Source organism: Anomaloglossus baeobatrachus, chromosome 4 (genome assembly GCF_048569485.1).
Source record: "Anomaloglossus baeobatrachus isolate aAnoBae1 chromosome 4, aAnoBae1.hap1, whole genome shotgun sequence".
NCBI classification, from domain to species: Eukaryota; Metazoa; Chordata; class Amphibia; order Anura; family Aromobatidae; genus Anomaloglossus; species Anomaloglossus baeobatrachus.
The window spans coordinates 366,809,123-366,953,301 of NC_134356.1; the positions used below are offsets into that span (position 1 = coordinate 366,809,123).

Genomic DNA, 144,179 nt, shown 5'->3' on the forward strand with positions numbered 1-144,179 from the left:
TGTGGACATCAGCCCCTGGAGGAAGGCAACAAGGATTTTAGGTTAGCCTTGGTGTTCCTAACTGGGGTGTAGGGTGTGATGGTGTTATGACCTGTGACCCCTGGCTTGCCCAGGGCGTCACACTTACAGCGATACATGGTGCTGGCAGTGTCCTTATGTGGGGCTGCATGAGTGCTGCTGGTGTTGTGGAGCTACATTTCATTGATGGTATCATGAATTCACAGATGTATTGCTCTGTGACCTTAGAAGACGTGCACTTTTCCAACATTAAAGTAATCTAAAACACACATCTATGGCCATTGCTCACTAAGGCTATGTGCGCACTAGAGCAAAATACCCGCGGATTTACCCGCGGATTTGCCGCGGAAATTTCTTGAGAAATGTCTGCAATCTTTGTGCAGACATTTCCCATGAAATTCTATGAGAAAAAAAAAAAGCTGTGCGCACTGGTGCGGATTTTTCTCAAGAAAGTTTCTTGAGAAAAGTTTCTCGAGAAAGTTTCTTGAGAAAATGAACATGTCCATTAAATCCGCAGGTATCCCGCGGATTTCTGCAGTACAGACTGCAAAAATCCGCAGGGAACCACCCGCGGGAAAATCGCGGCAAATCTGCGGTAAATCCGCGGCTAATCCGCGGCAAATCCGCATGCGGTTTTGCCGCGGATTTTTTCCGGAGGTCAGCAAATCTTTCACTCCCAGAAGTTTCTCGAGAAGATTTTCTCGAGAAACTTCACATCTCTAGTGCGCACATTAAATTGTGAGGTAGAAAGTTATTCATTCACCTTTTGATTTGACTAGAAGGAGATCATGAGATAAGATGTGATGATGATGATGATGATGATGATGATGATGAAGAAGATAATGAATGATTTGATTATTTGCAATTCCAACTTGAATCTTATTGCCACTTTACCTTACATCTAGGTGTCGCAAAGGATCTCTTCATAATACACAGATAGAGAGCATTTAATGTCTCAGGTATAGTGATGAGTGAGCACTACCATGCTTGGGTGTTTGGTACTAGAAAAGAGCACGTCGGACACTCGCATGGGCTTGACTCAAATACCAAGTATAATGGAAGTCAATGAGAAGCTTGAGTTTCCAACTTACTTCCATTATACTTGGTATTTGAATTGAGCCCATCTGAGCATCCAACCTCCTTGTTTCGAGTACTGAGCACCATAGCATGGTAGTGCTCGCTCATCACTATACCTGAGACATTAAATGCATCCATATAATGCCATTCATATAAAAGCTGTCAATTTATTCAGACAGAGTTCCATATTTTTTACTCATACAGTAAAACAGCAGATGACGCAATTGCATAAAGTGACATCTAGGGAAAAAAACAACTTTGCTTTTGCCAATGGAATCCTAGTGGTGATGGATTCTACTGATTGGCATCTATGACAGGCTTCCATTAAACACGTACAGTACATTAGGAGCTTTCTCAACATTTGTATTTAAAGGAAGCCAAATGTGCTATGAAAATTGGCCTAATATCTATTATAGAAAGCTGAGTGTATGTACAGTGCCTTGCGAAAGTATTCGGCCCCTTGAATTTTTCAACCTTTTCCCACATTTCAGGCTTCAAACATAAAGATAAAATTTTAATGTTATGGTGAAGATTCAACAAGTTGGACACAATTGTGAAGTTGAACAAAATTTATTGCTTATTTAAAACTTTTTAAAAAATAAATAACTGAAAATTGGGGCATGCAATATTATTCGTCCCCTTTACTTTCAGTGCAGCAAAGTCACTCCAGAAGTTCACTGCGGATCTCTGAATGATCCAATGTTGTCCTAAATGACTGATGATGATAAATATAAGCCACCTGTGTGTAATCAAGTCTCCGTATAAATCCACCTGCTCTGTGATAGTCTCAGTGTTCTGTTTAAAGCGCAAATAGCATCATGAAGACCAAGGAACACAACAGGCAGGTCCGTGATACTGTTGTGGAGAAGTTTAAAGCCGGATTTAGTTACAAAAAGATTTCCAAAACTTTAAACATCCCAAGGAGCTCTGTGCAAGCAATCATAAAGAAATGGAAGGAGTATCATACCACTGCACATCTACCAAGACCCGGCCGTCCATCCAAACTATCATCTCAAACAAGGAGAGGACTGATCAGAGATGCAGCCAAGAGCCCCATGATCACTCTGGATGGACTGCAGAGATCTACAGCTGAGGTGGGAGAGTCTGTCCATAGGACAACAATCAGTCGTACACTGCACAAATCTGGCCTTTATGGAAGAGTGGCAAGGAGAAAGCAATTTCTCAAAGATATCCATAAAAAGTGCTGTTTAAAGTTTGCCACAAGCCACCTGGGAGACACACCAAACATGTGGAAGAAGGTGCTCTGGTCAGATTAAACCAAAATTGAACTATTTGGGCACAATGCCAAACGATATGTTTTGGCGTAAAAGCAACAGAGCTCATCACCCTGAACACACCATCCCCACTGTCAAACATGCTGGTGGCAGCATCATGGTTTGGGCCTGCTTTGCTTCAGCAGGGACTTGGAAGATGGTTAAAATTGATGGGAAGATGGATGGAGCCAAATACAGGACCATTCTTGAAGAAAACCTGTTGGAGTCTGCAAAAGACCTGAGACTGGGACGTAGATTTGTCTTCCAACAAGACAATGATCCCAAACATAAAGCAAAATCTACAATGGAATGGTTCACAAATAAACGTATCCATGGGTTAGAATGGCCAAGTCAAAGTCCAGACCTGAATCCAACCAAGAATCTGTGGAAAGAGCTGAAAACTGCTGTTCACAAACGCTCTCCATACAACCTCACTCAGCTGGAGCTATTTGCAAAGGAAGAATGGGCAAGAATTTCTGTCTCTCGATGTGCAAAACTAATAGACACATAAGCCAAGTGACTTGAAGCTGTAATCGCAGCAAAAGGTGGCGCTACAAAGTATTAACTTAAAGGGGATGAATAATATTGCATGCCCCAATTTTCAGTTATTTTTTAAAAAAGTTTAAATAAATATATTTTGTTCAACTTCACAATTGTGTCCCACTTGTTGTTGATTCTTCACCATAACATTAAAATTTTTATTTTTATGTTTGAAGCCTGAAATGTGGGAAAAGGTTGAAAGATTAAAGGGAGCCAAATACCTTCGCAAGGCACTGTATGTATGTATGTATGTATGTATGTATGTATGTACAGTATGTGTGTGTGTGTCCTCCAAAGGAATCCGCACTGTCGCATTTACAATCACAAAATTTTGCACAGACGCCTCATTTGACTCAGAGAATGTCATAAACTATGTTTTCAGTAACAGCAACACTGTGGAAAGGAAGCGCACATAGGGTTTTATCCGATATACAATGAGGTCAATGTACTCACCTGCTGGAGTTGTGACAGGTACAACTCCTTATAGGCATCAAATCAACGAATGCAGAGGTGGTCAGCCGCAGCACCGATGGTGTAGTAAAGATAAAAAAATAGTATAAAGAAATCGGGTTAAATGCTGCGCTAAAAACCAGAAATCCAAGGTGTATAATGAATTCCTTTTCTTTACTTTCACAGGTCAACGCGTTTCAAAGGCATCTATGCCTCCTTCATCAGGACAGAAGACAAAAATGAACAGCATAACACATGCTGCATGCAAGGGATACATATATACAAGTGAAGTAGCCTGGCTACTGGTGAGACAGACACACAGAGAGACACACAGAGACAGACACAGACCCACACAGAGACAGATGCACACAGAAACACAGAGACACAGTGAGACACACAGAGACAGAGAAACACACACAGAGACAGACACATAGAGACAGACAGCGAGACACACAGAAAGACACACATAGACAGAGAGACACAAACCCACACAGAGACAGACACACAGACAGATACAGACAGACCCACACAGAGACAGACACAGACTGACACACACAGAGAAACAAGCAGACAGAGACACACAGAAACAGAGAGACAGACACACACAGACAGAGACGCAAACAGAGACACAGAGACACACAGAGACACACAAAGACAGAGAGATACACACAGATACAGACACAGACTGAGACACTCAGAGACTGATACAAAGACACACAGAGAGACACACAGAGACTGATACAGAGACACACAGAGATACAGAGAGACTGATACAGAGACAGAGACACACAAAGACAAAGACACACAGCGACTGAGACAGTAACACACACTGAGACAGAGACACACAGAGAGAGACACACAGAAACACATAGACTGATAAAGAGACACACAGAGACACACTGACACACAGACTGAGACACACAGAGACTGATACATAGACAGAGACACACAAAGACCGACACACAGAGACTGAGTCAGAGATACACACAGACAGAGACACACAGAGACAGAGAGAGACACACAGAGAAACACAGTCAGAGACTGATACAGAGACAAAGACAGAGATACACAGACTGAGACACACAGAGACTGACACAGAGATAGAGACACACAAAGACAGAGACACACAGAGACTGTGACAGAGACAGAGACACAGACAGAAACACACAGAGACAGAAAGAGACACAGAAACACAGAGACAGAGACTGATACAGAGACAGAGACATACAAAGACAGAGACACACTGAAACAGAGACACACACAAAGTCACACACACAGACAGAGACATACAAAGACAGACACACACAGACGGACACACATAGACACACACAGAGACACACAGACAGACACAGAAACACACACAGAGATAGTGACACACACGACACAGACAGACACAGAGAGAGAGGCTAAAATAGACAGACAGCGAGGGAGTCAGACAGAGAGGGAGACAGACAGACAGAGAGGAAATCAGACAGAGAAACACTTAGTTACTATCCCAGGAACACCGGGTACTACAGCTAGTTTAATTATAAATGTAAGCTAGAGTGATATACGCAATGGAGACCTTGTTTTTTCACAATAAGTAAGCCAACCTCTATACACCTTAAATAACACCTTTTTTTCTGTCATGATTACATAGGTATCAATGGGAAATCTTGTGGTACTGTTATAGTCTTATCTGTCCACGAGCACAAGTTGTGATAAATAAACTGCACATAATGGAAATTACATTCATGTTTCATACTTGGAAATTAAATGAATTACTTTAAAGCTGCAAACATAATTGACCCATAGTATTAGAAATAGTTTATGCTGAAACAGTTATAGTCTAATCAATTTTATAACGGTCTATAAGCTAGGGAGATCAATAAAAGTCACTCTACAGTGCAACCTTGAAAAGGGCTCCACACCAGAGCAATTGTGTTTTATTGTGTAGGTAAAATTCTTTATCCTAGTTTTTACTTTAGGGCCATAGGCTATATTATTATGCATAAGGCAGCTGTATAGATAAATGAATGCATGTTTATAACCTATAGAGATATTACTTGTATCCTGCCCATAACCAGCCTGATGTCGATGAGGTCTAAATCTGTTACCAATGCCCGTCCATTTCCAGTAGAAAAATGGGTCGTCAATATCAGAACTGTGGTGATCTGACATGATTAGCCGTCTTCTGCTCTAGCGGTATCCACTTCTAAGCAATGTACATGGTGAACTTCAGCAGTCCCATACGTTGTTTAGTGGGGTTTTTTCCAGGTACTGCACAGTATCTCATGTTCACTTGCATTCACTTGAATAGGAGATAAGGTTCAATACTGGTTACTGGGCCTTATCTCCCAGTCACTTGCATTCACTTGAATAGGAGATAAGGTGCATTAGCCTGCAGCAGCCACTAACAACATATGGGGCTGCTGTGTGCCACCCTGTACATTGCTTATATGCAAGGGAGCTGATGACCGCTGACCAGTGAGGGTATCCAGTATTGGACCCCCGGATATGTAAGTACCAGACCACCACTTTAATTCTGGTGGCATATATGCTTTAGATAGGGAATTGTACTGGAGCTTCCTATACAAAAGGAATTACGTAAACAGCAAGTACACTGTCCTTTTATTACACATCTCATCCACATATAGATCTGTAATATAGCCCCTATACCCTGCTATAGGCCCAAGCAATACCTACATGTGCCCTCAATGTATACTAAGATGCAGTTCAAAAAGTGTCAAAAATCCACACTGAGGCCACGTGCACATATTGAGTGTTTGGTGAGTTTTTTACCTCAGTATTTGTAAGGCCACGTGCACACACTGATTATTTGCTGAGTTTTTTTATCTCAATATTTGTAAGCCAAAAATAAATAATAAATAAATAACGTGTTCCCAGTATACTTTTCCTCTAATTGTTCCACTCCTGGTTTTTGCTTACGCTGTGGATGAAAGATCATCAAAAACTCAACGTGTGCACGTGGTGGTGATTGTTTGTAGAATGCAGATCTTGAAGGGGTTGTCATCTACTAGAGAATTTCTTGTAAGTCTGCCCAGTACAATAATAAGGCTAAGGACACAAGGCGAGTAAAACAGAGCAAGTGGAATGCGATAAAAAAATCACATTCCACTCTGACCAATCTATGGGGCAGCTCCCATGAGCGATTATTTTTTCTCAGCCCTAATTGGGCAAAGAAAACAATCGCAGCATGCTACAGGTGGAATCTGATTCATTTTCTCCTGCACCCATACAAGTCTATGGTTGCGAGAGAAACATCGCACTGCACTCGCATTACACCGGAGTGATGTGCGATATACGCATCAGCTGATAATAGAGGAGATGGAGAGATAGTCCCTCCCTCTCCTCCGCAGCTGTATTCTGATCCCAGGATCGCATCACAGTATAATGACACTCGCAGCAGAGCGAGATGCTAAATGCCCGTGTGTCCTTAGCCTAAAGCATACTTACCTCCAGGGCCGGCTGTAAGCCGTGTCCCCAGCAGTCTAGTGATGCTGCAGCTGATCAGCCACCAGACTGCCTCAGTATAGTGCACACTGTGACTTACTCTCCTGGGAGATAAGCAGATCGCTAAGGACATCAATGGGCATCTGTCACTGGAGAACTTGGAACATTCTCCGCCTAAGGCCTCTTTCACACGTTTGTGAAAAACCACACACGTTTTTCACGGACATGTCAGAGGTGTGTTTTGCCCTACGTGAGCCGTGTTTATGGCCTATGTGTGTTCTCCGTGTGTTATCCAAGATAACACATGGAGAACGGGAACTTTCTGCTCACCTGTCCCTGGCGTCGCTGTTCGTGGTGCAGATCTTCGTCTCCGGTCCTGCCAACTCCCCGCTGCTGCAGCTTCTGGCTGCAGTGAAGTGAATATTGAATGAGCATAATGAGTGGCAGTCGGAAGCAAGTGACAGCAGCGGCAGAGACAGGAGGGCTGGAGAAGGTGAGTAAAGTTTTTTTTATTCTCAAACACGTGTGTTTTCTCCGGCGCGTGTCACACGGAACACCTACGTGAGGTCCGTTTGCGTTCCGTGTGACACCCGTAATGCCGGAAAAAAACTGACATGTTGATGTGTGGAGCACACGGACACACGTATGCTCGTGTGCTAAGGACGTGTGAAAGAGGCCTAAGGCCATTTGCACATGTTGAGTATTTGGTGAGGTTTTTTTTTACCTCAGCATCTCTAAGCCAAAACCAGGAGAGGGTAATAAATACAGAAGTGGTGCCTGTGTTTCCATTGCACTTTTCCTCTCATTATTCCACTACTAGTTTTGACTTACAAATAATGAGGTAAAAATGACTCGCCCACCCCAGGGCTATGGGACACCCGGTGCCGGGCCGGACTAGTCCGGGGTCGTCAGTGGTGGCGGGGCCCGACTCCGTGACCCTGGTGGGTGTCAATTAATATGGCTGGTAACTTGGGGTTTGAATAAAGTTTGTGTTCGTGACGCCACCTGTGGTATGCGGCTATTAAGCCGCCGCTGCTGTGTGAGGCCTCCGGGGTGATGATATGGCAGCAATGGTGGTACTGCTCCCCACAGGTGGAGCGGTGCCCCGGGGCACAGTTGGTGCTTGTGAGTGTCTATGCAGATGACAGAGGCAACTCCAAGGGTGCAGTTCAAGTTGTTTACTCACAGTTCCTGGTAGGTGTACACTGGGGCCTCTGGACTGCTGAGACCCACTGTCAGGGACCTCCGCCGATCCTGGGTGATTTCTGGAGTAAAAGCCGGTACCCTTCTCTCTAAAGTGTCTCTGTCTTCAGCTGTCTCCTTAAGCCTAGCTCTTTTAGGATGAACCTGCTCGGCCTCCACTACAGCCTCCAGGCTGGGGGGTCACCTGTCGGATGATTATCCCCTTTCCAGAGGTTCTGCGGTGGGCTGTGGCCCGGGGAGTTTACAACTTTCCCTGGGCCTCGGTTTTTACTGTTTGGAGATGATTTTGCACTCCTCCGGTTTCTAGGGACCGTCCCCTGTTGCAGCTTGATCTCTCCACCGATGTTCCTGTGGAACAGGCCACCACAGCTCAACAGCTATCCGTGGCCCTGGAATCCCTTCTTCTCTCTGCTTGGTGTCACCTGGACCCTCTGAGTCCCAGGATCTTCACCAGGAAGCGTCTCTTTCTTTCCTTAGCTCCTGACTGACTAGAGCTTTCCTTCCTCTTCCCCTTCTCGTCTGCCTCCTGCAGACCTCCTCCTCCTTCTCCTCACTCTCTTCAACTCCTCACTTCAACTGACTACACTAGACCTTCCTTTCTCTGAATGCACTCTGGTGGCTCCTCCCACCTCCGCAGTTGCTAAGCTGTACCCTATAGGAGCAGGGATGGGTCTTACGGCCCCTCCCAGCATGCAGCATGGGAGGGTTGCTGCCACTATCCCTGGTCCCAGTGTGTACCTAACAATGGGTGTTGTGTAGATTTACCAGGGGACCGGCGTTCACTCCTTTCCTCACCCAGAATGGGGCATCACACCGCTGGATGGGGTGCAATGTCCTGTGGCGACGGAAGCCTTAGGGGTGCCACACTCCCCCACAGCGAATCCCAGCACGTCCTCGGGCTGAAAAACAACAAGAAATGTGGAAGAACTGCAAAAAACATTTTTGGTATGCATACATAAAACAATAAAACTTTTATTCCCTTTATGGGAGGCACAGGTACTTAAACGTTTCAAACATTCTTATAAAGAAAAACTCTAAGTGTGCACTTCCAGTCCATTGCACGGTTTTGCACTTCCCCCATAATTCTGGTAGGGGGCACAACAGGTGCAACTATTTACATTCTTGGCTACAACAAGTCCAGTAGCCTGGCGGTTCGTTCCTTTTCAAACTACAAAGGGCAAGACAAAACCAGCCACTAAGTCCAGTGGCCTGGTTACACAGGACACATTACATTCACATTCACCGGGGACCACATTCCAGTCCAGTGGCCCGGTAACACATAAACAAGGGGGGTGACATCTTCAAAAAGTACAAGGGGCAGTAAGGCAGGGTAGGGTGTCGTCTTCAAAAAGGACATCAGGGCAGCACAAAAGGGACATCTTCACAAAGGATGAGGGGCAGACAGGGGCTATATACAGTTCAGCTTCTTTTCTTCACTTTCACTCAGTGCTGGGGTCCTTGGGGTCCCGCTTTGGCAGGGCCCTAGGCAGCATGTAGGCCATGGAGATCCTGGTCTGCGTCTCCTGAATAACTGTAGCAGGCCTGCTGCAAAGTTCTGCGGCCTGGGCCTGCTCTGCGGTAGTGCTGCTGGCGGGGGCGGTACTGCACGCTGGCATAGTGCGGCGCCACTCCGGTTCTTCTGGGGCTGCCTCCTCCCGCAAGATGTGGACACTGAGGGCGTACCAGCCACGGCTCCCCATCAGCCTAGTGTATTCCACCATATCTCCGGGCTTAGCATCGCGCCCTGGGTGGCCTCTGGACAGATGCTCCTCGATGTCACGGCGGGCAACAAATACATCTTTGCCCAGTCCGGGCTCTCGGATAAAACCCCAGCCCGTCGTCTGCCTGAAGTCAATCACCTGGCCCCTCCGCACTGGGCCCTGGTGTTCTTTGCGGCTCTGCCAGATCCGGGCCTTAGCAGCCAGGTTGGATGCCTCCTCTGCACGGCGTCTCTCCTCCCGGCTCTCCCGCTCCCGCTGGTACTCCTCCAGCATCCTCTGGCAGGCCAGTTCATTTGCCTTTGGGGTTTCTTTGGGGCGCAGTGGCTGCTGCAGTCTCCCGCTGTCGATGGGCGCTGCGTCCCAGTTCACTCCCGGTGATGTGGTTCCCAGGAGGCTAACAGGGGGACTCGGAAGGTGGCCCACCAGTGGCTCAGGACCCAGGTGACACCAGGCGCCATCTTCGGGGCCCTCTGGCAGGTCTCCGGCGTCCCCCGGGGCTTCAGCGGGGCTGGCGAGGAAGTCTAGCAGGGCCGTGGAGGGACTGTGCCGTGGCACTTGATAGGGCCGTGGGTCTGGACGGGTCGGGACAATATATTGCTCACCTGCGTGTCGCTCTGCGGCCTCCATCCTGTAGCCCATGTCCTCGGGTGCCCTCCGGTTTTCACTCCGCCGGTCCACCTCGAACTGCAGTGTGCTCAGCCTCCGGGCAAGGTTCTTCATCTCCTCCCGGATCTCGCTCAGCTCAGGGTCCATTCCCCCGGTTCCCGGTGCACTCTTCTGTGGCTTCTCTGCCATGCTACCGGCCTGGGGAATACTCTCTGCTGCACTGCTCGGGTGCTCGACCACGCCACTCGGCTGCACCCTTTCCCTTCTCGGAGGCGGGGCCGGAGGCTGCACCAGCATCTGGCGCCAGACTGGCGCCCAGCCCATCACGGCCGGCACTGCTCCGCGTGCAATCAGGTACATTCTTGCTCTTGTCTGGTCTGGCATTTAGACTCTTGCCAGCCAGCTTTTCTAGTCGCCATATCTTCTTCTTCCGCTCTCCATGGCGGGCACTGCTTCGCGCTCTTTTCTTAGACAAGGGGGCGGGGCTTCTCTTCGCGCCCTTTCTTCTGGCACGCCCCCCTTCTCCCCGCTCCCAGCAGCGCTAATGGCGGCAGTTTTCACAGTGAAACACAGTCTTTTCAGGCACACAGTACCCGGTGGGACCGGGCACGAAATCCTGTTCGTGACATCAAAGTTGACTCGCCCACCCCAGGGCTATGGGACACCCGGTGCCGGGCCGGACTAGTCCGGGGTCGTCAGTGGTGGCGGGGCCCGACTCCGTGACCCTGGTGGATGTCAATTAATATGGCTGGTGACTTGGGGTTTGAATAAAGTTTGTGTTCGTGACGCCACCTGTAGTATGCGGCTATTAAGCCGCCGCTGCTGTGTGAGGCCTCCGGGGTGATGATATGGCAGCAATGGTGGTACTGCTCCGCACAGGTGGAGCGGTGCCCTGGGGCACAGTTGGTGCTTGTGAGTGTCTATGCAGATGACAGAGGCAACTCCAAGGGTGCAGTTCAAGTTGTTTACTCACAGTTCCTGGTAGGTGTACACTGGGGCCTCTGGACTGCTGAGACCCACTGTCAGGGACCTCCGCCGATCCTGGGTGATTTCTGGAGTAAAAGCCGGTACCCTTCTCTCTAAAGTGTCTCTGTCTTCAGCTGTCTCCTTAAGCCTAGCTCTTTTAGGATGAACCTGCTCGGCCTCCACTACAGCCTCCAGGCTGGGGGGTCACCTGTCGGATGATTATCCCCTTTCCAGAGGTTCTGCGGTGGGCTGTGGCCCGGGGAGTTTACAACTTTCCCTGGGCCTCGGTTTTTACTGTTTGGAGATGATTTTGCACTCCTCCGGTTTCTAGGGACCGTCCCCTGTTGCAGCTTGATCCCTCCACCGATGTTCCTGTGGAACAGGCCACCACAGCTCAACAGCTATCCGTGGCCCTGGAATCCCTTCTTCTCTCTGCTTGGTGTCACCTGGACCCTCTGAGTCCCAGGATCTTCACCAGGAAGCGTCTCTTTCTTTCCTTAGCTCCTGACTGACCAGGGCTTTCCTTCCTCTTCCCCTTCTCGTCTGCCTCCTGCAGACCTCCTCCTCCTTCCTTCTCCTCACTCTCTTCAACTCCTCGCTTCAACTGACTACACTAGACCTTCCTTTCTCTGACTGCACTCTGGTGGCTCCTCCCACCTCCCCAGTTGCTAAGCTGTACCCTATAGGAGCAGGGATGGGTCTTACGGCCCCTCCCAGCATGCAGCATGGGAGGGTTGCTGCCACTATCCCTGGTCCCAGTGTGTACCTAACAATGGGTGTTGTGTAGATTTACCAGGGGACTGGCGTTCACTCATTTCCTCACCCAGAATGGGGCATCACACCGCTGGATGGGGTGCAATGTCCTGTGGCGACGGAAGCCTCAGGGGCGCCACAAAAACCTCATCAAATACTAGTGTGCATGTGTCTTTAGGCTTCTAAAGAGAGAGATATAAAAGCGCATTCGCTACAGATAAGTTCACACAAAGGTATTTTTGGTCTAAGGCTATGTGCCCACGGGACTCTGTATCCGCGGATTTTTCTGCAGCTAAATCCGCAGCCTTCCCCCGGAAACCGCACCTTTGCATAGGTGCGGATCTGGTGCGGATTTGACGCAGATTTCGTTGCGGATTTTGCGTTTTTTGACATTCACTTGCATGGGCAAAATCCGCAGGTAAATCCGCAGGAATAATTGATATGCTGCTGATTTTTCCGCAGGGAAATCCGCATTATTTCTGCTGCGGAAAAAAACGCAGAGTGGGCACAGCAGTTCCCAAATGCCATAGAAATGGCTGGGGAGTAGCTGTGCTGCAGATTTTTGAAAAATCCGCGGAATTTCCGCAAAAAATCCGCGGCAAATTCCGCGCATTTTCCGCAGCGTGGGCACATAGCCTAAGGCCCAGTGCCCTCGCTGTGTAGTTTTGAGGCGTATTTTCAGAAATCTGCAGCAAAATCTGCATGCCCATTTTGTTTGAAGCCATCAAAGTCTTTGAGAATTCAGAAGTGCTGTGCCCACGTTGCTTATTTTTCCCTTGCGTACTTGGTGCAGGTTTGGTGCAGAAAAAAAAGAAATCTGCACCAAATACGCAAGGGAAAAATACTCAACGTAGGCACAGCACTTCTGCATTCTCATAGACTTTGCTGACTTCACAATGGACATGCAGATTTTGCTTCAGGTTTCTGAAAATACGGGTCAAAATCCGCAGCGTGGGCAGTGGACCTAATAAACATCTACTATAGATAAAGCAAGACATGTAATCCACACCCAGAAACACGCTGCAAAAATGTGTAAAAAGGCAACGAAAATGCAGCAAAAAGGGCTTTTGTGTGCAGCGTTTTTACTGCCAAGAGAACAGCTTTTGACTGCAGAAAAACAATGCAGTAAAAATGTTGCTTGTGAACGTGTCCTTTGACTTGGCAGGATTACTAGCCCTGCATGCAGCTTATTTTTACCGTAAAAAAATGATAACACCTGTGAATAGAACCGAATAACTACAGTACTGCTAATGCCACCATAATCCTGTCCAGAATAACACACACACACAAAACACTGTTCTGTTAGAAACGTTTGAACCAAAGCATCGACAATAAAAGTCATCATGACATTGCAGAATTTTGTGTACTAATCTCAGTGAACAGAAAGTCTAAAATGGCTCAAAGAAATCATTAGTTATATTTACAGTACAATATTTTTGCCTTTGGTCACATAACACCATTCTAATCTGCCATAATTGCTTTGGTGGCTCTACATATGAATTAGTGGCTTCTAGATCCTCTAAAAGCCATCTGAGGCTTCTGGCTCCTCTTATATTCAGCAGTCCTGTAGCTGCATAAGGGTTCATTTACAAGTCTGATGTTCTTGTACAAGTGCTATCCGTGGTTTTTAAGGATAGCAGTTGTACCTGTGATAGTCTATGGGTCCATTGACATGTACGAATGCTAAACGGAACTTTAATGTTGATTCACGTTGCATAATTCATGTTGTTTTCATGTAAGTTATATAAGAAGTAAGAGAAAGGTGGCACATTGGATACAGGAGTAGCTGATTGAATTTGCACTGCATAGCTCCCAACCGTCCCGGATTCAGCCAAACTGTCCCAATTTGAGGGCTCAGTCCCATCTTCCTCTCACATCCTCTTAGTCAGCAGCTCCTCCTCCTCGGGGTGTGGTTCAGCTCTCTTCTCAAGAGCATACATATAGTAAATAAACAACTACCTTCTCTGGTCTCCCTAAAACTCAATCTCACAACACCATGTTCCCGGGCAGTAGCTTTAGCAATGAGCCATAGCCTACATTAAGGATGATAGGAGAATTTGGAATACTTGAGCTGTATTGCAGACAGTGAACCTAAAAGCAGATTATACAGGTACATAGAGATACATCTGTACATGGCTGTGTATTTCTAAGTCCCTGTATTCTAGAGGTGAAGAAATAATCAGAATATTTGTTCAAATAAAATTACTAAAAAATAATTTAAAAAATTGCAAAAATGTAAATTTCTATTTGTAAAACTGCCGTTTTGTCTTTTTTGTGAGTCTCTCTGAGACTTGAGTCTACAATCTTTACAATAGCAGGTAGGAGATAAACCTTTGAGTCACAGGCTATATTCATGTCCCTGTGAAAATGTAGTTTACTTGAAGCTGCATTGTAGGCTTTAACTTCACAGGCAGATTATACCGGTACATAGATATATGTCGCGGGCGGGGAGGAGGGTGTCAGCACACCGCGCTCACCCCTTCTGCTCGAGTCCGGCAGCTGCTCCTGGTGGCTCGAGCCGTGGGCCGGATCCTGGGGTTTCTCGAGCGACACTCCTCGCCCGTGAGTGAAAGGGGGGTGTTTGTTGGGTGTGGGGATTTTTATAGTTCGTGACGCCACCCACGGTTGTGGTGATTGCACCACCGCTGCTCAGTGTGGGGGGTCCCGGGGATGGTGTTGCGGAGCAGCCAGGTGTTGTGTTGCCCCTCCGTGGGTAGGGGTTGGTGATCCCGGGGCCCGGTGATGAGATGTGAAGTGTAGGGCCTGGAGGGCGCAGGGACGCGGGGGCAGCGCTGTGCCTTGCGGCACTATGGTACTCACTCAGCCTGACACACGGACACAGTCTGTACGGTAAACCAACGGCTGGTAGGACGGTCCCACAGACGGCTGCACCTGCACTCCCGGTAGGTGACGGTGATGTCCCTCTTCCTTGCACCTGTGTTGACTGATGGTAGCGGTGGATTCCCTCCGGTTACCCGCTCCCCGACTGCAATCTGGGCCGGAGGAGCTCTACACTTTGCCCGCAGGCGCTGGCCCTGAGAAACTTGTGCCGTGGCGGTGGCGGTGTCTCTCCAATACGGGTTGGGCTGTTGCCTTCAATCGGGACTTGGTTGTTGGGGGATCTGCGTCCCCGTCACTGACGGATTCGGCAAATCTGGCGACTCCTAGCCTTGCCGGGGTCCGAGAGGCCCCTGCCCTGGTGCTGACTGTCCTTCGGAACACTGCTCCAGACCACCGGGCACACAGCCAACGGGGTCCTTCCAGGAACTTCCAAACGGTCCCCCTCCAGACAGTCACCGCCGTTGCTGACCTTGCTGTCCTGGCCCTCACAAAGCTGGACCCTTCAGGCTTTCTTTCTCTTCTGTCACTTTTCTTACTTTCCTCCTTTACTACTTTCACTTTCACTTTCTTAACTCCTCCACTTAGCTCCTCACTCCTGCTCCTCCCTGAGCTATCTGCTGTTCACTCTTTCATGTCCCTAGCTGGACTGCCTGGTTACTTCCTGCCTCCAGAGTTGTGAGCTCCTTGGTGGGCGGAGCCAACCGCCTGGCCCACCCCCTGGTGTGTATCATCAACCTCTGGAGGAAGGCAACAAGGATTTCTGGTTAGCTGTGATGTGCCTACCTGGAGTGTGGGGTGTGGTGGTGTTGTGACCTGTGTCCCCTGGCTTGCCCAGGGCGACACATATACATTGTACATTTCTATGTTCCTGTGTTCTAAAGAGAGAATAAAAGATAGTTTTTCGCCATATAAAATTACTAAAAAATAATAAAAAAACAATTAAAACAAACACAATTTGAATATGCTTTTTTTTAAAACATAATAAACAACACAAATCATCAAATAAAATGGACACATTTGGTGTCCCTGTAATCATAATGACTAGTGATGAGCGAGTATGCTTGTTACTACTCGGTACTCGCACGAGTATCACTGTACTCGGGCTACTCGGCGGGTACCGAGTAATTTTGCAATACTCGTGCTTTACTCGTGGTCTTCATCCCTGCATGTTGGCGCTCTTTTGAGAGCCAGCCCTCATGCAGGGATTGGCTGGCAGACCACTGCAATGCCACAGCCCTGTTAGTTGTGGAATTGCAGTGATTGGCCGGCCTGCACAGCGTGACCGAGCCTTTATACCGGCCGGCGCGCTGTGCTCTGTACACAGCCATCTCATATTCCCTGCTTTCCACGCCCACAGGCGCCTATGATTGGTTGCAGTGAGACACGCCCCCACGCTGAGTGACAGGTGTCACACTGCACCCAATCACAGCAGCCGGTGGGCGGGTCTATACTGTGCAGTAAAATAAATAAATAAATAATTAAAAAAAACGGCGTGCGGTCCCCCCAATTTTAATACCAGCCAGATAAAGCCATACAGCTGAAGGCTGGTATTCTCAGGATGGGGAGCTCCATGTTATGGGGAGCCCCCCACCCTAACAATATCAGTCAGCAGCTGCCCAGAATTGCCGCATACATTATATGCGACAGTTCTGGGGCTGTACCCGGCTCTTCCCGATTTACCCTAGTGCGTTGGCAAATCGGGGTAATAAGGAGTTAATGGCAGCCCATAGCTGACAATAAGTCCTAGATTAATCATGTCAGGCGTCTCCCCGAGATTCCTTCCATGATTAATCTGTAAATTACAGTTAAAAAACACACACACCCGAAAAATCCTTTATTAGAAATAAAAAACACTAACAAAGTCCCTCATTACCAATTTATTAACCCCGACAAACCCTCCATGTCCGGCGTACTCCACGGACTCCGGTGTCGCGTCCAGCTCTGCTGCATGGAAGTGACAGGAGCTGCAGAAGACACCGCCGCTCCGGTCACCTCCACGCAGCTAATGAAGACAGCCGTGCGATCAGCTGAGCTGTCACTGAGGTTACCCGCTGTCACTGGATCCAGTGACGGCGGGTAACCTCAGTGACAGCTCAGCTGATCGCGCTACTCACCTCATTTGCTGCGTGGAAGTGACCGGAGCGGCGGTGTCTTCTGCAGCTCCGGTCACCTCTATGCAGCAGCGCAGGAAGCGACGCTGGAGCATCCTGGATTCCGGCGGACATGGAGGGCTTTTTGGGGCTGATTAAAGTGGTGAACCAGGGTATATGTGTGTGTTTTTTATTTCTAATAAAGGATTTTTCGGGTGTGTGTGTTTATTTACTGTAATTTACAGATTAATCATGGAGGGTGTCTCATAGACGCCTGACATGATTAATCTAGGATTTAGTGGCAGCTATGGGCTGCCATTAACTCCTTATTACCCCGATTTGCCAAAGCACCAGGGCAAATCGGGAAGAGCCGGGTACAGCCCCAGAACTCTCGCATATAATGTATGCGGCAATTCTGGGCGGCTGCTGACTGATATTGTTAGGCTGGGGGGCTCCCCATAACGTGGAGCTCCCCATCCTGAGAATACCAGCCTTCAGCCGTATGGCTTTATCTGGCTGGCATTAAAATGGGGGGGGACCGCACGCCGTTTTTTTTTAATTATTTATTAATTTATTTTACTGCACAGTATAGACCCGCCCACCGGCTGCTGTGATTGGGTGCAGTGTGACACCTGTCACTCAGCGTGGGGGCGTGTCTCACTGCAACCAATCATAGGCACCGGTGGGCGGGGAAGCAGGGAATAGGAGATTGTTTAATGAGCGGCCGGCTTTTTCAAAATAGTAAAAGCCGCCGGTCACCTCCACGCAGCTAATGAAGGGAATAGCGCGATCAGCTGCTGTCAGTCAGGTAACTCCCGGCCACCGCTGGATCCAGCGGTGGCCGCGATTAACCTCAGTGACAGCAGCTGATCGCTATACTCACCTCAGTTGGTGCATGGAGCTGACTGGAGCGGCGGTGAGTAGCGCGATCAGCTGAGCTGTCACTGAGGTTACCCGCAGCCACCGCTGCATCCACCGCTGGATCCAGGTAACCTCAGTGACAGCTCAGCTGATCGCTATACTCATCTCATTAGCTGCGTGGTGGTGACCGGAGCGGCGGTGTATTCTGCAGCTCCTGTCACTTCCATGCAGCAGAGCTGGACGCGACGCTGGAGGACTGTGGAGTACGCCGGACATGGAGGGTTTGTCGGGGTTAATAAATTGGTAATGAGGGACTTTGTTAGTGTTTTTTATTTCTAATAAAGGATTTTTCGGGTGTGTGTGTTTTTTAACTGTAATTTACAGATTAATCATGGAAGGAATCTCGGGGAGACACCTGACATGATTAATCTAGGATTTAGTGGCAGCTATGGGCTGCCATTAACTCCTTATTACCCCGATTTGCCAACGCACCAGGGTAAATCGGGAAGAGCCGGGTACAGCCCCAGAACTGTCGCATCTAATGTATGCGGCAATTCTGGGCGGCTGCTGACTGATATTGTTAGGGTGGGGGGCTCCCCATAACGTGGAGCTCCCCATCCTGAGAATACCAGCCTTCAGCCGTATGGCTTTATCTGGCTGGTATTAAAATTGGGGGGACCGCACGCCGTTTTTTTTAATTATTTAATTATTTATTTCACTGCACAGTATACACACACCGGCTGCTGTGATTGGTTGCAGTGAGACAGCTGTCACTCAGTGTGGGAGCGTGTCTCACTGCAACCAATCATAGGCGCCGAAAAGCAGGAAAGCAGGGAATACGAGATTGTTTAATGAGCGGCCGGCTTTTTCAAAAGAGGAAAAGCCACCGGAGTTTGAACAGCTGTGCAGCGCCGCGGCAGTGATCGGGGAACGGTAAGTAAGAGAGAGGGGGGGGAACTGACCGACAGACTGTGAGAGGGGGACAGACAAGACAGAGAGAGACAGACCGACGGACTGAGGGAGATAGAATAAAAAAAAAAAAATGACCGACATCGCTAGTAAAAAGCACAAAACGTGCGTTTTGGACATCGGAGTGCCACACAAGGTTTTCATGTAAAATCTTTCATGTATTAATCTCAAAAAGTAACATACACCAGCTCTATCTCACTATTGGGTATGTGCCCTTAACATTTCCGCCATGAAAATTCATTTTGGTGTCATTTTGGAAGGTTTTCTGGTGAGTCCGTAAAAATGGCGTAAAACTCGGACAAAATTGTTCACATCTGTGACTTTTGAGTGATAAATGCTTCAAGGGGTCTTCCCCATGCTGTTGCCATGTCATTTGAGCACTCTTCTGAGACTTTTGTGACATTTTTAGGGTTTCTACATGCTGCCGGGGGGTCATTTCACAAAAATACTCGGGTCTCCCATAGGATAACATTGGGCTCGGTGCTCGGGCCGAGTACACGAGTATCTTGGGAGGCTCGGCCTGAGATTCGAGCACCCGAGCTTTTTAGTACTCGCTCATCACTAATAATGACTTACTACAATACAGTGATCAGATAATTTATGATGATCGTTAAATGGCATAAAAACATGGCGCAAATGATTATATTTCTGTATTAAACCCATAAAAAAGTAATATAGATATAACCTAAATTATGCATTTTTTCTACTGCTTTTATATGCACATTTTCTGCAGATGCCCAATCTACACAACGCAATAACAGTCTTCTCTTATTATTGCGTATTTTCTTCTTTTCTTTTATTTGATGCCTTTTTGGTGCAGATGTGAATTTGCGTTTTTAATACTTTTTTTAATACTACAGAAAAGCTTTGATTCTGCCGTTAAAAATGTCAGGTTTTTGTACCTGCATTTTTTTCAGGCTCCACATAAAGCCTATAGAAAAAAAAGCACCAAAACCGTTCAGTTCACAACATCTTTAGACGCTCAACGGGTGAAGATTTCATGAAAGCACATCCACTTTGCTTGTACATTTAGGCCTTGTTCACATGTAACATAGACGTTGCATTTTTTTCTGCTGATTATTTTGCACAGAAATTGTGCTGTGTTTAACTGTCCAATCCAAGCAAAGTGCACAATTATATGAGAACTGCATCAACTGTGTGTCTAAATACATGGCTGAACTGTGAGGTTTTGGTAATTTTTATTCAGAGGCTTCTATGTGGAGCTTAAAAAAATGTATGTAAAACACTGTAGTTCCTATTTTAATTGTGGGATCAGAGCTTTTCTGTACTATAAAAGCTACATAAAAAAGCAGCTTAACATCTGTACCAAAAATGCTTCAATTAAGAGGGGATAGGCGTAAAACAAAATGCAGCAAAAATGCACTAATCAGTGAAGACTGTTATTGCGTAGTTTGGTGCTGAAACCTGCAGAAAACAAAAAAGCACAGTATTTATGCAATGTGTGAACACGGCCTTACAAAATCAAAAAAGCCAGATATCATATTGTCAATGTTACATCAAGATGAGAATATTCTGGCTGCTACAACTATGAATGAATGAACAAAAAATATATCCATAGGTCCCAGCTAGAAATGAGCAGGAGGCACTGATAATGTTGCACCAGCCCTGGAATATCAAAAGCTGCGCCAGGGACAAGAGATTTGCAGCCTTCTGTCCAGCTGCCTGGCACCGCTGAACTGGACACTGGACGGGAGTCCTATGAATCGATCCGCTTTTCCCTAGTCCCAATTGTCCTGGATTCATCGGGAAAGTCCTGCATTTCGGTCTACGTCCTGCAGTCTTGAGTTTCTGCAGGACACCCACTATCCCTCTGACATCTCCTCTTGCCAGTGTTGAAAGAAATGGCAAATGGGTGTGACTAAAGGCATGGTCAAATGTTGCGTGTGTTGCATAATTTGTCCCTCTTTGTATTCTTCCAATGTTGGTAGGTATGGCACTGATGCTACCTTGCTTCCGTTGAATCTATACAGTTATCTGAAGAAGTGCCATCATATCCATAGACTAGCAAAGTGAATTAATGGCTATGTGATGAATACAAATACATTTGCAGCACACAAACAAGCTTAAAATAAATTCTGTGGTAAACAGATATCAAATGGCTCCGTTGCAAGATGCATCTTTGGACTGCATGTGCATGCCAACAAAGATATCATATCCATGCAGCTATAAAAGTAGATAATGTGAATCCAGATACAGCACATGTTATATTACCATATATGAGGGGGTGCGTGTTTGGAGCTGGGAATCCTTTCATCTACAGCATCTTGCTATTCCCCGTTTGAAAAAAAACAAACAACTTAGGACCATGGTACAAAGGGACCATTTTCTGTCTGAATATAAATCTTTGTATAGTGTATTATTTGCCATCTAATGAAAAATATTTCAAAAAGTCATTACTTTTTCAGATTTAACATTTTACATGCTAACAATCCCCTCCCTTTTTATTTTTGATAAATACACAAGAGTTAACGGTAAACAAGGAATAAAAGAAGCTCGCCACATTGAACATTGGAATTCAGAGCAGGAATTAATGTGTTGCATGGGTTTATGTCTTTTTACATCAATTAAGGAATGTGCTCCTCAGACCATCCGGGGCATCACAACTCTAGACCAGACCTCAGAGGACAATAACATTTTCACACTCCTTATCTGTGAACTGCCCCAATATTTACTGCCACAACTGTTTATTCCTCTTCCCATATTGATAGTTCTGCTCATGTCTCTGGTCTTATTTACTGCTCTATTCCTGTGCCCTGTAGTGTATAAATATCTTCACATTTTGTATTATACCAGCCTGATGAAGGGACCTGAGCAGTCTCAAAAGCTGCTATTAAATACCATCTTTACAATTAGCCAATAAAAAGGCATCAACCATTGACAACTCACAAATTTTAATATTTTGAGCTTATATAGAACTAGCTGTAGTACCCGGGCGTTGCCCGGGATAGTAACTGTCTCTCTGTCTTTCTCCCAGTCTCTGTCTGTGTGTCGCTGTCTGTTTGACTTGTTGTCTGTCTCATTCCTTGTCTGTCTGTTTCTATCTCTCTGTCTGTATTTGCATCAATCTGTCTCAATCTCTGTATCTGTCTGTCTCTCTCTCTCTGTCTCTTTGCCTGTCTGTCTGTTTGCCTGTCTGTCTCTTTGTCCGGCTCTCTTTTTGCCCGGCTGTCTTTTTGCCCTTCTGTCTCTTTGTCCGGCTGTCTTTTTTCCCGGCTGTCTATTTGCCCGGCTGTCTCTTTGCCTGTCTGTCTCTTTGCCTGTTTGTCTCTTTGTCCGGCTGTCTTTTTGCCCGGCTGTCTCTTTGCCTGGCTGTATCGTTCCTGGTCTGTCTCTTTCCTGGTATGTCTCTTTCCTGGTCTGTCTCTTTCCCGGTCTGTCTCTTTCCCGGTCTGTCTCTTTCCTGGTCTGTTTCTTTCCCGGGCTGTCTCTTTCCAGGGCTGTCTCTTTCCAGGGCTGTCTCTTTCTAGGGCTGTCTCTTTCTAGGTCTGTCTCTTTGCAGGGCTGTCTCTTTGCACGGCTGTCTTTCCAGGGCTGTCTCCTTCCCCGTCTGTCTCTTTCCCGCTCTGTCTCTTTCCCGCTCTGTCTCTTTCCCGCTCTGTCTATTTCAAGGTCTGTCTCTTTCCAGGTCTGTCTCTTTGCTCGTCTGTCTCTTTGCCTGTCTGTCTCTTTGCCCGTCTGTCTCTTTGGGCGGCTGTCTCTTTGCCCGGCTGTCTCATTGACCGGCTGTCTCTTTTCAGGGCTGTCTCTTTGCCCGTCTATCTCTTTTCTTTTCCCGTCTGTCTCTTTGCCCGTCTGTCTCTTTGCCCGTCTGTCTCTTTACAGGGCTGTCTCTCTCCCGCTCTGTCTCTTCTCTGCTCTGTCTCTTTCCAGGTCTGTCTCTTTCCCCGTCTGTCTCTGTCTGTCTTTTTCTGTCTCTCTCTATCCGTCTCACCACCGACATCTTTTTACCTCACACATAAACTTGTTATACTAACAGTTTATTTAGTTCCTATAGCAACCACTGACAGTTGCTATTTATAGCCTGCAGCTCCCACCTCCATTCAGTTTAATGGCTGCAGGATTTTTGTAGAGTAACTGGAAAGCGCGGGGTTAAATTTTCCCACCCAAACATTGTCTATGATGTTCCCTGAGTCACATGGAGTGTCTGTGCAAAATTTCGTGATTGTAAATGCGATGGTGGGGATTCCTTTAGCGGACATACACACACACACACACACACACACACACACACATACATACATACACTGAGCTTTATATATTAGATTCAAACCAGAAGTTTACATATATTATCTAAACTGACAAATGCATGTTTTTGTCACAATCTGACAGGAAATCAGAATAAGCCTTTCCTGTTGTAGGTCAATTAGGAACCAAAATTATTTATCTTTGTGGAATGCCAGAATAATGAGAACGAAAATGTTTTTAGGCCTATTTATTACTTTCTGCAAAGTCAAAAGTTTACATACATTTCATTAGTATTTGGTACCCTTGCTCTTAAACTGTATGACTTGGCTCAAATATTTTGGATATCCTTCCACAACCTTCTCACAATGCTGGTAGAAATGTGAGCCCATCCCTCCTGACAGAACTGGTGTAACTAAGCCATGTTTCTAGATCGCCTTGCTCACACCTGCCTTTTCAGCTTTGCCCATAAATTTTTAATAGGATTGAAATCAGGGCTTTGTGATGGCCACTCCAAAACATTGAATTTGTTATCTTTAAGCCACTTTGTAACCAGTTTGGCAGTATGCTTGAGGTCAGTGTCCATTTAGAAGACCCATTTCTGCCCAAGATCTAAGTTCCTAGCAGATGTCTTGAGATGTTGCTTCAGTATTGCCCCATAATCTTCTTTCCTCATGATGCCATCTATTTTGTGAAGTGCACAAGTCCCTCCTGCTGCTGCCACCCCCGAGTTACACAGTTGGGATGGTGTTCTTAAGCTGGGGTCACACTAAGCGACAGCGACAACGACGTCGCTGTTACGTCACCATTTTCTGTGACGTACCTTGTAAGTCGCTGTTATGATCGCTGCTTAGCTGTCAAACACAGCAGAAGCAGCGATCATAACGTCGCTGTGCTACATGTGCAGAGAGCAGGGAGCCGCGCTTAGCGCTGGCTCCTTGCTCTCCTAGGTACAGTACACATCGGGTTAATTAACCCGATGTGTGCTGCAGCTACATGTCACAGTGCAGAGAGCAGGGAGCCGCGCGCACTGCTTAGTGCTGGCTCCTTGCTCTCCTTGCTACAGTATACATCAGGTTAATTACCCGATGCGTACTGCAGCCACATGGGCACAGAGCAGGAGCCGGCGCTGGCAGCATGGGCGGAGGCTGGTAACCAAGGTAAATATCGGGTAACCAGGGAAAGGGCTTCCCTTGGTTACCCGATGTTTACGCTGGTTACAGCTTCGCAGCTGCCAGACGCCGGCTCCTGCTCGCTTCATTTCGTCGCTCTCTCGCTGTCACACACAGCGATGTGTGTGTCACAGCGGGAGAGTGACGACCAAAAAATGAAGCTGGACATTCAGCAACGAGCGGCGACCTCACAGCAGGGGCCAGGTCGTTGCTGGATGTCACACACAGCGACAGCGACGGGACGTCGCTGCAACGTCACAGAAAATGGTGACGTAGCAGCGACGTCGTTGTCGTTGTCGCTGTGTGTGACACCAGCTTTAGGCTGTAAAGCTTCTACCTTTTTCCTAAACATGTAACGATGGTTATTATGGCCAAACAGTATAATTTTAATTTCTTCAGATCACAAGATATGTCAACAAAAAATACGGTATTGTTCCTGTATGCATTTGCAAACACTAATCTGGCTTTTTTAATGTTTATTTTGGAGTAATCACTTCTTCCTGGCAGAGTGACTTTTCAGACCATGTTGATACAGTACTTATTTCAATGTGGATAATGACACAATTTACCAGCTTCCGCCAGCATCTTCACAAGGTCTTTTGCTTTTGTTCTTGGGTTGATATGCACATATCTAACCAAAGCACGTTCATCTCTGATACACAAAACCGATCTCCTTCCTGAGTAGTATGATGGCTGGACATTCCCATGATGCTACACAAAGAAGCAGTGTCTTTCAGGTCTGCATTAAAATGCATCCACAGGTGTGTCTCTAATTAACCCAGATGTTCCCAATAAAGCTTCCAAAGACATGACATCATCATATGGGCTGTCCCATATTGTTTAAATGCATAGTAGTCTTAAGGGCACTTTACACGCTGCGATATCGCTATCGATATCGCTAGCAAGCGTACCCGCCCCCGTCAGTTGTGCGTCATGGGCAAATCGCTGCCCTTGGTGCACAACATCGCTAACACCCGTCACACATACTTACCTGCCTAGTGATGTCGCTGTGGCCGGCAAACCGCATCCTTTCTAAGGGGGTGGTTCGTTCCGCGTCACAGCGACGTCACTAAGCGGCCGCCCAATAGAAGCGGAGGGGCGGAGATGAGCGGGCCGAACATCCCGCCCACCTCCTTCCTTCCTCATTGTGAGCGGCTGCAGGTACGAGGTTGTTCCTCGTTCCTGCGGTGTCACACATAGCGCTGTGTGCTGCCGCAGGAACAACGAACAACCTGCGTCCTGCAACAGCAGCGATAATCGGGAATGGAACAACGCGTCAACGATCAATGATAAGGTAAGTAATTTTGATTGTTAACGGTCGATCGTGCGTTTCACACGCAATGACGTTGCTAACGAGGCCGGATGTACGTCATGAATTCCGTGACCCCAACGACATCTCGTTAGCAATGTCGTTGCGTGTAAAGCGGCCTTAAGTGTATATAAACTTTTGACTTTGCAGAAAGTAATAAAAATGCCTCAAAACATTCTCTATCTCATTATTCTGGCATTTGGCAAATATAAATAATTTTTGTAATCCTAATTGACCTAAAACAGGAAAGGTTTATTCTGATTTCATGTCAGACAGTGAGAAAAACATGTATATGTATCGCTTTAGTGTGTGTAAACTTCTGGTTTCAACTGTATGTGTATACACACACGTAATCAAAATTGTTGGTACCCACAATGGTCACAGAAATAACTTGAAACTGATAAAAGTAATAATAAATAAAAAATCTATGAAAATGAACAAATGAAAGTCAGACATTGCTTTTCAACCATGCTTCCACAGAATTTAAAAAAAAAATAAAACTCATGAAGCAAGCCTGGAAAGAAATGATGGTACCCCTGAAAATAAAGTGACAAAAGGGACATGTTAAATCAAGGTATGTCCACTAATTAATATCACAGGTATCTACAATCTTGTAATCAGTCAGTGGGCCTGTATACAAGGCTACAGATACTCACTGTGCTGTTTGGTGGCATGGTGTGTACCACACTCAACATGGACCAGAAAAAGCGAAGGAAAGAGTTGTCTCAGGAGATTAGAAAGAAAATTATGGACAAACATATTAAAGGTAAAGGTTATAAGACCATCTCCAAGCAGCTTGATGTTCCTGTGACTACAGTTGCACATATTATTCAGAAATGTAAGATCTATGGGACTTTAGCAAACCTCTCTGGACGTGGCCGCAGGAGGAAAATTGATGACAAATCAAAGAGATGGATAAAAACGAATGATAACAAAAGAGATCAGAAAAATGTATAAAGAGATTAAAGGTGAACTTCAAGATCAAGGAACATCAGTGTAAGATCGCACCATCCATCATTGTTTGGGTCAAAGTGGACTTCATGGGAGACGACCAAGGAGGACACCATTGTTGAAAAAAAAAATCACAAAAAAGCCAGGCTGGAATTTGCCAAACTACATGTTGACAATCTACAAAGCTTCTGGGAAAATGTCCTATGGGCAGATGAGACAAAGATGGAACTTTTTGGCAAGGCACATCAGCTCTATGTTCACAGATGGAAAAAGGAAGCATATCAAGAAAAGAACACTGTCCCTTCTGTGAAACCTGGAGGAGGCTCTGTTATGTTCTAGGGCTGCTTTGCTGCATCTGCCACAGGGTATCTTGAATCTGTGCAGGGTGCAATGAAATCTCAAGACTATCAAGGGATTCTAGAGAAATGTGCTGCCCTGTGTCAGAAAGCTTGGTCTCAGTCACAGGTCATGGGTTTTGCAACAGGATAATGACTCACAACACACAGCTAAAAACACCCAAGAATGGCTAAGAGGAAAACATTGGACTATTCTGAAGTGGCCTTCTTTGAGCCCTGACCTAAATCCTATTAAGCATCTTTGGAAAGTGCTGAAACATGCCGTCTGGAAAAAGCAGCCTTCAATCACAGGACAACTGGAGCAGTTTGCTCTTGAGGAGTGGCCAAAATACCTGTCAAGAGGTGCAGAAGTCTCATTGACAGTTACAATCGTTTGATTGCAGTGATGCTTCAAAAGGTTGTGCAACAAAATATTAAATTAAGGAGGGAATCATCATTTCTGTCCAGGCCTATTTTATGGAAGTGTTACGCCCTGGCAGAGCCAGGTGGTCACACAAAAGGTCCCTGCGTAACACCTTCCCTCACAGGGTTACATACAGCCGACCTGAAACCCTAGCCACCCCCCTCAGGGCAAGACAGGCTCACCAGTGGGCGGGACCAGGCGGATGAAGAATGCCCACCTAGGGGAATAGACAGCCCGTGGTAGGAAAAACGTCAGATAAAGTCTAGAGTTGAGAGGAGTGGAAGCTTGGGCTAGGTGTAGCTTCAGAGGAGGTGAAGCTCAAGTTGACTGGCACCAGAGTTTGAGCCCTGGTGCATTGGCTAGGTGGCAGACGGTGGTCTCCGTCAGTAGGCGACGGGAAGATGGCAGCTGGACATCCAAGTTGGACTGGGACAGGGTTGCAGCCCGCCGGTACCGACACCGGAGAACCGACCCGGAAACCGTGCACAGAGGGGGTACTTGGACCCTGAAGCCAGGACTGGAACCAACGGCCTAGCTAATTAACCAATTGAGGGCAGGAGTTTAGGTCCTGTCCCAACCAAAGTCTAAAAAGCAGAAATCCACCCACAGAGAGTAATAGGGCATCCGCCAGGGCCCGGTAGATCCCATGAGTTAGCTTCAGCGGGCACGGCTCCTCAGCTACACAATACACCGGGAGCGGACTCTCGCGTTTCACACCGGGAAGTCTACACAAATAAAAACAGTGCAGAGGAAAAAACGGCGACCACCATCTCGGGTTGGGCACCAGAGTACAACCGGCCGCGGCAGCCGGCCACCAGCACCTTGGTTTACCAAAAGACTCGTGTGATTTATTCAACTGTGAGTAACCAAAAATCCCCTGGTACGTCTGGGCGCGCAGGTCCCTGCCATCGCCATCCCTTGCACCAACCCACCGGGTCCCGGGGCGATCATCCCTACCCATGGAGGGGTTAACATCCAGCTGTCATCACACCTCCCCCGGGTATCCTGCAACCGCAGTGGTGGTGTCCCACTTCACCACACACCGTGGGTGGCATCACGAACTGATTACGGCCAAGCCCGTACAACTACGCCCCCCCTTTTCATTTGGCATGTCTGCGTGACCCCCGAGTCCGGAGGATCCCTCGAGCCACACAGCGGGTCCGGATCTGAGCAGTTTAGCTGCTACAGGCGTGGGGGCGGCACAGAAGCATGGTTGAAAAGCAATGTCTGACTTTCATTTGTTAATTTTCATAGATTTTTTTAATTTATTTTTACTTTTGTCAGATTCAAGTTATTTCTGTGACCATTGTGGTTTTTTCTTTCATTAAATGGGGGTACCAACAATTTTGACCACTTGTGTATTTGTCATGCAATGTTCGGCTCTGCACACACTTGGTGGCACAGTGTCGTCAGACTCTGTTCACACTACAGAGTCTGACAAGCAGCCTGATGCTTCAGTGTTGTTCAGCCAGAGCCAGGCGTTGGCAGATTCAGGTTCACTGGTCTTCAGACCTGCTGAGGTTAATTCCTGCTGACTTGTGAGCAGAAACTAGGAGCTCAGGTTGTTAATTGCCATGTGCAGCTGTCTCTTTCTTATTTAAGGTACTGGTTTCTTCCAGTATGCATCGATAATAGCTACAGCGTAGCTCCAGCATTTATAGTCTATGTGATGATCCAGTTCATGATATTCTGTAGTAGTTATTTTGAATGGTGGGGAAGTTCCAATGTTGTGCGTTTATTTCCTTCCTTTTTCTTTATTCCCCTGGACACATTATGTATCTTCTTTGTGTTTGAGTGCAGTGTGTACGAGTTTTCGTTCTCCCTTGTCCATGTAATTTCTGTGGGGTTTTGTTACCTTGTTTCTGGCCCTTCCCAAGGGTGTGGGAGAGGGGGACTAAGATCAGGGCTCGGACAGGAGTCACGGTCACGCTAGGAGCTCAGACCTGGCTACCCTCAAGCCTACCTCTGAGATAAGGGACAGCACAGGGTCTCGAGTTTGAGGGTCAGCCTAGGAGCCCCTGTTCTGTCATTTCATACCCCATGACAATATTAAAAGAGGTAAATTAAAAAAAGTTGTTTTAATGTATATAGGGGCCTGCCAGGGGTCTTAATTAATTTAGATGTCTACTCTGGGGTCTGAATTTATTTGTGTAACTTTAGAGCATTGGGATAGGCTGTAAGATGTTAGAGATGTCTTCACAGCAAATTTAGAAGTCATTGGGAGAAAACATTAGACTTGTCTGGTGCAGGTGGAAAGGAAAATAGAATAAATGTAATGCATGTAATCTAATCCAAAGAAAATATAATCTTATAGTCACTAGGAATCACTGAATTTATGTGCTATCTATTGTTTGCATATCTCTACATCTAGTACTATATTCTCTTACATAGTATTTGTGCTGCCCCCACGTCAGCAGCCGGGCTACTTGGATCTGGACCCGCGGTTGCTCGAGGGGCAACTAGACCTGGGGGTCGTGCGGCCACTCGAATTAAGGGGGTATTTACAGGGGATGGTGTGTTTACAGTTCGTGACGCTACCCATGGTGTGTGGTAAAGTGAAGTACCACCGCTGCAGCTGGGGAGTACCTGGTGGCGATGGAGTGGGCAGCCAGGTGTTTAACCCCTCCACGGTTAGGGAGGGGGACTCAGTGATGGTGACAGGGATGTGGGGAGGTAGGGGGTCACTTGTGTACTTACTTAGTCCAATAATGCTGACACCAACAACTTAGTAAACCAAAGTTCTGGACACGGCTGCTGCTTGGGGGGGAGCATGTTTGAGTCCCGTTTCTGCTGGTGTTGCCTGTTGATCTGTGACCTTTCCCCTGTTTCACCTTGTTCTCTACTTAGTTGGCCCCTATAGCTTGAAACTAGTCGGGTCCCGCTTCCCAATGTGGCTAACTGAGGTAGCTTGCTCTCAGGGTTCACGCTTGGGATTTCCGGGACTGTAGGTGTGGAAAGTCCTATCCCCCTCGTTTCGCTAGTACCCCGATTTTGGAGCGGGTGGACAGCGGATCTTGAAGGCTCCGTCCTTGTCGGGTAAATTGTCAGATTGCCTGAAGCTACTCCCTGACCTAGGGTCCACGTACCCCTTTGAGCCCTGCTCCCAGCCCGGTGATGGTACAAGGCCGCCGGCTGTCCTCCTCGACAGTTCCGTGACCCTTTTCACAATCCCCTGTGACCGGGGGTCCAGCTCCTACCAGGCCCAGACCAACGTCTGCTACCTAGTACTTCCAAGGAGCCCAGCTCCTGACCTCCTCTCTTCTTCACCGCCAACTCTACACTCCCTTCTCCTGACACTCCTGACCTCCCCTTAACCAACCCCCCAAGTGTGCAACCCTATTCCACTCAGGCCGTCCACTAGTGTGTCTGGTGGGTGTGGTGTAGGATTTTGATTAGCTGGTTTTGGCAACACCATTGGTTAGGGACCCGTAATTAAGGAGGAGGTGGATACTGTACAGAAGGGCAGATTGCACAATACCCTGTGACAACCTGATAGGCCAGGGTGTCACATATTCAATGTGATAATAATATATCTGTGCTCATTTATACCTATATAAACTTAATATCTGAACATTATGATGCTGATTAATCAAGTAGTTTTCAGCATTTTTTAGCGTAAAACTGCTTAAAATTGCAATTTGCAATTACACCAAATATATCTGACTTTTGGTGTCTATAAAGCACTCCTGGCCAGGTCCATCAACTTTTTAAAAACCTATTGTCCCAATGACTATGCAGGAAACCAAGACTTCTAAATTGACCCTCAGGCTAGGGGGCACTATGCTATTGCTAGTCTCAGTGATACCCCTATAGGCGGGGGATGTCTGAGTCTCCTTTCTGGCCTGCTCCTGCTGCCCTGATCTGACACTTCCTTCCCCAGAGAGGACCGGGACAGGAGTGAGATTAAACCCACAAAAATAGACAGACAGGGGAAACCAAAACTCTTTCACGCAGCACGCTCTCACAGAGGTATAACACAATAAAAGATAAGGAGGAAAGCAAGAGCAGGTTGGACACAACAAGACAATGGGTAAACAATACAACCACTCCAGGCAAAAAGCAACACTTTCAATGTAGTCTGGGCTACCAAAACTCACAGACCAACACAATATAAATTATAGCTGGCATAGGAAAAATATTCCATCCAGCTTAAATAAGAGGAGCAGATGTGATTGGATTTTTCACAATATGTGATCAAAGAAGCCTAACAAGCAGGCTAGCAGAGGTTAACTCTTGCTAGCCTTACTATGATTGAGCACACAGTAGGTCGACAACCAAGTCTGCCTATGTTGACTAGAGAAACCATTAGGTGGAGTGTCAGAATCTGCAATGTGAACAGAGCTTGACGCCACCATGACAGTCTGAGAAGTACATGCAAAAATCCATGTGACAGCATGGCGTAGCGAAGAACAGTCACAAATTAATCTTAATTTCTGCCAAAAAGTCAAGTAAATTATAACAGAAATTTGCTCCAGCTTTTGAATGGTGTACATTTCTTCTGGTGGAACTTGGCAGCTTAAAGATTGGCCAAATTCATTGGGAGATTCAGGAGTTCAAATAAATTCATAATTTCATAGTATAGGTCATGAATGCAGCAATGAACTTGTAACAGGATAAGGCACAGCCACTGAACTAGAAATGGAGGTGCACTTGTCAGTTTCCAAACCATAGTTATCCAATATAAAAAAAGGCACTCGTCAGGGTGTACTTTAAACAAAGTTTATTTTCAAAAGAATTTTGTTGTGAACATGTGACGTTTCGGCCACGTAGTGGCCTTCATCAGACGACTCACAAAATTGTACGTACTGGAAAAAATATATGCAGCAATGTATATTAGTACAGTATAGAGCAGCGTCTTATGCAAAAAGACCAAGGTCAGCAAGAAAATGGTAATATAAACAGTTTTAAGATTGTGTCAAAACCAGAGATGCACCCAGTAACAGGAGCCAGCGACAGCATGGAGCAGCAGTGTCAAGCAGCGGTATCCACGTGAAATACAAAGTTGTAGGGCATCATTAATTCAATATGAATCGACACCTTGCATACAGAAATGCTATGATTAGAACGTGTAAAACTCACAAGGCTGCAGACGTGAAGTGATACCTCATGGAGACCTTCCTACAAATCATTGGGTATGGTGGCTGTGTGGAGTGGCCTCCACGCTCACCTGACCTGACCCTATTGGATTTCTTTCTGTGAGGTCACATCAAACAGCAGGTGTATGCGACCCCTCCACTAACATTGCAGGACCTACGACGACGTATCACAGATGCTTGTTCAAACGTGTCACCTACCATATTGCACAACGTGCAGCAAGATACAGTATGCTGTCCAGAGTCCAGATGTGCATTGCAGCTGACGGTGGCCACTTTGAGCATCAAAGTTAAATGAGCACCATATGCGTGACCAGCATTCAATGTTTTGGGGGCTTATGGGTTTCATATCATAGCATTTCTGTATGCAAGGTGTCGATTCATATTGAATTGATGATGCTCTACATTTTTTTAATTCCCTTTTTTTCTCTATCTCGTTCCGTTTTCGAGATAAAAATGCTAACTCTGTTGTTTTCCACCAGGTGGCGCTATAGGTGGTTTCAATGCGTAGTGAATGGATACTTTACTATACCTAGACACCACTTCTATGCCTATAGCTGCCACCGTTCTCAAGTTAATGGCGGTGGACAGGATATGGGTGGACACACTGTATGAACCATTAGTGCTTAAAGACTAAGGGCGGCTATGTACACTACGACATCGCAGGTGCGATGTCGGTGGGGTCAAATCGAAAGTGACGCACATCCGGCGTCACTTGCGATGTCGTAGTGTGTAAATCCTAGATGATACGATGAACGAGCGCAAAAGCGTCGTTATCGTATCATCGCTGCAGCCTCCGACATTTCCATAATGCCGGTGCAGCGACAGGTGCGATGTTGTTCCTCGCTCCTGCGGCAGCACACATCGCTGTGTGTAAAGCCGCAGGAGCGAGGAACTTCACCTTACCTGCCGCCGGCTGCAATGAGAAGGACGGAGGTGGGCGGGATGTTTATATCCTGCTCATCTCCGCCCCTCCGCTTCAATTGGCCGCCTGCCGTGTGACGTCACTGTGACGCCGCACGACCCGCCCCCTAAGGAAGGAGGCGGGTCGCCGGCCAGAGGGACGTCGCACGGCAGGTATGTGCGTGTATAGCTGCCGTAGCGATAATAATCGCTACGGCAGCTTTCACTAGATATCGAACGTGCGACGGGGGCGGGACTATCGCTGCAGCATCGGTAACACATTGTTACCGATGTTGCAACGTGCAAAGCCCGCCTAAGATAAAAACAGAACATGCAGGCAGGACTTGAAAAATAAAAAAAATCCCTCTTTAGGTAATCTTACAATGTTTCAACTACATAAGCTTTTTCAAGCTTAATTTTGCACTGACTGTATATTGAAGCTTTTGATAAATATATGGTAATGAGAATTGTAATATAGCTTTAATAAACATTGCCTCTATTGGCTTGCCTTTCTCTTATAAGGTATCCTGATAGAATCTCTTCCTAAATAAGCAACACACCCAGACATCCACATGATGTTAAGGAAAACATGAATATCAGATTAAGCTGCCTTCTTCCATTGATCTTTGATGTTGTTCCAACATGACTATTGTAGGCTCTTTTGGCAATTATTAGCAGTTAGCATAGGCAGTATCTGACTTGCTCCTTTCTATCATAGCCAGTAGTAACGTTTTCACAAATTTGCGCCCATAGACCACTTAACCTGCCCCTTGATTAGTCCACTGATGGCCCTAGCACTTTGCTAGCCATCTAACATCACACATTTGTCAATCACATTGACTGGATGGCAGCCAACACCAGAAGAGACATTGTCCCATTGTTCTTTTACCCAATCTCTTGGTATGGAGCTGCCAGGCAGAGTGCACTATTCCATACAGCAGAAAAAGGTATACCCGACTTATACCAGCCCAGTGGAGAGCAAAGTCACATCTCTGTTTGATGTTTGATCCAAGATCTTTCCTGGCACATATAGCAAACAGATAGTTTAAAATACAATGTGAAACCTCCCTTCATTTTTATTGCTTAGTTTACGATTTAAACACAGTTATCTGAGGATATTGTGCATATAACAGTGCCTATAAGGAATAACATCTCAGGTAAAATTAGCAATACTCCAAGGAAATGTCTTATCAATATTGCATAAATTGATTGTCTCAAAGGTTACGAAATCTTCTCCTATGTTAAGTAGTTAATTAAAGTTAATCATTGCTACAGAAGATGCCAAACACCTACAAGAATACACAAAGACCTGCTTGAGAACAGTTACAACAGTGACCGGAATTACTTCATAACGGAGTCTCACAGGCTTTATGATACCATTTTAAAGAGTTCTGTTCCACTGCATGGAATCATAAGGTAAGGAACAATGTAGAAAACATGAAGAATAATTACAGTTAGAATTTAATCCATATGTATATGTTTACAGAATTTTTTAGAATACTTACATACCAATTATTGCTATTTAATAGAGAGAATGATCATGTAGATATGTTGCACTTCATTAGTATCATAGCATTGTGCTTTCATTTTTCGGTTAGCTTTCTTTCGACTCATTGAACTTGTACTAAACCTTTCCCTTGCAGTCGCAATTACTAGACTGTCCAATCTTATGTTGAGAATGGAGATGGACCTCTCATCTATTATTTAGGATTTACCCTAGCGATAGGGCAACACATTTTAAGAACCAGATGTGTATTGAAAAATTGCGCATGTTTTCAATGTGCTGTGTGTGTCATTTTGTTACCATTTTCCAGGTCTCTTTGGTGTCCGTGAATTCAGACACTTTTGTCTATACTCAGTCTGAAACCAGTAAACACCATTTATTTTTCACAGTTGAAAATGTACTACAGTTATGGCCAAAAGATTTGAGACTGATAGAACTTTTGATTTTTACAAAGTTTGCTTCTTCAGTGTTTTTTTTAATATATTTTAGTCAGATGTTTCTATGGTTATTGGAGTACAATGATAAAAATTTAATTTCTAAACTTTAATTGACAAATACATCAAGTTTATGCAAAGTCTTAACATGCACAGTGTTGTCCCTTATTTTTCAAGACTTCTGCAAGTGCATGTTGGACATCAGCTTCAGGGCAAACTCCTGGCTGATGACAATCCATTCTTGTCTTATCAGTGCTTTTAATTTTTCCACAATTACTATAAGGTTTTTTTTGTCCACACGCTTTTTGAGAATTGATCACAGATTTTCAATGGGGTTAAGGTCTGGGGAGTTTCCTGGCTAAGGCTAGGCTCCTCTAAGACAGAGGTCTCAAACACGCGGCCCACGAGCCGCATGCAACCCCTGAGGCCGCTTGTTGCGGCCCGCAGACCCCCTGACGATCACAGCTCTATGCCCGGGGCCGGCAGGACTTTACTACAACTGAATAATTTGCAGTGCCGCGCAGAGGACATGTCTGCGCTATACCTCCTGCCCGCCAATAGATGCAAGGAAGTGACGTCGCATCGCTGTAAGACGTCACCTCCTTGCACCTGATTGCACCTGCACAACTTTACTACAATTGAATAATTTGCTGTGCCACGCAGAGGAGCTGTTCGCGTTATACCAAAGGCTGCTGCCCGCCAATCAGATACAAGGAAGTGACATTGCTGTATGACGTCACCTCCTTGCATCTGATTGGTGGGCAGCAGCCATCTCCTCTGCGCGGCACCGTAAATTATTCAAATGTAGTAAAGTCCTGCTGCCGGCGCCGACCCCAGGCATAGAGCTGCGATCATCATAGACCGCAACAAGCAGATATGTCCTCACGATCAGGACCCAGCTGCGTCCTGGACACAGCGGGCCCTGACCTGCGGGGCCACATGTTACCTCAGCAGGAGACCGTAGCTGCCTGTGCCCACTATCAGGGTTCAGAGCGCTGCGGTCTCCTCGCTGTGTGTGTGTGTGCACAATACTACTGGGCACAATACTACAAGGATGAGCACAATACTACAGAGCACAATACTATAAAGATGGGCACAAAGGTACTGGGCACAATACCACAAGGATGGGCACAATACTACAAGGATGAGCACAATACTACAGAGCACAATACTACAAGAATGGGCACAAAGGTACTTGGCACAATACTACAAGGATGAGCACAAAGGTACTAGGCATAATACTGCAAGGATGAGCACAAGGGTACTGGGCACAATACTACAAGGATGGGCACAAAACTACTGGGCACACTACAACAAGGATGGGCAAAAAAGGTACTGGGCACAATACTACAAGGATGGGCACAAAGGTACTGGGCACAATACTACAAGGATGGGCACAATACTACAAAGATGGGCACAATACTATTGGGCACAATACTACAGGGCACAAGGAGGGGCTCAATACTACTCGGCACAATACCGCAAGGATGAGCACAATACTACAGGGCACAAACATGGGCACAATACTACAGGGAACAAGGATGGGCACAATACAACTGGGCACAATACTACAAGGATGGGCACAATACTACAGGGCACAAAGATGGGCTCAATACTACTGGGCACAATACCGCAAGGATGAGCACTATACTACAGGGCACAAAGATGGGCACAATACTAACAGGGCACAAGGATGGGCACAATACAACTGGGCACAATACTACAAGGATGGGCACAATACTACAGGGCACAATGATGGGCACAATACAACAGGGCACAATGCTACTGGGCACAATATCACAAGGATGAGCACAATACTATGGGGTACATAGATGGGCACAATAGTACAGGGCACAAGGATAGGCACAATACTACAGGGCACAAGGATGGGCACAATACTACAGGGCACAAGGATTAGAACAATACTACTGGGCACAATACTACAGGGCACACGGATGGGCAGAATACTACTGGGCACAATACTACAAGGATGGACACAATACTATAGGGCACATGGATGGGCACAATACTACTGGGCACAATATCACAAGGATGAGAACAATACTACTGGGCACAATACTACAGGACACAAGGATGAGCACAATTTATCCTGGGCACAATACCACAAAGATGGGCACAATACTACTGGGCACAATACCACAAGGATAAGCACCTTACTACAGGACACACAGAAAGGACATTACTACAAAATATTGGCTGTGATTACTATATGATGCTGATAATTGTAAAACAATATTACAAAAAGGTGATAAAATAAAAAAAAATTAAAAATAAAGCATGAAAATTATGTTTTTTGCCTTTAAAAATGCATTTTTATATTTAAACTTAACTAAAACAAAAAAATGCAGGTTTGTTATAAACAAGTAAAAAAAAATGTTCAAAAAAATGACCAAAGATGTATAGAAAAAAAACAGGTTTTTAATTTTTTTTTGGTGCACACTACATCCGATGATACTGGTGTTACCCCGAGTGCGCGCCATTCAAATATTACAAGCCTCGCACTGGGATGAACACCAAGCATATCCGAGCACAGTGATACTCGAGAGAGTGGTGTTCATACATAAAGCACCTGAACTCTGACCCTAAACTCTGTTTATTGGGAAAAAGTCTGTGTTCAACACGAACACCGAACCTCGGGTTCACTCACCTATACTAAATAGGCAATCTGTAAGTAAACTCTTACAGCAGTTATGGACTACAGGAACACGGCGCATTTCTTTGTCTCCAATCTCCTTTCAGTCAAACTGTGCACAGGCAAAACCAAGAGATGGGCTTCCAATTCAATGAAGGCACGACACTGTATAATGCCTAGTGCAATTCATGCTAAGAAGTGAGAGGAAAGATGTTCAGCAGTTATAGTGATGCCAGAATGCTGATGGAAAACTCCACCAAAAAGTGGATGGATGAAGTGGATGAAATTTTAACCTATTGTGGGGAATGAGTCTAGTAAGACCAAGATTTCTAGAGGTTTTGTGATAAAGAAAAGGTATACTTTATTTTATATTGTAAAATTCTACTAATATGTCTATTTCTATATTTGACAGCTAATATCAAACCGTATTTAGTAGACTGTTTATCACCTATAATTACATTAAAAAGGAAAGAAACCAAACAAATTAACAATGGCATCTTTGAGAAATAAGTATTTGGTGGCAAGGCCAGTTTATTCAGAGGATTCCTTTTCTGCTGATCATGAAATTATAGAAAGACACCACACCACAACTTTGGATCTTCTAAAAAGGACTTGTAGGTAAGTGGAGTATGTCATGTATTAAGATATTTATTTGATAAATTAATATATTATAGCCTAGACTCTGAACACAAACATGGCAAGCCTAAATGAAGAGCTTTTGTTACTCATACCTGACTATTCTCGCCATGCCATCAGAAAGATTTTTTGTGTTGGAGTATACAGTAGTTGCAGAAATATTCTGTAAAGGGGACTATGTTGAGCGGATAATGTAGTGTTACTTTTCAAAGGGTTTTCCACAGCTTGGACATCCTCACCCGAGGCCTGCAACCAATCAGCAGATGATTTGAACATCAGGACACAGTATGTTGGGGCCACTATACTATTTGAAGTATGAAGTTAAAATCCAGCTTCACAGGCTCACAAACGTCTTTATTGGTTATAATATTTAGTGAACTACATTGCCAAATTTCAGGTGGACGGTCATTTTTGCCAAATTTCATGTGGTCGGTCTTCTTGAAGACCGACCACCTGAAATTTGGCAATGTAGTTCACTAAATATTATAACCAATAAAGAAGTTTGTGAGCCTGTGAAGCTGGATTTTCTTGACCCACCTTGTGAACGCCCTGTTAGGAATAAATCCGTGCTCCAGATTGCTCTCCAAACTAAATCATGGTGAACTGGCTTCTCTTTATATACTATTTGGAGAGCTATGTGGGGACAATTATATGGTTTGCAGGGCTATGTGGGTACCATTAAACTATTTGGAGGGCTATGTGAGAGCCATTGTACTGTTTGGAGGGTTATGTGGGGGCAAATATACTGCTCAGAGGGTTATGTAGGGGTCATTCTTCTATGTTTGACTATCCGGGGTCAATATGTGTGGAGGGTTGTGTATGGTGTAATATATTGAGAGAAGGGCTATGGGGGCCATTATACAGTGTGGGGGTCGATATAATGTTTGGGGGCCATTATACTGTATATAGACCTACTATGCTGGAGGGGCTTCAATAAAAGAAAAATGTTCGGTAAAAGCTGCAAAGTTATGAGATATGCTCTTCTGTGACAGTACTGAATATTTTCTTTTTCTTTCGGGGGAGAGTCGGTGGGTTCAGGACTTCTGCTATGGAGCCCCATGATTCCTATGCACTTTCCTCCATTATACCCGTCTTCTTTGTGTTAACTCTAATAAAATTTACATTATCTTATGAGATCAGTCTTCCTAACAGATTTCCTTCTTTATATTGACAGTTTGTTGGAAACTTATCAAAATACTTTAATTAAGAATTTTTTTTAAGTAAAAAGAAAGATTAACCAGAGTAATTTCCACATTAAATTGAAGGTTAAGGTATTTTCTATAGAATATAAAAAATAAATCACTGTTTTGTGCAACCTAATCCACTTTGTGGTATAAAATGAAACGTTGCTATAAGTTAAAACCTACAAAGATTATCGGTATCGATTGATAACGGTAAAGACCTACACATTATGCGTGACTGAGAGATAACGGTAACGGTACAGACCTACCCATTATGGGTGTCGTTGATAGATAACGGTAAAGACCTATTCATTATGGGTGCTATTGATAGATAGCGGTAAGGACCTAGTCATTATGGGTGTAAAAAACTTGGAATATGAACACATTAACCTTTGGAATTCTTCACTCTGCAAACATGTGGAGCCAAGACTGGAAATTACCAGAGATAAGTAATTGACCATGTGTAGAGAGACATTGACAAATATCACATTGTTATGTACCTGACAAACTATTTCTGGGCTGACTTGTAGGAAAGACAGGACTTTACATTCCTTATTTATATGAAATATAACTGCAATGGTTACTACATACAGTATATTGGCTATACTAGACTCTGTTCTGTGTTAGAGGCTGATTTAACAAATAGCATGAGTAATTTCATGCGTCATATATTACCTCTATACAGATAAATGATCAAGTGTTGCTTATTTGCATTTGCAAAGGAAAAAAAAATATGTGGACAGGCAGGGTAATTGGTATGAATAATAGCTGTAGGAGACCTGACTTATGATATGACAACTTAACTGCTTTCCACAAATTACTTCAAAAGAAAGTTAGATCCCATCGAAAATCTGTACCAGGGAGTGGAGGTTTCGTACAGCAGAATCACTGGTTCTCTTTAATGAAACCAGCTGAGTATGGAGTCTTATAGACAGGGCTACATGAGAGAAAAGTATGCAAATTAGATATTTTGCAAGTACCTCCAAGGAAGGATAGCCACCTTCTAAGTCAATGTCTGACCCTTTAATGAGCATGGAACATGACCAGGGATAAATGCTCCTTATTAGTTTTAAGCAGTCTGGCTGGATGAGTGCAACACCCTACAGGCAAATGCTTCTTCTTAAACAACTAAGTATGCCCAACCAAGTAACCATTACTTCGACCACATAGACTCAAGTGACATTACACTCAGCCAGCCAGATTCTGCTCTGCAATGATGAGGAATAAACACCCTGAAATAGCTGTCTGCAGATGAAGTCCTGCTATTACGGGGGGACTGGCAGATCAGGATAAGGGGGTAAATATCCCAATCACCAGTCAGGGCCCACCATGCTCCAGATGACAAAGGAGCTGCTGTGAACCCAAAGGTTAGGTGGAGAATACAGAGCTGGGTAGCTCTGAGATAACCCAGGAGACCTGGGAACCGGTCACGTGTGTAGGGACACGTCAGACCGGACAACAACCCAGTTAGCGTTTCAGTGTACCTATGGCGCTACACCGACCACGTGTGCAGGGAACACGTCAGGCCGGGTGGTGACCAGGTAAGGTTGACCGGAAGACCTCCGCGAAAGCGCCCTGTAGGTCACGTGTGTACGACACGTCAGACCGAGCGGTCCCCTGATTAGCGTTTCATGCCACCAGGGCTCTCAACTGGCCACGTGTGTACAGGACACGTCAGGCCAAATGGTCACACTGGTAGCGTTGACTGGGAAGCCGATACGAGGGGAACAGGGTCCACACACCCAGCCCAGGAACTCCCTGTTAACGCCACAGGGGTCCTGGGGTACACTGTCCGTGTGCGTAGAGGGCACAACCAGACAGGTGGCACAGCAGCCGCAGCCCAGTTAACTGGACTGCACTAGCAGGACTGGATGGTAGGAGGTAGAAGCCCGGCGCCTGACCCTAACGTGCTGAGCCACGGGTGTCTTGGCGTGACAAGCACCGGACGCCTAACCCTGCCTACCACTTCCAATCTATGACTTATGCCTCAATGAGGCTCTAACATGGAGGTGTGCTCTGTCTGAGCAAATGTGAAGACTGCACACCTCCATGTTGTCTCCAGCCCCTTTTATAACCTGGATCCGCCCCAAACTCAGGGTGGACCACAATGGCACCTCCAGGGTCCAATAGCGGAGTGCCATGTCATCAGCGACATCACCAGCGGCCTATCCGGAACCGCCACATCACTGATGACCTCATGGCTGCCACTCCCCAAACACCTCACCAGTCATCGTCTGACGACCAATGGTGAGGTGCCGTGTCATAGGGGCGGGCCTCCGTGAGCCAGTCCGGAGTGGCCACATCATCAGGACACCTGACGTGTGTCGACCTATCAGAGCCTGCCACCTCACAGACATGCCCAGTGAGGTCCTTATCGGACCTAGCCTCTGATGCACTAAGTACCTGAGCATGCTCAGTAGCCTGAACAACAGTCTCAGAAATCAGACTATCTGCCTGAGTATGCTCAGTATGCAGAACACAAGTGTAGGAGCATGCTCAGTAGCCTGAACCGAGGACTTAGCCTCACAAATGGCACTAGCAGGCTGAGCATGCTCACTAGGCAAAATACTGGGCTTAGGCTTTGGCTGGGATAAATCTGCGGTGCATGCGCACTAGCCGCCTCTCCACACTTAGACGTGGAGGAGGAAGCAGCCAGCTGGACAACCCGAGGCACGGCCAAAAACAGCAGCCGGCGCCTGGATGCAACATGAACCGCAGCAGGCTGCTTGCGGCTATGGCAGCGCCGATTCGTAACACCTGCCTTGACTTTTATCCTTGATCATGTTGTCAACATCAAACATTGTCTATGGGTTAGCTACATTTCCTAGGTGGTACATGTAGATTTCATTTTGCAAAGCTAATTTGCATACTTTTTCAGTACTTGGTCAGTACCCAAAAATTCTTTGCAGGTGGAGTTAGCACCCTGTGCTCTGGTCCCGATGATAAACGTTTCCCATGTATATGCATATACACCAGTCCTAGCAACTCCTATGTGATGTATATAGACCAATCTCACTGTCTCCTACATAACATATATACACCAGTCCCAGTGTCTCTTACATAATGTATATACACCAGTCCCAGCATGTCCTATGTGCTCTTTATTCACCAGTCTCAGTCTATCGTATATGTACACCAGTCTCAGTGTGTCTAATGTGCGGTATAAACATCAGTCACAGTGTATCCTATCCGATGTATCAACACCAGACTATTTCAGAGAGAATATAGTTTGAAGAGCTGGCTTTTTCCTACACTGCTTCAGTGTCACAGGTGTGTCACATTTGACAGACATTCCTGTAGTTCCTGGCTGTAGAAGTTCGCAGAATTTGGCTACACAAGCTGCTCTCTGACTTTCCCTTTTTCCCTGCTTGGGGTTTATCCTTTTTTCTTTAGGACCCTGCAGATTTTCTCATCTTTTCATCTGTCAACTTATATTTGTTACGGTGGTGGAGGGGCGGTGAGTGTCCGGGAGTGGATCCACTAGGCCATACACCGAACTCCCCAAGATGGATCTAACCAGTAGTGAACCCCTATACAGGAGCTGTCTGGCGCAGCAACTGGGGGCCTAAATGTATGACTGCCAGGAACTAGCGGTGATCGGCTCTATGGAATGGTAAAGTCTCTTAATGTCCGGTGCTGGTTGTGAAGACATGGGGTCAGTGGGTGCTCCTCTACGCTGGCCCGGCCGCCTTTAGAAAGACAGCATGGCCCAGGGCTCATCCCAACTGAACGCCTGCCTACTTAACCAAGGGCGGAACATTACTCAGACAACACAGGGCGTGGGAATCACAATATTAAGACTTTATTGGATCCCCAAACAATTAATGGCACATAGCACATAACCAGCAAAACCACAAAATGTAACCAGCAACAGTTTCTCACCCTTCTGCTGGCTCACCAGGGATTAGAATGTCCGTGTTTCAGAGCTTCCAGGGCTACTTACTCCAAACCAGCAGCACCCCGCTTTTGGCGGGCACCCACTGAGAATGGAATAACGCCAGATTTAGGAAGCTGTTTGAGGACCGCAAAGCCTGTAGTCAGGTGACTGGATTCGGATCCGCAGGTCCTAGATTGGTAGCACGTAGCGAGAGTCTAGCCAAGCAATGGACAGTCCTCCCCTGAGTTCTCCATTCAGACCATTGGGTTCTTCACGATTAGTGGATAAGACTGTGCTCTTATTGGCTAGATTTCAAGCCGTATACAAAATATCCCTAGTAGTAATGATCTTACATCGCATCTAGCAATACACATAGTAACACAATGGGAAGTTCGCATAATTGATTTGTCTGGGTATCTGACCGTCACTGGCCAAGGCAATTACATGAGTCAACAAGAACTTTAACACTAGATTCCTAAAGGCCCCGTCACACACAACGAGATCGCTAACGAGATCGTTGCTGAGTCACAGTTTCTGTGACGCAGCAACGATCTCATCAGCGATCTCGTTATGTGTGACACCTACCAGCGATCAGGCCCCTGCTGTGAGATCGCTAGTCGTTGCCGAATGAACCGGACCATTTTCTTCAAAGACGATGTCCTGCTGGGCAGGACACATCGCTGTGTTTGACGCTGTGTGACAGAGTCCCAATATCTGCCAAGATCGTTATACAGGTCACTACTGTGACCTGTATCGTTACTGCGTCGTTGGTAAGGTCTGACTGTTTGACATCTCACCAGCGACCTCCCAGTGACTTACCAGCAATCCTTATCAGGTCGTATCGTTGCTGGGATTGCTGGTAAGTCGTTGTGTGTGACTGGGCCTTAAGGGTACCTTCACACTTAGCGATGCAGCAGCGATCCGACCAGCGATCTGACCTGGTCAGGATCGCTGCTGCATCGCTACATGGTCGCTGGTGAGCTGTCAAACAGGCAGATCTCACCAGCGACCAGTGAACAGCCCCCAGCCAGCAGCGACGTGCAAGCGACGCTGCGCTTGCACGGAGCTGCCGTCTGGAAGCTGCGGAGACTGGTAACTAAGGTAAACATCGGGTATGGTTACCCGATGTTTACATTAGTTACCAGCGCACAGCTGTGTGTGCAGGGAGCAGGGAGCCGCGCACACTGAGCGCTGGCTCCTTGCTCTCCTACCATAGCTACAGTACACATCGGGTTAATTAACCCGATGTGTAATGCAGCTACATGTTCAGAGAGCAGGGAGCCGCGCACACTGCTTAGCGCTGGCTCCTTGCTCTCCTAGCTGCTGTACACATCGGGTTAATTAACCCGATGTGTACAGCAGCTACATGTGCAGAGAGCCGGAGCCGGCAGCACAGGCAGCGTGAGAGCTGCAGAGGCTCGTAACTAAGGTAAATATCGGGTAACCACCTTGGTTACCCGATGTTTATCTTGGATACAGCTTACCTCAGCTGTCAGATGCCGGCTCCTGCTCGCTTCATTTGTCGCTCTCTCGCTGTCACACACAGCGATCTGTGTGTCACAGCGGGAGAGCGGCTTTGAAGAAAACGAACCAGGGCTGTGTGTAACGAGCAGCGATCTCGCAGCAGGGGCCAGATCGCTGCTCATTGTCACACACAGCGAGATCGCTAATGAGGTCACTGCTGCGTCACAAAAAGCGTGACTCAGCAGCGATCTCGGCAGCGAGCTCGCTGTGTGTGAAGCACCCCTAAGAGTCTTGTAGGAACAATGAGAGGCTTATCTCCCGTCTGTAAACAAGATATCATCATGTCTGGCTGGATTTTAAGAAACGTAATCCATGCTAGGCACTGACAGAGTCCATGTCGTCACACTGGTGTGTTTTAATGTGGCAGCACAGTGATGGTATCTCAGACTTGGCAGCACGGAAGAGATGGCTCTGACGAGGCAGCACAGAAGTTTTGGTTCAGATGTGGCAGCACGGAGGTAGTGGCTCCGATGTGGCAACACAGAGATGGTGGTAGAGAGCAGTCACTAAGACGAGACAGAGATTAGGCACATGAGACTGGTTCTAGGACACTATTGCAGGATTACACACAGAAACTTACAGGGGCCTCAAAACTAGCAATGCACTAATAGGCAACGTTGCTCAGGCGCCTCCTGAAAGGGGACATGGTCTTAAATACCTTAGAGGTAACCGATGACCTCGGGAAAGCTTCTGGTTAATGGGACGCCGGCCCTTTAAGAAAGGTCTGAAAGCAGGAGGAGACCACGGCAGACTTCGGGGTAGGATAGGAGGGAATGTAAGAGGGAGGATGCCCCTGCCGGAGCCTGGGAGCGGAAGCGTGTGGGAATACCGCACTTGGACCAGGCAGGTGAGAGGAAGGATGCCCCCGTCGGAGCCTGGGAGTGTGCGGGAATACCACACTTGGACCGGGCAGATGAGAGGGAGGGCACCCCCGTCGGAGCCTGGGAGTGGGGATGTGTGGGGATGTCAAGGGAGGAATTTGGGTTGAAGACTGCTAATGGAGTCTTCGTTTGGGATATCCAGAGATGGTGTCGTATTAGCTATATATATCAGAGCCGATATTAATATATCAGACAATGAATACATGAGACATGTTCTCCTTCAGCCAGCATCACCAACTGACTCGTATAATTCGATAGATCCAATTATACAGTAAGTAAGCATGAATAACCTTGAAGCTAAACAGGGAGTGCTTTTACTCCCCAATTTCTCACAGCACATGGCCTGCCTCCCGTACATTCCTTCTGTGTGAACATTACTGATAACACTTTTGCAGCTTCACATTCTGGCTTCATCATCTTTAATTAACTCCTTCATGACTATACAACTTTGAATTATACTATAAGTCTGTGCAATTGCTACATAGACAGACAGATAATTATGCAACTACATCTACATTTTGATTATTTATATACACAAATATTCTTATTACATTTGAACAAACAAGCTATAGCTCAGTGCCACCTCCACAGGGATACAACGCTGGGACCGAGACCGGGCGCTACAATATTCAACTGGAGAAACTTTGTTGTTGTTGCAAATTCTCTACCATCATCTGGAGATAAGTTATTCATTTACTTTCTCCTGTGTGTTTTCCCTGGAACTTAGTGGGGTTGACAAAGCGTTCATCCCATCCCCTCTATACCCAGGGCCTATATCAGGGACAGCCAGGGTCATGTATCCGGCTCGGTGCGTAGGTGCAGAACCTATCTAGGGTGGTGAGTGAAGCCAGGGGCCAGCGGTGGGTTTGGTCAGGGATCACCATCTCCCATGCCCTAGACACAGGGCTTTCCTTCCCTTTCTCCGTTCACTTTGTACTTCCCCGTACTTAGCGTGACATCCAGATGCTTGGCAATACTTTCCCATGTGTTTACCTAATGAGGGAAGAAGTTGGCTGAGGGCGGCACCTGAGTAGTCATGTCACTGTCTATAGTTCCTGGCTGGGTCTTCAAAGTACATTTTCTATGAAATACTGAGAAAAATATGCCGTGCAGCAATCCAGCAGCCAGGTTCTTATTTATGCTGCCCATAGTTTGGGCAGCATGAATCGTGTTACTGGATCCCTTTAACCGCATGTTGCACAGTATATTACACCAGTTGTCTGCTAAATATCTTCACATGTTGTTTGTTAGTATTCTAACATCGATTAGCCCAGCTTATTAAATTCCAATATGGTGAAAAATGCATCCAAAAGTACAACTCCACTTCTTGCCAAAGTTAGATCCTCGAGGAATGAAAAGTGGTTGGTCTAATATCGGTACTTTTAGCTTTTGTGAGAATCACAATTTGGCAGTACGTAGACCTTTCATGCATCTTGTCAAATCTTGTTTTGTACAGAACTGAATTTGTTAGGTCTTTTAATACCAGCTAAGGAACGTCTTAATATTACACATTACTCATGCATTGATTGTGGCTGGGTTTACCCATTTATGGCTTCTTTTTATCTAGGTGCCAATATGTACTTTTATTAAGACAATGTTCCTTTGTGGGTCATGATGACAACAAGTTATGCAATACCTACAGCTCTCACATTAATCAGACAAATTTATTCCTGTAAGGCCGGGGCCACACAGGGACTACTACGATCCTCGCCTGACACCCGGCTCACGCTGGCAGCACAGCGGGAGCTGAGTATAATGTGAGTGTCATTGCGACTGAGGTCCTATCGTGCGATCGAACCACAGCTGCGGGGGGCAGGCCGGCATTGAGGAGGGGCGGACCGGCACTGAGGAGGGGAGGGGAGGGCCGGCGCTGAGGAGGGGCGGACCGGCACTGAGGAGGGGAAGGGAGGGCTGGCGCTGAGGAGGGGTGGGCCGGCGCTGAGGAGGCCCGCCCCTCCTCAGTGCCGGTCCGCCCCTCCTCAGCACCGGCCCTCCCCTCCCCTCCTCAGTGCCGGCACCTGAGTAGTCATGTCACTGTCTATAGTTCCTGGCTGAGTCTTCAAAGTACATTTTCTATGAAATACTGAGAAAAATATGCCGTGCAGCAATCCAGCAGCCAGGTTCTTATTTATGCTGCCCATAGTTTGGGCAGCATGAATCGTGTTACTGGATTGTGGCCGGCATTGAGGAGGGGCGGACCGGCACTGAGGAGGGGAGGGGAGGGCTGGCGCTGAGGAGGGGCGGACCGGCACTGAGGAGGGGAAGGGAGGGCTGGCGCTGAGGAGGGGCGGGCCGGCGCTGAGGAGGGGAGGAAGGGATTTATTTCCCTCTCTACTTCATTGCCAGCTATTGCCATTCTCGCTCTGCACTCACATTACACTGGTGTAATGTGAGTGCAGTGCGATGTTCTCTTGCCCCATAGACTTGAATGGGTGCGAGAGAAAGAGGATTGCATTGCACCCGCAGCATACTGCGACTGTTTTCTCAGTCTGATTAGGGCTGAGAAAATAATCGCTCATGGGGGCTGGCACATAGTGTAATATTGGTCCGAGTGGAATGCGATGTTTTATCGCATTCCACTCGCTCCGATTTTCATGCCGTGTGTCTTAGGCCTAAGGACCAGGATCCTACCAGCTATAAATAAGTTCCTATATACAACTATATAGTTGTATCTAATTAAGTGCTTTCGCAATTTAAGACCTAGGCTGAGTTAGGATAAAAAGTATGTCCAAGTTTTAGTTATGTTTAGATTTTAAATAAAAATGTCCATGACATCATGTCCATGTAATGTAAGAGCTTTTAACAGTTTTTTTTATTTTTTATTTCATATTCTTATTTCATTCTTGCATGTAATAGAAATATAATTGCGGTGTTTTTAATTGCAGATGTTCTTCAAAGAAAGCCAAAAGTATTGCAGTATCTTTTTTTCCAATTATTTCATGGCTTCCTACCTATCGCTTTAAGGAATGGATTCTCAGTGATATAATTTCTGGAGTCACTACAGGGCTTGTAGCTGTTCTGCAAGGTAAATGAACCAGTGGAAATATGAACATCCCACAAACAATGTCTCATTACAAAACCATGCTGATATACCGTACATGTTTCGTATGCTTATTATTGCCAATGAGCACTGCATAACCATCACTGATTGTCACCAGTTTGGTCGCTGAGTTTATGATTGCCCAAACACATGCTATTTTTTTAAACTATACAAATGTATATAAATGGTCCTTACAAACAATATAGTAAAAAACTGTTCCATATAAAATCTCCTCAAAAGACAAGGGGCCAGTTCCTCTGTCTAAAGAAAAAATGGTTCAATCTCCAGAGGGAACAAGGCTTATTTACTATGAAAACTATTAATCTCTGGAATAGTCTACCTCAGGAGCTGGGCACAGCAAGAATCGTCAATAGTTTCTAAAAAAAAAAGGCCTTTTTTAGAAGAAAATAATATAAATACTTATGTAAATGTATAAAATTCATGTTCTGAATGTCCATTCAGTGCAATAGACACTTGGGATAAGAAGGGGAAATTTGCTGTTTTCTGGCAGATTAGTTCATTATAAATTTAGTTTATCTATAATGGGGGGGGGGGGCAAATTTCTAAATAGTTTATCTATACCATCACATCCTTCCCATGACCTAACAGATTGTCTGTCGATTTTAGGGCTTTTATAAGCACACTATTTTATCATGGTTTTTAAGTACGGTATTTGTAAAGAAATGTGCTATTTAATCCAAAGCATTATAGAACCCAACTGTCACGATACTCTGTGCAGACCAACTCACAGACCTGGAGATGCTCTGTGGCGCTTACAGATCTGACAGTGTGTCCATTCCTTGTGCAGAGCATCTTGCCTTTGGAGATGCTCTGCGGCACTTACAGATCTGGCAGTGTGTCTATTCATTTGTGCAGAGCATCTTGCCCTTGGAGATGCTCTGTGGAGCCGTCCTTGTTAATGAACTAGCAGCTTGGTCACTATACTGGAGTCCAGGTTGGTTCTGGGAGGTGCTGGTTACTCACCTGTCCCACCTTCTGGGCAATTGCTCAGGCTTCTTTATTGAGCATGCTCCTCCAGAACTCTGCCAGTTGTATTCTCTGGCTATACTGTGTTGCCATAGTTTGTGTGTCTGCTAGTATTCTGATCTTGGTATTGTGACCCAGGACTGTTATTGGACTTCCCTCTGCCGGCTCCCTATTCCTGTCATGTATCCCTTTCTTGGATCCTGAAACGTTCTTCTGGTATTGTGACCCTCAGATTGTGCCCTGACTACGTCTCTGTTTAGCCCTTATGATTATATGTGACCTCCTGTTACCAGAACCCAGCGTTCCTGACTACCCTTCCGTTCATGCAACCCCGTAAGATAGTGACAAGCGTTACACCAACCCTTTTGTTTTTTCTCAAACTCCATCCATGTCTTTAGAACCATGAAGTCTGTAGGAAGCATTCCTGCCTTTCTAAGAATATTTGCCATTTCCTTTAAAGCAACGTTGCCCATTCTACCACCCACTATATCTATAGTTGTCCTCGATGCCTCTTTACTATTTAAAATTCTCATGGGTCCAATGACACTTGTTCCAGGTACCATGGAACAGTCTCTGGTCTCAGAATCTCGACCATTGTTATGAAACTAATTCTTAAATATTCTAAAACAATCTCTAGTCTGTAATAAAGGTAATTCTTAGGTATTATAAAACAATCTCTAGTTTCCTTAGAAAACTAGTTTTATAGAACTTAAAAATAATCCCTAGCTTCACTCAACTTGTTCTATAATAATTAAAAATAATCTCTAGCTTAATTCACTTCAAATATCAAGATATGAGTACATTGTACATTATATCTGTTCTCTTTGTCCAAAGCTTGTATTTGCTTACCTAGCTCTAGACGCAGACTAAGGGGTACTTCACACACAGCGAGATGAGATCGCTGCTGAGTCACGTTTTTTGTGACCTCATTAGCGATCTCGCTGCGTGTGACACTGAGCAGCGATCTGGCCCCTGCTGTGATATCGCTGCTCATTACACACAGCCCTGGTTTGTTTTTTTATTGTTGCTCTCCCGCTGATAAGCACACATCGCTGTGTGTGACAGCGAGAGAGCAACAATCCTGAATGTGAAGGGAGCTGGAGCCGGCGTCTGACAGCCTGCGGTAAGCTGTAACCAAGGTAAACATCGGGTAACCAAGGTGGTTACCCGATATTTACCTTCGTTACCAGCCTCCGCAGCTCTCACGCTGACAGTGCCGGCTCCTGCTCCCTGCACACGCTAAGTTAAGGGGTGTGAGCTGGTAACTAAGGTAAACATCGGGTAACCATACCCGATGTTTACCTTAGTTACCAGTGTCCGCAGCTTCCAGACGCCGGCTCCGTGCAAGCGCAGCGTCGCTTGTACGTCGCTGCTGGCTGGGGGCTGGTCACTGGTCGCTGGTGAGATCTGCCTGTTTGACAGCTCACCAGCGACCATGTAGCGATGCAGCAGCGATCCTGACCAGGTCAGATCGCTGGTCGGATCTCTGCTGCATCTCTAAAGTGTGAAGGTACCCTAACTAAGCAGGGGGTTAGTGGGGGAGTCTACTGCTCAAGTCCAGATATCCAAAATTCACTTTCCTCTATAAAGGAAAGAGACTTCAGACTTTATCATGGGTAAAATGCTTTCTGTCAATTTCTATCAGTCAGGTCAGTCACTTTCTACATACAGTGCCATAAATCAATATTTCTTATATCTTTCTTTATTTGAATAAAATATATCACCTATTGTGGTTGATCAGGACACATGACAATAATCAGGTGATCAGGACACATGACAATAACAGAACACTCACAATGAGACAAGATGCTGTCTAAACACTTAAACGTCCCTATATTTAATTAAACATACACATAAACATCCCAGAAAGTTTTATCTTAAATATGTGTACTAACTTCCAAAACCTGACTGGGGAAACATTTCCTGGAGAAGGAGAGTACATGTAGGGCTGTTTTCACATATCAGTTTTTTGCCTTCAGGCACAAACCGGCAAAAACCTGAAAAAACAGATCTGGCGTCTGTTGCTGCCGGATCCATTTTTTCCCCTCATAGATTTCTATTAGCGCCGGATTGTGCCAGATGGCCTTGCATTCCATCCGGCAAAATTTGCTTGTCCGGCAGCTGGATGGACCACTGAAGGGAACATTTTTTTGTCTCTGGCGAAAACCGTATCGCGTCGGATACAGCGCCGTACAACGTATTTTATAATGGAAGCCTATGGACACCAGATCCGGCGTAATGCAGCAAAAAACGGACATGCTCAGCATGCTCAGTATCACAACAGATCCGTCAAAAAACTGAAGGAACTGATGAAAATACTGATGCAACTGATCCGTTTTTTCGCCGCATCCGTCGCATCAGTTTTTTCGCCTAAGACAATTACTTGCCTACCAGGATAATAAGGGAGATCCCTATTAGTGTAAACCGAGGTAATAGAATAGTCAGATATATTAAACTATAGTTACTCTTTATTGCAATATAAAAAAAAGTGATAAAAACCTAGTAATAAATATATTCATGATTGGCACATGGTGAGGACAAAAGAATAGGATGTTGGCAAGGGACGCATTAAAAAACAGACCAGCGTCTGAGTAACATGTGTGGCGCCCTGGACAAGCCAGGGGCCACAGAGCACAACACCCACACACCCCGCACTCCCAGCAGGCACACCGAAGTCAGACACAAAACCCTTGTTGCCTTCCTCCAGGGGCTGATGATCACACCAGGGGGTGGGCCAGGCGGTTGGTCCCGCCCACCGAGGAGTTCACAGTCCTGGAGGCGGGAAAACCGGGCAAATTGAGTTTGGTAGTGAAAGTGAGCAGAAGGAAGTAGTAGTTGAGCAGCCTAAAGTTGGTCCGGGTGTGTGGCCCGGACAGATCAGCAAGGTTGGCAGATGGTGGTGACCGTCTGCAGGAGTGGCCTATCCGAGTTACCGTAAGGACCGTGGACGGGCGGTGGCCCGGCGGTACCGGACCGGTACATAAAGAGAAGCCAGCACCATCTGCCAGGGGCTTTTCGAACCCCGGCAAGGCTAGGAGTCGCCGTGAATTTGCCGAATCCGTTAGTGAAGGGGACCTCCTGGGTTTCCAAACAGTCAAGTCCCGACAGAAGGCAACAGTCCAACCAACAGAGGGAGACACCGCCACCGCCAAGGCAACCGTTTCTCAGGGCCAGCGCCTGCGGGCAAAGAGGGGCTCATCCAGCCCATATCCAGGCTGGGGAGCGAGTTACCGGTGGGAACCCATCGGAACCATCAACCGTACTTAGGTGCAGGGAAAGGCAGTCACCATCAACCTGCCGGGAGAAACAACACCGCAGCCGTCTGTGGGACCCGTCCATCCAGCCGAGTGTTTTACCGAGAACTGTGTCCTCATCATTGGGCTGAGTGAGTACCACCGTGCCGTGCGGCACAGCGCTGCCCCTGCGACCCTGCACCTCGCCAGGCCCCATAACCCGCCTGCCATCCATCCCTACCCCATCACCGGGCCCCGGGACAACCAACCCCGTACCCACGGAGGGGAGAACTAACAACAAAACTGCTCCCTGTCACCGCTCCCGGGATCCCCGTCCAGAGCAGCGGTGGTGTCACCATTATGACCACAGCCGTGGGTGGCGTCACGGACAATAAATCCCCACAATAAATCCAAAACCCCTTTTCACTCACGGGCGAGGAGCGCCGCTCGAGTCCCCGGGATCCGGCCCACCGCTCAAGCCACCACCGAGCAGCAGCAGCCGCAGTAGCAGCGGCAGCCGGACCCGAGCAGTGGGAGAGCGCAGCGTCCCCTCCTCCGCCCGCGACACATGCAAAATAAGGTTTTACATGGTCATATAGTAGGTAAAATAGCCACATGTGAACAGTACTAAACATCAACACAAGATGGCCCTTAAGTGCAAAAAGTACTAAGATTACTGAGTGAATCAGTGCAAAGATTGCATGTGAGGAGCTCAAGGAGAGAGGTTTATTATTAGGGATGATCAAATATCACAAATATTCGGCAATATTTGGCTTCGCAAATATCCGACGAATAGGTTGCCGCTATGCGAATATTCTATGCGCAATGTAAGTCTATGGGAAGCCCGAATAGTTGCTATTTGGCAACTATTCGGGTTTCCCATAGAGTTACATTGCGCATCGAATATTAGCAAATAGTTGAATAGCGGCGACCTATGCAACGAATATGGGCGTTGCCGAATATTTGAGGTATTCGTTCGATCATCCCTATTTATTATACATCAGGCAATGACTAAAGATAGAATAAGTGACACATGCCAATACCCATACAGTGCTGTGTCACTGCATACGTCCAGCTGCCCTGATGCATGTTTTTCACAAGCTTTTACTGGGGGGTGGAGTGGGGGAGGGGCTCTCACAGACATTACTTAAGAAATGAAAGATTAATCAAAGAGAAGAAAAAAAGCCATTTTCCCTGATAAGATATATTACAAAGTTACTTATTTGCATGGGTACTATTGAAATCTGAAATAAAAATTAAAACAAAGGACTGAAGTAGGACTAAACGTTTATACTATATATTTCAGGTCTGGCATATGCTCTACTTGCCAATGTGTCTCCTGGCTATGGATTGTATACCTCCTTCTTCCCAGTTGTGGTGTATTTCTTCTTAGGGACTTCCAAACATATATCAGCTGGTAAGTTGTAGATGTCAAACAATTTAAATTCTAGTGACTGATGACTGCTTTTTTTAATACAGGTGTCTTTTTTTAGGTCCCTTCCCTGTTGTAAGCCTGATGGTTGGCTCAGTGGTAGCTAGTCTTGTTCCTGGCGATGGTGACACAAGTAACGGAAATTCTACTATTAGTAATTCCACTGCAGAAGACTTGATTAATGAGAAACGAATAATTGTGGCAGCATCATTGACATTTTTAGTTGGACTCATTCAGGTCTGTATATTTCATAGAAGTAGGCTATTGTACCATTTTATCTTGCCAATTATGTTTAATTCCCAGGCTCAGACTGGCCCTCAGGGGTAGAGGGAAACCCCTGGGTGGGCCACTGTGCAAGTGTGGGCACCCACCCTCTATATATGAACAGTAGTTATCACAATACATTTGGTTCACTATGTAAAGACAAAGCATCTAATCATTCATTTTTTAAAACAATCCAGTTTGGGGGTGCGGGGGGCTGTCCAGCAGCGAATGGAGGCAGACATGTAGCTGATCAGCTCCGCTGCTTCTCAGCTCAAAAAGTGACTTAAACTGATATGTCTCATAGCAAGCTATTTTAGTTTTTACAATAGTGTTTAAGATAGTGTCTATTAATGCCAAGGGATCCTACAAGAGATCTCTGCTGTGGAGAGAAGCCCAAAACCAAACGATTTCCGCATATAATCTCAGTTCCTGCGTGTAAGGAAAAATGCAGTGTATCCATTGCCATTAGAGATACGGTAGCATTTCTAATAGTTAATCAACTTGTTGATAAAAATGGTAGATATATAATTTTGAACTGTTTAATTAATAATTAATAAATATCCCATACATTGGTTTCTGTTCATGCACCAAATGTAAACCAATATAGATTTATAAAAAAAGTTATTGCAGTGTCTATTACAAAAAAGACTGGTTCTCTCGTTATAGTAGGAGACTACAATCTTTCCTTATGGCCTACGATTGATACCACTTCTTAAAGGGAACCTGTCAGGTGCAATATGCACCCAGAACCATGAGCAGTTCTGGGTGCAGTTTTCTCTGCTGTGGGGATTAACATGACATGATCCATGACATACCCAGTGAAGAGGTTAATACCCTCCATAGACACAATAAAGTATAATTTTTCATGAGCTGAATTTATACAAACATGAACAATCTCTAAGGCCTCTTTTACATGTCCATGAAAATCACGCACGTGTTTCACGAACGTGTCAAAGGTGCGTATTGCCCTCGGTGTGCCATGTGCATGGCCTACGTGTGTTCTCCGTGTGTTATCCTTGATAACACACGGAGAACGGGAACTTTCTGCTCACCTGTCCCTGGCGTCGCTGTTCGTGGTGCTGATCTTTGGTCTCCGGTCCTGCCGACTCCCCGCTGCTGCTGCTTCCGGCCGCAGTGAAGTGAATATTCAATTAGCATAATGAGCGGCGGTCGGCAGCAAGTGAGAGCAGCGGCAGAGACTGCAGGGCTGGAGAAGGTGAGTAATGTTTTGTTTTTTTTCTCACAGACACATGTCTTTTTTTCCGGTGGGTGTCACACGGAACACATCCGTGTGGGCCGTGTGTGTTACGTGTGACCCGATTGCGTTCCGTGTGACACCCGTGATGCTGGAGATAAAACGGACATGTCGGTGTGAGAAACAAACGGACACACGTGTGTCTGACACCATAGGAAGACATAGGTCTACGTGTGTACGTGTCTCCGGTACGTGAGGAAACGGACCATACACTTACCGGAGGCACGTACGTGTGAAAGAGGCCTAATAGAAAGTGATTAGATAGAAGACCTGATGAGTAAATTTGTGCACTGGGGATTGTGTAAAGTGGACATAGGATCAGAGAAGCCAAATTTTAGGAGTACTTCTTTGCAGTAACCACAGTGAACTTGATCAAATGCCTTCTCCACATCCAAGGAAAGAAGCAGAGAAGGCATTCAACGATGCTGCATCTCTGAAACAATGTTGATAAAGTGAAGTGTCCCATAAGAAGTTTGATGCTTTTTTACAAAAGCCACCTGATTCCTCTGTAAGTGATGGGAAAATATTAATAAGTTTAAGAGATATGACTTTAGCGCATAGTTTTAGATCCAATTTTAAAAGGGATATTGGTCTAAAGTTAACTGTAGTAACAGGAGATTTACTTGCTTTAAGGCTATGTCCACACTTTCCGTTTTCACCTGCGTTTTGGATCCGTTTTGAACTGCAGCGTTTTCATGCCAAAATGCATGCGTTTTGATTTTCCAGCAAAATCTATGGGAATTGTTGATTTCTTGTCCACGCTTTGCGTTTACAAACGCAGTGTTTAATTTGTATAATTTTGGGCAAAAACTCTGCTTTTAAAGAAGCAGCATGTCAATTGTTTTTGCCATTTGGGCTGCGTTTTGATAACATTGAAGTCAATGAGAAGTTGAAAAAAGCAAGCAACATCAAAATTCCAGCGTTTTACCTGCTTTTTAGGTGGTGAAAACATGCGTTTTGGACATCAAAATAATGAAAAGATATGTCCCTTTACACACACACATAGTCCGACAATTAAATTAATGAAAAATATAAATGTATTGCTATTTTAGCGATAAATAGTATAAAACCGCTATAATTATATTAAATATAACTATTTTCGTTAATATTTCAATAATTATATGTGTTTCTTTTTTTCCCCTTTTTTCATTGTGTTTGACTGTTTAAACTTTATTTAGCAGTGTCTTTACGTTCAAAACGCATCTGTCTAAACGCAATGGAAATGCAGGTAAAAAGCGCTAAAACGCGGCTAAAAGGCGATAAAAACGCACGCGTACTTACCGCGATTTAGTGGTCAAAAGCAACTTTGGCAAAAGCAATTTCTGCCAAAGGATACGTTTAGAACTGCAACTAGGACGACGCAAAGTGCGGACACAGCCTTAGAAGTGTAATAATGAAAGTCCTATGAATTTCTTTAGGAAACAATTTAGTCTTATTGGCTTCATTAAATAGTCACACTAAATAAGGAGTTAGTAACAATTTAAATTTCTTATAACATTTATTTGTGAGACCATACAGTTGTGGGGCTTTGCTAGGATTTAATAAGTCTATAGTTTTTATTATTTCTTGTAAGGGGAATGGTTGGGAGAGAGTCAGTATGTTCAGGATTCAATTAAGGTAGCTTTATTTTATTCAAAAAGGAAGCTATGTGATCATGATCCAGGTGGAGAGTTTGCGGCTATGTTATCATATTCCGGTTGGAGAGTTTTCAATTAATTCAGTCACTTTGTATATCATTTTTTTATACTGACATAGGATTATATGTTACATTTCTGTTAAAGGGAAGGTGTCGTCAAAAAAATATGAGTGGAGGGGGATGGGGGTAAACAGTGGAGGGGGATGGGGGGTGAGTGGCGGGGGATGGGGGGGTGAGCAGCGGGGGAGGGAGGGTGAGAAGAGGGGTTGGGAGCAGCATGCCAGGATCAGTTACGGTGCAATCACACAAACATTGGCAGCCATCTCCTACCTCTGCTGTGATCTGAACAGTTCAGGGGGCGCATCCAGGTCACAGCAGGGAGCTCTAAGTGTTACAGAATAGGGTTGTAGCCCGACAATCAGAATTAATACCCAGGGGGCTGCCATAAAGAAGGTGAGTAACTGTCGTTACACACAGCAAATCCAAGATGGCAGCCACCAGTGTTTCAGTAAAAATAGAATTAAATGAAAACTAAATAAGTGAGTTTAATTTTGTATTAAAAATGCTTGATTTCATAATCATTATTATTAATACAAAAATGAAAAAACGCGATACCTTATCTTTAATAGCCAGCATATATTAATTTAAAGGGGTTGTCCAGGAAAAGCAAATTTTCCCCAATCCACAGTATAGGTTGATCGGTGAAGTCTGTCCTCTGGGACTAGCACTGATTAGCAGAATGGGGTATATATTATTCCTATTAGAATGGAGCGGTAGATCATATGTCCAATTTAGGTGCCATTCATCCTCTGTGGGGCTGCCAGAAAAAAACGCCAGCCCCATAAGGAATGAATGGCTGAAAATGTATATTCTAATGGGAATAAAAGCACCCTGCTCTGACAATCGGTGCAAGTACCAGCATTCAGAATCTACCATCCTGATTAATAAGTTATCACCTGTGCAGAGGTCATAACTTGTTTTCACCTGACAACCCCTTTAATAAACAAATAATTACACTGACATTAATTGTGGATGGAAAGGATGGAGTACTTTATCATGGTTTAAACTGAAATAAATGAATAATACCAATCATCTCAAGTTTACTCACCAAAGATGGTAAGCACTTCCACCCTTATTGACGCTAGGTGACTAAGCGCACAAATAAAGCAATCATTGAGGGAAGGTAAGGGTGGGGATTCCTCAATTAGTGGTATTCTGAGGTAACTGGACAACTCCTGACCTTAATACTGCCAGTAAATAGATTTAGTTTCCTGCCATTGGACCTAAGAACCATTCAGAATCCAGAATATCACTTTCTGGAACCATCTGTAAGTGCTTGAGTTAACCATTTAAAAAACTCAAACAAGTATAATGTATTAATAACCAATATGCATATTACCAGTCATATCACAGCACTCACCACCGTGGAGGCCACACATACAGAATCTGCTGACACATGACATAGTGACAAGATAATAGGAAGACATGAAGGATGAGATGAACAAGAGCCACATCTACACTTCATTCACAAGTGTTTATCTCCCTTACCCTAACTAGAATAACAAATTAATAATATCTTTAAAAGATTTAACCCATAACAGAAAATATACTGTAAAGGAAAACATTATTTGGTTATGCAATTGTCGCGGGCGGAGGAGGGGACGCCGCGCTCTCCCTCTGCTCGGGTCCGGCTGCCACGGCTGCTGCGGCCTGCTGCCGCTCGGTGGCTCGAGCGATGGGCTGGATCCCGGGGACTCGAGCGGCGCTCCTCACCCGTGAGTGAAAGGGGATTGGGTGTTTTGGATAGTTTATTGTCCGTGACGCCACCCACGGTTGTGGTGATTAAGTGGACACCACCGCTGCTCTTTTTGGGGAGCCCGGGAGTGATGGTACGGAGCAGCCAGTTGTTGATTTGCCCCTCCGTGGGTAGGGGTTGTGGTGCTCCCGGGGCCCGGTGATGGGATGGGATTGTGGATAGGCGGGTATGGGGCCTGTGGAGGTGCAGGGGCGCAGGGGCAGCGCTGTGCCGCACGGCACGGAGGTACTCACTCAGCCAGTAAACACGACACAGTTCTCGGTAAACAAACGGCTGGATGGACGGGTCCCTCGGACGGTTCACGGTGCTGATGTTCCCTGCAGTTAGCGGTGACGGTCTCTTCCCTGCACCTATGAAAGTCTCTTTGGTAGCGATGGGTCCCCACCGATTACCCACTCCTCGGCTTCAAGCTGGGCTGAAGGAGCCCTGCTTTGCCCGCAGGCGCTGGCCCTGTGAAACTGGTGCCCTGGCGGTGGCGGTGTCTCCCCTTCACGGTCGGACTGTTGCCTTCAATCGGGACTTGGTTGTTAGGAGACAGACGTCCCCTTCACTGACGGATTTGGCAAATTATGGCGACTCCTAGCCTTGCCGGGATCCGAAAAGCCCCTGCCCTGGTGCTGACTGTTCTTCGTATACTGCTCCGGTACCGCCGGGTCACCACCCGTCCGCGGTCCTTCCAGCAACCTCCAAACAGTCCCCCTGCAGACTATCACTGCCGTCTGCTGACCTTGCTGTCACAGTCCGGGGCCCACACCCGGTCCAACTTCAGGCTTTACTACTCTCACTTTTCTGTCACTTCAGCTTTTCTCCTTAGCTCCACTACTACTTCCTTCTACCTCACTCCCCTAGCTTGAACTGCCTGGTTCTCCCGCCTCCAGGGCTGTGAACTCCTCGGTGGGCGGAGCCAACCGCCTGGCCCACCCCCTGGTGTGGACATCAGCCCCTGGAGGAAGGCAACAAGGATTTTGGGTTAGCTTGATGTACCTGCAGGGAATGTGGGGTTCGTGTGGTGTTGTGACCTGTGACCCCTGGCTTGCCCAGGGCGTCACACAATGACCCCTTGTGTAAAAATCATAATTTTAGGACTATAGAAAATCACTTAATACTATGTATAGATATAAGGTGCCATATAAAATATAATACTTCAGGTATAAAGTAAAAAATGGTTAAAGGGAAGGTGCCACAATTTTAGTTTTTGTATTAATAATTGCTGATTATGGAATCAATTATTTTTAATACAAAATTAAACTCACTGTTTATTTAGTTTTTATTTAATTCTAAATTTACTTAAACACTGGGGGCTGCCATCTTGGATTTGCTGTGTGTAACGACAGTTACTCACCTCAAATATGACAGTCCCTGCACTGTGGCTGCTCCCTGCTGTTACCTGGACACGTCCCCTGGGCGTATGCTGTGTGCTTCACTTTCCCCCTGTCACCACTGTGTGCTCAGCGCGGGGTGGTAAACGCAATTGACATTAGCTGCGATCACCGGCTACTGTTTCTGTCACTGTACTCAGCGGTGACAAGAGTAGCTGCCGAGACACCAAGCTCACAGGAAGAGGTGCCGAGAATAGGGTGACTACATGCGATATGGCAGTGATTGTGTGCCGCCCCCACGACAGCCAACGGGCTGCTCGGATCTGGATCCGCAGTGGCTCAAGGGGTGTCCGGACTCAAGGCGAGGTCGCGCGGCCGCTCAAAATGAAAAAGGGGGGTAATATTTACAAGGGGTGTAGAAAATAAAGTTCGTGACGCCACCCACAGGTCGTGGTAATGTGGGATACCACCGCGGCTGCGTTTGGGGGAGCACCCGGGAGCGATGGGATGGCAGCTTGTGATGTTAACCACTCCATGGGCAGGGGGAAGGTGTCTCGGGGCTTGGTGATGGAAGGTTGAGGACCCGTCGGGAGGAGAGGGGCACAATGTACTCACACAGTCCAGAGATTCTAACACAGACAACGGGTAAACCAAAATCCTAAATACCCTGTAGCCGTTGTTGGAGCACGCTGGGTCCGTGCCCATTTGGCATTGCTGGTTGGTCTGAAGCCTTGTCTCTTGGCACTGTGTTTACTCTTTGTGGATCCCTTTTGCCTGAAACTACTCGGGTCCCACTCAGCCGCGTGGCTAGCGGAGTGAGCTTGCTCTCAGGGTTCACGCTTGTGATTTTCTGGACGGTTTTGGGAAGTCCTATCCCCCTCATTGCGCTAGTACCCCGATTTTGGAGCGGGTGGAGAACGACTCGTGAAGACTCCGTCCTCGTCAGGTGAATTACTGGGCTGCGTAAAGCTACTTCCCAGCCTAGGGCCCGCGTACACCGTTGTGCTCTGGCCCCTGCCTGGTTGTAGCACAAGGCCGCCGGACTGCCCTCCGTGGCAGTACCGTGCCCCCTGTCAGTACCCCCTGCGACCGGGGTTCCAGCTCCTTCCAGGCCAGACCAACATCTGGCACCTGGGACGGGTACAGGAGCCCAGCTCCGCAGCGTGACCTTTCACTGTCACTGCTGCACTCAAACTGACTACTGACTGACACCTCTGGACCTCCTTCTACCATCCCTCCATCTGGGCGGCCCTATTCCCCTCACGCTGCCCAATGGGTGTCTGGTGGGTGTGGTGCAGAGTGTTCCTCAGGATTTGTTCTTAGCAACACCAAAGGGACAGGACCCGTAACCAAGGAGGAGAGGGTACCATGCAGAAGGGCAGATTGCACGGCACCCTTGTGATGACCTGATAGGCCAGGGCATCACAATTGCAGCTGACATTAGCTGCGATCACCGACAGCTTCTCCTGTGACTGGAGTAGCTGGCAGCTGGTAGCTGGTGACAGGAGTAGCTGCCGAGACACAAGGCTCACAGGAAGAGGTGTCGGGAGGGGAGGTCCGAAATGGGGTGAGTAATGGGGGGCGGGGAGCAGTAATCGCAGCCTAACATCTATAGTGCAATGCTTGGCTGAAAATCACTGCTCTACACCGCCATGTTGAAAGCAAAGTAGAGAAATCACATGCTGCTGTGCTCTGAACACACTGACACAACTCTGCTATTTCACTGCACACTGATATAGCAGAGCTGTGTACTGTATGCAGCACTATGGGACACAGTATTGTGAAGCACTATATTATAGGGCACTATATTATGGGGCACTGTATATTATGGAGTACTGTATAGCACAGTATTGCGGTGCTTGGTATATTATGGGGGACAGTATTCTGAAGCACGGTATATTATGGGGCACGGTATTGTGGAGCGTGGTATATTATGGGGCACTTTATATTATGGGGCATGGTATTTTGGAGCATGGTATATTATGGGGCACAGTATTGTGGAGCACAGTATATTATGGGGCATGGTATTGCGGAGCACAGTATATTATGTGGCATGGTATTGCAGAGCACGATATATTATGGGGCAACGGTATTGCGGAACACGGTATATTATGGGGCATGGTATTTCAGAACACAGTATATTATGGGGCACGGTATTGTGGAGCACAGTGTATTATGGGGCACGGTATTGCGGAACACAGTATATTATGGGACATTGTATTGCGGAACACGGTATATTATGGGGCATGGTATTGCGGAACAAGGTATATTATGGGGCACGGTATTGCAGAGCACGGTATATTATGGGGCACAGTATTGCGGAGCACTGTATATTATGGGGTATGTTATTGTGGAACATGGTATATTATGGGGTACAATATACAGTGTTGCACATTATACAGTGGATCACTATGCCAGCTGTCCTTGGTGACACTTTAGACATTAGGCTCACTTTGCAGTCCCCAACAAAATTGCTCCACACTGTGATCCTAAATTTCATCCTTTCTTATCCTTTTGGAAACACCCAGATTGGGAGGGGGAGGTGTGACATCACACACATGAGAGCGAATTCTGCCCACTTTTACTGCAGTTGTAATCCAGGCTAGTTTTAAGGGTACTTTACACGCTGCGATATCGGTACTGATATCGTTAGCGAGCGTACCCGCCCCCGCCGGTTGTGCGTCACGGGCAAATCGCTGCCCGTGGCGCACAACATCGCTAACACCCGTCACACGGACTTACCTTACCTGCAACGTCGCTCTGGCCGGCGATCCACCTCCTTTCTAAGGGGGCGGTTCGTGCGGCATCACAGCGACGTCACACGGCAGACGTCCAATAGCAGAGGAGGGGCGGAGATGAGCGGCCGGAACATGCCGCCCGCCTCCTTCCTTCCTCATTGCTGGTGGACGCAGATAAGGAGATGTTCGTCGTTCCTGCAGTGTCACATACAGCGATGTGTGCTGCCACAGGAACGACAAACAACATCGTACCTGCAGCAGCAACGATATTAAGGAAATGAACGACGTGTCAACGAGCAATGATTTTTCACGTTTTTGCGCTCATTGGTGTCACACGCTGCGATGTCGCTAACGACGCTGGATGTGCGTCACTAACGACGTGACCCCGACGATATATCGTTAGCGATGTCGCAGTGTGTAAAGCACCCTTTACACTTGCTTTTCAGCAGCTAGTGTTTCAAAGTGGAACATATACAACTTTTTAAATTGTTTTTTATATTTTGCTCAATTAAAAACAAATAATAATATTTAAACAAGACATTAAAACAATAATAATTTAGATTTTTTCAGTTTTTTTTAAAAATACATTTTTTTGATGACACCTTCCCTTTAAAGGTGTTTTACACTTTCAAGAAATCTTGGTCCCTGCTGCAATTTGTTATTAGAAAGAACCCAGGCTTTATTAACCTTTCCTGGATCCAACACTAAAGGCCACTTTACACACAGCGACATCGCTAGTGATATTTCTGGTGAAAGCACCCGCTCCCGTCGGTTGTGCGTCATGGGCAAATCGCTGCCTGTGGCGCACAACATCGCTAACACTCGTCACACATACTTACCTGCCTAGCGACGTCGCTGTGGCCAGCAAACCGCCTCCTTTCTAAGGGGACGGTTCGTGCGGCATCACAGCGGCGTTACTAAGCGGCCGCCCAATAGAAGCGGAGGGGCGGAGATGAGCGGCCGTAACATCCCGCCCACCTCCTTCCTTCCTCATTGGCGGCGGCCGCAGGTACGATGTTGGTCGTCGTTCCTGCGGTCTCACACATAGCGATGTGTGCTGCCGCAGGAACGTCGAACAACATCGTACTTGCAGCAGCAACGATATTTGAGATTAAAACGATATGGTGAGTATTTTTGATCATTAACAGTCGTTCGTGTGTTTCACACGCAATGATGTCGCTAACGAGGTCGGATGTGCGTCACGAATTCCCTGACCCCAACGACATCTCGTTAGCGATGTCATTGCGTGTAAAGTGGCCTTTTGTCTTCCCCACTGTTCACAGTGTTTGTTATTGGCTGTGGCATTAATGTCGCTTTCCTAGTGCAGCAAATAACCAGTGAGTTCAATGGTCCTGAGTGAGGCATTCGTACTAAGCTAACAGAGTCACTGAGCTCTGAGCTCGCTGATTGACTACTGCGCTGTCAACATGACGTCAGCATTGGAGCCAACACTAGACACCAAGGGAGCAGAAATGGAGACTCACTGGGGAACCTGGGATAGTGAATAAAATGTGGGTTTTTTTTTGTTTTATGACAATCTGTATCTGGAGGCCACAATTTTCTGAAAGGACATAACTGCTTTGCTTTGTCTGAACCTAAAGAACATTAAAGGGCACTTTACACGCTGCGATATCACTATAGATATCGCTAGCGAGCATACCCGCCCTCGTCGGTTGTGCGTCATGGGCAAATCGCTGCCCGTAGCGCACAACATCGCTAACACCCATCACACATACATACATGCCTAGAGACGTCGCTGTGGCCGACGAACCGCCTCCTTTCTAAGGGGGCGGTTCGTTCCGCGTCACAGCGATGTCACTAAGCGGCCACCCAATAGAAGCAGAGGGCAGAGATGAGCGGGACGAACATCCCACCCACCTCCTTCCTTCCTCATTGCGGGCGGCCGCAGGTACGAGGTTGTTCCTTGTTCCTGGGGTGTCACACATAGCGATGTGTGCTGCCGCAGGAACATCGAACAACATCGTACCTGCAGCAGCAACGATATTTGAGATTAGAACGACGTGTCAACGATCAAACGATATGGTGAGTATTTTTGATCGTTAATGGTCATTCCTGTGTTTCACAGGCAACGACGTTGCTAACGAGGCCGGATGTGCGTCACGGATTCCGTGACCCCAACGACATCTCATTAGCGATGTCGTTGCTTGTAAAGCGGCCTGAAGAATGAAAAAAACTATATATATATACTGCAATTTGTCAGATTAATTTGATGAATTAAGGTGTGCTGGCTGGGATGGGAACACATGCATGGTAATAAAAATGCTATAAATTTATTTTTTTATTTTCTAGTTGGCTTTGGGATTTCTTCGAATTGGATTTATTGTTATCTATTTATCAGAACCCTTGATAAATGGCTTCACCACTGCTGCTGCCATTGAAGTAGTGATATCACAACTAAAATACGTTTTTGGCCTTAAAGTCGGTTCATTCAGTGGGCCACTTTCAAATTTTTATGTAAGTACCAGGTAAAACAAGACTGTAACCTTATTCAATATTTTGTGAGAAGCGGGAGAAAATCATAACCTTCAAATTGTATGGGGCGGTATTATAATGCCCTTAAAGGATATCTGTCAGCAGAATTTTCACCCAAAACTGTTTATATGTGCATGTATTTCTTTCAGACAAGTCCAGCAATATGCTTACATGGCCAAGCCACGTCTCCATTACTGAGAAATGAGTGTTTGAATTGATAAGCAAAGTACTATGGTAGATCTGAAGCTTCTGTCACTCCAGCTCTATTTCCAGCCCAGTGCTACCTCCTTCTGCTTGATTAACAGACTCTATACTGTGTGACGTCAGGCAAAGGAACTGTCAGTTAAGCAGGACGAAACAACTCTGAGTGGGAATAGAGCTGGAGTGACAGAGGCTTCAGATCTATAGCCAAATTTGCATATCACTTCATATACTGATTTCTCAATAAGAGAGGTACAGACTGGCTATGTAAGGCCAGGGCCACACGGGGACTACTACGATCCTCGCATGACACTTGGCTCACGCTGGCAGCACAGCGGGAGCCGGGTGTCATGCGTGTGTCATTGCGACTGAGGTCCGATCATGCAATCAGACCACAGCTGCAGGGGGTGGGACGGCACTGAGGAGGGGTGGGCCGGCACTGAAGAGCAGAGGGCCGGCGCTGTGGAGGAGAGGGAGGGATTTATCTCCCTCTCTCCTCCGTTGCCGGCTATTGCCATTCTCGTTCTGCACTCGCATTACGCCGGTGTACTGCGAGTGCAGTGCGATTTTTATCTTGCCCCATAGACTTGAATGGGTGCGAGAGAAACAAGGATCGCATTGCACCCGCAGCATGCTGCAACTGTTTATCGCTCATGGGTGCTGGGACATAGGTTAATATTGGTCCGAGTGGAATGCGATGTTTTATCGCATTCCAATCGCTCCAATTTTCATGCCGTGTGTCTTAGGCCTAAAGGTATTGCTGGACTTTTCTTTGAGAGAGCTACATACACAAATATGTATATACTAGAAGGTGGCCCGATTCTACGCATCGGGTATTCTAGAATTTACGTATTGTGTAGTTCATGTATGATTTTTGTTATATATATATATATATAGATGTTGTTGTGTGTAGTTACCAAGTGTTTGTGTAGGGCGCTGTACATGTTCTGGGTGTTGTCTGGGTTATATATATATATAGTATGGATTCTCTTTAAACCTTTTTGCTTCTTTATTTTACCTCCTTATGATCTTATGATTACATATAGTCATACACATGATTAGTCTCTAATGCCATGTTCAACCAGACAATATATTACAGAGCTATTCCTCATAGTAGGTGTGGTTCTAGGGGTAATTTTTTTTTGTAAGAGTTCATTCACACTTGCGTATAAATATGATTGCCATGCGAGAAAAAAAGGTATTGTCCTCACATTAATATTGTACAGTGCCTACAAGTAGTCTTCAACCCCCTGCAGATTTCGCAGGTTTGATAAGATGCAAATAAGTTAGAGCCTGCAAACTTCAAACAAAAGCAGGATTTATTAACAGATGCATAAATCTTACAAACCAACAAGTTATGTTGCTCAGTTAAATTTTAATAAATTTTCAACATAAAAGTGTGGGTCAATTATTATTCAACCCCTAGGTTTAATATTTTGTGGAATAACCCTTGTTTGCAATTACAGCTAATAATCGTCTTTTATAAGACCTAATCAGGCCGGCACAGGTCTCTGGAGTTATCTTGGCCCACTCCTCCATGCAGATCTTCTCCAAGTTATCTAGGTTCTTTGGGTGTCTCATGTGGACTTTAATCTTGAGCTCCTTCCACAAGTTTTCAATTGGGTTAAGGTCAGGAGACTGACTAGGCCACTGCAACACCTTGCTTTTTTCCCTCTTGAACCAGGCCTTGGTTTTCTTGGCTGTGTGCTTTGGGTCGTTGTCTTGTTGGAAGATGAAATGACGACCCATCTTAAGATCCTTGATGGAGGAGCGGAGGTTCTTGGCCAAAATCTCCAGGTAGGCCGTGCTATCCATCTTCCCATGGATGCGGTCCAGATGGCCAGGCCCCTTGGCTTAGAAACAGCCCCACAGCATGATGCTGCCACCACCATGCTTGACTGTAGGGATGGTATTCTTGGGGTCGTATGCAGTGCCATCCAGTCTCCAAACGTCACGTGTGTGGTTGACACCAAAGATCTCGATCTTGGTCTCATCAGACCAGAGAACCTTGAACCAGTCTGTCTCAGAGTCCTCCAAGTGATCATGAGCAAACTGTAGATGAGCCTTGACATGACGCTTTGAAAGTAAAGGTACCTTATGGGCTCGTCTGGAACGGAGACCATTGCGGTGGAGTACGTTACTTATGGTATTGACTGAAACCAATTTCCCCACTGCCATGAGATCTTCCCGGAGCTCCTTCCTTGTTGTCCTTGGGTTAGCCTTGACTCTTCGGACAAGCCTGGCCTCGGCACGGGTGGAAACTTTCAAAGGCTGTCCAGCCCGTGGAAGGCTAACAGTAGTTCCATAAGCCTTCCACTTCCGGATGATGCTCCCAACAGTGGAGACAGGTAGGCCCAACTCCTTGGAAAGGGTTTTGTACCCCTTGCCAGCCTTGTGACCCTCTACGATCTTGTCTCTGATGGCCTTGGAATGCTCCTTTGTCTTTCCCATGTTGACCAAGTATGAGTGCTGTACACAAGTTTGGGGAGGGTCTTAATTAGTCAGAAAAGGCTGGAAAAAGAGATAATTAATCCAAACATGTGAAGCTCATTGTTTTGTGCCTGAAATACTTCTTAATACTTTAGGGGAACCAAACAGAATTCTGGTGGTTTGAGGGGTTGAATAATAAATGACCCTCTGAATAAACTTTTCACAATTTAAAAAAAAAAAATAAAAAAAGAAATAACATTCTTTTTTGCTGCAGTGCATTTCACACTTCCAGGCTGATCTACAGTCCAAATGTCACAATGCCAAGTTAATTCCGAATGTGTAAACCTGCTAAATCTGCAGGGGGTTGAATACTACTTGTAGGCAATGTATATGAGAAAGCGCTGATCTGCGATTTTTTTTCTCCGCTGTATTCTGCCTGGGGAAAAACTTGCAGCATGCTGCTTATGGCTATGTGGAATGGCCAAGACTCGCCAATGCAAGTCTATGAGTTCGAGAAAAAAATGGATGCCACAAAGACCATTTTTAATGGATACATTACCATTCTGTAGCATAGAACATTGTAAATGGTTCGGTAAATAACTGTTGAATAATAGCTGCTGAGAAACAAAATGGATGTCAGACGGATGCCAGGCGAGAAAATTATCACACACTTGCATGGCACTGGCATGGCATACGAAATGACATATGTATGAGACTCGTCCAACTTTTATAGATGAAAATCACACCGTTTTTTTTATATGAATTCCTTAACACCACATATAATCTGCATATGGCTACTTAGCAGTGAGTCACAAGGACATGTGCTTATATGTTCTTTGTGTTCTTATTCTGTGGTTCAATGTATAAACTCGATTTCAATTTCCTGATCTACATACGTTTTACCCATACTTATTTTTTAACGCTAATGTTCTTCAATCAAGAATTCCACTAAAAGAGTCTTTAGTTTTCTTCCAATTATATTAGAACTTTTTCCTTCTGCCATTTATTCATTTTTTATTTCATTTAGGTACTCGAGGGAATATTTACTCAAATAACTAAAACTAATGTAGCGGACCTTATTATAGCAATTGTCATAATGATTTGTGTGTACATTGTGAAAGAACTCAACGCTCGTTACAAGTCAAAACTGCCTGTGCCGATTCCTATTGAAATCATAATGGTGAGTACTGTAGCCATCTTCAACAGCGTCTGTTACGGAACATGAGGACCTGTCGCCTGGTCAAAAATGGGCAGAATTAATTCCTATTTTGTCCCCCTGTATTAAATTGTATTTCTATTTTTAAGCTGCCATAGATAGTTACATACAGTAGGTTGAAAAAAACACATAAGTGCACTAACTTCAACCTCCTCTGACCAGTTATACAATAATTGCAAGATTATTTATAATCCACAATGCAATTTATGAGAAAAGCATCTTGGCCTTTTTCAAACAATGATATAATATTTGACATTACTACTTGTTAGGGCTCATTCAGACGTTAGTTTTCCCATACGTGTTCTATAAGTGTTTTCACAGAGAGACCTCATACCTATTATAGTCTACGGAGCAGTACTCATGTCCATGTATTTTTGCAGAAGGAGTGATCTGCATAAAATCACAGACATATCCAATCTTTATCCAAGTCTCAGATCAAATATACCAATACAATTCTATTGGTCCATGAAAACGTCAGACATCACTCAGATGCTGTCCATATGCAGTCCGGTTTACATGTTAGCTTAAGAAATGTCCATTCATTAATATGAGAAATATTGATGAAACTCTGACTAAACACTTATGGTAAAAACTGACACTGACCAAATTTTGATTGATAAGAAACACTGATGAAACTTAAGGCCCTGTCACACACACAGTTAAATCTGCGAAAGATCTGTGGTTGCAGTGAAATTGTGGACAATCAGTGCCAGGTTTGTGGCTGTGTACAAATGGAACAATATGTCCATGATTTCACTGCAACCACAGATCTGCCAAAGATTTATCTCTGTGTGTGACAGGGCCTTAAGACTAGTGATGAAACTAAAGACCGCTTTACACGCTACTATATATCTTACGATGTGTCGGCAGGGTCACGTCGTAAGTGACGCACATCCGGCATCGTAAGTTATATTGTAGTGTGTGACAGCTACGTGCGATTGCGATTGAACTTTAAAACGTTCATCGCATGCACATCGTTCAATTGCTAAAAATTGAACGTGAGGTTGTTCAATGTTCCCGAGGCAGCACACATCGCAGTGTGTGACACCCCAGGAATGATGAACAGATCTTACCTGCATCCCGCGGCTTCCACCGGCAATGGAAGAAGGAAGAAGGTGGGCGGGATGTTTATGTCCCGCTCATCTCCGCCCCTACGCTTCTATTGGCCGGCTGCCACGTGACGTCGATGTGACGCCGAACGTCCCGCCCACATCGAGGTCGTATGGAAGGGTAAGTACGTGTGACAGCAAATAATCATTTGTGCAACACGTTCAACAAATTGAACGTGCCGCACATACAATGGGGGCGGTTACGATCGCACACGATATCGTATGCTTAATCGTAACGTGTAAAGCAGGCTTTTGACTAGTTTGTGTACAAGAAAAATACACTGATGTCTGAATAAGCCGCGAGAAATACTTAAACATTGAATATATGAAGTGTAAACTGCGTTAATGCCATAAAGAATGTACTTTATAAAATTGTCCACCAACTATGACAAGGCTGACCCTCCTTTGATTCCTTAAGGCCCTTCAAATTTAAAGGCCAGGTAGAAGGAAAATGTGGTAGTCGTCACTACCTAAAAATGTATGCTGCAAAAACTGACCTGCACCACCTTATTTCCTTGTCAGAGCTGAATTATGTTGGTTGATGCACAGCAGTCTGGTAGTGTTGTATAAGATAATATAAGTTATAATTAGGGAGGCAGTCCAAACTACACAGACTACTGTTCAACAACCTTACAATTTTATTTTTAACTCTGACTACCAGATGACACTACGGTGCACACAGAAGCTTATTAATCATTTTATGAACTAGTTTAAGGTTTAGATTTATTTTCAATGAAAATACATTTTAAAGAGTTTATTCCTCTAAATTCATTAATCACCTATTCATAGGCTTGATGATAAATGCTCACTGACAAGCAAAAGTGTAACAATGGTTTGAACTTTTGACTTTCAGGCTCCATATCTCACCATCCTCTACAACTTCAAACTTGAAACTACCTCTATTTTATGGCCAATCATCTTGACTATCTCATATATACATTTGACTTGCAACTTTTTATCATATAATTAGTTATGCAGATTCTTGTCATGTTACTGCATTGAAGGTAGTCTCAGAAGCCGTAGTGGATGGTGAGATATGGACCCTAAAAGTGAAAAGTTCAAAACATTGTTATCATTTTGCTCATCAGTGTATGATCACTGGATTGTCATACCTCTGGAACATCTAGTGAGTCTGTGAACAGGGTCCCAAAATATCCTGTTTGAATGGAGCAGTAGATCAGATGCATGATAGCTATTAGACTGGTCCTATAGAAGTAAATGGAGCAGTGCGCATGCATGTATACTCCTGCTTAATTTACACAGGGGACATTGGGAACCCATTCTTGGTAGCAATGGTGCCTAGCATTTGAACCCAAGTGTTCACATTTTTATGACCTATTTTGGTCATAGCTGATAAGTATATTAAGTGGGACAACAACTTTAAAGGTAATCTGTCAAATGCATCAACTCTCCTAAGCTGTCTACATGGACATGTAGGTCATAGGAAGCTGAATAAAATGATACCTTGATATCTGCGATCTGATGTCTTATTCCAGAGAAACATTTTTCTTAATAAGTAAATGGGCTATGGGCTGGGCATCAATGAACTCCCTACCTTCAGAGCTTATTTTACATAAAAAGGGAAATACCAATATGAGACATGCAATGACTAACCGTTTATTATCCTGGTCCACATGTCCCACATTGGTAATGCTCCTTTAATTTAAAATAAGCTCTGTCAGCAGATTCTCAGGAGAGATCTCAGGGAGATCAGTGGCCGGCCCATAGATCTTAACAGCTCATTTACATATAAGAAAATCATGGATTTCTCTGGAATGAAGTATCAGATATAAAGGTACAGTGGTACCTCGCTTAACGAGTAACCCACTTAACGAGAATTTCGCTTAACAAGCAAAGCTTTCTGTAAATTTGTAACCCGCTTTACGAGAAAGCTTTGCTGTACGAGCGAAATCCTCACCTCACACACCTCCGGTTCCGTCCACCCACCGCGCTCTGACCCGCACTTGCAGACCACACAAACACACACTTGTACGCACAAACACACACAAACATACACGCACGCACGCACATACAGTATTATGCTCACCTTACCTTCCGTTTCACCGCCGGGCTCATGGTTCTTGTAGTTCCCGGGTACATCGCGGCGAACTACAAGTACCGTGAGGCCGGTGGTGGAACGGAAGGTAAGGTGAGCATATAATATCTGTACCTTCCGTTTCATCGCCAGGCTCCTGGGTCCTGTAGTGCGCTGCGCCGCTCCGCTCCACTCCAGGCATTGGCATCCATAACAACGAAGCAGGAACTTCCTGGTTCCTGTCACCGCTTGTCAAAGGCAGCGCGCTGGCCAATCAGAGGCAAGCGGCTCTGCCTTTGACGTCAGCGCTCTGGCAGGAAGTTCCGCCCTCGTCATTATGGTTACCTGATACACGTCCCGCACCGGAGAACAGCAAGTCCCAGGAGACCGGCGATGGAACGGAAGGTAAGGTGAGCATATAATATGTGCGTGTGCATGTGTGCTTGTGTGTTTGTGTGTGTTTGTGTGAGCTTGTGTGTGTTTGTACATGTTTCTGTGCGTTTGTGCATGTGTGGAATGATAGAATAGGGGACTAAGATGGGACATTTAACACATTGTGGAACAAATTGTCAGCATTGCAATGATTTCCTATGGGAAATCTTGCTCTGCTGAACGAGTAACTTGATTAACAAGCACAGTCCCAGAACGGATTGGTCTCGTTAAGCAAGGTACCACTGTATTATTTCATTATTTTTTTTTACCTACATGCTCATTTAGATGATTTAGGAGGGTTGATCATACTGAAACATTCCCATTAGATAAACGGCATCAAACTTTAAGTGTCCTAATCATGATGCATTTAACAGAGTGTGTTTGGCACCATGTCTCATATGAAATGTCCTTGTTCTTTTTCTTTGCAGACAATAATCGCTGCAGGGGTGTCCTATGCATTTAACTTCAAAGTTAAATATAAAGTAAATATTGTGGGACCCATACAAAAAGGGTAAATATTTCACATGTTAAAGCAAATGTGACCCTAATACAGGAATTCATTAACATTATGTCCACTATTCCTAAACTCTAATAACTTACTAATATACATGTGATTTCTAAGTTCAGTGCTTTAGGTAAGATTACATCTTGCTAACAATAGGACCGCTGAAGTTAAAGGGGTTGTCCAGGTATATAAAAAAAATAACTAAAGAAAATGTGATTATGAATGAATTCCAAAATACTTTTAATTAGCAAATTTCTCCAGTTTTGTCTATGGAGGTAATCATTATAGAATTAAAATTTTTGCCATCTGATTATAGGGATAAATATAGCAACAAAAAGAGGAATAAATATCCTCCAAAAATTAAGTATTATTTACAGCAAAGAAGGGCGGCAGTTGTACATCGCCCAGGCCAAAAACTACTCCTCCAGCAGGATGCAGCTAAGCCCCCACTAAGTGGAGGCATCACAGGTGCAGGAGGAGCAAATCACACACACACTTCCATGGAATGGAGGGGGCGATTGCAGCGTTTTTACCCGCGTTTTTTGCTGCGTTTTTAGTGCAGAAATTTCTTGAGAAAATGGTTGTAACCTTTCTGCAGACTTTCCTCAGCAAAACCTATGGAAAAAAAATAGCTGTGCGCACACTGCGTTTTTTTCTCAAGAAATTTTTTTCTGCAGTATTTCTTGAGAAAAAGAATGTGCATGTCATTTCTATTCTGCAGGGACCTGCATTTTTTGCCATAGATAATGGTAAAATAACGCAGGGACCAACCTGCGGGAAAAAAACCGCGGTAAAAACGTGTATTTTCTTTATTTTCAAATTTTTATTCCTGAAAATTATAGTTCAATGCAGAAATCTGTGCAAGAGGGCACCAAAAAGACCCTTTAGTAGAGGAAATTTATATTTCCCCCAACTATATTCCCTTTACCTTAAGCAAATTGTATAAGTCAAAACACTATAAGCTCCTATAATAATAAGGTGCAAGTTTTATATACGTCCAATAATTCTGTGTTTTTATTATTTCTGTAATATGTTCCATTTCTAATGTATACTAATATTTCTTACCCAGATATCAGCCTCCTGTTGCACCAAGTATAGATGTGTTTCAGGCATGCATTGCCAATTCATTCTCTATTGCAATTGTTGGATTCGCTGTGGCCTTTTCAGTTGCTAAGGTCTATGCCATTAAGCATAATTACACTATTAATGGGAACCAGGTAAGAAACATTTGCCTTGCACTGAAGCAACTTTCGTGTTTACCTTAATAGGAATCCAAACAAAGGTATTCAGGTTTTTTCAAGGGTGAGAGTAGAGAAAGCCACTGCCAGGCACCACTGGAAATTACATTTGTAATGGCGCTCTCAATAAAAAATAAAGTGTGCATTATTTAATTATTTTAATTATTTAATATGCTTGTTTATACAGTATAATGCCAACATATGCTGCAGTGCTTTATAGACTTTGTCATCACTCACTGTAAATATTAGGGGCTCACAATCTAAATTCCCTATGAGTATATCTTTGGATATCTTTGGCTTTGGGTAAAGGCACCTTTACACACTGCAACATCACTAGCGATATCGCTGTAACGTCACCGGTTTTGTGACGTAATAGCGACCTCCCCAGCGACATTGCAGTGTGTGACACGCATCAGCGACCTGGCCCCCGCTGTGAGGTCGCTGATCGCTACAAGTCATTCAGGACCATTCTTTGGTCCTTTGTTTCCCACTGTGCAGCATATATCGGTGTGTTTGACACCGTTACAACGACATCGTTAGCGACCCAGCCCATAGGCATGCTAGCGCTCCCTTTCCAGCGAGGTCGTTTTGCAGGTCCGTATCGCTGCTGCGTCATTGGCCAGATCTGCCTGTTTGACAGCTCACCAGCGACTGTTAGAGACTTTCCAGCGATCCCGGGCAGGTCGAGATCGCTGGTGGGATCGCTAGAACGTCTCAGTGTGTAAAGGGGCCACACAAAACAGAGATCCCAGAAGAAACCTATGCAAATACTGGGAGATCAAACTGCTTGCAGATGCTGCCCTTGGGCATGTTGTTATAGACGCAGTGAGGGAGGCTAGTAAACATTTTCTGTCTCCTTTTTCAGAATCACTCTGGATCTTATGTTTTAGTTTATTTTCATCTCCACTCCCACTAGCATATAAATAATCGCTCCGATACTCATCCTGAAAGATAGGATGTGTCATACGTATGTCTTGTGTATGTCATTCCGTATGTCATGCGAGTATGCAATTTTTTCTCGCCTAGCATCCGTATGACATGTGGCTTTTAACATCAACTTTTACATACTATAGTAAGTCTATGTAATTTTAAGCTAGCTGTCATAAGTACACTTCAACTGTGACAGACAGAATTCCCTGCAAAAATACAGAAAATCGCATTGTATGATTTTTAAATAATTATTTTGCATTTTATTGCATAAAATAAGTATTTGATACAACAGAACATAATATTTAGCACAGAAAGCTTTGTTTGTAAATAGAGGTCAGACGTTTCCTGTAGTTCTTGACCAAGTTTACACACACTGCAGCAGGGATTTTTGCCCCCCCTCCATACAGATCTTCTCCAGATCTTGCAAGTTTTGGGACTGTCGCTGGGCAACATTGAGTTTTAGATCCCTCCAAAGGTTTTCTATTGGGTTCAGGTCTAAGGACTGGCTAGCCCACTCCAGGACCTTAAAATGCTTCTTATGGAGCCACTCATTAGTTGCCCTGGCTGTGTGTTTTGGTTCTTTGTCATGCTGGAAGACCTAGCCACGACCCATCTTCAGTGCTCTTACTGAGGGAAGGAGGTTGTTGGCCAAAATCTCGTTATACATGACCCCATCCATCCTCCCTTCAATATGGTGCAATTGTCCTGTCTCCTTTGCAGAAAGGCACCCCAAATGTATAATGTTTCCACCCCCATGCTTCACGGTTGGGACAGTGTTCATGGAGATGTTCCTTTTCCTCCACATATAGCAAGTGGAATTGATGCCAAAAAGTTCTATTTTGGTCTCATCTAACCACATGCCTCCTAAAGCTCATCCAGATGGTTAATGGCGAACTTCAAATGGGCCTATACATGTGTTGGCTTGAGCAAAGGGACCTTGCATGTCTTGAAGGATTTAAATCCATGAGGGTGTAGTGTGTTACTAACATTAATCTTTGAGACTGCAGTCCAAGCTCTCTTCAGGTCATTGACCAGGTCATCCCATGTAGTTCTGGGCTGATTCCTGACCTTTCTTAGAATCATTCTTACCCCACAAGGTGAGATTTTGCATGGAGCCACAGGCAAGTTAAGATTGACAGTCATCTTGTGTTTCTTCCATTTTTTAATGATTGTGTCAACAGTTGTTGCCTTCTCACCAAGCTTCTTGCCTATTGTCCTGTAGCCCATCCCAGCTTTTGCAGGTCTACAATTTTGTCCCTGGCATGCTTAGACAGCTCTTTGATCTTGGCCATAGTGGAGAGATTGGAGTGTGATTGAGTGTGTGGTTGACCCGCCACAGGGCCGTGGGGTACTCGGTTCCGGGTGTTGGTTAATAGGATTATGTCACGGGGGCCTGTGCCCGGTTCCATGGCCCTGGTGGTCGCTGAAAGTCAATAAATAATAAAAATAAAAAAAAATAAAATAAAAAAAAAAATAATAAAGATAAAAAATAACTAAATAAATAAAAGTATTTCGTGACACCACCTACGGTTCCAGTATGGTTACTGGGGCTGCAGGTCAGACCTCTGGGGTGATGGTTAGGCATCCAGTTGTTTACACTTCCCGTAGGTGAAGCGGGGTCCCCAGAGCAGTTTTAGTAGTACACAGATATGGCAGCCGTTTTTCCTCACAGCCTTTTCAACTGTCACTTTAGTGCAGCAGCCTATGGCTCCTCAGATGAAGAAATAAAGTGCGCCACACCAATTCATTAACTCTGACCAGGTTTTACTTGCAGGTGTTAAAAAGGGGTTCAGTTTCTGATGTTACAGTTTTTGGGTAATCTGGGAACAGTTCAGGATCTCTGCACCAGGTCAGTTGTGTGGGCTCCCTGCTGCGCTATGTTTCTCCTTGGTACTAGGCTGCCTGTAGCTATACCTTGTCCCTCTCTCACTGTCTTCACCTGTATGGCAGGCGGCGGGAGCTTCTCTAAGGGGCACTGCTGTACTCACTGCGGACCCTAAGCTCTGTGTAGCGGCTTTGCCTTCAACTGCTGCTGCGGCCAGGAGATCTGCAGTCTCCCTGGCCCCCGGTCTTTATTGCTGGGCAGATTAGATCCCTCACAATCTCGGACGCCGGTGTCCGATAATCAGCGCTGTTCCTTGGGGATGAACCGGTCAGGCTCCACCTCCCCGGTCCCTCCTCTTTTGCCTCACTCTTGATCCCTCAGGCGGTCACACAGTTACTTGTGCGGGCTAAGCACTGCCCTCTCCATTTTGATGTCTTCCCTCACTCTCTGCTCGCACAGTCTCCCTTTCTCCAACTGTCTCTCTGACTCCGCCTCCAAACCTGGCCTTAAAGGGGACCCCAACTGAACTCGACTTGTAGAGCTCCCCCTCCAGGCTTGGAGTGGAAATGTTGTATGTGGGATTACCTGATGTGGAGATCCTTCCCTGCCCAGGTACAGGTATATTTGTGGCAACTGAACCCTGGGGTGCCACATGGACAAGTGTCTTTTATACAGGTAATGGGTTCAAACAGGTGCAATTAATACAGGTAATGAGTGCAGAGGAGGGCTTCTTAAAGAAAAACAGGTCTGTGACAGCCAAAATTTTTCCTGATTGGTAGGTGATCAAACACTTTTTCATGAAATAAAATGCAAATTAATTATTTAAAAATCATAAATATGATATTCTTGATTTTTTTTTGGGATTCTGTCTGTCACAGTTGAAGTGTACCGATGATAAAAATTACAGACCTCTCCATTCTTTGTAGGTGGGAGAACTCCCCACTGTATACCTCTGTGAGTAGAGTATTATACTTCCATATTTCTCTCCATTGCTTTACATAGCTATCCACCCAAATAGGCATTGTACTTGGTAGATGAAGTGTTGTTAGAAAAGAAGTTTTCAAAACTATTTATTTATTGTTTTTGCATTAGGAGTTAATAGCATTTGGACTGAGTAATGTCTTGTGTGGATCCTTTAAAGGATTTGCTGCAAGTACATCTTTATCAAGATCATCTGTTCAAGAAAGCACCGGTGGCAAGACTCAGGTAGTAACAAATGTCAAGATATTACAATTCTGAAATTCTTATGTACACAGTATGTATCCTTTTCGCAGTACAAAATTGTCAGTTTGCGGGAACAGTCGCAGAAGATCGTCTAGTTGTCTTAAAGATGGTCACCAGCTTGCCAAAATTGTTTGAAAAATGACAGTTAAAATATTAATTTGTCTAATATATATTCATTAAAAATTTCAATTGAATCCATTACTTCAACCCTTTTGTCTTTGTGTCAGAAGTTCTGTATTCCTTCGCCATCTGGATACAGACGCAAAATCCTCTCCTTTTTTGTGTGGCCATATTATTAGTTTTACCCCTTCAGCACAGGACAATTTTTTTCTTTTTGCGTTTTTGAGTTTATTCTCTCCTTCTTCCAAGAGCCTTAACTTTTTTATTTTTGTCTTGACATAGCTATATGACAGCTTGTTTAATGCAGGATGAGTTGTAGTTTTGAATGGCACCATATATTTTAACATTCAGTCTGCTAGAATGAGGGCAAAAAATTCTAGGTGTGCTGAAATCGTGACAAAAATGCAATTTCCATAGGATTTTATTTTTACGGCGTTCATTCTATGGTAACAATTACTCTGAAAAATGATTCTTCGGATCAGAATTATTATGATGATACCAAACGTGCCTAGATTTTTTTTCTTTATTTAATAGGTAAAAAGAGTTTTTGAAGTATATACCGTATAAAATGTTTCAATGTTGCCATTTTTCAAAACCAGTTATATTTTTATTTTTCTCTCAATTAAGCTGTTTAATGTATTTTTGTACAACAAGCTTACAGTTTAATATCAACTTGAGGTGCTTACAACATTTTGATAAGCTCATTTTGCTATTTGAGGGAGGACTGGTGTCCAAAAAAATTATAATTCCGGGGGGTTTTTTATTTGTTTTTTTTTTTTTATCATTTTGGCTTTTATTGTATAGGTTACTTAATTTTATATTTTATAGACCAGACTTTTGCCGTGGATCCAAATATTTTTATTTATTTAATGTATTTATTCTTAGCTGGGGAAATAGTGGATAATTATAATTTTTATATGTAAAAAAAATATAGATGGCAGCAACAGGGGTCTTCAGCAGGCCTCATACTGCTATCATGACCATTTGGTACGCTACAATCGCTTCATGGGGGACCAATAGACCCCACCTTTCACTTAAAGTGGAAACATTATAATTTTTATCTAATAAATTAATAGTGTACATGAAAATAAGCAACATGGTAATATATCTTATTAGACACATTAGCTTCTTTCTCTGCCAGAATTGATCAGTTATTATCAAAATTCCCAATTCCGAGGTAAAATCTGTATTCAGTGAAGACTTTCCATTACTGATATGGCAGTTGTTACTGATGATTCTATGTAGATAGAAGAGGGGGAGAGGCGGAGCTCTGCCTCTATCTCCTCTATCTCCTAGAATCTCAATTGTAAAAACTGCCATCTCATATCTCAGTAATGGGAAAGTCTTCAATTAATACCTCAGAATTGAGAGTTTTGATAATGACTGGTCAATTCTGACAGAGAAATAAACACATTTGCCTGATAAAATATATTACAAAGTTGCTTATTTTCATGTGTACTATTGATTTATATAATAAAAATTAAAATAATGCTTACACTTTAAATAGATTAACTGCAGCATTTAAATGGTCAATAGCAGTGATTAGAACTCTGCTCCGGACATTGCTGTTAGACACAGATGGCGGCCATGTAACATAGCTAGTATCTATAATGTGTGGAAAGGGCTCATCTCCTGATCTGCCTATATATGTAATGACCAATAATGTAAATGATTTAGCATTAAGATGTTAAGTGACTAAAGCGTTAGAATAATGATGAGACATAAGCAGAGGGAGTCAGGGACCTCCATGCTGATGATAATAACTCCTTTGATTACCTTGTATCATCTAATGTGATGATGTCTTGGCACAGAATGGAATGGAAGCAGTTCACTCCATGTCAAGTCCTTTTAGCTTCTAGTACATGTAGGGAAGTGGTAAAAATTATAGAATCAAATGAAACTTTTAAGCTTGACAACCCCTATAACTAGTTGCATTAAAGTCTTGCTACTATAGCATAGTTTTACATGTTTACTCTGTCAAATGAACCTCTTTGTAGGCTGTATATTTTTCTATTTTTTTATGTATTCTAATCTTAATTCTTTAGGTTGCTGGAATAATATCTGGCTTGGTTGTTTTGATTGTGACGTTGGCTATTGGATACCTCCTGGAACCACTGCCAAAGGTACTTTGTTGTGTAGTACTATAACATGAAATGCAATGATAATGCACACTCATTACATCTTTATTCCTGTAACAGGCTGCTATGTAACCTTCATAAAAAACAATGTCACAATATCATACATAATAATCTGACACTTTCAATTTTCTATACTGTTCCCTGGTGTCTAAAGAAGAGGTCTGACACTGTAATAATCTATGAAGGTTCTCTGTCAATTGACTCTAATTGATTTCAGATTTCATAAACACATAAAAACTACACAAGCAATGCAAGAAGACCTTGTGCATTTCCAATATGGCCTCCTTCCAAAGAAAACCAGAAGCAAAATAAAAATATAGGACATTCCCCGTATCATATACAGGCTTATGTATCAAGTATCAAGAAACAAAACCTTTTTAATTTTGAAATCTGACAACAGACAATATATGCATATAACGTGGTGTGAAAGTGATTGCCCCGTTCCTGAGTTCGTATTCTTTTGCATGTTTGTCACACTTAAATATTTCAGATCACCAAACAAATTTAAATATTGACAAAGATAACACAAGTAAACAAAATGCAGTTTATAAATGAATGTTTTTATTATTACGGGAAAACAAAATCCAAAAGTACAGTGCCCTGTATGAAAAAGTGATTGCCCCCCTTAAAACATAAATTAATTGTGGTTTATCACATATTTGGGAAGCTGTATGCAATTTCTCTAGCCACACCCAAGCCTGATTACTGCCATAACTGTTCTCAATCAAGAAAACACTTAAATAGGACCTGCCTGACAAAGTGAAGTAGACCAAAAACTCCTCCAAAGCTAGACATCATTCCGAGATCCAAAGAAATTGAGGAACAAATGAGAAACAAAGTAAGACTTTGTTACATATAGTGTAATCATCAGTTAGAATGTATCCTGCAGTGATTCGTTGGGAAAAAAGTTCTACAAACACAACTTTTTTATCTGTTGTTACATAACTGATGTCTGCCTGTACATTTTTTTTTAACATTGGAGTCTATGGAGAATGGATCCGTTAACAGATTGCTGTTTAGCCATCCGTTTTTATTGCATTTGTAATGGATCAGTTTTCTTCTTACAGGATCTGTTTCAAATGGAACATAAAAAGCAATCTGTCAACGGATCCATTCTCCATAGACTCCCATGTTAATAAAATGGATCCGGCAGAAATCATTTTGTCACCAGATCTCTGCAGGATCCGTTCTAACAGATGATTACTGGATATGTGAACTTAGTCTGTTTGAGATCTATTAGTCTGTTAAAGGTTATAAAAACATTTCTAATGCTTTGGGACACCAGCGAACCACAGTGAGAGCCATTATCCATAAATGGCGAAAACATGTAACAGTGATGAACCTTCCCAGGAGTGGCCGGCAACCAAAATTACTCAGAGAGCGCAGCTATGACTTATCAAAGAGGTCACAAAAGGCTCCACAACAACATCCAAAGAATTGCAAGCCTCACCTGCCTCAGTTAAGGTATGTGTTCATGACTCCACCATAAGAAAGAGACTTGGCAAAAATGGCCTGAATGACAGAGTTCCAAGACGAAAACCACTGCTGAGCAAAATGAACATAGAGGCTTGTGTCAGTTTTTCCAGAAAACATATTGATGATCACCAAGACTTTTGGGAGAATACTCTGCTGACTGATGAGACAAAAGGTGAAGTTTTTGGAAGGTGTATGTCCCATCACATGTGGTGTAGAAGTAACACAACATTTCAGAAAAGGAACATTATACCAACAGTACAATATGGTGGTGGTAGTGTGATAGCCTGGGATTGTTTTGCTGCCTCAGGACCTGGAAGAGTTGCTGTGGTAAATGGAACCATAAATTCTGCTGTATACCATAAAATCCTGAAGTAGACTGTCCGGCCATCTATTCGTCACCTCAAGCTTAAGCACAGTTGGGTTATGCAGCAGGACAATGATCTAAAACACACCAGCAAGTCCACTTGAATGGCTTAAGAAAACACAATTAAGACTTTGGAGTGGTCTCGTCAAAGTCCTGCACTTAATTTGATTGAGATGTTGTGCCATGCTCTTAAAACGGTGGTTCATGCTGGGAAACCTTCCAATGTGGCTAAATTACAATAATTACGCAAAAATGAATGGGACAAAATTCCTCAAGAAAGTTGTAAAAGACTCATTGCCAGTTATTGCACACGCTTGATTACAGTTGTTGCTGCTAGGGGTGTCCCAACCAGTTATTAGGTATAAGGGCAATCACTTTTCCACACAGGGCCCTGTAGGTTTGGTTTCCTTTTTCCCTTAATAATAAAGACCTTCATTTATAAACTGCAATTTGTGTTTACTTGTGTTATCTTTGTGTAATATTTAAATCTGTTTGGTGATCTGAAACATTTAAGTGTGACAAACATGCAAAAGAATAAGAAATCAGGAAGGGATCAAACACTTTTTCACACCACTATACATTTTCAAGTAATGCTAGTTTTTATATCTTTTGTCATATGATTAATCATTATTATAACTTGTCTGGTTTCAGTCGGTTTTGGCAGCGATAATCTTGGTGAATTTAAAGGGCATGCTCATGAAGTTCAATGAAATTCCAGTCTTATTTAAGAGAGATAAGTATGACTGTGTAAGCATAATATTATTATTATTATTATTATTATTTTCTATGACATAGTTTATTAATATTAACATTATGCATATTAAATTATAAGAATTGCCTTTTTGTATGATAAGCATAGTATCCCAGTATAAACAAAAAATAAAGCAGAAGAAATATCATAAAACATGGAAGAATGTAGGACTCAAATCACGAGTTAGTGTTTAGCTTCCTCATCATAATCTGTGCTGCTGTCTTGTATGTGAAAATATGATATACTCAACTCAACATTAAAATTGTAACACCAAGAAGGAAAATTGTGGCATACTGGAATTTATAGAATCATTAGGCATGTTAATAATATGAGAATATGATTTATTCAGTATCAGTAATGAGCGAAATGAGCAGAAATACACGCATGTACACACTTTGGCAGTGAAGTCATTAATGGTTGTCTGAGGCTGCTTTCACACATCCGGCTTTTGCAATGCGGCACAATCCGGCACTTTGCAGGAAAACCGCAACCGTTTTTTTTTGCTGCCGGTTGCGTTTTTCCTGCATAGACTTTAATTAGTGCCGCATTGTGCCGCATGGCCTTGCGTTCGGTCCGGTTTTTGCCGCATGCGGCAGATTTAGCCGATGCGGCGGCCGGATGGAACGTTCCCTGGCACGTTTTTTGCTCCAGCAAAAAAAACCGCATTGCGCCGCATCCGGCCGATGCGGCGCTTTTCCCAATGCATCCCTATGGATGCCGGATGCGGCGCGATGCGGCAAAAACCGCATCCGGCCGCCGCATGCGGTTTTTGCCACTGAGCATGCTCAGTAGCATGCCGCAAGCGGCAAAAACCGGACCGGCCGCATGTAAAAAACGTATGCAAAGGATGCGGTGTTTTCACCGCATCCGTTGCATAGGCTTCACAGCCGGATTGAGCCGCACAGCTCAAGCCGGATGTGTGAAAGTAGCCTTAGTAATGTTCTGCCTTACTGAATGCCTTAGAGCATGCAAATCATCAAGATCCACTGCTAGCAGTTTCCTGGTAGCAGCATACTGTATATTTCTGCGTATGGTGCTTATATTTGATACTAAATAAATCAAGCTGTTTTGAAGATTTTGTTTCCATTTGTTATCAATTCCATATTCTTCATCTGGAGAATGTCTGTCCATCTTGTGAATTCCATAATTCCTCAATTTTTCCTTCTTTGTATTGCAATTTAAATTATAAGGATTATATAATGGTCAAAATATGGGTATAGGGATATCAATCACTAAATTCCTTATATTATTTGCAGCTTGTTTGGGTCTTGACATTCATCGCATCTGTAATTCTTGGCCTGGATCTTGGGCTTGCTGTTGGCGTAGGAATTGAATTACTGACAGTCGTGTTCCGTGTTCAGTTGTAAGTAATAATTCACTGCCTATGGTGTATGTTTTGATAGGGTTAAAGTGCGAGAGTTGTAGATGCATTATATTTGTGCCGAAAATATTATTGCTCACTCATGTCATGCAGTATAATGAATATTTCAGATAAGTATGCTCTTTCTACTAGAAATATTGGGTTTATGGTTTCTTAGCCGAACATCCATGTTTTTCTCAGTGGTTCCTTTGAGTTTCTCCTTCCACGGTTAATGATTTACATAGATGAATGACAGTCTGCTGCATGATTCCCCATAATGAATGACAGTCTGCTGCATGATTCCCCATGCAAGTAGTATTTATGGATTTATTTATGGATAAAAATACTATTCCATAGATAACACGGTTACGACATTATACGGATGAAAGAATAAAGTAGGTTGATACCTGCCAGACACATAGGTTACAGGATTCAACCATAAAAGAAATGTGAACATTACTGTCTTCTAACTTTTTAACATAATTTTCCATTTTCTTCAGCCCCATGTTTTCAGAGATAGCTAATATTGAAGACACGGACATCTACAGAAATAGGAAAGACTATAATGATGTAAGTCAAAGCAGGTATAATTCCCATGAGTGTATACTTACATATATTGTTCATAAAACTAATTAATTGTGTTATTGTGCACAGATCTGTGAGCCGAAAGGATTGAAGATTTTCAGATGCCCAGCTCCAATATTTTTTGCCAACAGTTCTTTCTTCAAAGATAAGCTCATTTCTGTTGTAAGTCAGTAACCCTCCTTATACTCTTTATATAATATAGTTTTTTGCATAGTGTTACTGGTCTTATAATTTTGCATTATTTCAAGGTGGGATTCAATCCACTGTGGGTGCTGCGAAAGCGGAATAAGGCCCTGAGAAAAATTAAAAAATTAGTGCAGAAGGGAGAATTACAAGTCACAAAAGTAAGTAGAATTCACGAGATCTTCTGATATTCAACACTCCATTTTATATACTGGTAATATTTCACACTGTTTTTTTGTGATGTGTTGTCTAAACATATTAATTTAAAATTTCTATTCTAATATGTATCTCACACATTATGTAAATTTTCAGAGAGGTGTTATATGTACATCATATGATTATAAGGAGTCAGATGATGAGGATGAACTGGACAACAACAGGATTGAAGAGCTGGACCAGCCCATAAACACCGCAGATCTTCCCATTGTTGTGGACTGGAATGCAGATCTTCCCAACAATATCCAAGTTCCTAGAATAGACCTTCATAGTTTAATCCTTGACTTTGGGGCCGTCTCGTTCGTTGATATTTCAGGCATGAAAGCACTGAAAGGAGTGAGTATGACACAGTTGCTCTATTTTACATACTGTATTATTTATTAGCCTTACATGCCTGGTAGTATAAGGCTGCTTTCACACATCAGTTTTTTTGTATCAGGCACAATCCGGCTCAAAAACCTATGCAACGGATGCGGCGAAAAAAACTGATCCGTTGCATAAGTTTTTCCATGCGGCCTGTCCGTTTTTTGACGGATCCGGTTTGATACTGAGCATGCGCAGTTAAACCGCATCCAGACGCCGGATGCGGTTTTTGACGCAGACAAAAAATGCTGCAAGCAACGTTCCATCCGGCCGCCGCATCGGCTAAATATACCGCATCCGACAAAAAACGGACGCAACGCAAGGCCATGCAGAACAATCTGCCGCTAATGCAAGTCTATGAGGGAAAAAACGCATCCGGCGGCAAAAAAACCAGATGCGTTTTTTCTGCAAAGCGCCGGATTGTGCCTGATTGCAAAAAACTGATGTGTGAAAGCAGCCTTACTTGTAACCGCTTGATCTGCTAATTTTATGTCCTAATAGTTCAAAAACACATCTCTACAAGATTTAAAAATTATGTTGGATTCATGTTGGATTTTTGTGCCCCTAAGATTTAGCAAGTTCAGATTTATGACTGTTTGCCAAGACCCTTACAACAGAGCCTTGTTTTAGTTAACCAAACTCCTATAGCATTGGTCACCTGTGAGTTTCTTTCCGAGAGACACTATTAAGGTACGCTCACACGAGCGTATAAATCGGACGAGTGCAAGGCGAGATTGCATTGCGCTCATTCCCATAAGACACTGCTGCAGGTCAGAGCAGTGATTTTTTTTCTCAGCCCTAAATGGACTGAGGAAAAAAATCACAGCATGCTGCAATTTTCTGCGAGAACTGTATCACTCGCACCCATTCAAGTGAATGGGTGCAAGAGAAACATTGGACTGCACTAGGATGTTATCGTTATCCCAGTGCAGTGCAATATACGCACAGGCTGACAATGGAGGAGAGGGGCGAGTAACCCCTCCCGCTCCTCCGCAGCTTCTGCCCTCAGCTTTGGAGCTGTGACCCGATTGTGAGATCCGGTCACAGTTGCATTACACTCGGCTCACGCTCGCAGCAGAGCCTGAGCCGGGGGACATTAGCACATTGCATCCATTGCTCTTGCATCGCATGCCATACGCTAATGTGTCTGCAGCCTTATGTACACACTGTCTCCCTGTGGCAAAGAAATATCTACATGGTATAATGTACCAATTATAATACTGGTATATTATGTGGAAATGTGGTCTTAGCCCCCCTCAGATTCAAGATTTTGGATGCAATTTCTACCTCTGCACTCCGTGTAGCTATACCCCTGGAGATCACTGGAATGCTTACTGGAGCCCTATAAGTAGTAAGGTATTAAGATTAGGTTCACCCACATCTCCTCCACATAGATCTAATATATTTGGAATGCACATTTATTTGGTAACATTGAGAGGGGATTGTTCACATCATGAACATGAATTGCATGTCCTATTGTCTACTTACTAGTGGACATTACAAAATAAAAATGGGATAGTTTATAAATGTGCACATGTGAGTGAATGGGTGAAAATAGGACATGAAAAACCGCAAAAGTCATTCATTGTTTAGGTAATCCTTGCTAACACTTGTTAATTGCACAAAAGAACCCGGAAGGAGGTATAAGCACAGCTACAACCAAAGAATCACTGAAAAATCCGGAGTAATATGAAGCAAGAGAGTTACCACAATTGTATAGAAAAATATGAAAGTTTATTAAATCATAGCAGAACAATTTAAAAACATTTAAAACCAGAGGGGACAAAGAGTGTCCCACTCAGGATGAATCAGGCACAGCAGCATAGAAACCTCACAACATGATTGAACTGGTATTAGTAACTATCAAGGTTAAACAGGTAATGGCCACAATAATAGGGCACAGAAACAAATTTGAACATCAGAGGGTAATACCAGATGATAGAAGTCAAGGACAGCCCGTATACTATACCACAAGTAAAAGGAATAATGGAGGTCATGTGGGTGCGCCAACCCCACGCGTTACGCCACTTTGTGTGGCTTCATCAGGGGAATACATAGCAGTAACCCAAACCCAGCTTTATATATATATATATACAAGCCTATGATTATTACAAACTGGTGTGAGAAGAATCAGATGAGAAAACGCACAGTTGGAGGTAAGGCTGGAATCCTCCATATCCCAATAAGGAAGTGGAACCATCTGAGCGGTGTGCGTTCCACAGTGGAACACAAAACTACATGATCCGGTCATGTGACCACAGTGGCGCTAAGCCCCACCCCCAGCTCAATACATAGTAGAGAGGCGGTTCTCAGTGTCACAACAGTGCTCAAAGTGACCATAAATAACCACAGTCAGAGCACTTTAATAAGTGATGTGCACATCAACTGATTTTATGTAGGGGATAAACCCCTAAGGGGTACTTTGCACACTATGACATCGCAGGTGCGATGTCGGTGGGGTCAAATCGAAAGTGACACACATCCGGCGTCGCTCTCGACATCGTAGTGTGTAAAGCATTTTTGATACGATTAAGGAGCACAAAAAGCGTCAAAATCGTATGATCGGTGTAGCGTCGGTCATTTCCATAATTTCGGAAGGACCGATGTTACGATGTTATTCCTCATTCCTGCGGCAGCACACATCGCTGTGTGTGAAGCCGCAGGAGCGAGGAACTTCGCCTTACCTGCGTCCCGGCTGCAATGAGGAAGGAAGGAGGTGGGCGGGATGTTTATGTCCCGCTCATTTCCGCCCCCCCCCTGCTTCTATTGGCCGCCTGCCGGGTGACGTCGCTGTGACGCCGCACAACTCGCCCCCTTAGCAAGGAGGCGGTTCACCGGCCAGAGCGACGTCGCAGGGCAGGTAAGTGCATGTGAAGCTGCCGTAGCGATAATTTTCGCTACGGCAGCTATCACAAGATATCACAGCTACGACGGGGGCAGGGACTATCGCGTTCGGCATCGCTACCATTGGCTTGCGATGTCATAGTGTGCAAAGTAACCCTAAATGTGTGTAAACCTAAGATAGGCCCTGGGTTCAAAATGGATCACTGGGATATGAATAAACAGTCATAATTCAAATCTCTGCAAACAATGAATAGCAAATTACATTCTAATATACATTTGTGATAGAACAGGAAAAATTCAAGAGCAGAAATAGAACAGATGCAGTTCTCCATACAATATAATAAACAGTACCTAGAGGAATATATGATAAAGGGGGACAATGCATTGATGAGAGAGATTCAAAACATGCATTTTAAGATAGTAAAACATCTACTTTTTATAATCACCAGTGATCAAAAGATTTTCATTTAGCCTAATTTGAAGATCCACCAGGATTCTGATCTTAAAAGTGCCGGGATGGGACTCCCTCCCCTAATATTAATCAGAACCTTATCCAGGCCCACGACAGAAGTATTGCCAATTCTACTGTTGTGTTGTCCAAGATAATGTTGTGTTCTATTTTTGCTCTTGAATTTTTCCTGTTCTATCACAAATGTATATTAGAATGTAATTTGCTATTCATTGTTTACAGAGATTTGAATTAGGAATGGTTATTCATAGGCTTGTACATATATATATATATATATATATATATATAAAGCTGGGTTTGGGTCACTGCTATGTACAGTATTCCACTGATGAAGCCACACAAAGTGGCGTGACGCGTGGGGTTGGTGCACCCACATGACCTCCAGTATTACCCTCGGATGTTCAAATTTGTTTCTGTGCCCTATTATTGTGGCCATTACCTGGCTATCCTTGCTATTTACTAATACCAGTTCAATCATGTTGTGAGGTTTCTATGTTGCGGCGCCTGATTCATCCTGAGTGGGACACTCTTTGTCCCCTCTTGTTTTAATGTTTTTAAATTGTTCTGCTGTGATTTAATAAACTTTCATATTTTTCTATACAATTTTGGTAACTCTCTTGCTTCATGTTACTCTGGATTTTTCAGTGATCCTTTGGTTGTTTCTTTTGTGTGTTCATATTCGGTTGGAGCACGCTCCCATATTACTTTGTGGTGGTGCCGTCTCACTTCTGTTTTCTCAACACTTGTTAATTAATCATTGTCATTATTTTTACAGATTTTACAAGAATTTAGCAAGGTGGATGTAGACACGTATATTGTTGCAGCAGATAGTAAGTTCTTAATTTTAAATACTATATTGTAAGGGACATAATGAAACAAATTTATTTTTTAAAACTGGTGGGAAAAATGTGAAAATCTCACAGCAGCCATCTGCAACTTTGCATCTCTAGTAAATTACTTAATAATTACGTTACACAAAAAAATGTTTTTGTATGTAGCCCATGCAAATTGTCTCTTCAGAGAGGAAGAGGACTTGAACTCTAGTGCCACCTAATGGAGGTAGCAATTCTAAAAGTCAATGTCTACTTTTTAACTTGCCATATGACTTAGGATAAAAGCCAAACCACAATCTCAATTTGCAGATACGGTGTTTCGGGGTGTTGCCCCTCATCGGTGCAAATAATCCCAGTCATGAGCCTCTCAAACAGCCAAATCAGATCTCATACTTTGCACTCCCGAGGGGCAACACTCCGAAACACTGTGTCTGCAAATTCTGATTATGCTTTGACTTTCATCATAAGTCATATGGTGAGGCCCGTTAAAGGGTCGATACTGACTTTTAGGATTGCTACTTACAATAGGTGGCATTAGAGTTCAAGTCCTCTTTCTCACTTGCAGTCATGTCTCAATTAGACTCATCTGATTTCTGTCAATACAGGAGAATGGAGAGAAATGCAGGAGTTTAGTCAGCATATGACTGCAAATATGCAAATCATATACATGTGGTCACGTGTATGGGAAATACAAGGGCATTATGATCGCATGTGCATTGTACATTTAATGAAACTTGTTCTATTAGTCAGCGTAGGGTTAATCGACATAAATTTACAATTCACCAAAAAAGGCAACTAGATCCCTAAACTCAAGACTCATTAATATATAACTTTTATTTTCATTTTCTAAAAAATTAGACCATAGACACACAACAAATTTTTAAAACCACTAAATGAAGTGACCCTTATCAGGTCTCTTATATGATAGCAATTCTAGCTGCCAGACATTATTAGTCTCCCATTTGGGCTTGCTCTTATTTTAGCCACAGCTCAGTATGCTGTGATCACCACATATGCTAATTAAAAGACAATCAGTAGCCTCCCCAACATGTTTCACCACACTGTCATCAGAGGGCAGAGGCTAAGACTATGTGGGCACTTTCCGTCGTCCTACATGCAGTTGTAAACGCACGTTTTAGCCTTAATTAATTTAGCCAAAGTTGCCTTTTTCAGAAATTTAGCGCAGAAAACGCATGCGTATTTACCGCGTTTTAGATGCGTTTTTAGCGCTTTTTCCATGCGTTTTCACAGATGCGTTTTCAACATCAAAACACTGCTAAATAAAGATTAAATAATCAAACAGAATGAAAAAGAGAAAAAAAAGGGACAAATCTATATTAATGGGAAAAATAATGGAAAAAGATATATTTAATAAAATTATAGCGTTAATATACATTTTATCGGTAAAATAGCAATAAATGCATATTATTCTTAGATTTAATTGTCGGATTATGTGTGTGTGTAAAGGGACATATCAAATCATTATTTTGATGTTCAAAAAGCATGCGTTGGGGTAGTCCAAAACGCATGTTTTCTGCAATGAAAAAGCAGGTAAAACGCAGGAATTTTGATATTTCTTGCTTTTTGCTACTTCTCATTGACTTCAATGTTAACAAAACGCACCACAAATGGCAAAAACAATTGACAGGGTCCTTTTCTGAACGCATGGTTTTTGAGCAAACTTATGCAAATTATGAGATGCGTTTGGAAACGCAAAGTGCGGACAAGAAATCATGAATTCTCATTGTCTTTAATGGAAAACCAAAACGCATGCATTTGGGCACAAAACCACTGCAGTTCAAAACTGATCCTAAACGCACCTGAAACGCAGGTGAAAACTGAAAGTGCGCACATAGCCTAATACTAGTACTAGTGATGAAGACAGTGTGGTGAAACATGTTGGGGAGGCTACTGATAGGTTTTTAATTAGCAAATGCGGTGATCTAGTTGCCTTTTTGGCAAATCACATAATACACTGTCATGATTCGGCAATCTGCATTTCCATGGAATAAAAGCAAAAAATAGTTTTGACCATTTATGCCTTTTAATTTTTATTCAAAGTTGTCAATTGTCACAGCATAAATAGGATCAAATAGTAAAATATGAGCTAAACAGTAATCATATGTCATTCACTTCTAACCATGAGCATATTTTCATCCAATAGATTCTGTGGTGGAGAAGTTAAAGCAAAGTTCATTTTTTGATGACAACATTAAAACATCAATGCTTTTCCTAACTGTCCATGATGCAGTTCTGCACGTGCTGGAGAAAAGAGGCATGGAACACGCATTAAAAAATGAGATACACAAGGTAATCTCCATTATAGCTAAACCAAGTGAGACAGAAAAAAAGAAAAGGATAAGGCCATGTTCACGTAGTGAGTTTTTGATGTGTTTTTTACCTTAGTATTTGTAACCAGGAGTGGAACATTCAGAGGAAAATTATAATAGAAACACATCACTACTTCTGTATTTATTACCCACTCCTGATTTTGGTTACAAATACTGAAAAAACTCACCAAATACTCAACGTGTGCACGTGGCCTTACAAATACTCAGGTAAAATTCACCAAATACCCAATGTGTGCACATGGTCTTACATATACTGAGGTAAAAAGCTCTACCAAATACTCTACGTGTGCATGTAGCCTTACAAATACTGAGGTAGTCTAAGGCCAGAGTCACACTTGCGAGTGCCTCGCGTGTAACTCGCGCGAGTCTCTCATTGAATCACCCAGCATGGACTCACACTCTCCGGACAGGAGTGTCTCAGCTGCATAGACATACATGCAACCGACCCGCTCCTGTCAGGAGAGTGCGAGTCCATGCCGGGTGATTCAATGAGAGACTCGCGCGAGGCACTCGCAAGTGTGACTCTGGCCTAAAGTGGGCTTTACACGCTACGATATCGCTAGCAATTTCTAGCGATATCGAGGGTGTAAGTACCCGCCCCCGTCGCACATGCTATATCGTGTGATCGCTGCCGCAGCGAACATTATCGCTACAGCAGCGTCACATGCACTTACCTGGTCGGCATCGGCGCTGTGACTGTCGAACAATCCCTCCCTCAAGGGGGAGGGACGTTCGGCGTCACCATGACGTCACTAACCGGCCGGCCAATCAAAGCGGAGGGGCGGAGATGAGCGGGACGTAACATCCCGCCCACATCCTTCCTTCCGCATTGTGGCCGGCGGCAGGTAAGGAGACGTTCCTCGCTCCTGCGGTGTCACACACAGCGATGTGTGATGCCGCATGAGCGATGAACAACATGGATAAACAACCCTTACCGGTTTTTGAGTTTGGGACGACCTCTCCATGGTGAACGATTTTCACCATTTTTGAGGTTGCTTAAGGACGCTGGTCAGTGCCACACGCTGCGATATCGTTAATGACGCCGGATGTGCGTCACTAACAATGTGACCCCGACGATAAAACATTAACGATATCGTAGCTTGTAAAGCCCCCTTTAGAGTGCGTGCCAACGATCAGTGTTTGCAGCGTTTTGGATCCCGCATGCTTCAGCTGCATTCAAAACGCTGCATTGTACAGTACAAACACATTGGATGTGAGTTCTAGAAATCCCATCCCCACTGTGCTTGTTTTTTCCGCAGCAAAGGCCGGCTTCACACTTGCGATTAACTCGCGCGAGTGCAATTCGAGAAAATCTCGCATTGCACTCGGACCCATGTTAATCAATGAGGCAGCTCCCATCTGCTATTTTTTTCTCAGTCCAAATTAGACTGAGAAAAAAATTGCAGCATGCTGCGTTTTGGTGAGTTTCTCACATGAGTCTCTTCAATGCAAGTCTATGGGTGCGTGAAAAAAAACGGATGTCACACAGACGGCACATACACCATCCTAGTGACATCCGTTTTTCTCAATAGATTTCACGCATGCAGCAGAGAACAATGTAAATGTTTCTGTACCTAACATTACATGAGTAGCAGCTGATGAGGATAAAAACTGACAGCACACTGACAGCACACTGACAGCACACTGACAGCACACTGATGAAAAGTGAACTAAAATCGTCCGACTTTCTAGCATGAGAATCGGACCAATTTTACATGCACAAGTGTGATTCCAGCCAAACACTGACCTGCGGTGTGTCTTTCCAGACCGCAGCATGTCAATTGTTTGCTGCATATTCACATGCGTCCTCTGTAGGGAGAACACAAGCGAGAGACCGCAGTGCACAGAACCCTGATCGTGGGTACAAGCAGCTGCGGTCTCCTGTATTTTCCTGCAGAGGTGATTCGCGGACCCGCAGGTCAGGACCTGCTGCATCCAGGACGCAGTGAGTCCTGATCGTGGTCACACACTAAGTGGAAGGCTATTCTCCTTGAGGGGTAGGGTGAGAACGATGTCTTTTTATTTTGTAATTCCTTTCTGGAAAAAGGAAGAGGAGAGGAGAAGGGAAGAGGCTTCTGGTGAATCCAAATATTTGCAACATTCAAAACGAATTTACTTGAATCTATTTGCTCATCTCTACATCTAGCCACATAAAAAAACTGCATTGAAAAATCCCAAATAAAAGCAGCAAAATTCTGCAATTCTGCATGTGAATCTGATCTATAAAAGAAAAAGGCACATTTACTGTTGTGAAACCGACACAAATACTGCATGTGCAATTTCAGACTATTAGAGCTGGGAGAGATCCAAAAGAAAGGATATATAGTTACAAGCTTTATGAGATTTAAGCAGTGCATGTAAAATCATAGCAGAGTAATGCATCCAAGACACCAGTAATGTGGAAAGTGTCGTTTACCCATCAGTGCACAATAAAAACACTTTGGGGCCGAATCCAGATGTCTGTGTATGGACCATGATGTATGGACTGACTGCAGGTGTCCTGCTTTGCCTTAGGTCAGGATCACAGATGAGAGAGAATCAGATGTGATCTACTAATGACACTCAGCTCAAACTCTGCTGCGAGCGTGAGCTGAGTGGAGTATCATTCTACTATCCTCCGAATATCTCACATGCAAAAATCGGAGCACAGTGAGGAGGAAAAATTAGTTTCTCCATCTTCTCCATTGTCTGTTTCGGCATATATTGTACTACACTCGGATTACATCAGTGCAGTCCAATGTTTCACACGCACCTATAGACTTGTATGGGGGCGCGTGAGTAGAGATACGCTGACAAACAAAGCATGCAGAGATTGCTTCATCAGTCCAATTGGAGCTGAGGAAAAACTCGTAGATCTGACCTGCATCATTGACGAACATTGGTCCAAGTGCAATGCAAGAGTTCTTTCATTGTACTAGCTTGATTTATACACATGCGTGCACGGGGCTACAAATTCAGATTTAGAGATCCATAGCCAGCAAGAACTTTCAGGTCTGTAAGTGGACTGTGATTCATGAATGTCTGAGTTCAGATATAGACAATGAAGCAATCATATGTGAAGAAGTTTACTACTATTCCTATTTTCAAATCCAAATAAAAATTGTGAATGTCATAAAAAGTGGTTATACAAGAAAGGTGTCTCAATGTGATGTCAATGCTTTGAAAATTTTCCATGAAAAGTATTTAATTGCTCTTGTTTCCCAATGATTTTTTTTATAGGACACAAACAATATTTCCTTCATCAACAGTGGTTTTATAGAACACATTTACAGTGACAATGTGGTAAGTCATCCTTTATCCAATGTCATCATCCACTCTGAGCTGTGATCTACCAGATAGACTATAGTCATTACATTTACTAATAGGGAAAGGAAAGGCGAGAATCTGTCACCACATTTAACCTATCAAAACTATTATTTTGGGCATACATGTTATAGGTCTGTATGTCTCTTATCAGATGCCTTGTTGCTGAGAAATTATTTTTATGTTTATGTATAGTCATGGCCGAAAATGTTGGCACCCTTGAAATTGTTCCAGAAAATGAACTAATTCTCTCCAAAAATTGCAGTTACACGTTTTGTTATACACATGTGTATTTCCTTTGTGTGTATTGGAACAAAACTGAGAAAAGGCAAATTGGACATAATTTCTCACAAAAGTCCACAAATGGGCCACACTAAATTGTTGTCACTCTCATCTCAATTTTTGGTTGCACATCCTTTGGAATAAATAACTGTAATCAATCGCTTCCTATAACCATCAACAAGCTTGTTACACCTCTCAACTGGAATTTTGGATCACTCTTCTTTTGCAAACTGCTCCAAGTGTCTCATATTTGAAGGGTAGCTTCTCCCGACAGCAGTTTTAAAATCGCTGCACAGGTGTTCAATGGGATTTAGATCCGGACTCCTTACTGGCCTCTTCACAACTCTCCTACACTTTGTTTCCATTTCGTGATGTTTATTGAAGTATGTTCGGTGTCATTGTCCTGCTGGAAGACTCATGACCTAGGATACAAATCCAGCTTTCTGACACAGGACAGTGCATTGTGATCCAAAATCATTTGGTAATCTTCAGATTTCATGATGCCTTGCACACAATAAAACAATACCAAAGCATCAAATCAAACCCCACAACCTGCAGCACTCATCCACACAATGACACTCCCACCACCATTCTTGACTGTAGGCATGACACACTTGTCTTTGTACTCCTCACCACCACACAGTCTTGACACCATCTGAATCAAATACTTTTATCTTGGTCTCATCAGATCACAGGACATGGTTCCAATAATCCATGTTCTTAGTCTGCTTGTCTGCAGCAAACTCCTTGTGGCCTTTCTTGTCCATCATCTTTGACTTCCTTCTGGGATGACAGCCATGTAGACCAATTTTATGCAGCGTATTGACTAGAGCACTGACAGGCTGACTGCCACCCATTTAACCTCTGCAGCAATGCTAGCAGCACTTATACGTCTATTTTGAAAAGACATCCTCTGGATAGAAAGCTGATCACATGCACTCAGCTTCTTTGATCGACCATGTTGAGGCCTGTTCTGAGTTTAACCTGTCGTGTTAAACCGCTGTACAAGACTGTAAAGCATGCCACCATGTTTCAGGGTGCTGGCTATCTTCTTATAGCAAAGGCCATCTTTATGTAGAGCAGCAATTCTTTTCTTCAGATCCTCAAAGCTTTAGGGTATGTTCACACTGGGTGTTTTTGCAACATTTTTTAGCTACGGATTTGCCTTGGTTTTATGCAATTGCATGTTAATAAAACGCTGCTTTTTACAGTTCCTGAAAAGTCTATGAGATTTCTGAAATCTCATGCACACACACACACACACACACACACACAAACACGTCAGGATTTTTTCCTGACTGTTTTGCAAACCACCTCCGGTTTTGCTGCGTTCTGAAAAGAATGAGCATGTCAATTCTTTTCAACGCTTTTGCTACAGTTTTTCACCCTAGTGACATGTGGACTCGCAGATACCCTGCAAGTTCACCAGTCACTAGATACCCGGAATTGATCCAGGATATCTGGCCAGCACTTAAATGGTGCTGGGGATAGGGTGATTGGAGCAGGTGCGGTATATTTACTGAATCCCTGGTGCGGCTTTACTCCTGCGGCCCCTCCACTTCCCCGCTCATTACATATTCACTGCTTTCATCTGTGATTGGTTGCAGTCAGACATACCCCCAGCATCTGACTATAACCACTCACAGACGTGGTCTGTGGGTCTAGTGTAGAGAATGAATGAGCCACTCACTCAGCGTTGACCTCACTCAGACTATTCCCGGTCACAGGTATCACCAGCTGTTACCGGGAATCGGCTGAGTGAGTGACGACTGATCGTACAGCTCATTCATTCTCTGGAGGTCACAGAAGGCAGTCCTGTTCTATAGTGCTCGTTGCGATCTTCAGATGTAGAAGAGCTGAATCGCCGTGGGCTCTTGTGTGGATTACGTCGGACCTGCAGGGGTGATTATGGGGTTAATAAAGTGGTAAGAGGGTTTTTTTTGTAATTTTATTTCAAATAAAGGATTTTTTCAGTTTTTGTGTTTACTTCTTTCACTTATTACAGATTGGTGATGGGGGTGTATAATAGACGCCTGCCATTACCAATCTAGAGCTTAGTCGCAGCTTTGAGCTGCGATTAACCCCTGATTACCCCAATTGCCACCGCACCAAGGCAATTCGGGAAGAGTCAGGTAAAGTGCTGGGATTGTCGCATCTAATGGATGCGACAATCCTGGGCGGCTGCACGCTGATATTTTTAGACTGGGTCGCTCCAGCCTGAGAATACCAGCCCCCAGCTGTGGGCCTTATCTTGGCTGGGTATCAATATTGGGGTGACCGCACACTGTTTTTTTTTTTTTTATTATTTTTTTAAATAATTAAAAAACTGCGTGGGGTCTTTCTTATTTTGATACCCAGCCAAGATAAAGACCACAGCAGAGGGCTGCAGCCTGTAGCTTTAGGCTTTATCTGTGCTGGGTATCAAAATATGGGGAACCCTACATCATTTATTTATTTATTTATTTTATTATACGATAGACCCACAGACTCCAGTGGGGGGGGAGCAGTGAATATGCATGAGGCTAATGAGCAGCACCGTAAGTAGGAGGGGCCGTGAGAGTAGGTACGGATGAGCCTAGAATGTATGGTATGGTCTCCTTCCAGGTTACTGGGCAATGGCTAGCTGGATTAGGGAGCATGAACGGCTTGGTTAGTGAGCTTGGAGATGTTTTCTCCCTGCTACTATAATCATGCTTCACCTCCGTGCCCCCCATGGGATAAAAGCCTGTTGAAGACGTCTAAAGCGGGCTTTACATGCTACAATAAATCTAACGATGTGTCGGCGGGGTCACGTCATAAGTGACGCACATCTGGCATCGTTAGTAATATTGTAGCGTGTAAAACCTACGTGCAATTGCGATTGAACGAAAAACCGTTGATCACATGCACATCGTTCAATTACTAAAAATTGAATGTCCGGTTGTTCAATGTTTCTGAAGTAGCACACATCGCTGTGTGTGACACCCCGGGAATGATGAACACAGCTTACCTGCGTCCCGCGGCTCCCGCCTGCAATGCGGAAGGAAGGAGGTGGGTGGGATGTTTACGTCCCGCTCATCTCCGCCCCTCCGCTTCTATTGGCCGGCTGCCGTGGGATGTCGCTGTGACGCCGAATGTCCCTCCTACTCCAGGAAGTGGATGTTCGCGGCCCACATTGAGGTCGTATGGAAGGTAAGTACGTGTGACGGGATTTAATAGTTTGTGCGACACGGGCAACAAATTGCACGAGCCGCACAAACGATGGGGGTGTGTGCGATCGCATACGAGATCGTACACCAAATTGTAAGGTGTAAAGCAGCCTATACCTGGAAGGAGCCCATACACTCTAGCATCTACCAGAGACTGGTAAGTATAGCACCCTTGCTTTACTTTTTTTTTTTTCTTTCTACCATTTTTTTTTTTACTACCTGCGTGCCGGATCTAGGTCAATCTCGGCCCGGCCCAGCACTCGGATACTCTTGAACCCTTGTTAGTCTTGACATCACATAAAAAACGCTGTAAAAACGCCACAAAAACGGCACCAAAACCGCAGATGGCTCCCAGGAGACATCCTGCCACAAGATTAGGTTCTGGTCAGGAAAAAAACAATACAAAAACATCCTGTGTGAACATCATTATCATTTTTAGGGATATGATTTTACCTAGCCGTGTAATTTCCTTTTTTAATAATGTTGGAAGAATTATTTTTTATTATATCTGTCAGGTTTCTCCTGTTTGTTAAGTAATCTACAAGGCATACTAAGTAATTTGATCTGGAATAACAAGAAACCTAGAATTAGCAACAATGTTTTAATGAAACATAAAAAAAGAGGTGGTTATAGTTTACCTAACGTAGTTGGATACTATGAAACTAATATAATTAAACAAAGTCGTAATTGGATCATCAATAATTATTCAGTTCTGTGGATGGACTTGGAATTATCTTTGAATAACTACTCCCCTTTAGGCCAACTCATCCTATTCCATATTCAAAATCCCAATCTACCCCTGCCTCCTTTCTCAACTATATCATCCACACTATGAATATGGAAAAACCTTTGTAAAACGAGAAAACAAATCCAAAAATATAATCAAATAAAAAAATTTCCTATACAATTCTTGGCAAATTTATCAAAAACAGAAATTCCAAAACAATGGACTAAACAAGGTATAAAATTTATCCAGGATCTACATAATGGTTCAGACTTTGTTTCATTTCTGGACCTAAAAATGAAATATAAACTACTTGACCAAGACTTTAAACTTCTGTTAACTTTGAGATATTTACTCTCAAAACTTTTAAAAAAACAATTCTCACATCCCAGAAATAGTTAGTGCTCTTTTTTGTAATCTAAATGACAACATTTGGAACACCAGACAACTTTACAATTTTTTCAATAAAGATTTAGAATTTGAAAAGCTACGTTATATTGTAAAATGGGAGAAGAACTTAAATAAATATAGAAATTCCTGAGGAGAAATGGATTTCCTCTTTAAAAGCGACATATTTTTCTAACATTTGCTCCTTACTTCAGGAATCGTTTTATAAGCTACTGACTCGCTGGTATTACACTCCAGCAAGACTCAATAAAATTAATAATAAAATTTCCCCCCTTTGTTGGAGAGGATGTAAAGACAAAGGCACACTCATACACATATTCTGGGAATGCCCAAAAATACGAAACATTTGGACAGAAGCTGCTAATTTGATAAATAAAATTACACATTATAAAATTAAAATAACACCTAAAATGCTTTATTCTCAATGGACCTAGAATCCATTAACCCATGTCATATTCCGATTATTATTCATATTCTCCTCCTAATAAAAAATTCCATTGCAGCTAATTGGAATAGTGACAATACACCAAATATAATGGAAATTAACAACAAGCTCATATTACACCACAAATTTGAAAGGAAACATGCTATATTTAATAATTCATTCGGCTCTTACCATACAAGATGGGGAGTTTTGTTAAACAATTTAACAGATATTGGATGACTATTGAATCCTAAACTATATAGGACAATATCTACTACTCTTTGAAAATCTTATTAAATTTATAGATTTCTCAAAGACAGTCTACTTCAAAGATACAAAAAAAAACGCCTCTGTCTCACTTACCCAACCTTTCCCCTCTTTTTCTATCTCTTCTTCATTTCTTTTTTTTTTTTTTTTACTCATAATCTTTTTATATTAAGGTTAAGTCTTCCTTCACCACTTACCCTTCCATTATTTTCCTTGATCTTTCCAAGTTTGCCCCCAATAAAGTTCTTCTTCCCTAATTTACCCTCCCCAACCTCTCATTCCTTACCCCATAAAAATACTAAATGCTAAATGTATGTGTACTTATTCAGAATGTATTTAAACAAATTTATAAATGCAGTTCATTATGTAATATACGTTTAAATTTAAAATACAATAAAAATTATTGAAACTCATAGCCTAAGGGCAGCTTTGCACGTTGCGACATCGCAAGCCGATGCTGCGATGTCGCACGCGATAGTCCCCGCCCCCGTCGCAGGTACAATATCGTGTGATAGCTGGCGTAGCGATAATTATCGCTACGCCAGCTTCACATGCACTCACCTGCCCTGCGATCGTCGCTCTGGCTGGCGACCCGCCTCCTTCCTAAGGGGGCGGGTCGTGCGGCGTCATAGCGACGTCACACGGCAGGCGGCCAATAGCGGCGGAGGGGCGGAGATGAGCAGGATGTAAACATCCCGCCCACTTCCTTCCTTCCCATTATCCTACGGAAGCCGTGGTGATGCCGGTAGGAGATGTTCCTCGCTCCTGCGGCTTCACACACAGTGATGTGTGCTGCCGCAGGAGCGAGGAACAACATCGGACCGTCACGTCAGCGTAATTATGGATTACGCCGACGCTGAACCGATGATACGATTACGACGATTTTGCGCTCGTTAATCGTATCATCTAGGCTTTACACATTACGATGTCGCATGCGATGCCGGATGTGCGTCACTTTCAATTTGACCCCACCGACATCGCACCTGCGATGTCGTAGTGTGCAAAGCCCACCTAAGAGTGCATTTAGGTGATCAGTAAAATACATCTTCCACTGCCACTTATAGATTAGCGGAATGTTATCCACCCTGGAATGGCATGCATAGACTGTAATAATCCATCTGTACCTAATATTAGCTTGTATTGCTTTTATGGCTTTATCCAATTGACCAATGTTGTTGTTCATTTTTGTTATAGGTGGGAAATGAAACAAAATTTTAGATATCATCCCTATGAGTGAAAGACACTGCTTTGGCTCATCTCTGCTGTTAATATATTCCACAGACAAAATGGACGGGGAATAGTATTTATTCAAATAAAAAAATAAATGACATTGAAAATATTAACCAGTAATCATTGTTTTAATAGTGTGTACCTTTTTTTGTTTATCCTCTGCAGTACTGTTGCTTCTAATTTATTCTTTTCATTTGTATGTAGCATTTATAGTATATTTATAGTATATTTTAGTGTGTAGTCACTGCCATATCTGGGGTTTCAACCTCCCATATCCTATTAAACTATGCAGGAACAGTGCACATTCCCATACATCAAATGGGAGAAGGAGCACTGGTAATTTATTGATTATTGCATTGGCATTTGGCACTAAGCTCGAGGTATTGATATTTATGATATTAAAATATATAGTGTAAAGTACCAGCTGTGGGTGATGGTTATGCACTATTTTTATTGTTGCTCCATTTGGATAGCGCTATGGTCAGTTACTGCAGCGTGGCGCCTTGGTTCCAATTCATTAGTTGTGTCCGGTCTGATGTGATATATCTCTGCACTGGACACCAGTAATGCCAAAAGTGCTTTTCAGTCCACCGGTGCAGTGTCCATAGTTGGTTTACAACTACAGTAGTGCAAAATGCAAAAAAAATAAAGATTTTCACAAAGCAGGGCTAAAATATGGAAATTGTATATAGAATGTATTGTTTTTATTATTACCACTTACCGTAATTCTAGTTATAACTATGAGGCATGGTTATTGCTATATATGTTTTACAATGATCAATGTATCTGATGATGGTTTTGTATAAATAAATATTTTTGCCATATATCTATTATTTTGAGAGATGCAAATGATAATAAAACCAAATTAAAAATGTTGAGACTGAACAACAAAGATTCCCATTGTTAGAGACTTTATGTGGATACTGACAACTCTTAGAGGGCTTCATTCTTTACACTTGTCACTCCCTTTAACTTCTCCCAGAGAACACTTTGGTGTTCAGCTTTATACCCCTATACACGAACCTGGTGTTTACTGCAAAGTCCCCTGTCCAAGGAGTAGAAGCTAGCCAGTGAAGGAAGTTGGTAGCAGGATTGTCAACAAACTGGGTCAAAACCTGCAGTATAGTACCAAAGACAAAATAAGCATTTCACTCAGGGATAGAAACAGAAGCAAGGCCAGATTTAAACCTAGAGTGACATTGCCAATGTCCAAATCTGCAGGTAAGAAGAGGGTTAAAGGAGTTCAGAGTCAAGTTCAAGTATCACAGTAATAGCTGTGGGTGAGATACTCATCTCCTACGCCCTGGCACGATATGGCATGAAAATTTGACTCCTGGCTAGGTGTGACTGCCTTCGTTGTGGTTGTTACCTGGGCAATACTCCGCAGACTGCCTGTTGCCATTGGATATGGCAGACCAGGACCAGATGGTTTGCAATGAATCAAGAGAGACCAACGTCAAAAAATACATCTTTTACTGAACTTGATAAAAACTCTATACATCAAATAATGGGCATGTTGCTTTACGAACATCACACTTGATGTAAGTAGTCATGGGTGCTTCTTATATGACACTTTATTTTCTTGGCACTTCACACAACAGTCCAGTGAGCAAACCATCTTTCCTTGTCAGGGCTGCACAGGTCGAGGTGTAATGCTATGGCCACTCACAGCTACTTTCCGTTTCCAATTGACATGTGAGTCCTCGCCTAGAAGGGCCACGTCTGTACAATTACTCACTGCTACTGAAAAATGTCATACTCTGAGGGTCACAGACTCCTAGATGTAATGCACTCTCAGCTCCCCGTAGGTGAACTTCTGTCACAATAATGCGACCATAACTTACTTCTAGTACTCATAGAATCATAGAATGGTAGAGTTGGAAGGGATCTCAAGGGCCATCAAGTCCAACCAACTGTGAGTGCAGGTTTTCCTAAATCATTGTAATACTATTGTATGAACTGAGGATTTCGATTGCGTTAGGGCAATGACAACCAGAGACGGGTTCTTGGTGCAAAGACGTTTATAATATGCAACCAACAATATGTACACAGAACAGAACATAAACACAGTAGAACATAAACACAGTAAATACCTGCCAGATTCGGAGCAAAGGGGAATTCCCGGGAGACCACCACGAGCGAACCCCTATACAGGGGCTGTCTGGCCATCACCCCAGAAGGCCTAAATGCGCAGCAGCCGGGACACGAAAGGGCAACAGGTATAGTCCAAAAATGTCCGTACGTGATGTGAGTCCTAGGGTGGATTTGAAACGGAAGGAACTGGGCAGAAGTGCCGACCAGAGACGGCAGACGGAGTCCGGGCACAGCTTGATGAGACCAGGTAAAGTCCAGAGCCGGTGTCGGGTGTTTCAACAGGATCCAAATAGAAATCAGGAACCAAGAGCAGCAGGGCAGGAATAGACAGGAAGCAGTATACTCAGGCAACTAGACTAAGCTTAGGGGCGGGCTTTTAAACAGATGAACAGGAAGTAGGGCAACAGAACAGAAAACTCCATATTAACAAAGGGCAAGATCCTTCAGAAGAAAACTGGAAATCCCGGAACTCTGACAATCATCCTAGCTACAGTTGAAACCAGAAGTCTACATACACTATCTAAAAAGACACATATGCATATTTTTCTCACTACCTGACATGAAATCAGAATAAACCTTTCCTGTTTTAGGTCAATTAGGATTACCAAAATTGTTTATATTTGCCAAATGCCAGAATAATGAGAGAGAATTTTCATATTTATTACTGTGTGCAAAGTCAAAAGTTTACATACAATTCATTGGATTTGGTACCATTGCTCTTAAACTGTATGACTTGGGTGAAACATTTTGGATATCCTTTCACAAGCTTCTCACAATAGTTGGTAGGAAATTAGGCCAATTCTGCCTGACAAAACTGGTTTAACTGAGCCATGTTTGCAGGTCACCTTGCTCACACCTGCCTTATCAGCATTGCCCATAAATTTGCAATAGCATTGAGACCAGGGCTTTGTGATGGCCACTTCAAAACATTGACTTTGTTATCCTTAAGCCATTTTGTAACCAGTTTGGTAGTATGCCTCAGGTCACTGTCCACCTGGAGGCAATGGACCCATTTCCACCCAAGCTTTAATTTTCTGGCTGATGTGTTGAGATGTTTCATCAGCATTGCTAAATAATCTTCTTTCCTCATGTTGCCATCTATTTTGTGAAGTGCACCATTCCCTCCTGCAGCAAAACAATCCCACATCATGATGCTACCACCCACGTGTTTCACAGCTTCTCCCTTTTTCCTCCAAATGTAACGATGGTCTTAATGGCCAAACAGTTCAAATTTACAACCCCTGGCAAAAATTATTGACTCACCTGGCTCTGAGGATGTTCATTCAGTTGTTTACTTTTGTTTAAAAAAAGCAGATCACAGACATGGCACAAAACTAAAGTCATTTCAAGTATCAACTTTCTTTTGAAACACTAAAAAAATCATGAAAACATATGCTAGACAGTAACTGTTCATTTTCAAGACCAAACATGGTGAAAAAAAATATAGAATCACTCAATTCTGAGGAAAAAATTATGGAATCATGAAAAACACACAAACAAAAGAACACTCCAATACATCACTAGTATTTTTTTGCACCACCTCTGGCTTTTAAAACAGCTTGCAGTCTCTGAGGCACGGACTTAATGAGTGACAAACAGTACTCTTCATCAAGCTGGCTCCTTGTCTGGAGCCTTGTCATGGACCATTTTCTTCAACTTCCACCAAAGAGTTTCAATTGGATTGAGATCCGGACTATTTGCAGGCCATGTCATTGACCTTACGTGTCTTCTTTCAAGGAATGTTTTCACAGTTTTTGCTCTATGGCAGGATGCATTATCATCTTGATAAATGATTTCATCATCCCCAAACATCCTTTCAATTGATGGGATAAGAAAATTGTCCAAAATTTCAATGTAAACTTGGGCATTTATTGAAGATGTATTTTGCATCTTCCCAGTGCCTTTACCTAACGTGCAGCCCCATATCATTAATGACTGTGGAAATTTACATGTTCTCTTCAGGCAGTCATCTTTATAAATCTCATTGGAACGCGTGACACCCTGGCCTATCAAGTCGTCACAGGGTATTGAGCAATCTGCCCTTCTGCACAGTATCCACTCCTCCTTGGTTACGGATCCTTGTGCTTTGGTGTTGCTAAGAGCCAAGCCAGTCAAAATCCTAGGAACACTTTACACTGTACCCACTAGACACACCATTGGGTGGCCTGAAGGGAATAGGGCCGCTCACTGGGGGGTTGGTAGGGGAAAGTGAAAAAAGTGTTAAGAGTTGTGTGGTGACTCTTAAGGAGAGAGGTCACGGGAGTGTGTTGTTGGAGGTGAAGGAGAGAGGAGGTCAGGAGCAGGGCTCCTTGAGTGCTAGGTGGCAGACGTTGGTCTTAGCCTGGTAGGAGCTGGAACCCCGGTCGCAGGGGATTGTGTCAAGAGGCACGGATTGCCGAGGAGGGGAGCCGGCGGCCGTGAGCCACCGCCAGGCAGGGGCCAGGGCACGATGGGGTACGTTGACCCTAGGCCAGGAAGTAGCTTCAAGCGTCCTGGTAATTTACCCGACGGGGGTGAAGTCTTCAAGATTCACCCCTCACCCACTTCAAAATCGGGGTACTAGCGCAACGAGGAGATAGGACTTTTCCCAAAACACAGTCCACCAAATCCCATGCGTGAACCCTGAGAGCAAGCTCACTCCATTAGCCATACGGGTGAGCAAGACTCGATTAGTTCCATACTAAAGGGTTCAACAGAAAGAAGGTGCCACGGAATAGGCCACAGGCTAACAAGCAACACCAAGGGCACGGATCCATGCTTGCTCCCTCCCTGCTGCAGTGGTGCTCAGAATTCTGGTTTACAAACTGTCGGTGTCAGTATTCTTGGACTGAGTGAGTACGCAGAAAACCCCCTTTCCATCTCCCCACGGCACCACCTGCAACACCACCGGGCCCCGGGGCAGAACCCCCCTACCCACAGAGGGGTTAACACTTTACTGCCTTACCACCACCACCGGGCTCCCCAACAGCAGCGGTGGTACTCCGTATTACCACACACCGTGGGTGGCGTCATGAACTTCTAACTCCCCTGTACATACTTCCTTTCTTAAATTCAAGTGTCCGCGCGAACCCCCGAGTCCAGAGACCCCTCGTGCAACCGTGATTCCGGATCCGAGCAGCTCGATCTCTGACATGGGGGCGGTACAAACGACACCAAACAAAAGTTCCAGCATCATCACCTAGCCCAATGCAGATTCGCGATTCATCACTGAATATGACTTTCATCCAGTCATTCGCAGGCCACGATTGCTTTTCCTTAGCCCATTGTAACCTTGTTTTTTTTTCTGTTTAGGTGTTAATAATGGCTTTTGTTTAGCTTTTCTGTTTGTAAATCCCATTTCCTTTAGGCGATTTCTTACACAGTTCGGTCACAGACATTATTATTATTATTATTGTTATTATTATTATTATTTATTATTATAGCGCCATTTATTACATGGCGCTTTACAAGTGAGAGAGGGTATATGTACAACAATCATTAACAGTACAAGACAGACTGGTATAGGAGGAGAGAGGACCCTGCCCGCGAGGGCTCACAGTCTACAGGGAATGGGTGATGGTACAATAGGTGAGGACAGAGCTGGTTGCACAGTGGTCTACTGGACTGAGGGCTATTGTAGGTTGTAGGCTTGTTGGAAGAGGTGGGTCTTGAGGTTCCTCTTGAAGCTTTCCATGGTAGTGTAGAGTCTGATGTGCTGAGGTAGAGCATTCCAGAGTATGGGGGATGCACGGGAGAAATCTTGTACGCGATTGTGGGAAGAGGAGATAAGAGAGGAGCAGAGAAGGAGATCTTGTGAGGATCTGAGGTTGCGTGCAGGTAGGTACCGGGAGACTAGGTCACAGATGTAGGGAGGAGACAGGTTGTGCATGGCTTTCTATGTCATGGTTAATGTTTTGAACTGGAGTCGTTGGGCGATGGGAAGCCAGTGAAGGGATTGGCAGAGTGGCGAGGCTGGGGAGTAGCGAGGGGAGAGGTGGATTAAGCAGGCCGCAGAGTTTAGGATAGATTGGAGGGGTGCAAGAGTGTTGGAAGGGAGGCCAGAGAGCAGGAGGTTGCAGTAGTCGAGGCGGGAGATGATGAGGGCATGCACTAATGTTTTTGCTGATTCTTGGTTAAGGAAAGCACGGATCCGGGAGATGTTTTTGAGTTGTAATCGGCATGAGGTGAAGAGGGCTTGGATGTGTGGCTTGAAGGATAGAGTAGAGTCGAGGGTTACTCCAAGGCAACGAGCTAGTGAGACTGGGGAGAGTGAGCAACCATCAAGTTTGATGGAAAGGCTTGTTGGAGGAGATGAGTGAGGAGGAAGAAAGACAATGAACTCTGTTTTGTCCATGTTAAGCTTTAGGAATCGCGCAGAGAAGAAGGATGAAATAGCAGACAAACATTGTGGAATTTTGGTTAGTAGAGAGGTAACGTCAGGTCCAGAGAGATAGTGTGTCGCCAGGGGTTAAGGAGATACCCAGAACCGGGCCAAGGGGTTGCTTCTGGAAAGGGGATCACGGTGTCGTGACCCGGTCTGTGCTCCCTGGTTCCACAATAAAAAGGGGGGTTATGTTCGTGACGCCACCCGTGGAATGTGATCAGAGATGACCACCGCTGCTGCAGAACCTCCGGGGTGATGGAAGGCAGCTTGAGATGGGACGGCTCCCCACGGGTAGAGCCTTTTCCCCGGGGCAGTATGTTAGTCTATGGGGGGAGTGCAGGACACGAGCACAATAAACAGGCAGACTCACGGTTTTGCAGTTTCTTTGTCCTTTACTGATGATGGTATTCAGCAGAGTACTGTCCACGGAGTCTGTGAGGGGTTCAGGGTTTCTCCCACCCAGCCGGGCCGTTTTGGCTTCCTTGCCTGCACTGTGTGTCTGTGGCCCCGCTGCTGAGTGAACTATGCAGCTGGCTCTGTTCTGCTCCTAGGTACCGACCTGACAGGCAACTCGAGTCCTTACTTGTATGTTCCTGAACTCTGCGCTTGTTGCTTGTGTCTGTGGTACAGATAGAGAATGTGGAATCCTCACTTCTCTGGTGTTCACTGTGCAGTATGTAACCTGCAGTCTCGGATCCAGCATCCGTTCTGTGTGCTCCACTGGGGATGAGCTCTGCAATGCTCTGCCTCCCAGGAATGTTCCTCTGTGTACGCTTTCTCCTTTCCTCAGACCCTCAGCTAGGCCTGGAATTGGTCAGTGGATCCTGAGGTGAGCTAAAGCCAGCTTCCAACCTGCAGACCCTTTCTCCTCAGTGCTCTGCACTGAACTTCCAAACTGAAACTACTCCTGACCATTTCCTCCCTCCACCAGAATATACAGGGAAGCAGCTTGGTCTCCCCCTTCTGGCCAGGAGGTCTTGGTGTTGTGTGTGGGGAGTTAACCCTTTGTGTGGCAACCCTGGGGTGCCACAGTAGATCTGTGTGTCATCGGTATAGAGATGATACTGGAAGCCGTGGGACTCTATGAGCTGTCCCAGGCCGAAGGTGTAGATGGAGAACAGCAGGGGTCCAAGAACTGAGCCTTGGGGGACACCGACAGATAGGGGGTGAGATGAGGAAGTAGTGTGAGAATGGGAGACGCTGAAAGTTCGGTCGGTTAGGTATGAGGAGATCCAAGATAGGGACAAGTCTGTGATGCCCAGAGATGAGAGAATCTGTAGTAGGAGGGAATGGTCTACTGTGTCGAAGGTAGAGGATAGGTCCAGGAGGAGGAGGATAGAGTAGTGTCGCTTGGCTTTGGCGGTTAGTAGATCATTAGTGACTTTAGTTAGGGCAGTTTCAGTGGAATGATGCGGTCGGAAGCCAGATTGTAGCTGGTCAAAGAGGGAGCAGGAGGAGAGGTGTGAGGACAATTCAAGATGGACATGCTGTTCCAGTAGTTTTGAGGCGTAGGGGAGAAAGGATATGGGGCGATAGTTTGACACAGAGGATGGGTCAAGGGAGGGCTTTTTGAGGATGGGTGTAATAGAGGCATGTTTAAAGCATGAAGGGAATACACCAGTTGTTAGTGATAGATTGAAGAGATGGGTTAAGGCTGGAATGAGGACTGCGGTGATGTTGGGGATGAGGTGCGATGGGAGCGGGTCCAGTGCACAGGTGGTTAGATGTGATATTGAGAGTAGAGTGGAGAGATTGTTTTCTGTCATGGTGGAGAAGCTGGATTTGGAGGAAGAGGGATGAGTAGCTATGATGAGGGGCTGTGGTGATTGTGGGCCAAAGCTTGCCCTGATGTTGTCAATCTTCTGCTTGAAGAAAGAGGCAAAGTCTTCAGCTGAGAGGAGAGGAGAGGGAGGTGGTGCCGGAGGATGGAGGAGAGAATTGAAAGTGTTGAATAGCTGTTTAGGGTTGTGAGAGAGAGAAGATATGAGGGATGAGAAGTAGGTTTGTTTTGCAGCAGTGAGTGTGGACTTGAAAGTGGTGAGGGACTCTTTATATGCAATGAAGTGCTCAGTGGAATGAGACCTCTTCCATCTGCGCTCAGCAATTCTGGAAGCCCGTCTTAGTTCTTTAGTCTGCCTCGTGTGCCAGGGTTGCCTGTTGATTGTGCGGGTTTTGGTGTGTGTGAGGGGGGCAGCTGATTCGAGAGCTGCAGAGATTGTAGTGTTGTATAAAGTTGCAGCGGCATCTGCATCATGTAGAAATGTAATGTCTGTGAGGGGGAGAAGGGACTGAGAAAGGGCGTGTAAATCAATGTGTTTGATATTTCTGTGAGGGTGTGGAAATTTGTGGAGGGGGGTTGCATACTTGGAGAAGAGAGGGAAGAGAATGTGAGTAGGTTGTGGTCAGACAGGGGGAGAGGTGAGTTAGAGAGGTTAGATAGGGAACAGAGGCGAGTGAAGATGAGGTCCAGCGTGTGGCCATCTTTGTGAGTAGCTGCAGAAGACCATTGGGTGAGGCCGAAGGAGGAAGCGAGTGTTAGAAGTTTGGAGACAGATGAGTGGGAAGTGTCAATGGGGATGTTGAAATCACCCATGATGATGATGGGGATGTCGGTGGAAAGGAAGTGTAGTAGCCAGGTGGTGAAATGGTCAAAAAAGGCAGTGGCTGGCCCTGGAGGGCGGTAAATGACAGCCAGTTGAAGGTTGGAGGGGGCGTAGATGCATACGGAGTGCACCTCAAAAGAGGGAAGAGTAACAGAGGGTGGTAGTGGAATTGGGGTAAAGGAGCATTGGTCGGACAGGAGCAAACCAACTCTTCCACCATGCTTGTTACTGGGGCGGGGGGTGTGAGATAGTTGGAGACCGCCATAAGAGAGTGCAGCAGGAGAGGCTGTGTCAGAGGGGGTGAGCCAGGTTTCTGTGATGGCGAGGAAGGAGAGTTTATTAGTGATGAAAAGATCATGAATGTAGGATAGTTTGTTGCAGACAGAGCGAGCGTTCCATAGAGCTCCTGTTAGTGGGACTGGGGGAGCGGGGGCTGGGTGGATGGGTATGAGGTTTGCGAGGTTGCGGAAATTTGTGTTAGGTTGTTGAAGAGGGTTTGAAGTGACAATAGGGATGTGGTGAGGTGGTCCAGGATTTGGAGCAATATCCCCAGCAGTGAGGAGAAGCAATGAGAGTGTTAGTAAGTGGGAGCAGGAGAGGCCATGAGATGGATGTGTGTGTCTGGAGACACTGGGTGAAATGTGGAGGAAAATATCTGACGGGAAGGTAAGATGGGTGGGGAGGATGGAGGGAGAGATGAATAGTTCATTACTGGGTTTAGGGATCAGAGGGTGCAGTAAAAAGTGAAGTATTATAGAGGTGAAAGTGAATAGAAACACAAACATTGTTTACAGTGACTATGTATGCAGTTACCTTCCGGTCACTTCCGGCCCAATTCTGGCCTAATTCAATGCATCATACTTATATGGTGCATACTTGTCATGGTGCAGACAGTCTGGGGCAGACTTTTAGTTGCCCCAGTATATACACATACAAGTGCACTCAGCTGTGAAGGGGTGGGGTACAAGAATAACCCCTTGATCACTCAATCAAAAAAACAGATCCAGTTTCCTCCATTCGTTCCTCATTTATTATATTGTGCATTTTCTGTTTTGGAGACATATTGCTTTAAGTTTCCTGTCTTGACACTTTCATGTCTTCCTTGGTCTACCAGTATGTTTGCCTGTAACAACCTTCCCATGTTGTTTGTATTTGGTCCAGATTTTAGACACAGCTGACTGTGAACAACCAGCAACTTTTGCAACATTGTGTGATGATTTATCCTCTTTTAAAAGTTGGATAATCCTCTACTTTGTTTCAATTGACATCTCTCGTGTTGGAGCCATGATTCATGTCAGTCCACTTGGTGCAACAGCTCTCCAAGGTGTGATCACTTCTTTTTAGATGCAGACTAATGAGCAGATCTTATTTTATGCAGGTGTTAGTTCTGGGAATAAAAATTTAGAGGGTGATTACATAATTGTTTCCTCATAATTGAGTGATTCCATAATTTTTTCCCCCTGTTTGGGCTTGAAAAGTAACCGTTACTGGCTAGCACATTATGTTTTCATGATTTTTTTTTAGTGTTCCTTAAATCCAGAAAGTTGCCATTTGAAATAACTTTAGTTTTGTGCCATGTCTGTGATCTGCTTTTTTTTTAAACAAAAGTAAACAACTGAATGAACATCCTCAGAGCCAGGCGAGTTCATAATTTTTTGCCAGGGGTTGTAGTTTCATCAGATCACAGGACATGTCTCCAAAACTTAAGGTCTGCCCCAGAATTGGCTCAGCCATTAGATGCGCCAATTCTGGATCTTTACCTAGCTTATCCCGATTGCCCTGGTGCAGTGGCAATTGGGGTAATATAAGGGATTAATGACAGCTGTGATATGTCAGAAAATCACAGCTGTCACAATGTTCGAGATTAATAATGGGGAGGAGTCTGAGACCCCCAATTGCTAATCCTGTATGTCAAAAGAAGTAAGATGAAAACAAATAAATCCTTTATTTAAAAAAAAAAAAAAAACACACCTCTTTCTCCAAATTTTTAACCCACAAAACACCGCTGCAGGTCTGACATAATCCACACTACAACATTCCATGGCGATCCCAGCTCTACTACATCTGAGATCACAATTCTAGGTCACATTAGAAAATGCGACCAAGCACTGTGGCATCAGGTACACACTGACGGAGCCACAGCTGTGAGCTGTAATGTCACTGAGTTCACCTGACATCACAGCTAGGGTTCCCACCGTAAAAAAAAAAACCTGCTTGGGGTCCATCATATTTTGATACACAGCCAAGATAAGGCACACAGCTGGGGACTGCAATCTGTAGCTGTCTGCTTTATCTGTGCTGGATATCAATATACAGAGGACCCTACACTATTTTTTTTTTCAATTATTTACTTTTACACTCCACAACCAGTTACAGACCCCGAAACGGCAGCGGTCTGACTGCAACAAATCACAGACACTGTCACAGAGGGTGGGCTGAGGAAGCAGTGAATATGCATGAAAGTTAATTATTGCACCCGGAAGTAGTGTGACAGCCATGAGGGAGACCTGATAAGTATAACTGTCCTCCTACAATCCTCATTTTGCTTCCTTTTAATTTTTTTTTACATTTTTTTATTTTTATCCGGACGGCCAAACTCAAACAGTAACACAGACTTCCCTGAGAAGTCCATATTCAGGGTCCGTGCATGGACACTAGGTGTCCGGTATGGACCCTGAACTTTACAGTTCAGGTTCGCCCATCACTAGTGTTGACGTATTTATATCAACCAGAGCAAAGTAATGAAAAAATCAAAACAAGGATTACATTACTTTCCACCAGTTTTTAATCATTTACAATCATTTACTGAGGAAAATGAATTAGATTAACTAAATTTATCTGCATGTGCGGGATTCTGAAGGAGCTGACGTGACGTCGCTCATGTACAGTATCGCCCGGGTACCTCACAATACCACCAAAAGTGAGTAAAACAAATGAAAGACATTTTTGGACTGAGAATAAGTTATTCTGGGACCAGTAGTTCCACGCACCCGCGCCCCTGGGGCCAGCCTCAATCTCGGGTAACAACACCATCTAACTGCAGACTCCATCAGCCCCAGACGCTCATTAAACCTGCAGTGGTGGTCACCCACATCCCTAACCGCCAACCGAGACTGGCGTCACAACTCATCCATACACGAACAACCTGACATACCTGTTGCCAGGCGTACCAAAGTGAAGACCCTGTGGAGTCCGGGAAGGTGGAGAGAGGTCCCTGAGGCGACCGCTGCAGGTGGGCGACTCATTTCTGGCGTCACGAATAGGATAGGGACTTGACCTGTTCAGACAGGTGACCGTGCGCCTTGGAGGTCCGATCGGAAAATTTGAACCACCGCCATATTGTCATCATCAAAAGCGCGCGAAGTTGAAAGATGCAGCCCACGCAGAAGAAAATTAACCGCCCACAAAGAGGTGTGGCAGCCCCGGAGCGCTCTGAGCCCATGAGAGAAGAAGATGGGGGTGGATCTGTTCCCGGACTGCGGGGACTTCCCAGTCCGGAGGGAGGAAAAACGAAACTTAGAGAGCAGTGTGAGCGGAGTGACGATAACCTGGTAAGCAGCGACAGAGTGAAGATGGCGTCTGCACGAGGTGACAGGGAAAGCAGGGATGGACCAGGCCCATGACCGCTGAAGAGTTGGAGGCCAAAGTGGGAAGGATTGCCGATGGGATGGAAGAGCGAAGCAAGCAGGAGATAGCCGCTTGGAAGGAAGAAGTGATAATGGCGATCAGAGGCCTGCGGTTGCTGGTGCAGAGAGGCCCGCCTGGAAGTGCCGTCCAAGCTCAGTTGGAGTCATCGTCGGCAATGGCGACCCTGCTGCAGGAGATCTCCGGCTCGGCCCTGGGTGAGTCCTACACTGCCCCTGTTCCACCTGGTATGCCCGGTGCGAGGCCTGATGCGGTGTCTGATGTGATGTCCGGTGCGAGGCCCGATGTGGTGCATGATGCGATCCCAGATGCGATGCCTGCTGCGATCCTGGATGCGACGTCTGGTGCGGTGCCCACTGAGATGTCCGATACAAACTCCGAGGCCATCCCAGGTGTGACGCCCACGGCCAGACCAGACCAGGCCGCAATGCCTCCAGTCTCGGCCAGACCAGACCAGGCCACAACGCTTCCTGTCCCGGCCAGACCAGACCAGGCCACAACAGTTCCTGTCCCGGCCAGACCAGACCAGGCCGCAACACCTTCAGTCGCAGATGCAGGACCAGAGTTGGTCACAGCGCCCCAGTCACTGACTGGGGATCCTGTCCTTGCTCCCGGACCAGAATTGCTCACAGCGCCCCAGTCACTGACCGGGGAACCTGCACCAGAGTTCTGCCCTGAAGTGGATGAGGAACTTGCCCTGTTAAAGCAAGACCTGGATGCTCGATTCCCGGCAGACCTTGTAGAGAGGTACATGAGGAGAAGGCTACCTCTCAACCGACCGGAGGAGGTCACAGCACCTTCTGTGAGAGAGAGAGGCCCTGAGGTCACGCTGTTGTTCCCCCAACGACCAGAAGAGGTCAGAGAGGAGGTACCGCCACCATTCCTGCTGTTTCCCGACCCACCGGAGGAGGCCGCAGCACCCTCTACGAGAGAGGGAGGCCAGAAGGCCGCGCTGTGGGTCCCCCGGCGATTGGAGGTTAAAGTACCTCCTCCTGAGGAAGAGGAGTTGACCATCTACAGCCCTGGCATGTACGTCACCTGGCAGCCTGCTGATGACCAAGTGATGGTACTGCGGAGACCAACCCGCAGAGAGCGGCGGTGAGTAGGAGCTGTTTAGAAAGAAGTCAGTTTAAAATGCTTAAAAATGTTTGCATGACCAGTTGAGTAACGTTTAAGTGAAACTTGCCCACAAGAACTTTTGTGCGAACTTTGCTGCTAAGATATGCTTGTTGCACCAGGTTATGTGCACTTTTAAAATATGGACCATAAGGTTATGAACTGGCTATAACCACAAACTCTCACAGTGTAAAAAGTTACCCCAGAGGTACCAACCCAGAGTCTGCCTGTTGAGGGGTATGGCTCTGCACCACCAAGGGGGCACGCCTGTTTATAGGGCCTGCCCTCCAACACCAAGGAAGCTGGTACACCTGTTTATGGGGCCTACCTTACGTCACCAGCCTTAGGAGAGGCAGATTTGAGGAAAGGTCTGGGATGCAGATGGCCCAGACCTGGTCACCAAAGGGACCGATGACCTGCCTCCTGAAGAGTTTTGGGTGGGAACTGAACTTGTGGGTGGTGACGAATGGTACCTGGTATGTTTAAATGTAAATAATGCCCCTGTGTGGGAAACGTTTGTATTAAAAAGTTTTTCTTGTCTTTGCAGCACGAAGACGTGCTGTTGATAACCAAGGGGGAATGTGGCGCCCCTAACCTGGTTAGGCACAACTGAGTACTGCACCCATGCTGGGTCAGTGCTTTCAGGTAATCCTAAAGGCTGGAATAGGGTGTGTACGCACATAGCGATTAGGTCTCCCACACCATTAGAGGGGACTCATCTGAGGGGTGTAGGGGAGGGCCTGGAAGGTAGGTTGCAGAGGCAGGCACAGAGGGGAGGGAGCAGTGAGCCAGTCTGCTAGTGAAGCTCAGAGTGCAAGGAAGAGGAGTGGAGCGCAGAGAAGCTAGTGAGACCCTGCACGTGTAGTAGCTGTTGGCGAGGAAAATGGTTACCTGTGGGTCACCCTGAAAGATGCCTAGAGAAGAGGTGGTCGAGTACGGGGGCTGCCGGTGACCAGGCCCGCACGGGGAAACAGGTCCCTAGAGCAGAAGCCCATTTATTCGGTCTGCTAAACCTGCTGATGGGGGTACTGAATGTGCCTCACCAACCTACACAGAGTCCGAGCCTCAGCAGCAACTAGGGGGCCCATAAGAGGGATCGAGCCTGAAGCTGTCTCACTTGGTCCACACTGACGGCAAACGGGCCAGAAAGGGGAGAAAAGGCAGTTGCGACTTCCCTGGATGAATCCCGCAGTACTTCAAGTCAGGGGTTATCCGAAACAAGAAGGGCTAGGAAGGCGAGTTGACAGTTACCCTTAGACCAGCCTGCAAGATACCTGATTTCACCTGGTTCATCACAGTATCGCCCAGGTACCTCACAATACCACCAAAAGTGAGTAAAACAATTGAAAGACATTTTTGGACTGAGAATAAGTTATTCTGGGACCAGTAGTTGCACACACCCGAGCCCCTGGGGCCAGCCTCAATCTCGGGTAACAACACCATCTAACTGCAGACTCCATCAGCCCCAGACGCTCATTAAACCTGCAGTGGCGGTCACCCACATCCCTGACCACAAACCGAGAGTGGCGTCACGACTCATCCATACACGAACAACCTGACATACCTGTTGCCAGACGTACCAAAGTGCAGACCCTGCGGCGTCCCGGAAGGTGGAGAGAGGTCCCTGAGGCGACTGCTGCAGGTGGGCAACACATTTGTAGCCATCAATTCTACACTTATACATTTCAAACCATTATTGCTACTTAATCATAGCTGATAATAACAACAAGCGCGTGTTAGTTAGTGTACATCCAGACGAGTCAGAAAAAAAATCAATTCCTTTTTGATAATCTGCAAAAAGTATTGACATCTGCATTACATGTTGGGTTACAAGTGATTAGTTTTGCACAGCATGCACCTCTTCATAGCAAAATCCTTGATAAACTGCAATTCTAATAACAGACAATTATGTGTCAGCACATAGACACACAGCATAAGCATCTTTTGACAGAGTATTATGAAATAATTTTGCTTTAAAAAACTTAACCTCATACCATACATCTTGAGAGATTTTGAGCAAAGAGCAAAGCTAAGGAGGAATTGCATATCTTTACATTTCCCAGGGTTATAGATATTCTTGCTATACAGTTAAGTGGGCTTTACATGCTACGATATTGCTAGCGATATCGAGCGTGTAAGCACCCGCCCCTGTCGTACATGCAATATCGTGTGTTTGCTGCCGTAGCGAACATTATCGCTACGGCAGCGTCACACGAACTTACCTGGTCGGCGGCGTCGCTGTGACTGCCGAACAATCCCTCCCTCAAGGGGGAGGTGCGTTCGGCGTCACCGCGACGTCCCTAAGTGGCCGGCCAATCAAAGCAGAGGGGCGGAGATGAGCAGGAAGTAACATTCCCCCCACCTCCTTCCTTCCTCGTTTCGGCCGGCGGCAGGTAAGGAGACGTTCCTCGCTCCTGCAGTGTCACACACAGCGATGTGTGCTGCCGCAGGAGCGACGAACAACATCGATAATCAACCATTACCGATTTTTGGTTTTGGGACGACCTCTCCATGGTGAACGATTTTCACCATTTTTGAGGTCGCTTAAGGTCGCTGGTAAGTGTCCCATGCTGCGATATCGTTAATGATGCCGGATGTGCGTCACTAACAACGTGACCCCGACGATAAAACATTAACGATATCGTAGCGTGTAAAGCCCCCTTTAGACTCTGTAAGTGATATTTCATGGAAAATGAATTATGAACATCATAAAAGTTATTGCTGCTTGTAGGTGTCATGAAAATAATCATTTTATTTAGGCTATTGCTATTTTTTAGTTTTCCTTCATTTTAGAAAACAGATACTTCTTGTATTAGGCCTCGCTCACACAAGCATATTAATCGAACGAGTGCAATGCGTGAAAATTTCACATTGCACTCTGACCAATGTTAGTCAATGAGTTGGAGCGGATGGTCAGCTTTTTTCTCATCCAGATTCTGGATAAGATAAAAGTTGCAGTATGCTGCGAGAGTATGCCAAAATCATGCGAGACTCTCCAAAGTCAATGGGTGCTAGAAAAAAATGGGTGCAAGAAAAAAATGGATGCCACACGGACAGCACACGGACTATCCTGGTGAGATAAGGAACTATGATCAAATTCTGTTTCCTGACGAATGCTACTACCTCTGCAATAATCTTTGTGAACATCCAAAGTGCTGATGAAATCCCGAAGGGTAACACATTGAATTGGAAATGAAGAATCCGCTGCCCTTGCATAATCGTAAATCTTAAAAACTGGAAGTATAGGGATATGATAATAGGTGTCTTCTAATTTGACAGTTGCCATTTCAAAGTCTTTACCTATAAGGAAGAGGGTGGATCTTTTGGATTCTATCTTGAATCTTCTGTATACGATATAGTGGTTTACGGGATTTAGATTTATAATATAGGCCCCACTTGGTTTGTTAATTAGAAATATGGAAGTATAATAACTTTTGCCATGCTCTATTTCTGGGACTGGTGAGATCTTGCCTGACATTTGCAGCTCTTGGAGCTTGGACATCAGAACTTTCTGTAACTTTTAGAATGTAAGGGAGGTATTTTTGCATTTTGTGGAGGGTAGGAGAAGAACTCGATTTTTACTCCCTTCTCGATAGATTCCAGGATTCATCTATCTGAGGAAATCAATTGCTACTGGGCATAGAAGTTTGAGATTCTCAATCAATCAAACAAACACTGGTGCTGCACTATTTATAATAGTAGATGAAGCTGCTGGTAGAAAATCAGCTCTGTGTGATAGCTGCCCAATATGAAATGCACTAACAAAGGTTTAACTACCGCGCTTCATATAGATAACCACTAGAGGGCGACCAATGCAAGGTGATAGACAAAACACAAAATATTTACTCTTGCCCTAGAAAGTTAATAATTAATAGCCGTTTTGAGGATAACAGCAGTAAATTGCATACATAAGAGAAAACAATCTTGAGGGAATGTACTTTGCAAATTAATAAATAAATCTAATATATAAAGCTGAGTGTATGTATGTATGTATGTATGTGTGTATGTATCAGAAAGCCATTAAGAAAGTAGGGAATCAACGGCACATACCATCCGGTTCCAGAAGACAAATTATTTTATTAATTCCAAAGGTGCAGATAAAAGGCAAGAGGAGAGCTGGGTGCGGGTCCCCTCAGGACGACGGCTGTTTCATGCTATACAGCACTTCTACGGGTAGAAAGAAGGAAAGAAATTTTTAAAAAGACAGACGGGGAAAGAGACAGACTGGCAACAAGACAGACAGGGAAATAGACAGACTGGGAAAGAGACAGATGGGGAAAGAGACAGACCTGGAACGAGACAGACCCGGAACGAGACAGACCCGGAATCAGACAGACCCGGAATCAAACAGACCTGGAATCAGACAGACCCGGAACCAGACAGACCCGGAACCACACAGACAGGGAACGAGACAGACTGGGAACGAGACAGACTGAGAACGAGAAAGACGTGGAAAGAGACAGACGGGAAAAGAGACAGACTGGCAACAAGACAGACGGGGAATGAGACAGACGGGGAAAGAGACAGACCTGGAACGAGGCAGACCTGGAACGAGACAGACCTGGAACGAGACAGACCTGTGATATACACTGGAGATCAAAATTAGAGAACAACACACAATTTCCTAAATTTTAAGGTTATTGTGTAGTCCTATGTGATTATATCCTAACATGAGTATACTAGCAGTATTTTAAGCTTATTTCATAAATTGAATTTATTGTTAACCATATACTTAAAGTGAACCTGTAAGGTCCAATATGCACCCAGAACCAGAAAACAGTTCTGGGTACATATTGCTAATCCCTGCCTAACCGTCCTTGTATACACTAGCATAGATAAAGAGATCTTTAGAAAAAGTACTTATAAAGATCGTTTATTATATGCTAATGAGGCCAGCAAGTAGTCGCAAGGGCATGAGTTCCCTTGGCTAGCTGGCCCACATAGCATGTTAGCACGCCCCTGTGGGCGTACTAACATGCTAATGAATGTTCAGCTTCACCGCACATTTCTCAGTCTTGATGGCGGTTGGCGGAGAATGGATGAGCACTGCACATGATTAGGAGTCCTCAGGACTTCCGGTAATGCGCACTTTACCTCATTGAAACCAGGAAGCTTACACTCGGCATCAATTTAGTGCACATGATCGGAAGTTGCGTGGGCTCCAGATCATGCGCAAAGTGCATCCATCCTCCGTCGGCCACCATCAAGACTGAGGAATGTGTGGTGTTGCTATGCATTCATTAGCATGTTAGTACACCCACAGGGGCGTGCTGACATGCTACGTGGGCCAGCTAGAGAAGGGAACTCACGCCCTTGCGACTAGTCATGGGCCTAATTAGTATATAATAAATAATCTTTAGAAATACTTCTTCTGAAGATCAAAGATCTCTTTATCTATGCTAGTGCATAGAGGGACAGTTAGGTAGGGATTAGCAATATGCATCCAGAACTGCTCATGGTTCTGGGTGCACATTGCACCTGACAGGTTCCCTTTAAAAGGTCTTGTTAGTTTTCAATGTCTGCTCAAAATTACGCAGTCACTCCTATTTCTAGGTATTGGTAGTTAGTACTGCCTGCTGTAATTTTGCTAGTGAATTAGGTAAATAGGTTTTGGCAGTTTTCATTGCCTGCTCAAAATTACGCAGTCAATCCCATTTCTAGGTATTGTTAGTTAGTAGTGCCTGCTGTAAATATGATAGGGAACTAACTAAAAAGGTCTTGGCAGTTTTCATTGCCTGCTTAAAATTACGCAGTCAACCACATTTCTAGGTATTGGTACTTTGTAGTGTTTTCACAATATTACCAACTCAGGCAGGAAATACATAACTTAACTTTTGTGTCAGGTGTCTGACAGGTGTGGCCGTAGGGTTGTGAAACATCTATTTGAAAAGGGAAGGGTACATCAACCATAAGTGGTAAATCATTATGAGGTTATGGTGGAAGCGTGAAGAGGCAGGGTGTTGTAGGTGTACGTGTGGGAAGTTCTGTTAGTCAAAGCTCTAGTGAGCAAACACTGGATCATCCTGTCCCAGGAGAAATGAGAGCAACTTTCATTAATGGACAACCTACTCCATTAGATTTCATTGGCAGCGTCACATCGTTTCAACTTCCAAATGAGGCTGATACTGAGCATGTACTAGAGTGGATTGCGAGCGCTGCATCAAGTGGCCTCTCCTCCTCTTAATGCACCTCAACATCACAATCAATTAATTCCTCAGAGGTGCCACCCCAATTACCTTTGTTTCCCCCCACGTCACAAAACTCCAACCAGCAAACTGACTGTGAGGAACCACGCATGGGCGAGTCTACAGACCTATTCACACATTCTATCTTATGGGCATCTCAGGTCTGCTCCAAAACTTCCCAGGCTCAATAAGAGGAAAGCATCTGAACCGAAGCCCAAAATCTTTGTCAGTTGGATCCTGGCCCAGACAAAGTAGGGGGTGGATATGATGAGACTCAGATACATGAGGCGCATGCGTACTGTTATGTGATGTCAGGTCGGGAAGAGGAGAAGTGGGACAACATAGAGCCTGACAATTAAGTTGTATATCCCACTTGGTGTAAACCCAGAGACACGCAGCTGTGTAGCTCAGCAGATGAGGAGGAGAAGGAGAAGAAGGAAACCGAGGAGGTCATGTTGGTAATTCCCATACAAACATGTAGTGCTGTAACCATGAGAAGCACTGCATCCTCAGCCACAACTCTGGCTGTGGCCGGCTGTGATCGCGGGTCTGCAGTTAGCAGGAAGGGTTGCTAGCCTGGGCAGTTTTTGAGACCGCAAAGTATGACCCAACTTTTGCTATCTGCTAACATTGTAAACAACGACTCAGTAGAGGCAAAAATTCAAATAATTTGAGTACTACATGCATGAACCGGTACATGTGTAAGCAACATGCATTACTGTGGGAATCTCACTGTGCTAAAATGTGCACTACTGGGCATACCTAACCACCGGCCACCAAATCACCTGCATCTGCTGCTTTTCTCTCCTCCTGCATCACCGTCGAAACTATTCTCACACAGGTCTTCGACCACATAACCTCCACTGGTTTACCCGCTACAGTCGGAGTGAATGAAAGCCCATCAACTGTTACGGAAGTGACCATGCCTAGTGTTTTTGACCCACGTGAGACACCGAGGCCACATCCTGTGTGTTGCATAGACCATACCTGATGCCACTGTCCTGATGTCTTACTGAAAGGTTTTTAATCTCAAGACTCCAAGATGAGTCTCCAAATTGTCTTCTGTTTGTATTGCCAGGGTTCTGGGAGCAAGATGCCTATGCCTATCACTCATGCATCTCTTGATTTTTAAAATTAAAATGCCAGCCCACATCCTGTGTGTTGCATGGACCATACTTCTCTTCTGTGCAAACACACTATGGGAAATGGGGGGAGGCAATTTATGCCACTGTCCTTCTGTCTGCCTAAGGCTATGTCCGCACGCCACGTTCTGGTTTGACAACAAAAATGCACACTCTGGCAGACTCTTAACAAATGTAAACACTGCATTTGGCAAACAAACCGCGGTAAAATCACATGCATTTTTGATGCATTTTCAATGAGTTTTCCCTCCATTTGGGCTGCATTTGAGTTGCATTTTGGACAGTGTGTTTTTAAAGGAGAAATAAAATATGATAGGATAGGATTTGATAGATAGCTAGAATACATAGAGAGATAGAGGGATAGATAGAAAAAAACAGATAGAAAGAATAGATAGCATAACTGCAGAGAGAGACAGAGACATGCGATGCGAATGAACTTGAGTGAACCTCTGACGTCAGTGCCGCGACACAGGCAATAGTGCGGGGCCCACAGCTGTGACATCAGAGCTTCACCCGAGTTCATTTTCATCGAGCGGCTCTGTCTCTGTGTCACGGCCTGATTTGCGGTCACAGGTGAAGGACTCACATGTGACCGCAAATCACCTGAGTGACGTCCTGCTGATCACGCGGCTCACTTACATCACTTGGGCGACTTGCTGTCACAGGTGGAGGACTCCAGCTGTGGACGCGGGTAATCTGAGTGACGCCACGGCTGATAGCGCGACTCACTACAGTTGCTGCATGGAGCTTACAGCGAGCGATCGTGCTCCATGGCCACTCGCTCTGAGCTTCCGATGTAGCAGAGCTGGAAGCGTTGTGGGACCTCATATGGATTACATCGGACTTGGAGGGGTGTTTGGTAGTTAATAAAGTGGTGAAAAAGGGTAGGTTTTTTTTGTCTTTATTACAAATAAAGGATTTTTTGGGTTTGTATTTACTTTTTCTTACAGATTAATCATGAGGGGTGTCTAATAGATGTCATTGTTAACCTAGAACTTAGTGGCAGCTATGGGCTGCCATTAACTCCTTATTACCCCGATTGCCACCGCACCATGGTAATCAGGATGAGCCAAGTTAAGCCTGCTTTACATATTACAATTTCGCATACGATATCGTATGCGATCGTAACCGCCCCCATCGTATGTGCGGAACGTTCAATTTTGTTGAATGTGCCGCACAAACGATTAACCCCCGTCACACGTATTTACCCGTCCATACGACCTCGATGTGGGCAGCGAACGTCCAGTTCCTGGAGTGGGAGGGACGTTCAGCGTCACATCGACGTCATGCGGCAGCCGGCCAATAGAAGCGGAGGGGCGGAGATGAGCGGGATGTAAACATCCTGCCCACCTCCTTCCTTCCGCATTGCTGGCCGTGAGCCGCAGGACGCAGGTAAGATCTGTTCATCATTCCCGGGGTGTCACACACTGCGATGTGTGCTACCGCGGGTACGATGAACAGAACGTTTTACCGTTCAATCGCAATTGCACGTAGCTGTTACACACTATAATGTACCTTACAATGCCGGATGTGCGTCACTTACGACGTGACCCCGCCGACACATCGTAAGATATATTGTAGTGTGTAAAGCGGGCTTAAGGGCGCAGGACTGTCACATCTAATGGATGCGGCAATTCCGGGCAGCTGCTGGCTGCCTTATATTTTTAGGGATGGGGGGCAGCCTAAAAATGATAGGCCTCCCCAGTCAGAGAATACCAGCCAGAAGTTGTGAGGCTTTATCTTGACTGGGTATATATTGGAGGGACCACAAGTCGTTTTTTTTAAATTTATTTTACTGTATGATATCGACTCTCCCACCAGCGGCTGTGATTGGTTGCAGTGAGACAGCTGTCACTCAGCATGGGGGCTCGTCTAACTGCAACCAATCATGGGCGCCGGTGGGTGGGGGAAGTAGTGAATATGAGATGAGCCTAATGAGCGGCCGGCACTTTCAGTGTGATAGCCGCGCCGTACCGGTGATTGGTGATCGGGGAGTATGAAGAAGGGAGAGAGGGGGAAGAGGGAGAGGGAGAGACCGACAGAGAGAGACTGATACTGACAGAGAAAGAGAGACCGAGACCGATAGATAGAGAGACCAAGGCCAACAGGAAGAGAGAGAGACCGAGACCGACAGAGAGAGACCGAGACCAACAGAGAGAGAGAGACCGAGATTGACAGAGACTGACTGAGAGAGAGAGACCGATAGACGTGCCTTTTTGTTGACAAGAACGGATGCAAAATGCACCCCAAAACGCAGTGCAAACGCACAGCTAAACATTTTTTTTTGCGTTTTGACACACCACATTCATTTCAATGTTTAGAAAATGTTCACAAAATGCAATGAAGAAGTGACATGCTGCTTTTTTTATGCAACAATTTTAATAAATATTTGTCAAATAAAACGCTGCCTAAAAAAAAGCAATGTGCAGATGGAAATTTTGACTTCTCATAGACTTTGCTGGGTAAGCAAAACACATGTTCATTGACACGGTGCAGTTTAAAACGCAACCTAAATGCAATAAAAAATTCAACGTACATAGCCTTTATGGTTTTTAAATATCAAGACTCAAAGATGGGTCTCCAAGTTTTGTCTTGTCTGTAGTGCAAGGGTTCTGGGAGAAAGAGGCTTACACCTGTCTGGCATCTTGCTGTCTCTGGTGAAGATAGAAATGTTGGTTCAGGCCTTGTTACAGGGCTGGTCCCAAGCATCCATGTTGCTTTTTTTGACTATTTGTAATCTGTGCCATTTGTTGCCACTTTTCCTGGTGCCTGACCTTCATTTTTGAAAATGTGGGGCCTCCAAGTACGGTCTCCAAATTGTCTTTTGTCTGTAGTGCAAGAGTTCTGGGAGCAAGAGACCTATACCTGTCACTCATGCATCTCTTGATTTTTTAAATTAAAATGCCAGACCACATCTTGTGTGTTGCATGGACCATACTTCCCTGCTGTGCAAACACACTATGGGGATATGGGGGTGATTAATGCCACTGTCCTGCAGTCTGCCTGAAAGGTTTTTAAACTCAAGACTCCAAAATAGGTGTCCAAATAGTCTTTTGTCTGTAATGCCATGATTCTAGAAGCAAGAGGCTATGTCTGTCACTCATGCATCTCTTGATTTTTAAAATTAAGATGCCATGCAACATCTTTGAACCATCCGACACATGAGCGCCTTCTTGATGCAATATCTTCAACATGATGTCCGTATTGTTAGTATTAAAAATTGTGCTGACTACTGGATTGCCACTCTGTTAGATCCACAGTACAAGAGTAAATTTAGCAAGATGCTTCCTCCCCTGCAAACTGCAAAAAAAAGGGGGTGGAGGTTTTAGAAATCAATGAAGTAAGAGTGTAATAAAAGATATCCTAGGAATAAGGTAATGGTAAGCTGTGGTTTAAAAATACCATGTTGGTGGCATATAATGGAGATGATAAAATGTAGGCTGGCCTTCAGGTGCCAGGGTTCAGTGGCTGGCTGGTTACAGATCTGGTCCACAGAAGAGCAGGAGAGAAAGAAACAACTGTAGATAAGGGTAACAGTGGAGCAGGAGGAAATAAACAGTATATGTGTAGTGCCCACCTGCAGTAGTCGCCCCAGGAACATCATTCCACCTTCATGGACGCCACAGGGTCTTCTTTTGGGTATACAAATGGCAACAGGTTGGTTTAGTATATATGAGTCGTGGCGCCACTCACGGTTTGCGGTCAGGGATATGGGTGACCGCCACTGCAGGTTTTAACGAGCGCCTGGGGCTGATGGAGTCTGCAGTCGGATGGTGTGGCTTCCCGTGAGTGAGGCGGGCCCCAGGGCTCGGGAGTGTAGAACAACAGGTCCCAGAATAACTCAGTCTCAGTCCGAAAAGTCTTTCAACAGATCTTTACTCACTTTTAGATGTTTTGTGAGGTACCCGGGCGATGCTGAGATTAAACCAGGTGAAACCAGGTATCCTTTAGGCCGGTCTAAGGGTAACCAATAACTCGCCTTCCTAGCACTTCTTGTTTCGGATAACCCCTGACTTGAAGTACCGTGGGGTTCATCCAGGGAAGTCGCTACTGCCTTTTCTCCCCTTTTTGGACCATTTGCCGGCAGTGTGGACCAAAGGAGATGGCTCCAGGCTTGATCCCCCTTATGGGCCCCCTCGTTGCTGCTGAGGCTCGGACTCTAGATGGTTGGTGAGGTCCTTGTAGTTCCCCTCACCAGCAGGTTTAGCAGGTAGTTAAACTTGAGCCTGCTCTGGGAACCTGTATCCCGTGCGTGCCTAGTCACCAAGAGTCTCAGTACTCGACCGACTGACTCCCTCAGCGTCTTTCTGACTGATTGGTAACCGTTCTCCCCGCTAACGGCTATTCCACGAGCGCAGGGTTTGACTAGTGTGAGCACACATCTGCGTCTCCTAGCAACTGCCGCTCAACACTACCAGACTGGCTTGCTCCACTCCTTTCCTGACAGCCAATTTAACCTCCAGACCTTCCACTACACCCCTTGATAAGAATTGAAGGCCAGACCCCTCTAGGGACTGCCCAAGGGTCCCATCTAATGGTGTGGGAGACCTGGTTGTCATGTCTCTGTGCGTACACACCTCTTTCCGGCCTAGAACTACCTGGTAGCACTGCCCAAGCATGGGTGCAGTACTCAGTGGTGCCTGACCAGGTCAGGGGCGCCACATATGTAATGATAATAGGAATGGTAACAACAGTGAACCTCCTGATGGAGGAAAGGGCTTGCCTTCTCCAGTGATCTCCTGTACCAGGGATGTCTTGTATTCCAGGGGTCGGCGTCTTGTGCGCCTGCACAGACTCTAGGAACCGCGTGTATAGCAGGGAGGAAGGCGGCAAAAGCCGTGTGTGTGCAGCAGAGCGGGAAGCGGTGGTTGCTAGGTTGCACTTTATACATCCCTAGCTACTCCTGTATTGTTTACCCACTATCAGTGAATACCATCCTTTCCACCACGAACCCCAGCAGCCCAGGGTCTTCAAACAGCTGTACCCAGTTCACAGGAACATCATTTTTTACCCTGTGACTCCTTACTACAGTATATTACTATTCTATTACTGGTGTTATGTTTTTAACCCCCTTAATTATTACAATTTCATTTTTTAAACTTTTTTATTTTTTATTTTGTATATTTTCTCAGCTATTACCACCAATTTATCACTATTTCTAGAAGTCCAGTGGGGATTCCATCTTTCGTCATATATGGTCCGAACCCACTCTTTGAAGACGAACCTCCATCCCATGTAATTATTTTGATATTTATTTTGGCATTTAATTCTTTAATCTTTGTCTAGTAGCTTGTTACACCTACATATAAGTTTTTTATTTATTTATATATTTATCACTACATATTTTTATTTTCAACACCCTATAGGCTAATCAATTATCCAGACTTTAAAGATATTAAACTTTTGCCTTGGGGGGTAATTTATGGTTAATTGGTAAGGGTGGGGAACATTTTGGTGCCTTTGATTTATCTCACAATGGATTGCTTAGAGTGATTAAATCTTATTATAACCTCCCATAAATTCTCCCACCGTCGTCCCTCTTCCCCTTTTGATAAATAAATAATGGGTATATGCTAAATTTTGAACTCCCTTAAATTCCTTCTACATATCGAGCTTAATCGGGGTGATTTAATTGGTGCATGCGCGGGGTCCGTCATTTCTGGTACGAAATGTATATGCAGTCCGGCACGAGCGTGGTAATTTTTTGCTCCTGTGAAACGGTGGAGAACGTAGATTGCTTGTTTCTCTGCGTTTCTACGCTATAGGCGTAGATTGACACATGCGCAGTAAGTTTATCCGTCTGCGCACAGCGATCTGTGTTGCTCTTATAATTTTCTATGTAGATTGCGTGGTCGCTTACGCAGCTGGCGTAACCTAATGCTTGCGCATTACCACCGTATAAGAGAATCTGAGAAATGGAAGTTGAGAGCGGTGCTTGTGTATTTAATGCCGCCCAGTTCTGGGACATGTTGTGCTGCATTTTTTCAAATCTCCTGATACAATGAGACATGGCGTATAGCCGTTCCACTAATTGGGAGGGATGTTGAACCCTCGGAACATGATTTAACTGGGTTGAAACATCTTTTATGAGCTTATCGATAGTGTTTAGGGTAAGTGAACTTGAGGTTTGGATTAGCCTGTGGGGGGTGTTTGGACACCTATTATGGTGGCATTTAAAGGTTGTTATCCTAATATATGGGGAGATTTTCTGGTGGGGATTGTTTTGGGACCAGAATATATGGGTTGCCATTATGGGAAGATGTAAGGTTTAAATTTTATCACTCTGGCCGTTTATGTTATGAGGGAGTAGGTGCCCTATTATTTGCCCCTATTTTCCCCCATTGATATCTATATGTGATCTAGGTATTTGGACTTCTATATATCTGTTATCCCATGGCTATGGTTATTGAAGTCCAGGTTTAATTTTGAAAGGGGATCTCTGTATCTCTGTAAACATGACATATGCTGTGAGATTTTATGCTTCCTCTTTTATAGATCTTTAATGAATTATTGGAATTTGGCATGCTCATGGATTCTATTGATTAAAAATCCTCCTGATGAACCCCTTGTTTGAATAGGCAAGGGGGGAAACGCGTCGAGGTGAAGGTCATATTGGATGTCTGAATGCCGCCAACCAAGCATTATATATGTCTGGTTAAGGCCCCCTTCACACGTCCATAAAAAAACACGCACGTGTGTTACGTTTCGTTTTTCGGGTCCGTGTTCCGTTTTTATGTCTGTTTTTAGGGTACGTGTGGCATCTGTGTGAATGGCGTATGCTAGCCGTGTGTACGTGTGGAATGTCTGTGTGTGCGTGAGATACGTAAGTGACATGTCCGTGTGTTGCCCGTGTGAAATGTTCCATGTGTGATGCACAATGTCGTTGATACATACCCGCTGACAGCAGAGTCGCGCGATGAGAATGAACTCGGTGAACTTCACCCGACTTCATTGTCATACCACGGCTCTGTCTGTGTGTCGCGTACTGATTAGCGGTCACCCGTGAAGGACTCACCGGTGACCGCTAATCCCCTGAGTGACTGAAGTGAGCAGTACGATTAGCGCTGCCGTCACTGAGGCTACCCGCGGCTAGCTGGAGTCACCCACCCGAGACCGCAACTCACCTGTGACTTCATCGCTGTCACTCAGACGACTTGCTGTCACAGTTGGAGGATCCAGCGGTGGCTGCGAGTAACCTGAGTGACGTTATTGCTGATCGCGCGACTCTCTTCAGTTGCTGCGTGGTGCTGTAAAGAGAGGCGGTGTTCTTCTACAGCTCCTGTCACCTTCATGTAGCAGAGCTGGAAGCGACATGGGACCTCCGTGGATTACGCCGGACATGGATGGGTTTTTGGGGCTTAATAAAGTGGTGAACGAGGGTATTTGTTAGTGTTTATTATTGCAAATAAAGGATTTTTTCACTGTGTGTGTTTATTAACTTTAAATTACAGTTTAATCATTGGGGGTGTCTCATAGACGCCTGCAATGATTCATCTAGGACTTAGTGGCAGCTATGGGTTGCTGCCATTAACTCCTTATTACCCCAATTGCAGGGCAAATCGGGAAGAGACGGGTAGAGTCCCAGAACTGTCGCATCTAATGGATGCGGCAATTCTGGGCGGCTGCTGGCTGATATTGTTAGGCTGGGGGGCTCCTCATAACGTTGGGCTCCCCATCCTGAGAATACCAGCCTTCAGCCGTAAGGCTTTACCTTGGCTGGTATAAAAATTGGGGGGGCTGTACGCCGTTTTTTTTAATTATTTATTTATTTTACTGCACAATATAGACACAGCCACCGGATACTGTGATTGGTTGCAGTGAGACAGCTGTCACTCAGCGTGGGGGCGTGTCTCAATGTAACCAACCATAGGCGCCTATGGGCGGGGGAAGCAGGGAATAGTAGATTCAATAATAAGCGGCTGGCATTTTCAAAATAATTAAAGCCGCCATATCTTTTGGACAGCTGTTCTTCGCTGCGCTGGTGATCGGGGATCGGTAAGTATGAAACAGGGGGAGATACAGACCGACAGACAAAGGGATATTGACTGACAACCACAGAAAAAAGGGTTAATTGGCTGAAAACCTAATTAAAAATAGATTGACCGACATCGCTCATTAAAAAACACACATGGACGGTACGTGTAGCACACGGACATGCTACGTGTGCCATCCGTTCAGGCACGGACCCATTGACTTTAGCGGGTCCGTGCCTGCGTGATGCCGGAGAAAAACGGACATGTCGACCGTGTGGAAAAATGCACACACGTACAAACGACACGGACACACGTTCCGTGTGGTTTAAGGTGTGTGTGCCTTCTACCATATGGTAGTGTCGCGGGCGGGAAGGACGCCGCCGGATGCGCTCGCTAACGCTCAGGTCCGGCGCTGCTGCGGCTGCTGCTCGGTGGCTTGAGCGATGGGCCGCTGCACTCCTCGCCCGTGAGTGAAAAGGGGTGGTTGGTTTGGGGGATTTAGTCCGTGACGCCACCCACGGGTTGTGGTGAAGATGGGCACCACCGCTGCTGGTGACGGGGATCCCGGGAGCGATGGTGGGGAGCAGCTGGGATGTTGTTTTCCCCCTCCGTGGGTAGGGGTCAGTGGTCCCGGGGCCCGGTGGTGTGACGGGGAGGCAGGATTGTTGAGGTGCAGGGTTGCAGGGGCAGCACGGCGCGGTCCCGGATGGCACGGGCGTACTCACTCAGCAAGAGATGCACAAAGTCCTCGGTAAACCAAACGGCTGGATGGACGGGTCCCGCAGCCGGCTGCTGTGTCTCTCCCCGGACAGGTGATGGCGGCTGTCTTTCCCTGCACCTTTGTGTACTGATTTGACTACAATGGGTTCCCAACGGTAGTCCGCTCCCCGGTGTATGGGTGCCGGAGGAGCCCGTTTGCCCGCAGGTGCTGGCCCTTGGGTCTATAACCTTAGGCGGTAGCTGTATACCCTACGGGGTGGACGGTTGCCTTCTAACGGGTCTTTGGCTGTTAGGAAACCCCTGGGGTTCCTGTCACACTCAGATTTGACTGTTGTCGGTGACTCCAAGCCTAGTTGGGGTTCGATGGCCCTGCCTGTGTGTGCTGGATTCACTTCGCTCCCCGGTCGGTACCGGCGGGCCACCGCCCGACCCCGGTCCTATGGTTCCGCGTTGTTTCACCACTCCTGCAGACGGCCACCACCGTCTGCCAACCTTGCTGTCAGTGCCTGGGCCACAAACCCAGACACCCTCCACTTTACTCCTTTCACTTCAACCTCCTAGACTCAACTCCAACTTCTAACTGTTACTTTTCCCGCCTCCAGGCCTGTGAACTCCTCGGTGGGCGGGGCCAACCGCTTGGCTCCGCCCCACTGGTGTGGACATCAGACCCTGGAGGGAGGCAACAAGGGTTTTGTGTTTGGCTAATGTTACTGTCTAGTGGGGGTGGGGGTGTGTGTGTGTTACCTGTGACGACCTGGCTAGTCCAGGGCGCCACAGTAGCATTAGTCTCCGTGCTGCCGGTACGTGCAAAAACGTACCAAACACGTACCGGCGGCGTGGATGTGTGTCGCAGGCCTAAAGCTGTCCACAAATCGATCTGAATTTAGATCAGAGGTTTCCTCCAACCCCTTATGGAGATATACAGTATATGGAAAGGGCTCAGGAGCTGAGCTTTCTTCAAACACAGCGGATATTGGATATAGTAAAGAACTGTTAACCTTTTCAATTCTGTTGTCAATCTCTGACAGCGGCATTTAAATTGAAAGCATGCCAGTGCTCACATGCATTGCTAACTTGATCAGTAAACACCACAACGAGAAAAAAAATCAAATCATCACAACTGGAGACATTTTCTTTCTGCTCAGCCTCTCTCCACTTACATCAGCGTGCAATGTGGCACCGTTCTAAAGATTGAGGCAGGTCCAATTGGCGTGACTCACATCCATACCATATCTTAATGGCATATACTATAAATAAACCATAAAAGTACAATATAGGAATGTTCATTTAAGCCAGATTTTTGGTGCATCTAGCTTTGTAAATCAGCCCTATTGTGCTTTAATACTATTTAACACTTTTAAACATCATACACATAACCCATACCAAATATTAGGAAAAAGACCATGACAAGTGAATCCATATCAACAAGTCTCCCTTTAAATTCTGTGTTTGTTCACTTATTTATCCGGATCACAGAATACCCATTGTTCCCTGGGGAATGAATCCTGTTTATGTTAATCGTAGAAGCAAATTCTTTTTGCGCTTGTTACATTCCAAAGATGCTATTTTTACACAAGTCAGAATCACACAAGTCCGGCTCTTGTTCATCTGCGGCTCATCATTAGTGATCTCACTGTGTGTATATGTATATATTTCTTCCCAAAGTCCCAGAAGTTTCATGAAGCAATATCATTGCACATTTGTAGAGTAATGCAATAATACATCCGAAACTTTACAGAATCGAGCATTGGATGGACAGACATCTATGAAGAGAGAAAGGACCATATTGATGTAAGTATTTCAATATCTACGTATTCACTATGATATATATTAAAGTCTTCAATAGATTCTTTCAGTATCCACAGATATGAGATAAAAGTTTTGTTTTCTTTATAAGCGGTCATGATAAAATGTTCATTTTTAGATTGTCTTTAATCTGTTGCAGCTACTTTGAACATTTTAGCCTCTATAAAAAAAAATTGGATAAAAATAAATAAAAAGGGCAGATTACTTATCACACAAGTCTAATATGTCCCTGAAACTGCAGCATATCTATCATAATACAGGTTAAAGGATTAAGTGTATAAAGCTTCACAATGTGTTTATTTGCTACGTAGCATAATCTTCTGTATACTAATAAAGAATAATGTTATTGATGGTAGTACAATTAAAAAATGTATTCCACCACCAGTGAATCCTCTGGTTGTCCTTAGAATACTGGCTTTAGAAGAGATCACTTGCTGATGTGTCCCACCACCTGTGTTGCAGTAAAGGGGTATTCTCATCTCCAAGATCATATCCCAATATGTAGTAGGCAAAATAATAATAATAGTATTAGCAAATACCTCCAATTAGAAATGCAGTTTAGTTCTCCTTATATAATGGATTTCCTCGCAAATAAGACGCTGTCTTATATTATTGTTTGCCCCAAAAAATGTACTAGGGCTTATTTTTGGGGTAGGGCTTATTCTTAAATCTACCCCCTTCCCCAAAATAAGCAGACCCCCCTTCCCAGGAGAATCATACTTACCAGACCCTGGTCGTTGGCATTGCTGCCAGGTCCTCCTGCGATCTTTGGCAGGTACTCCCATTATATATACTCCACAGCGGTCAACACTCACATACATCAGATCATACACACAGTCATCGATGTCTTCCTGCAGATCCTCCTTGTGTTCCACTGCAGGTCCTCACACTCCATTGCACTGCTTCCCAGTTTCCCCTGCCAGCCAGAAGCATTCGGTATCACCAGATGGGGTGTGTGCGATCTGATGTGTGATTGTGTGTGCGATCTGATGTGTGTGTGATCTGATGTGTGTTGGTATGCATCCCACCGCAGGTCCGTGATGCGTTCCACCGCAAGTCCCTGATGCGTTCCACTGCTCCCACACAGCGTTTGGTAAGTATGATTGCGAGGTTTTCTGTGTTCTTTCTTCTTTCTTTTGGAGGTGTCCACTATCTATAATGAAGTGGCCTGCAGTCTTCTTTAACTTTTATAGCTGCACGGACACTTCATTATTGAACCACGACTAGGGCTTATTTTCGGTGCAGGTCTTATATCAAAGCCTTACTCCAAAAAGGCTGCAAATTCCTGCTAGGGCTTATTTTCGGGCTAGGGCTTATTGTGGGGGAAATATTGTACATGTGTTTTACTTTATGTGCTGGGCATTACAGCTTCGGTATCCATGGTTACTTCCACTTATATGGTTATAGTGACAGTTAGTTATTTGTGGTTGTAACCATGGATACGTAAGCTGCAATGCCATGCAGAGAATAATACTACATTTCTAATTGTGAGTATTTGCTAAAATTATTATTTTTATGCCTACTACATATTGGCATAGGACCTTGGAGATGGGAATAACCCTTTAATTCTTAAATAGTCTATAAAAACTGCTGATGATATGACTTGTATGGGAAATTATTGCAGTTTTTTATGAAGTGAACTGCTTACAGCCTGCGTATTTTGTTATTCACATTATGGCCGGCAGTCTAATGACCTGAATTAACAGCCTGATATTTACCTTTGAGGCTGTTTATAGGACTATATGGCTGTAATAAAGATTGCAAAATACGCCTGCTATAAAGTTATGTGGATTTGCCTTAAGAGTGGACGTTGGCCTGTTTAAAGCTATGTGCACACGCTGCGTTTTGTTGTTTTTTTTTTATCACAAAGATGCAGCGTTTTTGGCCCCAAAAAACACAAAAACACGCACCCACAGAAAAAAACGCATTAAAAAAAAATCGCATGCGTTTTTGTGCGGTTTTTATGCATTTTTGCTGTGTTTTTTTGCTGCGTTTTTGTCCAATGCATTCAATGGGTGAAAAACGCAGTGAAAAAAGCAAAAGGAATTGACATGCTGCATCTTTGTGGTCACCACAAAAACGCAGCCAAAAAAAGCTGCGACGTGCGCACAGCAAAAATAAAATCTCATAGACATTGCTGTGGAAGCAAATTCATGCTGTTTTGAGACCAAAACTGCACCCAAAAAAAGTGCAAAAATGCGGCAAAAAATGCAGCGTGCGCACATAGCCTTATATAGCCTGGGAATTTGGGAGTGCTCACCCAAAGGGGGCTTTACAAGCTACGATATCGCTAGCGAGCGTACCCGCCCCCTGTCGTTTGTGCGTCACGAGTAAATCGCTGCCCGTGGCACAAAATATCGCTAACACCCGTCACACATACTTACCTACCTAGCGATGTCGCTGTGGGCAGCGAACAACCTCTTTGTTAAGAGGGAGGTTCGTGCGCCGTCACAGCGACATCACACAGGTGCCGACCAATAGAAGCGGAGGGGCGGAGACCAGCCGCATTATCGACATGCCCACCTCGTTGCCGGAGGATGCAGGTAAGCTGTTTGTCGTTCCCGGGGTGTCACACGTAGCGATGTGTGCTGCCTCAGGAACGGCGAACAACATACGTCCACAACGACCAACGAGATTTTGAAAATGAACGACGTGTCAACGATCAACAATTGGTTGAGCATTTTTGATCATTAACACTCGCTCATAGCTGTTACACGCAACGACGTCGCTAACGACGCCGGATGTGCGTCACGAATTCTGTAACCCCGACGACATATCGTTAGATATGTTGTTGCGTGTAACGGGGCCTTTAATCTATTAGATCCGAGATTTAACACTGTTGTTATAATGTACTGCAGAGGATTTGTTTGCTTTGTTACACTTTATCTCCTAAATATACACACTCTTCATTTTTAGGAAAGGTTTGATAGCATCTTCAAACAATTGTGGAGTTTCTGACAACGAACTGAATTATATCAAAAAGAAGAGTTGGACAAGACACAAAAAATACTGCTCATTGCTATAAAGTGGAAAAAGGGTCATCGACTTTATATTGATTCCAAAAATTGGTGTTAATTGATGTCCTGGATTTCATAACGGTCTTCTTGATATGTCTGGAATGAAGGCCTTTAAAGCAGTAAGTGTTTAGCAGTAAACTAATACAAAGTAGGACATTGCTTCTTGTTGATCATGAATGCGCAGTTTTACATTTTCTTACAGTATTCTGTATTCACCAGTGTTTATTGTTTTATAGCAAATTAGTTTTTGGAGAATTTTTTAGCACTTTGTATGCATTTTTAGTATCTGGGTTGGCCTCTTTCACACATCCGTGGAAAACACACACGTTTTTCACGGACGTGTTGAAGGTGCGTGTGGCCCTCCGTGTGCTGTGTGTGCTGTAATTTGGGCAAACGTGTGTTCTCTGTATGCTATCTGTGATAGCACATGGAGATCACGAACTTTATACTCACCTGTCCTCAGCGCTGCTGTCCGTGGTACTAATGTCTCCGGAGCTGCTGCTTTTAGGTCTGCGGTGCAGTGAATGTGCATGAGCATAATGAGCGTGCCCTGAAGCAAGTGACAGCAGCGCCAAAGACCGCAGTGCTGGAGACAAGTGAGTATAGAAAATCATTTTATTTCAAAGACATGTGTTTTCTTTGGTATGTGTCACACAGATCAGTCCACTGTGTAGTCTATGTGATATTAGTGCTGCGGGGCAAAAACTGACTTGTCTCTGTGTGGAACAAACGGACATACGTGTGCTACATACAGACACATGGATCTTGTGACAACACGGATGTGTGCGCAGACCCATTGATTTTAATGAGTCTGCGTATGTCTGTGAATCCGGTACATATGAAAACGGACGTCATACATACTGGAATCATGGATGTGTGAAGAGGGTCTTACTTAGACAAAAATAAACGCCATACTTACCATACCTGCTCACAATACTAAGGGACTGCAAGATGCAGCAAGCCCACAATATAAAGGTGGATGCAGTACATGTGCAAAATACTGATACAACAATCACTCACGCAACTATCAATCATGAAGGGATCGTTGCCTAGTATTCTAAATGTACAAAGATAAGGCTTGTATAAGGTTTAAGTCACACACATACTTGTAGTGCAGAGTCTGGCTTAAAGCCTAATTGTCTTACTATTAGAGCAGAGGGGCTGTACAGTAAGCTCCAATGAGGAGAATGAAGAATATCTCAGTGAAGCGCTGTGTAAAATGATGGTGCTGTATAGGGAAGGCATAATAAATGAGCAATACAAGCCTTTATGCCACTAGAGTGACACAAAAGCTTTGAAAACGTATGACATAGAGAAGAATATATACTATATATATATATATATATATATATATATATACAATACAGACCAAAAGTTTGGACACACCTTCTCATCTCTAGAACAACTATTAAGAGGAGACTTTGTGCAGCAGGCCTTCATGGTAAAATAGCTGCTAGGAAACCACTGCTATGGACAGGCAACAAGCAGAAGAGACTTGTTTGGTCTAAAGAACACAAGGAATGGACATTAGACCAGTGGAAATCTGTGCTTTGGTCTGATGAAACCAAATTTGGGATCTTTGGATCCAACCCCTTTGTCTTTGTAGAAAAGGTGAACGGATGGACTCTACATGCCTGGTTCCCACCGTGAAGCATGGAGGAGGAGGTGTGATGGTGTGGGGGTGCTTTGCTGGTGACACTGTTGGAGATTTATTCAAAATTGAAGGCATACAGAACCAGCATGCCTACCACAGCATCTTGCAGTGGCGTGTTATTCCATCCAGTTTGCGTTTAGTTGGACCATCATTTATTTTTCAACAGGACAATGACCCCAAACACAACTCCAGGCTGTGTAAGGGCTATTTGACTAAAGGGTGCTTTACACGCTGCAACATCGCTAGCGATCTCATTAGCGATGTGACATTCCAAGATCGCACATAGGTCGTTGTTATAGGGCCGGTCACATGTGTGATCTCGGCAGATCACATCTGCGATCTGGCGTGTCACATCGCTAACAAGATCGCTAGCGATGTCGCAGCATGTAAATCACCCTTTAGAAGGAGAGTGATAGGGTGCTACGCCAGATGACCTGGTCTCCACAGTCACCAGACCTGAACCCAATCGAGATGGTTTGGGGTGATTTGGACCGCAGAGTGAAGGCAAAAGGGCCAACAAGTGCTAAGCATCTCTGGGAACTACTTCAAGACTGTTGGAAGACCAATTCCGGTGACTACCTTTTGAAGCTCATCAAGAGAATGCCAAGAGTGTGCAAAGCAGTAATCAAAGTTTGAAGAACCTTGAATATAAGACCTATTTTCAGATGTTTCACAATTTTTTTAAGTATTTCTTTCCACCTGTTTTAATTCATAGTTCTGAAGCCTTCAACGTGAATCTACAATTTTTAGAGTCATGAAAATAAAGAAAACTCTTTGAGTGAGAAGGTGTGTCCAAACTTTTGGTCTGTACTGTATATATATATATATATATATATATATATGTCGCGGGCGGAGGAGGGGACGCTGCGCTCTCCCACTGCTCGGGTCCGGCTGCTGCTGGTGCTGCTGCTCGGTGGTGGCTCAAGCGGTGGGCCGGATCCCGGGGACTCGAGCGGCGTTCCTCGCCCGTGAGTGAAAAGGGGATTTTGATTGTGGGGGTTTTGATTATTGTCCGTGACGCCACCCACGGTTGTGGCGATATTGGTGACACCACCGCTGCTCTGGACGGGGATCCCGGGAGCGGTGACAGGGAGCAGCTTTGTTGTTACTTCTCCCCTCCGTGGGTAGGGGGTTGGTTGTCCCGGGGCCCGGTGATGGGGTAGGGATGGATGGCAGGCGGGTTACAGGGCCTGGTGAGGTGCAGGGTCGCAGGGGCAGCGCTGTGCCGCATGGCACGGTGGTACTCACTCAGCCAAAGATGAGGACACAGTTCTCGGTAAAACACACGGCTGGATGGAGGGGTCCCACAGACGGCTGCGGTTGTTTCTCCCGGCAGGTTGATGGTGACTGCCTTTCCCTGCACCTATGTACTTTAAACGGTTCCAATGGGTTCCCACCGGTAACCCGCTCCCCGGCTTGGATATGGGCCGGAGGAGCCCCTTTTGCCCGCAGGCGCTGGCCCTGAGAATCGGTTGCCTTGGCGGTGGCGGTGTCTCCCTCACTTGGTTGGACTGTTGCCTTCTGTCGGGACTTGGCTGTTGGGAAACTCAGGAGGTTCCCTTCACTAACGAATTCGGCAAATTCACGGTGACTCCTAGCCTTGCCGGGTTCCGTAAGCCCCTGCCAATGGTGCTGGCTTCTCCTTGTGTACCGGTCCGGTACCGCCGGGCCACCGCCCGTCCACGGTCCTTACGGTAAACTCCGATAGGCCACTCCTGCAGACGGTCACCACCGTCTGCCAACCTTGCTGCTCCGTCCGGGCCACACACCCGGACTAACTTCAGACTGCTCGACTGCTACTTTACTTCTGCTCACTTTCACCTCCAAACTCTCGACTCACTGTTTTCCCTCCTCCAGGACTGTGAACTCCTCGGTGGGTGGAGACCAACCGCCTGGCTCCACCCCATGGTGTGGACATCAGCCCCTGGAAGAAGGCAACAAGGAATTTGTGTCTGACCTTGATGTGCCTACCGGGAGTGTGGGGTGTGTTGGTGTTGTTCTCTGTGGCCCCTGGCTTGTCCAGGGCGCCACATATATATACTAGCTGTAGTACCTGGCGTTGTTGGGTAGTAATTGTCTCCCTGTCCCTGTCTCTGTCTCTCTCTCTGTGTCTGTCTGTCTCTTTCTGTCTACCTCTGTGTATCTGTCTCTCTGTTTGTCTCTTTCCGTGTCTGCCTCAGTCTGTCTGTCAATCTGTATGTTTGTCTTTTTCCCCGTCTGTCTCTGTATCTTTGTCTGTCTGTGTCTCTCTCTATCTGTTTGTCTGTCTCTCTCTGTATGTCTCTTTCCCTGTCTGTCTCTGTCTGTCTAACTGTGTGTTGTCTGTCTCTGTCTGTCTGTGTCTCTGTCTATCTCTGTGTCCTTCTATTTATCAGTCTCTCCCTATCTCTTTGTCTGTTTGTCTCTGTGTGTCTGTCTTTTTGTCTGTCTCTATGTATTTGTCTCTGTGTGTCTGTCTGTCGTATTCCCTGTCTATCTCTGTGTTTCTGTCTGTCTCTTTCCTTGCCTGTCTGTCTATTTTTCAATCTCTCTGTCTGTCTCGGTTTGTCTCTCTGTCTCTCTGTTTCTTTCATTGTCTGTCTCTTTCCCTGTTTGTTTTTTTCTCTGTCTGTCTTTTTCTCTCTCTGTCTCTTTGTCTCTTTCCCTGTCTGTCTCTTTCCCTGCCTGTCTCTTTCTTTGTCTGTCTCTTTCCCTGTCTGCCTTTGTCTGTCTCTCTCTGTCTGTTACTTTCCCTGTCTGTCCCTTTCCCTGTCGGTCTCTTTCCCTGTCTGTCTCTTTCCCTATATGTCTCCTTCTCTGTCTCTCTGTCTTTCTTTTTCCCCTTCTGCCTTTGTCTGTCTCTTTCTCTCTGTCTGTCTCTTTCCCTGTCTCTCTTTCCCCTGTCTGCCTGTCTGTCTGTGCCAATATCTGTCTGTGCCTGTCTGTCTGCCTCTGTCTGTCTCTTAACCTGTCTGCCTCTATCTCTCTGTCTCTTTCCCTGCCTATCTCTTTCAGTTTCTCTCTATCTGTCTCTCCACCGATATCATATTACCTCACACAGAGGCTTCTTATACTATGAATGTCCTTTGTTGCCTATAACAACAAATCACAGCTCCTATTAATGACCTGTAGCTCCCACTTCCATTGACTTTAATAGAGCCAGGTTTTTTGGAGAGTAACTGTAAAGTGCAGGATTAAATTTTCTCATCAAAACATAGTCTATGAGGTTCCCTGAGTAGAGATAAGTGAACCTCTGAAGGCTCGAGTTCGGTTCGTCGAACGGAGGGCTGGTTCGGCTAACGTTCGACGAACCGTTCAAACCCCATTGAAACCAAAGCAGGCAAACACAAAAACATAAAAACACATTGTAAATGTACACATACAGTTAATAAACATTGCCATTACACTTACAGGTCACCGCGACGCGTCCTGCACTCAGTCTCCCTCTGCTTTTCCTTCCGATAATCACTGCATCCTCCCGGTAACCAGCACTGATGATAGGACCTTCTGTGACATCAAAAAAGCATGTGACCAGTCACGTGTCTATTATCTCATTGGCTACAGACTGGTCACATGGCTAGACGTCATGCTAGGTCCTGTCATTGCATCTCTCCGGTACGCGGTGATCGTTCCAGCATCTCCGTGTACTGGCGAAATGCACTGGCACATGGTCGGCTTCCCCGTTCCTGCATGTGGGCGCTCTTTACAGAGTCAGCCCACATGCAAGGACTAGATGCCACAGCCGGTGGATAACGGAGATCACCGTTGCTATAGCAACCCGCCTGTCAGCGGTGACGTCACTGCTTACAGCCTGCAGCCTCTGCTCACTCACTGAGTGAATAGACTGCACGGGGAGCAGCAGCGTCTTCCTCCCATGCAGTGCTGTCTGATGTAGCAGAGCTGCATGGGTTGAAGGAGAAAGAAGACAGAAGACCATGGATCGTGGAGGGATGAGAGGGAGTAATAAACATGGAGTCTCTAAGTGTGTCTGTGTATTTATTTCTATTAAAGTATTGTTTCTGTGTGGGGTCTTTTTTTTTTTAACCCTTTATTGGAGATTCTTAATGGCCGGGTCAAACTTGCCTGACATTAAGAATCTCTGACTTAATACTAGCTTTTTTTTACTAGCTAGTATTAACTCATTATTACCAAGCAAGCCACCCGGCTTCAGGGCTGCTGGAAGAGTTGGATACAGCGCCAGATGATGGCGCTTCTATGAAGGCGCCATTTTCTGGGGCGGCTGTGGACTGCAATTCGCAGCAAAAGGGCCCAGAAAGCTCGGGCCAACCTGTGCTGACGATTCCAATCCCCAGCTGCCTAGTTGTACCTGGCTGGACACAAAAATGGGGCGAAGCTCATGTTGATTTTTATTTTTTAATTATTTCATGAAATTCATGAAATACCGTAATTAAAAAAAGTGCTTCCCTATTGTTTTAGTTCCCAGCCGGGTACAAATAAGCAGCTGGGGGTTGGGGGCAGCCGTACCTGCCTGCTGTACTTGGCTAGCATACAAAAATATGGCGAAGCCCACGTCATTTTTTGGTGGGCAAAAAACTCCTGCATACAGTCCTGGATGGAGTATGCTGAGCCTTGTAGTTCTGCAGCTGCTGTCTGCTCTCCTGCATACAGACAGACAGCAGCTGCAGAACTACAAGGCTCAGCATACTCCATCCAGGACTGTATGCAGGAGTTTTTTTCCCCCCCCCAAAAAATTACGTGGGCTTCGCCATGTTTTTGTATGCT

General features: G+C 44.8%; 1 protein-coding gene across 2 annotated transcripts; it reads left to right on the forward strand.

Annotated features, from left to right (window-relative positions):
- The first annotated feature begins 5,731 nt into the window (after window positions 1-5,731).
- Window positions 5,732-104,020, forward strand: LOC142303615 (chloride anion exchanger-like). Of its 2 annotated transcripts, none has more exons than XM_075345142.1 (22): window positions 5,732-5,857; window positions 34,488-34,628; window positions 38,216-38,421; window positions 48,788-48,927; window positions 54,469-54,579; window positions 54,656-54,831; window positions 65,933-66,097; window positions 69,774-69,926; window positions 73,967-74,049; window positions 75,113-75,260; window positions 79,129-79,242; window positions 81,426-81,503; window positions 84,010-84,105; window positions 85,366-85,472; window positions 85,970-86,039; window positions 86,124-86,216; window positions 86,303-86,398; window positions 86,550-86,789; window positions 90,905-90,959; window positions 93,127-93,272; window positions 96,533-96,595; window positions 103,104-104,020. In XM_075345142.1, the coding sequence occupies exons 3-22, from the start codon at window positions 38,294-38,296 to the stop codon at window positions 103,125-103,127; spliced, it is 2,286 nt and encodes a 761-aa protein (XP_075201257.1). In that variant the 5' UTR covers window positions 5,732-5,857; window positions 34,488-34,628; window positions 38,216-38,293; the 3' UTR covers window positions 103,128-104,020. The 2 variants fall into 2 exon arrangements, with proteins under 2 accessions (XP_075201257.1, XP_075201258.1); XM_075345143.1 differs by having other exon boundaries at window positions 34,491-34,628.
- The last annotated feature ends 40,159 nt before the right edge of the window (window positions 104,021-144,179 follow it).

Coding starts and splice junctions, on each gene's coding strand:
- LOC142303615 (XM_075345142.1), top strand. CDS start 38,294: ATGGCATCTTTGAGAAATAAGTATTTGGTGGCAAGGCCAGTTTATTCA. Junction 48,928..54,468: donor GCTTGTAGCTGTTCTGCAAG/GTAAATGAACCA, acceptor TATATATTTCAG/GTCTGGCATATGCTCTACTT. Junction 79,243..81,425: donor GCACCGGTGGCAAGACTCAG/GTAGTAACAAAT, acceptor TTAATTCTTTAG/GTTGCTGGAATAATATCTGG.